The 144,179-nt window shown below is 48.3% G+C and overlaps 1 protein-coding gene across 5 annotated transcripts; it reads right to left on the reverse strand.

Annotated features, from left to right (window-relative positions):
* Positions 1–3,677: 3,677 nt before the first annotated feature.
* Sfswap (splicing factor SWAP) lies at positions 3,678–76,886 on the reverse strand. Of its 5 annotated transcripts, none has more exons than XM_051161403.1 (19): positions 76,517–76,886; positions 73,961–74,130; positions 73,221–73,352; positions 70,866–70,951; positions 63,090–63,315; positions 60,904–61,016; positions 59,593–59,728; positions 35,329–35,569; positions 33,733–33,861; positions 33,108–33,201; positions 32,061–32,142; positions 25,285–25,515; positions 24,139–24,329; positions 20,095–20,360; positions 15,096–15,248; positions 13,961–14,086; positions 5,572–5,745; positions 4,571–4,643; positions 3,678–4,104 (listed from the first exon to the last, which is right to left on the reverse strand). In XM_051161403.1, the coding sequence occupies exons 1-19, from the start codon at positions 76,732–76,734 to the stop codon at positions 4,039–4,041; spliced, it is 2,907 nt and encodes a 968-aa protein (XP_051017360.1). In that variant the 5' UTR covers positions 76,735–76,886; the 3' UTR covers positions 3,678–4,038. The 5 variants fall into 5 exon arrangements, with proteins under 5 accessions (XP_051017360.1, XP_051017359.1, XP_051017362.1 ...); XM_051161402.1 differs by having other exon boundaries at positions 3,681–4,104; positions 31,977–32,142; XM_051161405.1 differs by lacking the exon at positions 15,096–15,248 and having other exon boundaries at positions 3,687–4,104; positions 76,517–76,885.
* Between the last annotated feature and the right edge of the window lie 67,293 nt (positions 76,887–144,179).

Below are 144,179 nucleotides of genomic sequence, written 5' to 3' on the forward strand. Positions count from 1 at the left end.
CCCCACCACAGTTTTCTTGTCTCCCTTACTCACCTCTGCCCCTGTGTCATTTGTGGCCCTCTCTCCTGTCCCTTCAGTCCTGAGAGCTGTCTACTGCTCTGCACCTCTCTTGGAAGCTTCAATGGTCAATGGCTTTTACTGTTCTCTGGCCTCCCGTTGCCCTCTGGGGGGCACTGTGAGGCAGGCACGGATCTCCCTTGAGGCATCTCTGTGGGAAGGATGTGCCCGGCTGGTGCCATTAAAAGCGAGCAGAGACCGTGGCCAGTGCACGTGGACGGCACTGAGCCCTTGCTGCCAGGTGGAACATTCTCCTAGGAGCTGGAGGTTTGCATGCAGACAGCAGAGGCATCCTCAGAAGCTGATGCCTGCTCCAGGGGCTCTGGACTACAGTGTAGCTAGCCCACTTGTTTCTGCTTTTGCATATAATTTTGAAATGGAAGGATGACTGTATCCAAAAGGGAGCCTGGGTCATTTCCAGTTCAGTGAGGGGATCATCTTGGCTTCATCACCATGTGATCTGTCCTAGGCAGGACACAGAGGCTTCCTTCCGTTCTGCCGTGAGATGTGGGTGAGTGGGGAGGCCTCCAAATGCCTTCTAGAATCTTCTGCTTCAGATATTCATGTTTCCCTAAACTGTGCCTGCTAAACAGCTTATGAGCCTGTAATTAGAGCAACTTTTCATACTGCGGAAGTGAGAAGGCATTAGCTGTCCTTCAGGGGACCTTTGCACAGCCTCAGGTAACTGAAACCTCGGTGGACATGAAGGACCCAGAGACACAGGCCCTTTGAACCTGCCTAGGGCCTGGGCACACATGTGATCACCAGCCCTATATTATGGGGATGCAGTGAGCCCGGAGTGTCTGTGCCTAGCCTCCTTGCACTTTCTCGGATAACAGCACCTCAATTTTATCTGAGGTTGAATGTCCCCACGTGGAGGTGCTGGCTGCACCCACAGAAAACTGTTCTCTGAACCTCAACAAGTGAAGAGGACGGGAATAGCTGACTGTCAGGGCCGCAGGACACACCGATGTGTATGTCTCTCTGGAGGAGTGGGAGGTGACCTCATCATAGGGACAGCCAGCAGCTGGCAGCCATGAGAACCTGGATCAGCTCCCTACAGACAAGGAGGTCAGAAAGGAGGGGTGTGCACAGGGGACAGCTCTGTCCTGAAGACAGCGTGGACTAGCTTGAGGTTTGTCTGGACAGGAGGCCACTTGGCGTCCTGCTCAAGTAAGTACTTCAAACACAACCCACACGCTCCGCTCTCTAGTGCTGAGCTCTTGAGCCTGCCTCTGCGTGGCATCACTTTAGGGTTCGTGGACATCTCAAAACAAAGATACTGTGAGGTTCCTCATTCAGTCAGGAGCTGACAGAATCCCACACAGAATTCCAAAAGAAGAGCACTACTTATTACCACCCATCGGTGCCCACCCATGACAGAACATGTACATCCGCACCAGAGATGAAGAGACTAGGACTCTCCTTAACGTGGGCTCCCAAATGACACCTTCCCCACTGATACTGTGAAAGCCCATGACTTTCACAGTGGAAAATGACACAGCAGTATAAGGGGACTGCACACAAACACCAAGGAACAAGACACAGCCTGCCACGGAGTTGTAGCCCTGCCTTACTGAGACACCACCCCGACGCTATCACAGTATCACAGAGCATGGTTCAGTAATAAACAGCCAGTAAGATCAGGTAAGAGCAAAATAAATACTATCAGGATTTTAAAATATATATAAATTATTGCCAGGTATGGTGGCGCACCCTTTAACCCCAGCACTCGGGAGGCAGAGGCAGGTTGATCTCTGAATTTCACGCCAGCCTGGTCTACAGAGAGTTCCAGGACAGCCAAGGCTGCACAGGGAAACCCTGTCTCAAAACAAACAAACAAACAAACAAACAAAACCCCCCAAAATACAACCCCTCCAAAAATTATTTTACTTTTTTGTGCACAAGTATTTTGTCTACATATATGTGTATTTATATGTGTGTGCCTGGTGCCCATGGAAGTCAGGAGACGGCATTGAATTCCCTAAGACTGGAAATTACAGACAGTTGGGAGCTGCCATATGGGTGCTGGAAATCAAACCTGGGTCCTCTGGAAGAGCAGCCAGTGTTCTTAACCACTGAGCCATCTCGCTAGCCCCCCATGGCTCCTCTTTTTTTGAGACAGGTTCTCAGTATGCAGCCCTGGCTGGCCACTTCATTTTATTGATCACTAAAATTTAAAAATTAAAAAGGAGCACGCCTTTAATCCCAGCACTTGGGAGGCAGAGGCAGGCGGATCGCTGTGAGTTCGAGGCCAGCCTGGTCTACAAAGTGAGTCCAGGACAGCCAAGGCTACACAGAGAAACCCTGTCTCAAAAAACCAAATAAATAAACAAACAAACAAACAAATAAATAAATAAATAAAAAGGAGCCCTTTTAGTCTGGCAAGGTGGTGCACATCTGGCAACTTGAGGAGGCAGGAAGATCAAGAGTTCAAAGTCATCCTAGACTACATAGTGAGCTTAAGACCACACACACAGTAAGTAAATGCTAAAAACAAATAAAAAACCACACATATAAAACCATTTAAAAAGTTAAAAAAGCAACAAAACAACCAGGTATGCTAACACACACCTTTAATCCTAGCACTTGGGAGGCAGAGGCAGTAGATCTCTGTGGGTTCAACAAGCCCCTTTTACTTATCTGATACCCTGTAAAGAGTCTAGAATCATGAGGGTGGCAGAGTTTGTCTCCCTTGGTCAGCATTTTCTCTCCAGATTTAGTGGTATTCTGTGTCCCGGCAGGGACATGTGTATTGTTTCCTGAGGTTTGTGTGTGAGCAGGGACAGTGGCCTGCTGGGAGCCAGAGTCTCAGGTTTGGCACACTCTGTCACAGGAAGTTCTCTGAGGGCATCTTCAGTATGGAAGTCTATAAAAGTTACCATTAGTAGCTGAAGCCCCTGGGGATGGGGAGGCAGAGGCCTGGGCACTGATAAAAACCTGACATACCTGAGGCCACCAGCCTAGGGAGGCTGACAAGGCACACCTGGCACAGGTATGGCCTGGAAGAACCAGAAGCCTAGCAGGTGCCCTGAAGGCAAGTGGTGGTCCTGTCTGCCCAGCATTGTTGGGGGCATCCCTGCACTGCTCTGTGCTTGCTGGCCACCTTGGGGGCCCTCTCTCATGGACATCCATTTTCCAGGACCATCAACTGTCACATGTCCTGCCCATACCAGTTTCTGGGGGCTATGAGTGTCTTGCTGGATGCGCCAGGACCACAGTGGGAACCACTATAAGGAGGGAAGGAGCCCATCTCTGGTTGGGCACATGGCCAACAGGTGGCCTGCAAGGGACATCTAAGCAGCACAGAATAGTCCTGAGCAAGCCTGAGGATGGAAACAGGGCTCTGGCCTCAGCCTAGGCCAGCAGGTCTTTATTTCTGGAGTCAGGACCCTGTGTGCTTTCCACTGAGTACTCAGAACAAAGGCCTCCTGGGAGGAATCGACACGCAAACCTGCATCTTCATGGGGCAGTCAAGAGCCAGAGTATCAGGATCACCTCTGACTGACGGCCTGGGCAGAGCCCTATAGGGGACACAGGTAGAACATTCCAGAGGGAGCATTCCCCTCCACAGCCAGGGAGAAACCGTCACTGGAGGGAAGACCCCGCTTTCTCCACATGCTGACACATGTTAAGTGACAGACACATGGAAGGAAGGTGCTGTCCCAGGCTGCTAGCTAGAAAAGGTGTTTCCTCTCGTTTTATTTGATAATACATTTTCACAGAAACATGATATATTTACAAATATACAGGTAAGAGACTGCTGGTCAAAAATTGAAACTGAAAATATCACCAAAAATTTACAAAAGCCACTGACTGACCCAGGAAGTCAGGCAGCAGAGCCTGGGTAGTCAAGTGTAGGTCAGCAGAGCTTGCAGCTCAGCTCCCAACTTCTGGACCGGGGCCGCTCTAAGCTGAAGCCCAGCACCTGTGGCTGCAGCCGCATGTTGCTTGCCTGGGGCCGGCTCCATGGTTGTCATCTCAAGATGCGCTGGTTTGCAGGTTTTTGGAAGCTGCGAGCATTGCTCTTACTTTGGCCATGAGGTCCTGTGTGGGGGAGACAGGAGGGAAATCTCTGAGCCTCCTGCCTTCACATAATGTGTAGAGCTGTGAACCTGCTCCAGGCTACATAGGGCCCAAAGTTACCCTCTTTGTCTTGTTACAAGTCTCCCACAGCTGTGACATCATGTGGCCTTGGGATATAAGCAAGGTCCAGGATGTGTCTGTCACCTGTGGAGAGTCAGGCTCCACAGCATGGCAACTCCACAAGGAGGACATGAGCTTCCTGGGAAGATGAGGATCACTTCCTCCTGTTCCTGCATTATGGGCTCTGACCTAAAGCTTGGTAGTGGCAGGGCCAGAACCACTGAGTCAACAGGTGGCCAGCCCAAGATTTTGACCTGGGTCAGTACTGGTCAAACAGGGGGCAGGAAGGAAAATTAGCAGATGAGGGGGGAAAAGGGGGTAGGGGCATTATAGAAGATGAAAAAGAAAAGGAGCACTCCCATCTTACCTGAGTTATTTTGCTCTGCACAGAGGAGACAATTGCTGAGGAGATCTGGCCATCTTTTTCCTGAGAAACCCCCCTAATGCAGAGACAAGAGCAGAGGCTCAGACACACTCATGAATCTGAAGATTGGTTCCCACACTTTATACTTGTAAAACTATGTGGGCTCTCACTGAGTCTACTGCTCAGGCACTGGGCAGCTCCAGGTCCGCCCATCTCCACCTCAGCCTGCTGGGGTCCCAGGTCCACGCTGCCGTGCCTAGGCATCACCTCCAGGCCCTCATGCTTATGCTAGAAGCCCTTTACCCAGCAAGGCGCCTTCCCATCCCAGGAACATGCATTTTACGTCCATGTCAAGTACCTCATAAAATGAACGTAACTCACATTTTAATACCAACATTACATAAATGCTTGGGAAGAAGAGGCTAATGAAAGAGGCACCCACAGAAAGGCCCCTAGACGCAGAACTCTAGGCTGACGACCTGGTTCCCATGTGAGGCTTCTGTGGACACGGACTCAGGGCTTCCTACACCCCACCCCCAAGCCTAGGATGGCACCTTTCAGATGCCGAGCCCTTAGGTAAACTAAACTGTGTTCCTCATGGAGCGGCCATGGACATTTCTGAACTGAGCACGCCCTGTTCACGCTTATCAAAGTTCCCACCAAGAATGCAGGGTTTCTCCTCACAAACTGCCCTGGACTCAAGATTCTCTAGTGTTCAAGGCCTGACTGTCTGGTAGACACAATCCCGACAGCTTCCTGAGACCCTGCTTGTCACTGAGACCCACACCTCAGGGGTTCTTTTCCCCACTGAAGGAATCTGAATGCCTGATAGGGGATGGATTCAGAGGGGGTGCCCCTTCCATGCTCCTGCCTGAGGTCAGGACACCCACTTCAGGTCATTTGGTACCCACTATTCTCTGAGAAGCAATGGTGGGGCCTTGCTGAGGCCTCACTGGCCTCCGCTTGCTCTTTCCTGCTGAGAGCCACCCAGAGGCCATGGTTACCTGGAGCGTTCCTGGGAGGAACCTCGGCTCTCCACAGGAGAGATGCTGGCCGAGTGGGCTGAGTGGGCTGAGGGACGCTGTGCTGCCTGCTTATTCGGGGAAGGTGACTGTGACCGGGCCTTGGCCTTGGTGCGAGACCGTGAACGTCGCTTTTTCTTCTTCTCATGGGGACTCCTGAAAGGGAAATGCTCTTGTCAGGGTATATGCAGCAGGATAAGAGGGCAGTCTGAACTTATTTGTGTCAAAGGACCCCTCCACACATGTGAGCTTTTTTTTTTTTTTAAAGACATATATTCTGGGCTGGTTTTGAAACTCAACTATATAGCTGAGGGTGACCTTAAACTCCTGATCCTCCACCTTCTACCTCCCAAGGATGCACAACCATGCCTGACATGTGTGGCACTGGCAAATCACATCCAGGGTATCATGCATGCTAGGTAAGCACTTTACCAGCTGAGCACATCCTTAGCCTCATACGCATGCCTCAGATAGCTGTAATCCTTCAGTCAATTGAGCCTATGTATCCACAGGGTACTGGGTATTAAAAGAACCACCCAGAAGACAGCCTCTCCATAAGGAAGCTTAGTCCTGGGGAAATGTCTGGCATTTAATATACGACGAACAATCTATTTGTATTGAAAATACCAAGATAACCACCAAGGGCAGTCTCTAGGAAAGTCTGTATTGCTTTCTCACTCATGCCAAAAGATAGGAAATTATCAGCCAAATCCTGCATACACCTGCTTCATCTGATGAAAACTCAGGAGGAGGCAGCCTGGGCCTGCACTGGGAGTGTCTGCTGCACGCAGTGCCTGCTCAGCTCTGACCACTACCCTGCTCCCATTGTAGGTCAGGGCTCCCAAGCCCTTCAGGCTCTGTTCCACTCCTACTGAAGGCTCTGGCATTGCCTAGCTGTTTCTACTGTGTATGGATGTACACACACACCCAGACACATAGCAGGGAGAATGGGAGGATGCATACTTGGTACATGCTGTGTGCTTTCTCTCAGATCCAGCCCCAGCACACAGGACAGCCACTGCCAGCCTGCACTCCACTTCCCACCAAGTCTGTTCTGACATGCGTTGCAGATCTATCACTCCTAGGACTTTCCCCTCCCTCCTGGGCTGCAGGGCACCACCAAGAAGCCTCTCTGCTCAGATGTTGCTTTCAAGTTGTGTCCACTTTAATGAACACTGGTAAGTCACTGTCGACCATTGCTCTCCTGTGGTCGCCATGGACACAGCTCTAAGGTATTTGGGTTTTCAAAAGGATCAGAGAGGCACAAAGGCCCTTCCTAAGCCAGCCTAGACCTCTATTCTCCAGGCAGAGGCCGCCAAAGCCTGTCTACATAGCCAGTGGTGGACAAAGCTCAATCAACTGTTGCCCTGTTTCTTACCAGGCTGTGGAATCCCCTGTATTTTTTTTGGTGCCAAGATTAGGAATGCTCCTGCCTAATGAGGGGCTGTGGGGTCTGCAAGTATGGCGGTCACAGGATGACTGTAGATGGTTTTTCCGCTCTTTCATCCTTTCCTGAGTCCTGCGGATCAAACCCAGGCTGCCAGGCTTGCACAGCAAAGCACCTTTACTTGCTGAGCCATCTCGCCAGCACCGGTTTAATCTTAACAGTCTGACCTCACACAGGAAGAAGTCAAGCTTTTGCTGTAGGGAAGCAGTTTGCTCACTTCTGAAGTCACTGAGGGACACTTTGCAATTTAGCCCTCTGGCTGTTGCTGAGAGGCCAAAGCAACACTGTGGCCTATTGTTCTGGAACATTCCCTCAGTGTCCTTCAGCCTGTGTTTCCCTCTACTCATTGGTGACCTCCACTCTGCAGGAACCAGTCCGCACACCTCAACAGTGTCTCCAGGTCACCTGTAAACCTGGGTGCGTCCCTACTTGATCTCATAAGTACAGTAGCAGTGTTCAGTGTGCAGTTTTGGTAACTTTGCTTCTGTGGCTAAATGGCCCCAGTGCACCGTGGGAAGAAGAGCAGCCAAAAAGTCCTGCAGGCGTGCCTGTGACTTTGTAAAAGAGTGTAAGCTGTTACTAAGAGGCGCCTCAGGCCTGTGGCTATGAACACAGGCTGGGGAGCACCCTTGTTCACCCACTCTAAGCGAGGTCACTGAGCAAAAGCAGAAACTTGCCAAGGTTCTTACTGCTGATGCTCAGCATCCTCTCGGTGTACCCTAATGTGTTTCTCTGTGATGTCAGTGGCCTCTGATGTTGACATGGACTTCAGTCAGACACAGGCACTGTGGGTCTTTTTTACTAGGGGAATAAACACTTGGTCTCTTCACTGTCCCTGGAAGCAGGTTTTTTACTTTAATGACACTGACTTTATACACTTTCCTCTGATTGCTAGGGTCTTCTTTTGTATTCTTGTGAGTGTGTATGCACATGCTTGTGGAAGGACCTCAGACTTTGTTCAGTTGTTATCCACTTTGCTTTTTGGAGACAGGGTCTCGCTGCATAGCCCTGGCTGGTCTCAAACTCAGAACTCTGCCTGCTGAGTTGCAGGGGCCAGCCTGCTGCCTGTCTCCCTGGTACTGGTATTACAAGCACGTGCCACCTGTCTGGCTTTTTATGTGGCTCCTGTGGACAGAACTCAGGTTCTCCTGCTTGTGTGGCAGGCGCTTTACTGGCAGAGCTGTCTCCGTAGCCCAGCGGGGTTTTCTGCATCCTGAGGAGTTCTCCAGTGCACACTGTTTTCTGGCTCTGCCTTGTGTATTCAGATTGCTGATCTAAACTGAACTAACGCCTGTAGTTTGCTCTTTCTTATCCCAGTGTCCAGCGGGTTGAGCAAGTTCTGCTAGAGAACTCTCCTGTCCCTGAACTGTGTCAGTGCTGTGGTCTAAGCTCAGGCGAGGCCAGTGTGGGCTTCGAGGATGCTGCAGTCGCTCAGGGCTTTCCCATACAGCCTGACTGTGTGGGCTTCGAGAATGCTGCAGTCGCTCAGGGCTTTCCCTTACAGCCTGACTGTGTGGGCTTCGAGGATGCTGCAGTCGCTCAGGGCTTTCCCTTACAGCCTGACTGTGGCTTCCACAGGGATCTGGGTATCCCCAGGCCAAAGTTCACCACCTTTGTTCTTGAACTGCCATGGTTTCAGAGTTTGTCTGCCAGTTCCTCAAAAGGCCTAGAATTTTCGCTGGGTTTGGGTTGGATCCATAGATCACAAAGAGAGGAGGTGTGAGCAGTGCAGTTTGTGAGAGTGGAGGAGAGGCTCAATGCTTCTCTGCTTGTCTGCGAACATGAACACGCAGAGTCCTTGCTGGCCTAGGGTCTTGGAGGTGAGTGAGGCATACTCCTCCCTGGGCTGAGAAGGCCCCTGAGTGGTTGCCACATTATTCTTGTACACCGAACTCACAGGGAAAATGGGGTTGGAGCTGGGAGCAAGGTTCTAAGACTATAAATTCTAATTTCTAAACTGGACTTTCTTAAACAGACAAGGAACTGATCAAATGATGACCTTCTCCTGTGTCAGTTTGGGACTCTGTCCATCTCTCAGAGAGACAGAATTTCCTTATTACCCGTTACTAGTCTGCAGGCCTTTCCTGCTTCATCAATGTAACCGTAGACTGGTGAATTCTTTGACTATTTTTCCATAATATTCTTTGGTTCTGCTCCTTTCTTACGCTGCTTTTTATTTTGCTAATGTCACATCTCACTTTTATAATTCCTTTGCTTCTGCTTTGTGCTTTCCCCAGATTCTTAAGATAGACTGGCCATGTTCCCACACTTCTTTCTGTTCCTTGTAGTACAATGCAAACATTACAGAAAACGACTTCTTTCCTAGCTGGTACCTACCCAACAAAGGAGAAGGGCCATCCCTCCAGTACCCACTTCCAAGCATGACTGACTCTTTTCCAGTGATGATTTCTCTCAGCAAACGGACATGGAGTGTGCTGTAAACCCACCCATGGCTTTCATACTGTCACAGGTCTTTGGCACACTGCTCTGTGGTAAGGGAACTCAGAGCACCACAGTCTTGGTCAGTGTTGTGCACCTACTTTAAAAGCAGGTGTGCACCAGGCGTGGTGGCGTATGCCTTTAATCCCAGCACTCAGGAGGCAGAGGCAGGCGGATCACTGTGAGTTCGAGGCCAGCCTAGTCTACAAAGTTAGTCCAGGACAGCCAAGGCTACAACCCTGTCTCGAAAAAACAACAACAAAAAAACCAAACAGAGATAAAACCCAGACTGTCAGGGTTGGCCATCTTTACACACTGAGCTATCTTGCCAGCTCCACCCTCTACGCTTTTGGTTTCCCCAGTTGTCGCAGGGACGGTAACGTACTCATTTTCAAAGTTCACCCTGAACGAGTAACGCTTCATACAGAGTGAGAACCCTCCAGTTATTAATGCTATGCTAGAGGGAGCGCTTCACACTAGGAATACAACGACAAGAAGCCACTCCGACAGTTTCTTCCTTACTGCAGTAACCAGGATCTCCTGTTGGCTACAGTGGGAATTCTGTGCACTCTAGTGAAACATGAGTCACCATCACGCACATGCTGTGTATGGATGCTGCTGTTTTGTTGTGTTGCTTCGAGACAGGGTCTCATGAACTTACATAGCTGTGGATAACCTTGAAGTCTCGCTCCTTCTTTCTCCACCGAATGAGTGAACGCCTGGGCCACAGGTGTGCACTGCTATGACCTGTCTATCAGATTTCACTCTAAACATATGCATCAGGCTTAGATCCTGATTTCCAGACCTTCACTAAAAGGAAGCAGAGAGGGCTGGAGAGATGAGCCAGTGGTTAAGAGCACTCACTGACTGCTCTTCCAGACGACCTGGGTTTAATTCTCGGCACCCACACGGCAGCTCACAACCATCTGTAACTCTAGTTCTCTCCTGGCCGCCATAGGCACCAAGCATGCATGTGACGCACAGACATACATGCATGCAAACACCCATACACATACATAATAAAAAAAATTAAAAGAATGAAAAGGAACTAAAAAAGGATAGACCTCAGAGCTGGGGCAGAAGAGGTAGCAGGGGAGGCTGGACATTTGTACAGGGAAGCTGGTGTTTGAATAGCACCAAGAACAGAGGCAGAACAAGATACAACTGGCTTGGAGGCTGCTGTGCCTGTCACAGTCAGACGGAATAAAGCAACAGGAAACTGTACCATCAACAATGTCCAGAGCAGTGCTAAACAAGGGAGGGGCCAGCTGATGACGAGAGATAGGACCAGAGGCAGCTATTCTTGCTGTCACTCACTAATGTGGCAGAAAACTGCTGGGAAGAGGGCTCTGTGCTTTCTCAGTGTCTCCTAGAAGGTGACCTGCTTGTTCAGAAAGGTCGAGACAGAGGGACCAGGTGCAGCAGCACTAAGGATGCATTCTTCAGAGTACTTGGTGCTCCTCCCACTGACCAATACCATGAGCCTGCCTGTGGCCTTCTGCAGCACTGCTGACCTGGACTCTGCAGCACGTGCAGGAAGGAAGGGCAGTGGGTGGAGCCAGAGGGAAGGAGAGGACACACAGCCAAGTGAGCTGTTGACCAAATGTGGGTGTGTGCTCTCAGTACCACATTAAAACCCCTAGTTAGCAGGCAGGGAAGTGGTGGTACACACCTTTGGTCCCAGCACTAGGGAGACAGAGGCAGGCAGATCTCTGAGTTCTAGGCCAGCCTGGTCTACTGATTGAGTTCAAGGACAACCAGGGCCACACATGGAAACCCTGTCTTGAAAAGCAAAATACAAAACAAAATCCCCAAACCTTCTTCAGCAAACTGCTCAGATTGTGCCGTATCAGAGTAGCAGCACGCCCCTCCACCTGGGTGAGGTAAAGTGTCAGAGTAACAGTGAATTAGCTACAGGCTACAAGATCAAAGCAGACCCCACTGTCCGCTGAGGTGGAAGGGTGGAGGGAGGGTGAGCTCGATGGCAAGTGGTCCAGCTCCAGGCCTGTGGTAGAGAACACAGGGCGGGCAGCTGCACGTTCTCGGTGGCTGCTCCTGGGGAACCAGCAGTGCTCAGCGAAGAGGCCCCAAGGCAGCTGATCTGCCTCTTCATGTCTTTTTGGGAAGACAGTGCTCCAGCAGAAGGGCCAGTGGCCTCCTAAGTCCTAATGCTAAGACGAAGGACAGCCACGCTGGCACTTGGACACCAGCCCCTCCACACCTTCTCCCATTGTCTCTCTGAATGCAAAGGTTAATTTGAGGGCAATGCAAGAATTCTTCTGTTGAGAGAGATCTTTTGCTGTAAGAATTAATTTTAGACCATGCCCTTTACATATACCAAAGGTGATGATGAACTTCAAATGTTAAACCACTTGCTTGAGGAATGAATTCTATGTACTGCAGTAGCTGGTAGGATTAAGGAGGCTGGAATATAATTTATAAATGTGAACTTGTATTGGAAATCTTTGCTGACACCCATCAGCCCCGCAGCTCCTCTCCTGGCTTCTTAGGTTAGGGAACGAGATCTCCTTTTCTCAATCCACAGCCCGTCCTGTGACCAGCTAACAGGCTGTTTTGTGCTGCTTCACCTTAGGCTAGCTCCAGAAGTGGTGATTCTACAGCAACCACTCACGTCCTGTGTGGGCAACAGCTAGGGGCCTGGATGTGTACCGTTCACCTGGAATCTAGGGTCTGTCCCCTAAAAGGTCTAACTCTTTCTGGCTGTTTTGTCCCATGACATGTAGAGGTCTGATGACTTGTGTGTAGTTAGGAACTAAAGAAATCCTTTAGGGCTGGGCGCAATGGCGCACGCCTATAATCCCAGCACTTGGAGAGGCAGAGGCAGGTGGTGGGTCTCTGTGTGTATGAGGACAGCCTGGTATACAAAACAAATCCAGGACAGCCAAGGCTACACAGGGAAACCCTGTCTCAAAAGAAAAGCAAGCAAGCAAGCAAGCAAGCAAGCAAGCAAGCAATCCATTAGGTGACAGTAGCTGTTAGACCCTGAGGAGGGTGTTCCAGGGCAGCACCCATGCTGGGAACGTGGCTGCCATAGAGTGGCTGCACCCACTGCAGCCATAGTCTACATTTCCAATGTCTCTCAAAAGCCTATATATAAAACACTTGGTTCCTAGAGTGGTTCTGGTGGGGTGATCTTTTATGTACGGTATGAAGGTTGTCTTACAGTATTTAAATGCTGGTTTCTGTACCAGCCAAGACCTGAGTACAAGCCGGACTTTCGTACTGTTGTTCTTTGGCTGCATCCTACCTTCCCTTACCGTCTGACTGGTTTAATAAAGAGCTGAATGGCCAATAGCAAAGGCAGGAAAGAAAGGTGGGACTTCCGGGCAGAGATAGGAGCTCTAAGAAGGAATCAGAGGTGCAGGGATTGGCCAGCCAACAAGGAGGAGGAAAGAAGGTGCTCAGACTCTGAGAGGTAATGGGCCATGGAGAACAGGCCTAAGCTAAGGCCAAGCTTTTATAATAATTAAAAAATCTCTGTCATTATTGGGAGCTTGTAGTTTGAGACAGCCTGGCTACAATTGGCACCCCAAAAGTTATTATAGGTGCTGCAGGGAGGGACTGGTTCCATCAAGAGGGACCTAGTGGAAGGCTAGTAGGTCACTGGGGATGCCCCTGAAAAGGATAACAGGGTCCAGCCCTTCCTTTTTGCTTCCTAGTCATTAGACAAAGGGTTTGGCCCTAACATGTGCTGCTGCCCCAGTATAAGGCTAACAGACTGAGACCTTCGGAGCTGCTCACAATCACCCCTCGCTCTCTATAAGCTGATTATCTCAGGCACTGCACTCTAGAGATGGAAAGGTGATCAGCACAGCAGCAGACAGAGGTACCACAGAGATGGCTTCCCCAAGTTAGAGAAGAGTCAGAGAGTGCTAGGGCCCCGAGTGACAGGTGAGGCCAGGGTAGCTTGAGGTTCTCAGCAGGCAGAAGTGCCAGGAACAGACCTCGCTGCCGGGACTTCTGCTCTATAACCATGTTGGCTGACGTCGCTGTTATCCTCACAATGGAGACAGATTCCCATGAGTGGTTCAGACCCAGAGCGTGGACCTATTCTCCACCCTGCTCATCACCACACACCACCCAGGTTCCAGTGCCATCACTGGCGACAAGGCAGGACACCGAGACGAGGAGTTCCTATTTTTCTAGCTGAACCGTCTCGTCCTTGCAGACAAGTAAGAGGGACTGGGGTGGATCTAGGAGAGACAGCAAGGTCTCTGGACTAGTGTTAAAGAGAAACAAGGTCCACAGAAAAGCCATGTGAGGGCTCCATAAGCATGGATACAACTGTGCCCTGGACCCCCCACATGCCCAAGAGACAGCACCCCACTACTAGGCAAGGCTGGTCTCCCAGAGGACACATGGCTACTGACGATCTAGACCGCACTCTCCCATTATCTGTAACTGTTTCACACAGGTTACATCAAGGCTACAGACCATTTTTCCCTGTGGGACACGGTGGCCCACCTGGAACGCGTCCGTTTCCTGCTGGCTCCAGGGCTGCTGCTCATCCGGTAGGCAGTGGGGACACTCCTGTCTTCCCGTCGTCTCTCAGGAGAATGAGCTCTCCTTCTTGGAGATCGAGAGCGTGATCTAGATAGACAACAAGGTGGAGTTTAGCTCTGTCTGAGGCCTGGTCTGTGTGCACATCCCTAGCGTGAGCTGAGAGGTCCTGTCTGAGATGCAGGCTGCTCAGATAGGCCCTGCATACTGACACCAGCTTGGAGGCCCAGCACCTCTCCCCTCCCCTACCTGCACTACAGCAAGGCGCAGGTCTCTAGGAGGCTGCACTTGCACTCCCCTACTCTTACCTAGTGTTCACTCACGGCCTGAAGCTTTCAGCTCACTGAAGCTGCATCTACCCTCAGGCAGGGAAAGGCGCTGACACTGGCAGTAGGGAGAAACTAACGGTTGAGAAGCCGAGGACTGCAGGCTGCCCCTTGCCATTCTTCCTGTCACTCATCTCAGGCCATGTGCAGGAGGCACCAGGACCACACTGCAGGCCCACTGGCATGAAGCCCCAAACCCTGCTCAGAATATGATGCTCTCATGATGGACTGACTACTTTAAGTTTACGGGCGGCTTCATGGACACAAAACCATTTACTAACACTTATTCTTTGTTTGATTCATGCCGGGATAGACGACACAAACGGCAGGAATGACCCTTAAGACTGTCTCACCCTTTGTGGGGGTAGAGGCCCTTAGTAGAGGGTTCCTCAGTGACGGCTTGAGACTTTTAGTTCTTTGTCCATCTGCTATTTCAGGAAAATCTGCAATAAGCAGAAATTTGGGGGGCGGGGAAAGCCCTACCAAACCCAAACTCCTCCCTTTGTTCTGTTTCCATGACAACTCATTCAAAAGCAATATAAAGAGAGCAGTTTGATTCCACCATTTGAAAAAGTTCTTCATTGAATTATTCTACGCACAATGAATTCCTCCCTCCCACTAAAAACAACACAGTTGTTCAGGAATCAAGTTCTGGTCACACCCTGGCCCCCGTGGGCCCATGCTGGCCTCTCCAGCAGGGCTGGTCTAGGTGGCCTGTCTCCCCAGACCTTCCCTAGGCTACACAGACTACAGAGGTGGGGGCAGTCAGACACCTTGACGGTTTACCAGGTTTCCCCTCAAAAGAGCTCCAGGAGTCAAAGCTGCTCGAGGCCGAGGCTGCCTGATAACTCTCCTGCTGTGCTGCCGCCACTGCCGAGCTGCTGGGACAAGGCTCCACACTCAAGATCCCTGGGGAGGCTGAGGGCCTGCGGTTGGAGGCACATACTTCATATTCAGAATGAAATGTGCCGGGCTGGGTGCAACCAGAGCCATGAGAAAGCTCCGCTCACTCAAAGCTTTAGCACCTATGGATGCTTAGCATAGAATTCTACAATAAACTCAACAATTAGGAAAAATAAGTTAGTTTGTAATGCCTGCGGATTCAGAACGTTGAAGTACAATACTGTTTTGCAGTGGCTTATTAGTATTATGAATTCTTCAGAACACAGTGGCTGTTCCCAGTAGAATTCAAATCTTCCGGGAAGGAAGCCCTGCTCAGAACAGGGCAGCAAATCACAGCCTTAATGTGTTTAATTTTGTTAACCAAGCTCTTAATACTGATGGCCAGGACAGGGCAAGAGCCCGGCATTCCAGCTTAAGAGTAAATCAGTAGTGCAATGTCACCACAGGCCTTCTTAAAGAAGACAAGCGGTTGCAATTCAAAACTTTCATGGCATAATGCAACAAAGACATCCCTTTCTGAATGACTGCAGTGCTTTGCTCTGGGAGGCAGAATACTTTTAATGATAAAACTCCCAACTATCCTCTGAAAGCCAGTGTCAGGGTCCACATGAACTACCTGGTCTGTTCTGCTACTGCACCTGGGCTTTTCATAGCCATGGGACAGCAACAGGTGGATTGGCAGCCAGGGTGTGGATCTAACCTAGTGGGAACTGGCTACTGGTGTTAAGGTGAGCTGCACTGGGGTCAAGTCACCACCTCTGCTTATTTCTCCCACAGGCTTGGCATTGTGAAGCCTTACAATGCTGTGAAGGCTTGGTCACAGGTCACCCCAAGATAAAACTACTGCCCCACATCCATAAGAGCAGTGTCACCACAGAAATTCCAACCATCACCCCTTTAAAAAAATAGGTTTGGGGATTAAATTTCCTTTTCTCATTTTTTTCCCCATAGTTTACTACTAGGAAGTGGATAGTAAAATGGACGGTTAAGACTCACCAATTTCAAACTAAAATAGAGCCTCAATTTCGCCTAAACAAGTTCTTTTTGGCTTTTTGTTGTTGTTGTTCTTTGTTTTTGGAGACAGTGTTTCCCTGTGTAGCCTTGGCTGTCCTGGAACTTACTCTGTAGACCAGGTTGGCCTTGAATGCACAAAGATCAGCCTACTTCTGCCTCCCTGAGTGCTGGGATTAAAGGTGTGCGCGCCACCACACTAAGTTTCTTACTGAGTGGTAAATAAAACTAGCAAAAACAAACAAAGTTCTCATTAGACTGCACCTGCCCCCCATCTGAAGGGATCTACGGAGTTACCCTGAAGAATGCCTATCACACAGATCCTCTCCAACGGCTGGGCTGCCCTGAGAGCTGTTCGGACACTCAGCTGAACACCTGAATACCCAGGGAATCTGACTCATTGTAATACCCAAATTGCTACACCTGACTTAACTGGGTGCCTGGGGCTTCACCTCAGTAGGACTGAAAGCTAGACACAGCCAAGTGAGTGCAGGGCCAGCACCAGGGACAAGATTTACACGCTGGTCAGGAATGACTCAATTCCTCATAACCACTATGCTTTCTGAGGTAGTGAGCATTATGAAACTGAACATTTTTATGATGAAGGACTTGCCTGTGCAGATCCAAAGCCACCTACAGTTTAGACATATGGAGTGAGCAACGCTTCAGTCCTACGAGCAGATCACACAGTAAACAAACACATACCATTCTGCATTTGATATGGGGTGGGAGCCACTTAGTATAGAGAAGACAATGCATTTCAGTCGCAGTATGCTACCACAGGAGAATGCTGCCAACAACTGCAGCATTTCATTTTGAGCTAGCAGTCATCATTTAAAAATGACCACTTAGGCTGTGTCAGGCCTGAAAAATAAGTCTAGTATGTATGTCCTAGTGTAGCTGTTACCATGGTAATGGGCTACTCTACCTGAAAGGACAGTTAAAGACAAAATAATGCGAGTATCATCAGCACTTCCTGCACTGTGGAGAGTGTCAACAGCTCATAGTATGGAGCCTACCATCCTGTTTCAGTCACAACTGCACCATTTTGTTTGGTGTTTTTCTCTTAGCCCTGGACACCCTCTCTTCTCCTGAGTGCTGGAATCATAGACACAGCTACCGCACCTGCCATAACCAGAGTTTTCAAACAGCTTCTAGAGGGCTGGTGGGGCCTGGACTAGGAAGCAGCTCTGCTTTCAGCTTGGAAAAATATGATCCTACCCCATAAAGCACGAGCCTCTTATTTCCAGGAGCTGGAGCAAAAGGATAAAGGGTGAGGTCTGCATGCAGTGCAGGACGGCTCCTTCCAGGGAGCACGCTCCAGCTCTGTGCGTTGTGCTCACAGACAGTACCAATTCTTACTCCACAGCAAGGCTAGACCTTGTCTTAGTGTTCTATCTAAACTGTAAAACCAAACACCAAAGACAGACTTATCTCCTGCCGTAAGGTACGTGTGCTATTTGACCAGATGAAGCAAGTGTCTTTTTGATCCCACCTCAGCCACTGAGATGGAAGTTGGGGGTGTGTGTGGGGGTTTGAAATTAACTAGCTCTGCTGACACTGTAGAACATTTTCACTGAAGGTCAAATTAGGATTAAACTGGTGGCCTACCATCAGAGGAGAGATAATGGTCAGGAAATTTTCAGCTTCATTTTGTCTTTTAACTGAGAATTACACTAAGGAGTAGGGTTTTGCTCCTTGGACCTGTAGGCACTGAAGATATAGTGTTATAAATAAGGTATAAAATATGCAAATCTAAGTTTATTACAAACTTAAAAAACATTTTAAAAGGCAAAATAATATGTAAAATGAGTTAGTCCATTATAGTGAAGGACTACAGTTAAATATAGCCAGGAACTTACAATGCAGAGGCTGGGAGAGTGCTTCCAGTCAAGAGCACCACCTGGGGACAAGCTGGGCAGGCAGTGTGCCCTGCCACACGCTGAGACTAGCGTGGGTGCCTGCAGTGAGGAAGAGCCTGGGAGCCCTCTCCATTGGCTCAAGGCCTGGGAGCCACGAGGGGACTGTTCTTTCCTTTGTCTGAGTCCTGAGGTAGAGATCAGGGAGAATTGACTGGCCAGAAGAAGGCTGAAGGACTGATAACCCTGTGCTCTTTAGATCTGTAACAAATTCTATGAGTGTTAAAGCAAAAACCCCAAAAAACTAAAACATGGCAGCAAAATGCTCATTTAATTACAATCGTAAGGCTTCTGAGTGTGCATAATAATGGTGCAAATTGTTGAACTTGTAAGAACTAGAGCCAAAGGCTCACCATGAAGACAAAGCCACCCCCGATGAAGACCAGAGGGCAGACACTTGTCAAGCTTAGGCTTGGTGTGTGTTAGGAAGGAGAAAGCACACTGCTTTCAGGATATATTCAGAGGCCAATGTGTACAGCACGTGCAAGAACACAGGACACCATCCCAGAAGAAAGGAGTGTCGGGAATGAATGAATGCTGGGCGTGAGGTCACTTGATCAGAGTCCAGGGGTCACCATGGCCGTCCAGGGCAGGTGAGAGCTAAAGACTGGACAGGTGCCGTATATCTCCCTCACACCAGCGACAGCGGAGCTTCACTTTTCAACCTTCTAACACCAAGGGTATGTATGCTCTGGGACCCTGAAGGACAAGTTTAATAATTGTTGCCAGGAATGGCAAACTGCTTTCTGGACCCCTGGCTCCTTTTGAGAGCTTTTTGATAGGATGTTGAGAGGCAGCAGGCTGAGGAGGAAATGGATCCACAATGCTGCCTTGCTTACACTCACTTGCAGACACCACAGACTGAGCGGAGATGGCTGTGGGACCACTTACACTCAGAAGTAATCAGCACTGGGAAGCTCATTCACACAAACTAACACCAGCATGCCAGCCTATGGCTTTCTATAACTCAACTCATGCCAGGCTCACTTTGTAGCCTGTGAACACTCATCCCCCACCCACTCCCTAGGAGGCAGTCTCTTCAAATTTGCTGCTATACAGTTGAAAATAATCTTGCACGCCTTGATTCTCCTGCCTCCATTTTCCAAGGACTAGGATCATACGCATGTGTCACTATGCTCACCCAATTCCCTTTTCTATACATTTCGGTGGGAGGGAGAGGGTAACTTGTTTTACTTGTGTCTGTGGAGGGCAGAGGGCCACCTTGGGTGTTCTTGCTGAGCAGCCATTCACTGTGAGTTGTTTTGTTTGTCTTGATTTGTGAGACTGGTCTTAGCATGTTTCCCTAGTTAGCCTAGAACCTGCTATCCAGAGCAGACTGGCTTGAACTCAGAGATCCACCTGCCTCTGGCTCTTGAGTGCTGGGAGTAAAGGCTTCTGATCCACCTCCTCTCTTCCCCCAGCCCATTCACCTTATTTTACAAGACAAGTTCTCTCACTGGCTTGGACTTTGCTGATTAGACCAAGCTGGCTAGATAGAAAGTGAGCCTCAGCCTGTACCCAGCTCCCATATGCTAGAACCGGGCATGTATCGTTATGCCTGGCCTCTTCACTCAAGTCCTCAGGCTGCGCAGCAAGATGTACTGCCTGAGCTAGCACCCTGGTGTAGCTGAGCCTGGCCTTGAACTGGAGATCTTCTTGCTTCCACCTCCTGAGTGAAGAGTGAAGTATAATACGCTATGTAGAGATAAGAAGCATAAATGAATCATTTAACCTTTGTGGCTGATAAGCTTTGAAACGCGTACATATGGTTTTTGGAAAGATCTCCTTTAGATTTGCAGGACACAGACAACCCAGCCTGTGCTCATTTAAGTTTCTGCTGGCTCTAAGGTGCCAGGAGAAGGCTCATAGTGTTGAGCAGAGCAGAGCAGAGCAGAGCAGAGCAGAGCAGAGCAGGAGGGCATGAGCGCAGTGCACCCACCTCGACCGCCGCACTGTCCGGTAGGCACTGGGCAGGGAGTGCTTTGCTTTTGAGTGGGATCTAGACCTGGGCTTGGAAGATGAGTGGTACTTGGGGGAGCGCGACCTCGTTCGAGACCGTTTTTTGTGCTTCTTCTTCTTCTTTTCTCTTTCTTCTTCTCTCGGTGGGTCTCTACATCTGCTTGAAGGCCTTTCTGGAGGCTTCACTTCCAACATGGGCAGAGTTCTGCCTCCAACCAGCAGAGGACAGGGCATGACACCAGTTTCCTAAAAATATAAGTGAATGTGTGGACATCAACAAGGACTATAACACTGAAAGGGTAGATCATGCTGTCTCTGAGGAAAGACCTTTCAGGGGTTAGCTACACAAATCTCCCGGCTGAGTGTGGTGGATCAAACCTGCGATGCAACCATGTTGGAGGCAGAGATAGGACAACTGCTTTGAGTCTGAGGCCTGCTTGGGCTACAGAGGTAATTCTAGACTAGCCTGGGTTACAGTGAGAGCCTGCCTCAAAAAACAAGCCAACCTCACTGGACAAAACTACATTATCTGGAGAAATGTAGCTTTAACTAGTCATCGAATGGTACTTATGGAAAAGTTCTCACTTTGTCCCTAGAGGATTTAGTAGTCAAGGCTTATGGAAAAAAAATTAAAGCAGGTGCTCTGTGTAACCAACCTCCCATACTGCCCCAGATATCTGGGAGCCCTGGAACAGAATGAGAACAGAAGCGGTTGAGTGTGTGTATTTGTAACCCTGCAACTGTGGGTAGGAGGGCCCTGTCTCCCTCTGCACCCGGGCCCGCTCTGGCAGGCGGCTGTGAATATCCCTGCACAGGACTGTTACACAACTGCTAGCTCACAGTGAGGAGCTGCCCAGTGGGTTGGCCTGAGGCCACAAGGCTACCTACAGCTGTCAAGATAGGAGGGAGATCTCTCAGCTCTTCCCTGGGCTCCCTGCTGCTTAGGCCACCATGCTTAGCCACAGATAGGCTTATCACCATTGATGCAATATTCTTAGCTATACAGCATGGACTGTGTAAACAATTTAGTGTGCCACTAACCTCTCTTTCTTCTTTAGATAGGTCTCACCTACATAGCCCTGGCTGGCCTGGAACTCACAGAGATCTACTTGAGGGCTGGGATTAAAGGTGTAGGCCACCATATCCATGCAGTAATGTTACTCTGTGTAAATGAGGACATTTTAGGACATCACGTACATTCAACCCGGACATGTCAAATCACCTCTAATGACCAATGGGACTGGGCAGAGCAGCATGCAGAAAAGGACCATGATCTACATGCATGGTGGAATGCTGCCCTGTGGGCGCCTGCCCATCCTGAGGAGCTGGCTGAGCTAGGCAGCTCTGACAAGTCTAGTAGTACCACCTGGGACCTTATCTCACATTCTTGTGGAGCCTGTAAGAATTCCTGTCCACATCTATGTGGCTCACTGGGTGAATATGCCATCATTTGTAGGCCAAGTGCACATCAATGTACTTGGCAAAGTCAAGGGCAGTGTTTTCCATGAAGTTTCATGAGATTAGTTAATGTTTTGGGTTTGACTATTCCCCCTGCCCCAGGCCCCAGACAAGGTTTCTCTGTGTATCCTAGATTTGATTTGTAGGCTATGATGGCCTTGAACTCACAGCAATCCGCCTGCCTCTGCCTCCCTGTGTGCAGGGATTACCGGCGTCTGCCAATGAACCTGGCCATTTGACTCATTTATAAACTGTCGATTTATTCTGAGTCCTTTAGTCTGAAAGCAGCCAGACACTTCTCACCGCCTGCTCCTCATGTTCCCTTTCTGTTGAAGCAGCCCTGATGAAATAATCTTCAAGTGCACTCAGCTAGGGAGGCCATTCCAGAGTCAAACATCCATGGGTTAGAGACAGGGCCAAGGCTGGCAGACAGGAATGGAGCCACTTGGAGAGAAGGCACAAGCTGGGTCAGCACTGTGGTGCCACCAGCAGGCTGATGACAAGTGACTTTGATAGACCGAGTTTCTACTACAACAGCCCGATGAGAACAGAGGCAACCTTGTAACCATAACTTGTTCTATCTGCCTGCAGATGTGGCTTTACATACTTTTTAAAAAATTATACATTTTTATTTATATGTGTGTGGAGGTCAGAGGACACCTTACTGAGTCAGTTTTTCTCTTTCCTCCATGTGGGTTCCAGGGATCAAACTCAATCTTACTAGGGTTGGCAGCAAGCACCTACCTCTATTTACGGAGCCTTCTCATACTGTCCTGTCTAACCTTCATCCCAACTTGGAGACAAGGTCTCATGTAGCACAGGCTGACTTAACTTGCCATGCCCAGAACTTCTGAACTTCCTGACTCTATCCCCCCAGTGCTGGGATGATAGGGTGTGCTAATGTGTCAAAGACAAACCTAGGGCCCTGTGCATGCCAGGCAAGCACTCCACCATCTGAGCTACACTACAGGCTTACAGACATGTCTTACTCTCTCTATTCACTATAAATGATAGTGAAACAGTAAGAGACTCAGTCAAGCTCCACATATCCCCACCCAGACAGGCTCTTGTTTAAAGCTTCTTTCCTTGCTGCCCGTATCTTTCCATGGCTGCAGAGCTCATGTTCCTGCACTCCCTCCTGCGTGCCGCACAGCACAGTGCATAATGGCTGCCTCAATTGTGTGTACTCTGTTCCTCCATCTCTGCAGGACCAGAAGACAGACTGTCTCTGTGGGGCTCTGGGAAATGGGGTGATAGTGCCCTAGTGGGGCTGTTATGTTGTGCCACCTCCATGAAAAGCTCATTCTGGGGAGGGCAGTGCCGAGGTCACCCTAAAGACAGGACCATTACAAATATGCATGGTGGGCACTGAAGTGCTGGGTCTGGGGTGGGAGGCGTGGGACGGACTTTAACCATAGACAATGCACACTCCAAAGGGACTTACAAGTGTCAACGCAAGTAAAGTTAAAACGGGTGAAGGAGCTGGGCATGGTGGCACATGCCTATAACCCTGGAACTTGTGAGGCTGAGGCAAGAGAACTGACGTGAGTTCCAGCCCCCTTTCCCCTTTCCAACAATAGCAAACAAGAGCAAGGGGCTTGCTTCTTCTCCATTGTAAGGAAAGCCAAGTGTGGTATCTGAATGAAAATGGCCTCCATAAGGCTTATAGGGAGTGGCGCTATTGGGATGTGTGTCACTGTGGGTGGGCTCTTCTCTAGCACCAGGTCTGCCCCGTGTGCCACCATGCTTCCTGCCATGATATTAACGGACTAAACCTGACCTGCAAGCCAGCCCCAATTAAACGTTGTCCTTTATAAGAGTTGTTGTGGGCGTGGTGCCTCGTCACAGCAATAAAACCCTAATTAAGACACCAAACATAAAAGATATGTAAAGACACCTGGAGACAGACAGACATGACCAGAATTTTCACCAAAGGACACACTGCTGCCGCCAACAGTGTTTGCTGAGGGTTCCTGGAGCTAGGCACTGCTTCACATCCCCCCACACAAGAGCCCCCCAAGGTACCGCGTGAAGGTCCTGTTCAAGGCCACCACTTAAAGAGCTGCCTGAGCTCTCCATGACCTCCTGGTGTTCAGGATGAGCTCAGGGTCCCCCATACATTAGTGCTCTGACACGCAGAAAAGACATGAGTAGCTGCCATTCACCTTTTTAAAAAATTATAGCACAATACAGATACAGGTGCTGGCACTGAAATCTCTGCCCAGGTGTAAGGTCAACAATGTGGCTGCACCACTGAGGCCCTGCTTTAGCCGTGTATGTCGGACCATATATGGCTAGAGGCCTTAATGGGTGGCCATGAGCTGAGCTTCCTGATCAGGATCTATGCCTCTGTTCTGAGACTGCAGCCTGCATTTGATGTGTTTATAGGGTGATTGTCACAGGATCTCTTTGACAGACTCAAAGCTATGAGCAAAGCCTGTGACGACTATACCAGAGGCAGGTGCTGACATCTGCCTCAGGCTGGGGCTCCAAGGCCATGGGAGCCCAGAACCAGCTTTCATCTACCGCAAACCCAAGCATGTCATCGGGACTGCCTTCTACGTACCTCCACACCAAAAGTGCTCTCCTCAAGCTTTCCAACTTCTGATTCTGGAAGAGGATTTTTTAGGGTTTGTAAAAACAAAGCTGCTTTCCTTTTACGTTCAGCCTGAAGCTGCTTCTCCTTTGATTCCTTGGACGCCTGGGCCAGCTTTTCCCGGGCAGCAGCAGCAAGACGGTCCTCTAGCTTTTGTTTTGCTAAAGAAAACATGAAAGGCAGAGTCTACAGCAAGCAGTATATTATTTCTAATTTTCACAGGCACCTTCTGGCTATACAAACACTGCCACTTCAATACTTACCTCAGAGCAGGTAGACACTGGGACAGACCAAAATTTAGAGGAAATAAACTTATTATGCCTTTTTAGGGGCGGTACACTTTACTCTCAAGGCTGAAGGGGGTTCCATAATGGCAGACGCTGGGGCTGAGTATTGGGAACTAAAGAATGACTCCATATACAGGATCCCTAAATACCCCAAGTCGACAGTGAATGATGCCCTGTGGGAAGTGTCTTAGTCCAGAGGGCATGACAAACTGCTGAGCTCACACACAAGGAATGCTGGCACAAACACAAGTGTGAGTGCACAGAGGGTGAGCACCTGTGGGCCCACAGCATGCTAGAGCCTCCTTTAATCAGTGTTGTATGGTCTGTTCATGCATATCCCGAAATATAATCCAAGAAAGGCAGTTAGAACAAGCCTAGGCAAGCACTGTAGCAGAGTTCCAGCCCCAACCCTTGTCCCCCACATGTTATTGGCCATGCTGTGACCCATGAAGATGAGCTCTGGCAGGCATCATCTTCAAGGGCCATGGTTCTGATCAAAGATGTTCTCACAAAAGGACCTCTCCCAGTTTGGTGCATTAACCAGAGTGGGGCGTCCAAGCCTGGTGTCTCACCCCGGGGCTGTCATCCAAGTACAAAGTGAGCCTCCATTAGAGCTGCCCGCTTAGCGCATTAGGCTGCTGAGTACAGATCGCCAAGGGCACTGCATCCGGCTAAGGCGTGCACAGTGCCACACAGCACTGAACACGGGGCTTTCAGAACGTTCTTGCATGGCTCCAGGCTTTAGTTCGCAGTCTTAGAATTTCTGGCTTAGCACATAAATCTTGTATTTGTCTTCTTTCTTTCAAGAACTTTAAAAGCTATAACAAACCTTGCTTTGCTTCTAGCTCCTCCTGCGTAAGCTGGGGTTTCTTCTCTTCCACAACCACACAGGGTGGGGCTGCAGCTGGGCTGGGGTTGGCAACACTGCTTGTGCTTTCCTGGCATTCCCTGTTCTCTTCATCTTCTTCACTGTCATCGTCCAGCTTGACCCGGTTTTTTTCCAGGGGAAGTAGGTCGTTTTCTTTGGCCTTGATGGCAAAACTTATTGGAGCAAATGAAGCTGTTGAGAAAAGGTGAGAAGTGTGACACATTTTCAGGCACCAGAGGCAGAATGCGCAGACACTGTCACAGGTACTACCACTTACAAGAGTGATGGCGGACAGTGAGACGGCCTCTGCAGTGAAGGCACTGTGTGCATGTATGTCTGCCTGTGCATGTTCTAAGGTAGGGCCGAGCTATGTCTAAGGAGCCCTGTTTCAATGCTTGAGGCAAGGCATCAGACTGGGGTGTGTGTCTGGACCTCGCTTGGCATGGGCAGCATAGCGGTACTGCCATAGGAGACACAGACCTGCTGAGCATGGAGTGGCCACCTTCAGCTTGTGAACTTTTATTAAACAGTTACTATAACCTTGAAAACCTCCAGCTACATTAAAAAAAACAGGGGGGTGGGGGAGGCTATTCTTCAAGCAAAATCTAAACCAAAACAACAACAAAAGCCAAAACAAACATGGAATTCATTCCTTTATTCAGCTAACATGACAAGCACCATGTCAGACCTTGTTTTATACCTATTACAAACATTTTAAGTTAGTGTAACAAAAATTTAGGTGATACACCCCCAGCCCCTAAACATTGGAACACTTAAATTAAGAGAAACACAAAGGCCTTAAAGGACAAAGTCTTCCTGTGTTACTTTCCGTGCAACACTGAGTCTCTGTCAATCACTATGCTGAGTGACTCCTAACAGCCACCTGAATGCAGTGGGATGCTGCAGCTTTCACTCATGATAGGCATCAAGAAGTGACAATGAGATCTGGGCATGGGCCTGTAATCCCAGCACTTGAGAGGCAGATCTTGGTGAGTTTGATGCCAGTCTGGTCTACAAAGAGAGTCCAGGACAGCTGGGGGCTATTACACAGAGACACATGTCTCAAAAAAAAAAAAAAAAAAAAAAAAAAAAAAAAAAACCAAAAAAACAAACAAACAAAAAAAGAAGCTACAATGAAGGGACATCTCCAGCACTCTGAAAAACTGCTGCCTCTGAGTAAAGTGGGTTATGGGACACAGAGAGGTTCTAGCAAGGCTGTGACTTGCTGGAGTGCCCTCCCCCTTGGTTCTTAGCTTCCCAGGGGCAGGCCACTTGACCATGTGCTGGGCTGAGGGAGACTCTCCTACCTTACTGTTTTACGTTCCACAGCCCTGTATGGGTTAAACAGAACACATGCCTGTGACAAACACCCCATTTAATGTCCAAGAGCGAGGAGAGCTGACCTCCATGCCACACCTGGTAAACAGCACAGAACACTTTAGGCTGATCAAATACCAACCAAAGTCCTCAGTTTTCACAGCACAACCCAGCCATGTACGCTAATGATGAGGCTCTGCCGCAGCAGGTTCTGAGGGAAACCTACAACAGGGATGGAGCTGCAGAACCATGCAGCCCAAGGGCTGGCTGCTGAAGGCGGTGGTGAGTACTCAGTGGGGTGATGTGGGTTACTGTGACTTGCTATTTTTATATATGTCTTAAGGGTCCTTTAGACAACTAAGTTTAACAAAACAAATCCTTTGTTGCCTGTAGGAATATGGTCTGTTTAACAAGTAGAGGGTCATGGTCATTTTAAAAAGAGAAAAAAGACATAAAATGTAAACGGACTCACTTATCAAGTGAGACTAAAATACAAGATGATTTAAAAACACCTGTAGTGTTTTCATGAAAGGGAACAGACGTGCAGATCATGTCAACAAAGGTTCCTAGAGCACTCTGCCATACTCAGTCTGGAGAGGCTGACAGGCAGAACACAGAGCTGAAACACCACTATTCCCCCAAGCCCCAAAACCTAATAAAAGAACCACCTAACTTGTGTGTCTAGGTGCCCTGCCTCATTCAGTGCTGACAAGATTAGCAGGTACCCCAAGACCCCACAGCACTGACAAGAACCAAGAGGCCAAGATTTAGGCAGCTGCTCCAGATAAGCGAGCCCAGCCAAAGGCCTTGGGAATCCTTCTGGAATATTCCAATTACACAATTTGCAACCATAGCCTGCATTACCACTGATCCTAAGTTCTTTCTCGAGGTGGCAAAGACCTTGTGTGATCCAGCTACGTCTGTCCTTCTGCACTGTGCTCAAGCTGAGACGGTCATCCTTGCCTGCTGCCTGCAGGATCCCTTCCTTCCGTCCCACCTGACCTTCAAGGCTGGGTCCAGCAGTGCCTCCCTGAGGTGTACAACCATGACCTCACTGCCTTCTTCTCCAACTCTGGGTAGCAGCTGCACGTGGGTATAGACATACATATGTGTTTGGAGATGAGGTCTTAGCTATATTGCAGAGGTTGGCCTCAAACTTCTGAGCTCAAAGGATTCCCCTGCTGCACCTCCTGAGTAGGTGGGAATGCATATGCATGGCATGTTGCCTGTGTGACATTAGTATTAATTATATGTTGTTCTTGTGTTGCATTCATATGTGGACCCCTGTGCAGGTGAGCACATATGAGTGGAGGTCAAGGCTGGTGTCTTCCTCTGCCACTCTCCATCTTATTTTCTGAGACAAGCCTTCTCACTGAAGCTGGAGTTTACTAGTGGCCAGTGAGCTCAGAGAGCCCTGCTCCTGCTCCTCTTCACCCCAAACGCTAGAGTTACACCACCCTTGACTTTTTAAGTAGGTGCTAGGGATGGGAACTCAGGCCCTTATCTCTGCAGACTGAGCTCTTTACTCACATAGCCATCTCCTCAGTCCCAATACTAATTTTTAAAAAATTCTATTTTTCACGCCTTTAATCCTAGCACTGGGGAGGTAGAGGCAGATGGATCGCTGTGAGTTCGAGGCCAGCCTGGTCTACAAAGCAAGTCCAGGACAGCGAAGGCTACAACAGAGAAACCCTGTCTCGAAAAACCAAACCAAACAGAGTTCTCTATTTTTACAGTTTTCTCTGGATGCACTTACTGTATGCGCATGAACGCTCTCCCTTCGTGTATGAACGTGCACCATGTGCACGGCTGCTGTTCCTGGAGGTCAGAGGGGGTGCTGGATCCCCTAGGACTGGAGTTCTGGAGGGCTGTGAGCCATTATGTGGGCTCTGGGAAATGAACCCAGGTCCTCTGCAAGTGCAGGGGTGTTCTTACCTGCTAAACTGTCTCTCTCCAGCTCCAACTACCAATCTGAGAACAAAGGCCGGTGTCTTTAAACAAACCCTGGCACAATAGCCTCCTTATATTTTTCTCTTCTGAAGAATGCCCTCAGTCCATTTTCTGACCCAGATAAGCTCTTTATTTTCTTTTCTTTTTGAGAAGCTCTTTCTCAAGTAAGGGCATTAACCCCTCATCTTCCAACTTACTGCTATTTTGACATTTGCCTTTTAACTTGATTCTGGCTATGCTTTCTCAGATCTGTGAGTCTCTGATTTCTGGTGTCAATTTTCTGATTCTAAGATCATGAGTTTTAACAATTACTTTTCCTTTCTCCCACTTCTTTTCTCATCCTCACTCTATGGGGTCTCATTTTGGGCTTCTGCTCCTCCAGTGCGGGGTCAAGGCCATGCACTGCCCACAGTGGATGCACTTGGACACTGAACTTCAGAAATCCCTGCTGTTAGATCCCTGAGTCTTATTAACTCTCCAAAAGTGAAGGGGGCTGGAGAGATGGCTCAGTGGGTAGGGCGTTTGCAGCCACGTTTGACTCCTTGAGCTCGATCCCTGGGACACACATGGTGAAGAGTCACAGTGGAGCCTGTCTGTCCAGCTTCAGTTATTAACTACCGAAGTTTCAAAAGCACCAGCGCTTCTCAGCGCTCCAAGTCTGCTTGCAGACAGGTGATGGAGTGGCTACACCAGGGCCCTGGAACACGACCCACTGCCCACTCCTGTCACCACTTCAGTATACAGCCGGGTTCCAGTTCCTGCTTTAACATCATGCTTCTAAGTGCTGAGGTCTACAGACAGCTGCGTGGAGAGCTTCTTAACTCCCTGTTTCTCATAAGCTCTGGAGGAAGCCTTCCCGACAGAGACGGTCTGGTTCTCCAGGGTGAATTAAGCCAGCCTTTAATCTGTTTTGGCCTCTTGCCTGGTTCTAGAGGCTGTTCACTAACCGGCATTTAAAAAAAAAAAAAAAAAATCTGTGAGACTAAAAATCTGTCACATTTTCTTCCTTTTCTTCAAATAATTTTTTCAATTTATGTTTTCTTCGAAATGGCATTTTTCCGTGACTCGAGTCCATTTCCATTTAAGGTGATGAGTATGCTATCCTTGTGTATTTTAAAAAGATTTATAACTTTGTGTTCATATCTGCCCTCTTTTTCTCTTGAACACACAACATATTGTACTGATCTTTTAAGAAAATTACTTTCTCAGCAATTTCTTCTTTAACTTTTAGTCCCTTGTTTCTGCTTTCCTTAAAAGCATCTTGTAGGGTTTTGAGAGGTTCTCACTATCAGGAAGCTTGTATTTAAAATCCTGCCTCCGTTCCTGCAGTGCTGAGCTCTAGGCCAGTGTCACTGGCTGGGCTTCCATCTCATGGTCTGTTCTTTTTCCTCTGCCTCCAATGCCAAGGTCTGAACATGCCTGGGCCAATGTTGTACTGAACCCCAGCTCACTTCCTAGGCTCCAGGGTTCAAGATTCGTTCAAGCTTTTTTTTCCCACCAACATAAATAGGTAATGGTATTGGTTGTTGTAGTTGTTTTATTTTTTTCGAATAGTATTTTTTGCCACCAGCAGTGTAGGTGATAGAATCCAGGGGAAGTGCTACCACCGAGCTATGCCCTATCCCATAATAACACTTTGATGTTCTCAATGCCCTTACTGCTGTAGACTCAGGACTTCAGGGTGCTGATATGCCTACTGACCTGCTCTCTCTCCTCTTCAATAGAGAAGCCTGCCTGTTTCTACCTGGGTGAACATCTTCGACATCTGTCCCTTCCCTTGAGATTCCTGAGAACTTCCCAGGCTGTCTTCTAGTCAATCGACCCTGGTGATCTCATCATGTTTAACCCAGCAGTATTTCTGAGCAGTCTCCTGGAGCTGTCAGTTTATCAGCGGCCTGGGTTTTATCCTATCTCAGCTCTTTTAAACATAAAGACCTAAGGATCTGTCTCGATTCTTAGGACTAGAGGCTCAGCTGCTGGCTTCAGAATCTTAGGAGGACTGGGCTCTTCCAGGTCTCACTGTGCAGGAGTGCTGTCAAACACTATGCATCCTGGTGCAGCAGCTGGCCTGGAGCTCCTTTCTCGGTGGCTCTGCAGCCATGCTAGCCTTCCTGGAGGGTGCTTCCTGGATAATAACCACCTCATGGATGTCCTGTGCTTAGTCTCAGCTTCCCACCTTCTCCTTGTTGGCAGTGGCTATCAGGGGATCACTGTCCTGACATGGCTTTCCTTCCCTTAGAAGTAAGTCCTTCTAGCATGGGACAGCATCTTGAATGGCATCTAGAGCAAAAGCTATGCTCTGCTTGGCTCATGTCTCTGCTTATTTCAGCCAGGGCTGAGGTAACCAGTCACCTGACTTTCTAAACAGTGCCTTTCTAGTGACAGCCAGATTATTGTGACTCCGCATCATTACCCTACCGCATTTGGAAGGGCACTCCAGGTCAGGCAGGAGATTGCTGCCTGCGTCCAGCGCCAGGCTTCTTCCCAGGTATGTACTCTATTGCTGCCACGTCTGCACTTGGCACTGGGTCTCCAAGGCCCCCAACTGTCCCTTTGGTCTTAACCTCAAAAAGTCAATGCTAGATAAAGCATGGTAGTAACCATTGGACCCAGGGGAAGCAAAGTCCCAGATGCTGGGCACTACACCTCTCCAGACTGAACTGCTAAAGCCACTTGTGACTAAACCACAGTGGGGAACTTCACTTATCTCTGAACACTCAATACCACATCTTTTCTGCACTCTCTCTTCCAGCAGGTGGAACTGACGTCTTCTATACATTCTACCACAGGGCTCTGCTAAACAGCCTGAAGCAGCCTTTCTTCTGTCTTCTAGTGCACCTGCCACTTAAATAACATCTGTCCTGCTACACTACAACATTTAGTCAGGGGCAGGGCAAGGAGAGCAAATGTGATCGAGTGCAGCAGTGCCTGAGAAGGATGCTCAAAGGAGCCACTTGGGCAAAGAAAACAAACTTCATCACAATAGTTTGCGCAGGGGCTTGGAGCTGGAACCTAGAGGAGAGCACTTGCCTAGCTCAAGTGAGCCCTGGGAGCTGTCCCCAGGACCACACAAGTGAGCCCTGGGAGCTGTCCCCAGGACCACACAAGTAACTGAACACAGACAATTTCAGGGGGAGGATAAAACAGTATTTGAAAATGTATAAACACATCCACTAAATGGCCCAGGCTAAAAGCTGATGGATCGATCCTTGAACTAGCTTATATCCACGGGGTTCCAAACACCATGTTGGAGAAGCAGGACAACATGAGCATGTCTGAACAGCAGCTCAAGAAGCCAAGTCCAATGAGGCCCTGTGGTTGAAACACCTAGTCCTGCCCCTCAGGAGGGAAGCCCATGAGACCTGGGCTTCATCTGGGCAGCGCACCTTTTACAAGCTTCCCGTCCACGGTGCTCTTGCTGGACCCAGCCTCCTTCTTCCCGCTGCCTCTTCCCCCAGTCTCTGCCATACCCTCAGGAGTGCCGTCCTCCCCAGCTTCACTCGACTCTTCAGCAGCAGTTTCTGTGGAAGCCTCTTCAGCTGTTGATGCTGCCTGAAAAGAGACAGCACTGAGCATTGTTACATGACACTTATGAGGATCTGTCATTATATTCCACAGTACACACCTATAATCCCAGCGCTCAGGAGGTAAAGGCAAGAAGACCAGGAGTTCAAGAGCATCCTTGGGCAAATAGAGTGTGAGGCCAGTCTATGCTACACGAGTCACTCTAAAATCCACACCAAAACACTCACTCCTCCAGCCTACTTGCAATAGCATTTCCACATTTCAAATTCCGACTTACGGTTTTCTTGGGTGGGTGGGTGCGTGTGTGCATGTGTGCGCGCGCGCATGTATGCTTTCCTGGGCCTGGTATGCTAGACAAGTACCCTGGCACTAAGCTATATCCTCAGTCGTACCTGTGTTTTTCTTGTGTGACAGACTAACAGGCTGAAGGAGGACCTTTTCCTTGCAGCCAGGTTGCTGAGACTACCTCCAGACACAATCCCCCACTGACTACAGATGAACAAGCTGCTTCAGGCTCAGCAATAATTTCTGGTGGAATAAGCTTAAGAGAGAGAGTGACAGGGGCAGGACAAAGTATTCCCGATGCAAAAGAACTATGCAAGGGACCGTGTGCTGTGGTAGCCAATGTCCAGCAAAGGTACCACGAGGTGCACTACAGAGTAGTCAGAAGGAGCGGGCACAGCAGCACCTGCCATGCCTGCACACGGGAGGTAAAGGCAGAAGGATCATGAACTGGAGGCTAGCCTGGACTACATAAGACCATGTCTCAACTCTGCTCCCCAGTATTGTCAAAAGTAGCCTCTGCTGCTTGAAGCCACTGTGTGTTTTGTTTGGAACACGCTGGACAAACGGTCACCAAGGCATAAGTGAGTGTGTGCTTCAACCGATCTAAGACACAGTTGGTTGGACACAGCGTAGACTGGAGAATAAATAGGAAGTCATTTCTGCACATGTCACCAGAGCTCCACGCCTTCCCCACCTTCAGCGCATACCTGTGTGCTAGCGCCTCCTTCCTTCTGCAGGAAGAACTGCTTCTTAAACTCATAGTAGGCGTTGTACTGGTGCCAGGGCTGAAGGAACTCAAATCTGTGGAGAGAAGGAGCTGGTGCTTCAACACGGCCCACACGCAGGCGTCAGTGTTTCCACATCGTCCTGGACAGCTCAGACACTAATCAAACAACGTCATAGACTGTGAATCGGGTGGAGAGCTAACCCCGCTCCAGGGTCATATCATAGGTGAAATGCAGTCCATGTTCTATGCACACTGCCAGGTGTAGGGGACGAGGACCCTTGATGTGTGAATTCCAGCTTTTCAAGCATCTACATTTTTATTGCACAATAAAAACAAGAACCTTCTCCAACTCAAAGTAATTTAACAAAATGAACAAATATATGTCTATTTAAAGATAATCCAGGGAAGATGAAAGCACAAAGGAATCATGACACAATGCTAAATGAAAATCTCAAATCTCATATACATGACATGTTTAAAGTTTTTTGAGTTTTTTGCAATATGGGTCTTGATCTCAGAAGTTCGTAAGTGCAAACCCTGCTCCTAAAGTTCATGAATGCCAGGCCAACACACCCCAGCCCAACCCTTAAGCCCCTTCACCTCACCTCTGATCGTTCTTGGCTCGAACACTGGTCTCAAATTTAAGGCCGTTTCTGGCGACGTATTCTGCCAGCTTGTCAATCACAGGCTGGATGTCAGGGGGCGGGGGTATGATGGCCACGGGAGCAAGCGCACTGTGGAGAAGAGCTGGTGAGCAACCCTGAACTCAGCATGGCTTGAGGCTGGATGGTCCTTTAGGGCTCAGCCATGTGAGAGCAAGACTCTTAGTCTAAAGACAAGAAGCCCCTTAACCTAATGAAGGCAGCTCCTGGACACTAACAGGATCCAGAGTACTACTGACAAAGTGACAGTGCAGGAGCCTATGTGTGCCACCTGTAAGCCCAATAATGGAGTACCGGTTACACAGTGAGACCCCATGTCAAAAAAAAAAAAAAAAAAAAAAAAAGAAAGAAAGAAAAAGAAAGAAAGAAAGAAAGAAAGAAAAAAAGACAAAACAAAACCTGACCAGTAGGGATTTTTTTTTAAAAGAATGAGGGCCAAAGTCCCATAGACAGGCTTAATTCTTTCTCTAATTAGCATTCACTTTAAGTATAAACTACTACTAGGAACAAGAGAAAATATATTAAAGACAGCTGGTGAGCATGGCTCACCATCCTCTGTGTTCACTTCTCAGCAATGTGGCTCCATACGTCATTCCTCCCATATGCTATGCTAGTGACCTACTTCTGAGTGGTGCCCCCAGACCACATTTGACTTTTCAGCATGATTAGAAAGAGGGACTTAGTCAAGCTTTTCAGCAGCCTCTAATAGACCTGAGATCCACACAGTGGACCCTCCTGAGCACTTCTGACCTTCTGCCACTGTTGATTTTACTCCTTGCCAACCGTGTAATGTGAGATCTCAAGGAGTGGCCAGCAGAGCCCTTCCTTCAGCAAACTGTATGAAACTGTTTGATCTCTGACAAGTTCAGTCCACCTCACACTGCCCAGCCAAGATGCCAACACACTGGACAAGAGCAACCAGAATTAAGGAGCAGATGCAGGATGCTGTCTGAGAGCCACATTCATAGCTGGCTAGATTTCACTGCCTAAGAACTATTTTTCATATTGAAGTGGGATCTTGCTCTGCCAATTGTATAGGTAAAGATGACCTTGACCTCCTGATCCTCCTGCTTCCACCCCTCCAGTGCACAGAACACCTAGCTCCTTGTCCCCATCCCCACCCCCAAACAAGGACTCACTGTGTATCTCTGGCTGGCTCACGATGTAGACCAGGATGGCCCTTATCTTAGAAACTGCCTGGCCCTGACTGGCCATGGCCTTGAACTTTTTTTTTTTTTTTTAAGAGACAGGGTTTCTCTGTGTAGCTTTGGCCGTCCTGAACTCACTTTGTCAACCAGGCTGGCCTTGAACTCACAACGATCTGCCTGCCTCTGCCTCCCGAGTGCTGGGATTAAAGGTGTGTGCCACCACGCCCGGCATGGCCTTGAACTTTTAATGCGTCTGTTTCAGCCTTCCAAAAGCTGTGAGTACAGGGCTGGGGTAATAATATAAGAAGGAAACCATGTCCCAGATAAGCCCCCAGATCAAGGACACTGGCGCATTGCAGCGACCATAATGCCAAGCCGGCGGCACACTTACCTTGTGGTGGTGGTGGTGGAGGTAACCCCACTGCTTGTTTCAGCTGTGGTTGGGGGTGGAGGAGGTGTGGTCCCAGGAGGTGGTGGTACAGTGGTTGTCACACCAGGTGAGCTGGACACAGTCACTCCAGCAGGAAGAGTGCTGTAGTAAGTGGCTACATCAATCCCAGGTGGGGGTGGTGCCAGGCAGTAGGTGCCATCTGGCAACATATAGTAGCTGTAGTACATGGCTGCCACAGTTGCTGTAAGAAACAGGTTTTGTGAGCTAGAGGCCAGTAGCAGGTGTCACAGCTTGAATCTTCAATGTCCCTCCCAGGCTCATGGTTCTCTGCTTCCTGTTCCACCACAGTATGAGGAGACACTGCCTCAGACTCCACATCCCATAATGGACTGAGACCCTCTGAAACACTTAAGGTTTCTGTCAGATATTTGATCACAGCAATGTGACAATCACTAATACAACAGGAGAGCAAATGGTTAGGCAAGAGACCCTGACCAAGGGCAGCATCATTTCTGCTCCTTCCAACCACACTGCTTCTTCTGTATCTTTGACACGAGTGGACAGTGGACAGGCACAAGAACACTCAATGTCAACAAGTGTAGATTTTCCCCTAAGTAAAGCTGCCTTCTTCCTTTGTTCGGGAAGTGAAAGCTCTCCCTAAACATAGAGTGAAAAGCCCCCTTTCTGCAGGAATAACTGATGATGCCCTTTTCCCATGGAGCTGGTCAGGTAGCCTGGGCTCACGCAGTGAGTAAACTCCCTAACTCCCTCGCACAGACCCTGACTACATTTTCTGGCATCTGGTTTTCACGCTTCTGTCCACACGCCCGGCATGGAGCCACTGCACTCAGCTCAGAAGCCTAATGCCTCTGCAGCTATGGCTGGCTTTCCTACAGCTAACAGTGAGCAGCAGCAATTCCCTGCTCACTTTCTGTACAAAGGACTGTGCCCATCTTCTTTTAAAAGTTTTTATAGAAGCCAGGCATAGGGGTGCACACCTTTAATCCCAGCACTCGGGAGGCAGAGGCAGGCGAATCGCTGTGAGTTCGAGGCCAGCCTGGTCAACAAAGTGAGTCCAGGACAGCCAAGGCTAACACAGATAAACCCTGTCTTGGGGAAAAAAAAGTTTTTACAGATTTACTTATTGTATTATTAGATGCATAAGTGTCTTGCTTGCATGTATGTGTGTGCCTAGAGGGTGTCAGATCCCCTGGTACTGAAGATACAGAAGTTGTGAGCTGACACGTGGGTGTTGGGAATCGAATCTAGGTCCTCTTCAAGAACAGCCAGTGCTCCTAACTACTGAGCCAACTCTTTAGACCTACTCATCTTTTTGAAAAATGTTCAAAACCAGCACTGAGCACAGAAGGCTCAATGAAGGAACAGGGTTTTCATTTCTAATCCTCTTGCAGATAAACAGCAGTGCTGGCTAGAGAGTCAATTCATTTCCTCTTCATTAGGGGATAGGAACGAAGGAATCTTACTGATGGGGACACAGGGCAAAGTGAAATGATGTGGATTCTGCAATACCTGACACTATTGGGGTAAACCCCACAGTGAGTATTAATGTCCCAGAGAGGAGAAGATGGTCTTCCTGGCTCTGACTGGCATGCATGCAAGCCCCACATGCTGTCGCAGCTGTGGTGTGACTCATTTTTAATCAGGGATGCCACACACATGAAGTCCCCAGTGCCATCCCAGCTCAGTGTTATGCAGCAGACTCTGGTGTATAGGCACAGCAATAACTAAGTGTTTAGTTGGGGTATGTGACTGCGGCTTTCCTGCTTCTGTTCACAGACACCTAATACATCCCTTCAGAGGGCAGGGCTGGCACGGAGGGGCTCATGGTAGAAGACAGATCTTCTCACTGGGACCTCTGTTTCTCAGCATGCAGTATTTGATCAAGAAGCATGATACTGTGGCAACAAGATGTCCAACCCAGGAACTTGGCGACCCAAGGCCTACAGACAGTACAGATAGTACTGGACAGAATATCCCTCACAGCTTAATCAGCAGTGAAACTACAAAACCAAACTGTTTGGTGAATAGATCTGGGGCACAGCAAAGTTAACCGAGGCTAGACCATTACCTGCCTCCCTCTGCCCTCTTACTCCATGTGACACTGCTCAAGACTTCAATTCATGGGATCACTTCTGTGACGCCAAAAGGACTCCCGAGGTGGTGGTGTACCAGTACAAAGCACCACACGTCCTGGTGCGACAAAGACCCAGAAGACTCACACTGTACTCACGCACACCCCTCTCCACACTGCTATTCTCGGAGTACCATGAGCAGCGTCAGGGATGGGAGGGGCGAGGAAGGAAGCTGGATCTGCTCTTTCCTGTCAGGGGCACCAGAGCAATGCACAGGCCCCAACAATGGCCTGAGAGCCAAGTTTCTCAATGGTCCTGAGTCTATTAGCTCATCCTGCACACTTGAACCCTCACGCTGTTGCTTCTGCCTCTCGTATGTGCAGTCTCGGCTTGTCCTGAGGCTCCCTTAGGTTTATCCCACTAATTCCTGTTTTTGGAAGTCCCTCCTTAGCTCAGGCAGAGGTGGGAGTACACACAGCTCTGGTAATTCCCTGCAATGCTAAGACTGTGGGCCTGCTATTGCCCCAAGGGCGGCACATCTCAAAAACAGCGACACGTTATTAGAAGCTCCTGATGCACTCAGAGAGTAGAGCTTAGCTGTGCTGTTCTCAAATAACCCAGTGCTGAAATATGCATAGTAACCACAGCCTAGGCCTGGCTCAGTCTCCTTGGCTACACACTTTGTAGCAGTGGAGTCTATAGCCCGAGCATCCTATAGCCTTGTCACCAGCTGACCCCTAGACACAGGTTCCCAAGCAGCTATTAATACCAATACCATACACCAAGAACAAAAGTCCATCTGTCCTCTACATACACACATATATGAAAATGCCTCACAAACATACTTAGAGGCGTTCTGATTTTATAATGTAAATTACAAACACATTATTTGACATTTTATAATCTTACTTTAAAGCTTTCTGGTAGAATCTTTTATAAAACTTAATTAAGTAGCTCAAGTATTGTGTTTGTAATACCTTTGCAAAAACCCTAGTTTACAATAAAAGGCACCTAAAGATTCAAGGTTTCATATTTTGCAAGATGAAAAAGGTGCCAGAAACCAGTCAAGTAACAATGTAAATGTACCTGCTACTGCTGGACTGTCTACTCAAACACAACTCACAACATTATATAGAAAATCACATACAGAATATAGCAAGCTAAATGAGATATTATTACAAGAAAAAGAGAGGGTGTCACAGAGATGGCTCAGTGGATAAGAACACATACTGCTCTTCCCCCCCCCCCCTCCCGAGACAGTGTTTTTCTGTGTAGCCTTGGCTGTCCTGGACTTACTTTGTAGACCAGGCTGTCCCCAAACTCACAGTGATCTGCCTGCCTCTGCCTCCCGAGTGCTGGGATTAAAGGCATGCGCCACCACACCCAGCTGCACATATTGCTCTTGCAGAAGATCCAAATGCATTTCCTAGCACCTACACTGGCCAGCTCATAACCACTTACAACTCCAGTTCCAGGGGATCCAACTCACTCTTCTGGCCTCCACAGGCACCAAACAAATATATGCAGAAAAACACTCATGCACATAAAAGAACAGCCCCAGACGACAACACCAAACGTGGCACCTACAACAGAAGATATGGGGTCATGCGAGGCAGGCGCCTGGCCCAGGGAGCTACCCGTGCTCTCTAATGCTAGGCTGCTGTCCCCAGGACATGGCTCAGGAGGCCTCTGCTCTCCTTTCCAAGAGTTCTGCTTATATTTTCATCTTAATATGGGCTCTTGCTCTGTTCCCAGGCTGGCCTCTAATCCTTGGGCTCAAGTGAGCACTCTTCCTCAGTTTACCAAGGCAACAGGACTATGGGGATACACCACGATGCCTGACCAGGACTGGGTTTTTAAGTGAGTGAAAATAGGATGTGACAATATACTAATGTATGTACTTCATGAGAACTACAGGCCCACAGCAAATGAGCCAAGAGAGGACTCCACCAGGTGCCCAGGCCATCTAGACAGCAACATGGAAAAGGAGCTGCTAACACGGAGGCACACTCAGAAGCATTTCTCCAGCTATGCACAAGCTTACATGTGCAACAACCCAAGGCAAGGCTAGTAGAGTCTGCCTAATGGTCTTTTACTCTTTCTTTCAATTTGCTGCACTGTGGAGGATGGCCTTGAACTCCTGATCTTCCCGTCTTTACCTCCACAGTGCTGAAATTAAAGGTGTGTGTCACCACTCAGTTTATACAGTGCTGGAGAGTGAAGCAAGAGCTTTATGCTTGCTAGGCGGCCACTCTACCAACAGTCACTCCACCAGCCCTGTCTAAGCCCCGTCCAGAGCCCTTCAGCTCTTGTTGACAGCATGAGCACAGGTGTGTGCCTAGGATCCTGAGACCTTCCCACAGGTCACCAGCTGAGAGCTGAGAAGCACAGAGACCCACCTTCCGGCTGTCTCTGGTGGTGCACTGTGAGGTCAGGTGCAGGGCCACACTGACTCTGCCCTGAGGCTATGTACCACTCAAGCCATGCCTTTCAACCTCCCTCCTACCTCTAGCTGCCTGACAGGCATTCCTCAGCCTTTTCTGAGGACAAAGTCTCTGCATTCTATTCCTTTGATGGTTGCAGAATTCCTGTCTCCAGCCCTAGGCTGCATCTGTCTAAGAACTGTTCACTCAGCACTTTTATGTGGAAAGTTCACACATGTTCTAAACCAACTGTGTCCAGAACCATTTTGGACTTTCATCTACACCCTTCTATCCTGCAGTACTGGTCTGGGGAATGCCATGCCTCCCATCGGATTTCCCAGACCTCTTGGTAAGTTTAACCTTTATGGGTGTATGTGAGTAGTAATAACAGCCATGCAGGGCTCAGCGCTGTTTGTGTGGCAGATGTTCCTACAGTACAGTGCGCATACAGATGGTTCCGACCAATCAGGGATTGACCAAAGACTTAGAGAAATCTGGCATGAGCTGGGGTGATTCTCACAGAGGCCCCAGAAGAAGAGGAAGAGGAAGCTCGTGGGAATGCCTCCCAGACAGAAGCTTCTTCCTACACTGCTGCCACCGCAAACAGCGCTGAGCCCTGCATGGCTGTTATTACTACTCATACATATACCTATAGAGGTCTAACTTACAAGTCAGTCACAGTAAGAGTGACAGCAGAAGTTAACCTAAGATGGAACTACTACTACAGTAATATACATAATGGAAGTTAAGTGAACAGGACCATTCTCCATACATCCCACTGTGCTGTGCACACCTTCTTAGGATGAAACAGTATATATGTGATAGGCTGGGCGTTAGGCGGCCTAGGTAGAGGCATGTAGCATCACCAGACAACTTTAAAAGGATCATCTGAACTGGAATACAATACAACAGATGATGGCAATTCTTAAGTGACTAGTGGGAGGGTAGCATGCACAGCTGATCAGTTGGGCAAAGAGACAATTCCAATCCTCAGTGGGAAGGACTTGGACAGTGTGAGATCTTATCATGCAACTCATAACAGCACACACAAATTAAAAGTTCTGAATTGCTTGTTTCTGGAATTTTCCATTGAATATCCTCAGACTGTGGATCCCACGGAAAGCAAACCTGCAGATGCAGGGCCTGCTGTCTCTTCCCTGTTTACCATCTGTTTGTTCTCTAGAATGCCAGGGCCAAATGGAAAGACTGTCCAGGCATTCCTGACATAGCACTGGCACGGACACATTGTTCAGTAAATGTACCAGTTGCACAAGAGAAAACAGGGAGTCTCAGCCTAGGCCAAGGGATGGGAAGTGGTAGCCCAGAGCACTCTAAAACTGGAGGGGAAAAAACATCTCTACCATAATTCTAGGTCCACCCCACTATCAGTGCAGAAAGGATAAATCTAGGCATTCTCAGATATTCAAGGACTGAAATAAGAAATATGCTTCCTGTGCAGTCTCTCCTGTAGCAAGTTACTGGAGGATGTGCCTCGGCTAACAAGAACCCCCAAAGAGACAAACACAGGAGTTAGTACAGCTAAGTGATGGAGAAGCCACAGGAAAGCCTAGGGTAGGCTGAGTCATAGCCCCAGACTAGAGTGGCAACTAGGCAACCACTGCCAATGGCCAACATACAGGTGCCCAGACTGATGGGCCAGCCCACTGTCCTTGGCTTCAGCAGCAGTCACCAGGGCTTGGAAAGATGGCACTATCAGAACCTAAGACGACTAATCTTGACTTCAGGGCCTGGAAGAATATTTCTAGCAAGGATTCCATGAGGGGAGAGGACCCTCTCTCCGAGTCGGTGGCACCTTCTTGCAGCAGATCAAACAAGGAGAGGTGGTCAAAAGGAAGAAGCACGACTGCCTGCTAGTGAGTGCGTCCTGGGACTGCCGCCATCACCCTACTCCTGCTTCTTCAGCCTTGCCACACGGGCAGGAGACCAAGTACTCTTCCAGGCTCTCAGCTGGGACCGCAAGGACACCCAGCAGCATGTGGGCTGTGCACCTGGTTACTTCTCGGCCTCTTCAGGGGGCAGACGGCTATTCAGAGACTTCCCAGACCTATCTGTGGTCTATCAAATCCTCTTTTGTAACATACACATTGTATTCTGTCAAGAGAACCATGCCTAGTACAGACTGTGGTGCCAGAAATAGGTCCAAAACAACAACAAAGATCCCTGTAGTAAGTCAGGCCAGGAGATCCAGCAAACCTGATGGTATCTGAGGTGTCAGTGGTAGACAGGGACACTGTTTGGAGCCTTTGGCATGTCTCTGGGATTTTGGAGCCATGCCTTATTGTTACCTATAGACCAATGATTTTCTTTGAGTCAGCTCTTGGCCTGCTACTAGGCCTTACTGGAGAGTGAGTATTTGACAATGGGATACTAAGTGACTTGAACTGTCATCCATCATAGGCTAGGCATTACCCACCAAGTTGCACATGCAAAGCAGCAAACTCCATCAACAGGAAGTGGTATTTATGTGATTGAGCCCAAGCAAGCCCTAGAGTTACATGAAGAAGTTACACAAATGCCTATAGTTCCTGCTCTTCCAACAATGCCTCCTGTGCCCAAGCACTGCCTCATGAGGTGTGTTCTGTGACTGGATGATGGAGGCGGGTAAAAGTAAGGCCCTGAGTAGGGGTGGTGGTACAGGCCTGTAATCCCAGCAATCGAGGAGGCAAAGGGAGGAGCACCTCTGTGAGTTTGAGGCCAGCCTAGTCTACAAAGTGAGTCCAGGACAGCCAGGGCTACACAGAGAAACCCTGTCTTGAAAAACCAACAGAGTCAGGCCCTGTTTATTATTAATAGTCCATCCACCAGAAGTAGATAGCTGGCTGTTGTATTATAGCACCTTTTTGGGATAACCCTGAAGGACACAGTGAAGGAAAATCCTTGTGGTAGGTACAACTTTGGGGAGGACACAGAGTTGTATGTCTTAATATTTTTTATTCACTCGTTTTTTTTACTGATTTATTTCTGTATATTCATGCATGCTACTGATGTGCATTGAGATCAGAGGACAGCCTGTAGAAGATAGTTTTCTCCTTCTACTATGTGGGTCTTGGGGACTGACCTGAGGTTATCAGGCTTGGTGGCAAGCACCTTTAACTTGATAAGCCACCTTGCTGGCCATATACATTTAATTTGACAGATGTGCAATTATATACTGACTTATAGGCCATACCCAGTGGTTTGGATGAACAGGGGACTTAGAAGGAGCATGACTGGAAAATTGGGAGAAAGCCATTTGGGGAAGAAAAATATAAACAGATCTCTTCAAATGAAGTGAAGATGCTTGTGACCTGTGTGAATGCTCTTCAAATGGTGACAGCAGTAGAGAGAAATGTCAACAAACAAGTAAGATGGCCTGTTCTATAGAGAGAAGTCTACACTCTGGCTATGAGCCCATGAGCAAAGTGGTCACAATGACAAAAACGGAGGCATGGGATCAACATCATGGACTCCCATTCACCAAGGCTGACCTAGCTACATCTGCTGCTGAGTGCCAAGGAACTCATTTCATACCCAAAGTGTGGCACTGGGCTCTTGGAAGTCACTAGTTTTGCCATCCGAATGCAGCTGACTTGACAAAATGGTGGAATGGCCTTTTAAAGATAATGCTACAGGGCCAAGTAGGTAGCAGTAGCTTGAAGGGCTGGGACAGAGTCCTCTAGACGACTGCATATGCTTGATTCAGTGTTCAGAATACAGCAGTCTCTCCTCTAGCCAGGATTCATGGATCCAAGAAGCAAGTGGTAGAAATGGGAATGGTGCCACACAACCTCTCCTCCTAGAGTCCCACTAGCAACCTTTTGCTTTCTGTTCCTGCAGTCTCATGCTCTGCCAGACTAGATGTCTTGGTTCTAAAGGAAGGAACGCCTCTGTTAGGAGGCGCTTTAAGAAGCATGACATGGATTCAATTAAACTGAAAGCTAGGACTTTCCCCGGCCACTCAGGCTCCTGATGTCCTTGAGTCAACAGACTAAGAAGGAGTTACAGTGTTATTAGAAATGACTGATCCAGACATCACGGAGAGCCTAGACTGCAGCAGATGAGTGAAGAGCAGAGTCTTTCTGGTTGTGACCATGCTCTGAGCAAGTGAAACTGTAACAACTCCAACCAGGACGGATGGTAAATGAGCCAGAGCCTTCAGGAGGCTGAGACGGGGAGGATGGACGTTCTAAACTTTCCTGTGTTATGAAGTGAGTTTCAGGCCGCTCCCACAGGTAAAGAGCCAGGGCTCTCTGAGTATATGAACTGGGCACTAGAAAAATACAAACAGTTATGGCCACGTAACCAAACATGGAAATGAGGAATGTAACTGCTACATGTGTTCCTGTGTAACATTGTTAAAATGCTCATGGATTCACATGTATGCATTAATAGCAGATGTTTGTATTTTCTTTCTTTTCCTACTCTATGACTGTAGAGCATTAAAAAAATGTCAGTACTTAAGTGTTGTCCATTTATGTATCTTATTTAAGCTTTAGGACATAGGCTGAAGGAGACATCTGCGCTGGGGGAGGAGCTGCTATGTTTTCAGTTGTACACAGTACACTTACATTATGTCAGGCTGAATTATGAGTTTGTTATTATCATCATTTGGAAGTTAAGAATGATATAAAAAGTGGCTGGGGTTCAAGTTGACAAAGAGTGGACTTGTGATGCTTAATCTTGTCAACTCGATGGCAATTAACTTGACAGAATCAAGTAAGCAACATGCCTCTGGGAGGCTCTGGGAGTGCATTTTCAGGAGGGATTACCTGAGAGGTGACCCATCCACAAAGTGGGCAGCACCTTCTAATGGGTAGACTAGATGTATAAAGATGTTTGAGGCAACAGTATTGTATGCCTGTCTGCTTTCATTTCTTTCTCTCTTAAAAATACTTATTTTTATATGGCTGGGTGTTTTGCCTACATGTATGTCTGTGTACCAATGTGTGCCTGTTGCCCTCAAAAGCCAGAAGATGTTAGATCTCTTTAGACTCAAGTCACGAGAGGCTCAAAATTGAACATGGGTCCTCTGGAAAATAAGCTAGTGCTCTTAACTGCTGAGCTACCTCTCTAGCCACCTCATTTCTTGCTGGTAAGTCCATCTAACTGTACTGTTGCTGCGACTGTTACCTCAGCATTTTGCTGATATCAGACTCCAGCTATGTTGGCCTTCCAATATATACTGAAGACTAACAGCTTTCTGGAATCTTCCATGTCTTCAGCACCACACTGATTGCTGAAGCATCCAGCCACATGCGTTCAGCAGTTACCAAGTTCTCATTTTCTATAGCATATAGAGAGCTACTGCTGGACCACCCAGCCACTACTGTGCAAGGCATTCTCACGAGTCCCTTTTAGAATACACATTTACCTACACACCTTCTACCAGCTCTGTCCCTCTAGAGATATGAGACAACCAAAAGGGAAACCACCAGCTTGGAGTGTTAAACTCTGGGCATGAGGAAGCCTGAGGCGAACATGCAAGTGAAGTCAGATTACTGCTTGCCACAGGGAACGATCCTAGAGCGCCTAACATCAGGAAGTGGAGGAACAGAGGTGTAGCCACAGCAAGGGTGGGTAGAGCCTCACCCAGCACCGGAGACCAACGCTACTAGTCATCCTGGAACTCAGACTGGCCCTGGGAGGTGGAGCTCAAACACTTTACATAACATGTGTGCATCTGACTTTCAAAGTATGGATATGTCCTACTCTAATTAAAACAAAAACTTAGCATATACTAATTATAATCAAAGAAACGAGGAACAGCTTGCCCTATTCATCATTCTTGAGCTTATAGCAAAGAGGAAGCACTTACTGATACTTTGCACCCCAAAACCGGAGATTAAACGACGAGTCTTGTGTGTGCCAGACAAGCACCCTGCCACTGAGCCACATCTCCAGCCCTCTTTTTTATTTGTTTGTTTTTGTGTGTGGTATGTGTGATGTGTGTGGTGCATGCATGTGAGAATGTGGTTATCAGAGGCCAGCGCAGGACACGGTACAGGTGTCATCCGCAGGTGTTTCTGCCTTATTGCTTTGAGACTGGGTCTCGGACTAGATCAGAAGTTCACCATTTTGGCTAGGCTGGGATCTGCCTGTCTCTAACCCCATGCTGGTTACCAGCATGTGCAGGCACACCTGGCTTTTATGGGTACACTGGGGATTTAGACTCAGGTCTTCATGATTCCAGACCAAGTGCTCTTACCCACTGAGCCGTCCATCTCCCATTTCTTCCTTTATTACTGTGAATTAAGTTCTCAGTAAGTTGCCCAGGCTGGCCTGGAACTCACTCTGTAGCCCAGGTGGGCCTTGATCTTATGTTCTCATTCCTCAGCCTCCTAAATGGCTGGCATTAAGGCCTGAATGAGTCACCGGGTATGGTTCCATTTTCCCTCTCAGTTACTTCCTGCTAGCCCCTCCCCCTTGTAAAGTAAGGATCTGAGCTGAGCACTGTGGACACAGCCATACATGCAATGGATGGGGTGAGTCATCTGAACAACAGGACAGTTTTCATATGGAGCCATGGCATCGGGACCCTTGAAGAATGAGGCTGTTGCTCCTATCAAGATGTGAAGAACTAAAGACACCAGCTATTAAACGTGTGGGGCACATGGCTGCTGACACAGCAGTGTGGATGAGGAATAGGCCGGCAAACAGCTTTACTTGGGAATTTCTACCAGGACAAATCAATCCACTCTGAAAGCAGACACAATGAAGGCGATCCTTTGAGTCAGCACCTGATGGCCTCTTAATGACTGCTTACAGACAGAGCCGCAGAGTGTGCTGGGAAGATTTTCTGCTGTTGTCTGAGAAAGCTGGTGTGCTAATCTATGGCTGATGTTAAGACCTCAGTAGCATCTAATTCATACTCCCTAACCCACAATTCTCTGGAGTATCCTAGTCAGATTTTAGTTAGCGAGCACCACTGGCAATCTTGGTTTAATTGCTAATACTGGCCCCTCTTGGCATTACACATTGACCTATCTACTTTGCCCTTAGCCATTGGTTTTTACTGATTTCTGTTATACCTCTCCTCTGTCACGCCAAAGAAACTGATGCATTTCTGCATGAAGCTAACAATGTAACATTTTATGTAAGTGCCACACAACAACAACAACAACAATACCAAGTGTTTTCCAAGAAACAAAACTAGCTGCTGCTGCTTCTTCTTTCTTTTCTTTTTCTTTTTTTTCTTTTTTTTTTTTTGTGTGTGTGTGTGTTGTTGTTGTTATTTTTTGTTTTTGAGACAGGGTTTTTCTGTATAACTTTAGCTGTCTTGGACTCGCTTTGCAGACCAGGCTAGCCTTGAACTCACAGCGATCCACATACCTCTGCCTCCTAAGTGCTGGGATTAAAAGCATGCACCACCACGCCTGGCTCAAAACTAGCTTCTTAACAAAACAGATTGCTACTAATGAAAGTGTATAGAGCTCCAAATACAAACAGGGGAAATGAGAATGTGATCACACGCTGCTTAGGTCAAGGAGGGTTCTATGAGACTATTACCAGTGACGTCACGGACACCTTACTGTGTGCAAGCACACTCCAAGGCAAAATCATGATGTAACATTTCCTAACAACGCAGTCTTCAGAACATATCCCTGTGGGTAAGTGACACATGGATACTTAGTTAAGCTACTTCACTATTTGGGACTGAGAGATTGGGAGTGGGCAGAATTCTGTAGAAAGATTCTGGGGGGTTGGAAAGATGGCTCAGTGGATAAAGGTATCTGCTGCCAAGCCAAATGACCTGCGTTTGACCCCCCAAGATCCACATGGTAGAAGGAGAGACCTGAGTCCTGCACGTTATCCTTGGATTTCCATTTCCAAACCATGGCACATTGATACCCACATACATAGATACATAAGATTACAAAGTAATAATAATAATAATAAAAAAAGACACAGATTCTGTTTCTGTGTGCCTACAGGCAAAACTGACGACATCATGCAGATCCTTATACACTGTGAGAAAACGAAAGCAAATGGCCATTTTCACCTTCTATACAAGGGTCTTTCTGCAGCAGAGGCTGGCTGGGACCTTGCAATCCACTGTCTGTGTCTCCTGACTGCTGGGATTACAGATGAGCGTGCTAATAATATGCTCAGCTCCAAACATCCACTTCATGGACCGGAAACTATCATCAAAGCTCCTGGCACAAGACTGTTATTTCCAGCAGCCCCGGTGTACTAGTGAGGAGAATAATACTCTTCATCTAACTGGGTTTGGGGTTGGTATCCCTGTCATGAATCACTTTCAAACCACACCCTGCACCACACATCTATGCAGAAATGGGCTGATGGGAGTTCACTGTGGTTCGGCTGACAACTCTGGACACTTTCTACAGAAACACGTGTCTGTCTCCTCAATATCACAGGTTTTCTTCAGAAAGCCAACTTTTTCTAAAAATCGTGTTGAAATGCTTTTTTACATTTGGTATCTGAAAATTTCTAAGTCTTTCTGAAAGCAGGGAAAGTGAGATCCCACAACAATGATGACTTGGGCGAGGCTGGCCTTGAGCTTGTGGCAATCCTCCTATCTCTGCCTCCTAAGTATGGAGATTACAGGCACAGGCCCAAACCACAACACCCACCTTTTGGTTTCACACTCTTTTCCATCCTTTTGATGTGCTGACTCCCACGCAGCCTGCCTGATACCTTGTGGATTTACTCCTTTCCATTCTACAACTAGTCCATCTACACCATTGTGACCAAAATCCCAGACATAAAGTACGTAAGGGAGGAATGATGTTATCTTGGCTCATGTTTTCAGAATTTTTTGGTCACACTATGGTAAGTCAGAAGCAAAGAAAAGGAGTATGGAAAGAAGCCGGGGCAAACCCTGTGTCCTTCAGAGGCTGCTCCATTGCCTATTTTTCATTCCCTTTCAATAATGCTGTCATATTACGAGACATCAAGGGACCATCTAACTCCTTATTAGATCAGAGTCCTTGTGATCCATTCAACTGTGGAAACACACCACAGTTATGTTCAGTGCGCACTTCTTCATTCCCTGTAGTTTCTCAGAAAACACACTTCCAGGCAGCTGGCAGTGGGCTTCGTTCATGTCCTGCACCTCTGAGCACGATCAAGCTGGCAGTCTCAGGGCATATGAGTCCCAGCAACACGGTTACTCCCACTCCTTTTTATCCAGCCATGAAGCCACTTTAACAAGGAGATCATCACAAAGCACAACTTAGGCAAACCTGTAGGTGACTGCTGGGAAGGCTTGCTCTGAAGCATCACAGCCTAGCCTGCTGCCAGAAGCTGTCATTTCTTATGAATGTGTTTTGCCAGGACCAGTGTCAGGATGATTATTACCACAGTAATCTCAGAGTCAGTGAGCAACTCCACATTGCCTTTTCCCTGACAATGGACGTCTGCTGCTATCTGCACACTGCAGCAGGTACTGTGAGGTTAGCAGATCTCCTTTGCCTCCACAAGGCCTTGCTTCCTTCACACTAAAGATGCACACTCAGGGGAGACTGAAGTGGCTTGAGCATAAATGCTGGCACCAACAAGAGTTACTGTTGCTGCTGAGTCATTCCTTTACAGGACAGGAATGTTCACATACAGAGTAGATGCTGAAAACCTTCAAGGTCTCCAGAGGTGGACCACCGGAAAACAGAGCTGAGAACCCAAGTTTCTCTCTTCTGTGCAGTTGGCTCAGTTCTCTAGATTCCCTGTTTCATCCTCTGAACTCAAATACCTGACTGCCAGGAATTCCGTAAAGATCCCTCCTAGTCTAAAACAGTCAGCACTTTCTATAGCAGAGGGTAAAAACAAAGTCAAGCAACCCCGAAACTCCTTAAAACACACTGCCCAGTTTTTAAACAGAAAAATATCACTGTCCTCATCCCTGCAAGTATGTAACAGTTAATAACTGGCTCACCACACTGTCTCTAGGACATCCCATCACAGCAGACAAGTGCAAGGTCTGCTCACAGGGCACATGCACTAAGACATATTTGAGAAAATGAATAGCATGCCACACTACTTTACCTGTCTTGTCGATGCTTCCAGACGACACAGTGTCTTAAGCAGTGTCTCCATGGCTGGGGAGACGGCTGTTATGAAGTGCTTATGCTATAAGCAGGAGGACCTGTATTCAAGCCCCAGAACCTATAGAATGCATAATGCACCTCCCAGAGTTAGGGAGGTGGTGACAGGAGGATGGATCCCTGGTGAGGCTGTCTAGCTTAACTGGTGAGCTCCAGGCTAATTAGCAACTCCGTCTCAAAGAAGGTGAATGTGTAGGCCTTTCTAAAATCCTCTGGTCTTCATATAAATGCTTGTGCGTGTGCATGTGCCCGCACATACACACAATTAAATTTGAGGCCAGCCTAGTCTATAAAGTGAGTCCAGGGCAGCCAAAGCTACTCAGAGAAACCCTGCCTTGAAAAACCAGAAGAAAAAAAGGGGGGGAAAAAAAAGTGTCTTCAAGAAAATACTTGTTTTGACATTACCAGCCTGAAAATGGGAAACTAGAATGACTTCTTCAGTGATGCACGAAGGTCACATCTGGGAAGGGCCACCAGATGCATCCTTAGCACCAAACATGTTTAAAGGTTCTTTCTTTTCTTGGGTTAGATTTTCCTCTACAAAAGCCTCTCTGAACTAAGATGTGTGCGCATACACATGTATGTGGAAACCAGAAGTCAAAGCCAGGAATCTCCCTCCAACTGTCTCCACCTAATCGTTGGAGATAGGGCTTCTAAGGGCAGCACTACTGATTCACTTCCTGAGCACGAGAGCCTGTGTGTGCTCCAGGCTGTGGCCAGCTGCTTTACACTCCTACCGCTGTGCCTTCCTTGCTATGCAGGACTGTAGCCTGGAACGGTGAGATGAACAAATCTGTATCCCAAGTTGCTCTCTGTCAGGGTACTCTATCACAGCAACAGAAAACAAGCTAGACAGAAGATGAGTGAGAAGAGAAGATCAGGACACTGTCAATCAAGCAGGGCTCAGTGTGGGCTTGTCATCTGTTTTTTCACAGGCCCCAAGTGCAAAATTGTATTCAAGTATTTAAACAACTAAGGCGGCGGCAAGCAAAATGGTTACTTTACAACATAGAAAATACATAGTTCTCAATCCTGGTGGCTACACAGAGCTTCTGTATTGTTTCCCCTGACAATGTTTCATGTAGAACTTGTGATCCTCCTGCCTCTACTCTCAGCTTATATAAAAATATTATTGCTGCCCAAGTATCTTGTCTGTGGCTACCGTCATATGACAATCACAGAGGTGAGCAGCTTGGAACACACCCAGGACCGTGGAAGCTGGACATGTTTACTCCTGACCTCTAAGAAGTTCTGGCCTCAGCCCCGCTGTAAGCTTAGAAAGAGGACTCAAATACAGAACCAGTGCAGCCTGAACAGGATGGACCACAGAAGACAGAATAGTCACCTGGTGCCAGGAGAGGCAGAGCCACAGGCAGGGAAAGGATCCTTACAGGAAAAGGAGGACCAGACCAACAGTATATGGTACTGAAAGGGTCCAACAAACAGGAATGTGAGTCTCCTACTGACGGCACTCATGGAAATGCAGACTGACTAAGCAACTGACACTGAAGTCAGAGGCATTCCCCAGGTGCCCGGGTACAAGCAGCACACAGTCAGTGAGGGGGGGAGATGAAAAGAGGCCGAGTCACTATCTAGGCTGTAGGTGTGTGTGGCTCAGTAGATGCTGTGTTACTACATATGTTAAAAGGTAGCAAACATAAAGAATTTAAGAGATGTACAGCACCAGACCCAGCAGACGAAAACCAACTGGTAACACCTGCACCTGTCAGCCCAGGGTTCTCTGTGGTATCGAGGGTTATGCTGGCCTCTGGTTTACAAAACTTTGAGGGACAGAAACTGTTATCCGAAAACCTTACATGCAGACCAGATGAGGTCTTCTTTTATTTTTCACTTACACAAGAATCTGTGAACTTCAGGGGAGCCTTTGTAAGACTAGCTTATGAGACTAAAAAACGTCCAAGACATGAATGAAATATGGAACTCAACTGGAGATCTTGTGGAGGGGAAAGCCCACCTAGTCAGCCACAGAACTAAGGCTAAGCAAGCAGGAAGTAGTTGCAGACGGAACACCCACACTACTCATAAAAGCTCACAACATGAAGCTAGTACTCCTAACAAAAACAGGGAGTCAGAGAAGAGTAAAGGGAAAGTGAACAGGGTCTCATTACAAGCTAGGCCAGCGCGTCACCACTGAGCTAAAACCCTGGGAAGAAAGTGACTTCACAGGAACTCATGCCCTCTAAGACAGACATGTCTTAGACTTCCCACTGTCCTGGATGGTCTTGGGGCTGACCCTGGAGTGACATCCCCCAACCTCCAGATCTCTACTGTGAACTAGACAGCTCTTTCAGGGCTGGCTTATGGAGTGGTAAGCAGCTGCACCTACAGCTTAGCACTGTGTTCACATCACAGGGTCTGCTGCTGAGCTCAAATCAAATCCTTCCACCATAACCCACGTTGCTTCGGTTTTGTTGTACAGCCTTGGCTCGTCCATTTCCTCTGTGGCAAAGTAGTTATGTGGGCTTAAGCCTCCTTGAGGATGCTCACAAACGCCAAGAACTGCAGTGCCCTTCTTGCTTCTTCCTACCTCCCCTTACTAACAATTACACTATCTACAAAAGAAAGTGCCCCAGTCAGCAGCAACCCAACTGCTCAACACTGGACCAGTGAGATGGCTAAGTGGGTAGAGAGGCTCGCTGCCAAGCCTGACAACTGAATTTGATTCCTGGGACCTGCACGGTAGAGGTCAGAATGGACTGCTGCAGGTTATCTTCTGAACTCCTACATGTCCTATGTTGCACATGTGAACACACACATCAACTTTAAAAATATAGTAACATTGTAAACTAGGATAGTGGCAGGGAAACGGCCAAGAGGAAGAACAGCTTCTGCACAGGTCTCACAACTCAGTTTGATGCTAAGAGCCCATGTCAAGGTGGAAGGGAAGAGCTGACTCCACAAAACTGTCCTCTGACTGTCACAAGAACACTGTGGCACATGTGTATTCATGCTCACAGCAATCACTGTCCACGTGCAGAAAACTTAATCATAAGGAATGCTTTAACTTTAGTTGTTTATAGAACATTACAGAAAGCATTGTTGGCTTTGACAGTGGACAATATTTCAGCACTCCACCTCTGCTTCCTTCTCCCAGGTCTCAGTGACACTGTGCACCTTTAGACACCTACAGACGCCGATTCCCCAACCCTGATGCTGGTTTTCGTCTACAACATCTCTACCTCCCCAGAAGCCACACACTATGCCCAGCTCTGTCCCCACAGTGCAGGCAGCTCTCTCTACTCAAGCTCCAGTGCTCAGGAGCAAAACACCCATGCAGCTCCAGCTATGCTGTGGTAAAGCCCCCTCAGGCTTTGGATGCTAAAGTCCTGCTTCAAATGGGTGTCCGTGGAGACTAGTGGGGATATGCTTTGAATGTGCATTTTAGATTCTTATACTCAATGCCATTCATATTGCCTGCTCACACCCATGATCCCACTGATAAAAACACGGTCTGTCAGTTTCTCTTTGCCTCAGTGACATCTGATTTTTCATTCAGGCCCTTTTGTTAAGATGCCCATAACTGTATGTATGCAACTTTGCCCTGATGTACTGTGGAGCCTCCCTAGGTGAGCCCTGAAGCAAAGGCTGGGCAGCAGCTGAGCTGAACCTTTGAAATGAAGCATGCTCTTTTTTAGCTCACTTACTTGTACTGGATTCTGAAGAGACTCTCACTTATTTCCTATCTAACTGTTTCCCCAATAGTTTCATTAAAAACAAAAACAAAACCATTCACGGTGTAATTGAGTGTTGACTACTGGCTTCAAGTAACCGGCTTTTCCTCCTGCCCATGTGTCTTTCCTTATGAGAGCCTCCCTGGTTTGGTCCTCAACTCATAAGTCAGCTGTTGGACATCTACACGGTTCTAGCTGGCTCTGTTCTGCGGACACTGCTCTTGACTCCTGGCTGTGCCTGCCTTCAGGCTCTTCTCTGCGCTTTCCCCTGCAGAGCCAGCCAGTGCCGGCCTCTCTGTGCTAAGGCTGTAGGAGCTCCTTGGGAAACAGTGGTTCCACCTGACCCAGGCCATGACACACCAGGCAGAGTGGGCTCCTCTTTGGAAGGTTGAAATTTTGCTTTTTATCAAATTTTCTCTTAAACAATTTCTTTTCAGTTAAACTTACTATAATTATGTATTTGGCTAAATTTTATGCCAACACACAATCTGAATAAGAAGAGAATTGCTGTTTCTGTGACTATAAAGTGAATGCTTCGGAAAAATTGGATAAAAAGCCAAATGCTTTAAAAAGCAACTGTGCAATTATGGGAGGAAAGAAACTGTTGAAGCCTCAAAATAACAAAATAAAAGCCTACACTACAGTGCCACAGCACTTGGCACCTGCTTCCCAGGCCGAGAACCCTGACAGGGATGGAGGTGGGGTGAGGAAGGGGCCATGCTTTGCTGTGGCCCAGAGCTGAAAGGGTAGAGAAGAGCACACATCAACTCTTCAAAACAAAAGACTGTGGGGCCAGAGAGACAGTGACGCGGTGCTCTCGCTTACTCTGCAAGCCTGACAACCAGAGTCGGATCCCAGAATTCGAGGATAGAACCAACTCCATGCAGCTGTTCTCTCACTGCCACAGGTGTGCTGTGTCATATGCATGTGGTGCACTCGGGGATGGTCAGCCTGGTGACAGTGAGACCTGCTTCTGAGGGCTGGTTTCAGATCCACAACTACCATCGTCAGACCTGTTTTCACTACATAGTTTAAGACCTCAATTATTTCATGGGCTTCCAACAGCAAAATCACAGTTCATTACCTGTTAGGACATGTGCCCCTGTATTAGACTTCTTTTCAAACTTCTCACATTCTGCCTTACTGTTGTTTAGATAACCAGGGGAAATTTTTACTAGGAAAAAAGAAGAAAGCAAGCAAGCAAGCACTCACCTCCACAAACCACCCTAGGCCTCACTTGACCACTGCAATATGAAATCTTAAAATACTATGGAAATAGCTATCTTCAATGTCTCACTCAGATTATAAAAAATTAACATTCTGTATATTCAAATGGGAAAACCAAGGCCTGCAGAATTAACGCAACTCGTGCAGACAGGGTCTCACTGTGCAGCAGCCCTGGCTGGCCTGGAACTATGTAGACCAGGCAGGCCTTGAACTCAAAAAGACCCACCTGCCTCTGTCTCCCAGGTGCTGGGATTAAAGGTGTATGCCATTAGGCTTATGGTTTAAGATTTGCTTTTATTTATGTGTATATATGCATGTGTTTCTATGTGTGTTTGTGACTGTAAAGGTCAGAAGAGGGTGCCAGATCCCTTGCATTGGAGTTATAAGCTACTGTAAGCCTCCTGTCATGGGTGCTGGAAATTACATTCAGGTCCTCTGCAAGAGCAATATGCACTCTTATCTGCAGACCCATCTCTCCATCCCTCTTCTTAATCTTTTAAAAGTTACTCACTAATAACCATTTCTGAGAGCCTTATGCATCCCTAGAGTAAAGCAAGAGGGCACGGGAAGTCAGACATGACCTTTATCCACAGGGGATCCACATGCACAGACACATGGCTGTTTAACATACCAGTACAGCAAACACAAAGTGTGCCAGCTTGGTAAGCAGGGCACATATGGACAGGCATCACACACACACACACACACCTTCCCCGAACACAGCAGTCTTGCACCTCTTTCATATTAATTAACATTCCTCTGTGTTGGCCTCTCCATCAGCCAGACAAATTGACTCTTCTCTTCACAAGCACCAAGGGTGTAATCTTACCAAGCCATGGGGCAAAACAGTAATTCATTACCGAGCTATCACTTATTCTTTGGACCAAGGGCAATGCAAACTGGGCATACTCGCTCTGCACTGAGTCCTGACATCACTGCCAAAGCCCCAGAGGCCCAGGCACTCCCTGCTCCTGTTCTGTCGGCCAAGTGGTAAGGCTTGGTGGACACTTGCTGAGGACAGAAGTTAACGAATGATGGTGACCAGTCACACAAATGCACAAGCCTCCCTCCAAGTGTCATTCCACCCGTCTCTGCAACTCTGTGAAAGGAACTCCAAACAATCCGCTGGATGTGACCTTGATACAAAACAGGATAAGTCATAAGCAATGTCTGTAGACACTATTCTGAAGATTCCAATCAATTAGAACTTTTGAAGGTTTAAGAGTAAAATGCACTTGAGAGACGTAGAACATAAGGGCTGCTAAGGGACTCAGGGGGTAACATGCTTGCTGTAAAGAGCGATAACCTTAGTTCTGTCCCCAGAACCCTCCCCCCCTTCCCCCCCCCCCCCTCACACACACACACACACACACACAAACTATGTTGAATAAGAAAAGTATAGCAGGGGAAAAGGCTGAGACATTCTGCCCAGGGCCCCAGCAATCTTCACTGTTAGCACTTAAGCAATCTATCTAATCAGTGCATGTGGCTGAATTTACCACAAAGGAACTTAAACCTGCAACAGCTGTGATTGCTTTCCCTCTCCTCGCTGCACTTAAGTGCTATACTAATGGTTGGCAACAAACCAAGTGCCACCTAACTGAGCAGAGCCAGGGCTGCTGCAAATGACCAGCAATGGGCCGGAGAAACTCCAAAATTTTTGGACATTTCGCAGCAGGAGGTGACAAAGCCTTTGCCAGAGATCTGGACTCAAGCAACTTCACAGGGCCGTTAAGACAGGAGCAACACGCTGAAGCTGACAGATAGCCACAGAGAAACAGAGCAATGGGAAGCAAGAGTTCCAGGCAGGTACCTGACAGAGCTGGAGCCGTGAAGAGACCAAGGCTGTTCCTCTCTGCAGCAGCCCCACAGCCAAGGATGCTGGGAGTTTTTTGAGGGTTTATGAGCAGTTTCATCAAGACTTAGATCCTAAGCTCCAGCCACTAGCCTGGCTCTGCTCTAAAACCCCACGGGCTCCACCTGTGGTACCGCAGGATTTTCTGGCTCCTGGGCAGAGGGCCGTGGCCCTTACAACTGATCTAGGAGCACATCTGAAACTTGCCCAGCCCAGACAGAGTTCCTACAAACTCCAGATATCTAACCCTCCCATCCTTCCTTATATCTAGGACATTTCATCAAGGCCTCGTTGTCCTTTTTGGTCAAGGGCAGTGGCATAGGACTAGCCCTCAAGTGGAACAAAGTAAGCCTGGAATTCCTCAGAGCCATCAGAAGGACTGTGGGGTCTGGTCCTGAGTCTATGTGGACCTTGGCTTTCCTACATGCTGAAGTTTGCCTTGGGTCTTTTCCCACTAGACTGGGGATGATGAGTCACAAAGTGGGTACAATGAGTCAGCTTGCCTGGCTCACAGGGTCTGGGCACAATGTACCACAGCTAACTTCTGTGTGTGACTGTTCACCCACCCCCTGATTTCTACTGCCCTCCTTTATGGCTATAAAAGGATACAGAAACAATGCACTTGATTTAAGCAAATCTCAGACAGTCTTGGGAATGCCAAGATGGATGGCTCCGTGAGTAAAGTGCTTGCTATACAAACACAAAAATCTAACTTCGGATTCCTAGTACTCATGCTAAAACCTGGCTGCTAGTCAGGCGTGGTGGTGCACACCTTTAATCGCAGTACTTGGGAGGTAGAGGCAGGAGGATCTCTGTAAGTTTGAGACCAGCCTGGTCTACAAAGCAAGTCCAGGACAACCAAGATTACACAGAGAAACCCTGTCTCGAAAAACAAAAAACAAAACAAAAAACCCAAAACAAACAAACAAACAAACAAACAAAACCAACAAAGTTGGATGCTGTGATTTGTGCCTGGGATGTAAATACAGGAGAAAGATCCCTGGGGCTCACTGGCCAACTAGGCTAGTTAAATCAGTGAGCAGTCCTGTCTCAAAAAAGTAAGATAGAGAGTAATCTGATCTAGGAAGGAACCCAGCATCTGAACCCCCCCCCCCCCCCCCCGCCACCTTCCTAAGTCTATGTATACAAAAAATACAGCAGAGAGCAATTGAGGATGCTGAATATTGGCCTCCATGTACACTTGTGAACAAGAGTACACATGCCTGAGCATGGATGCACACGCGCATACATATACACTTTAAAAAACAGAAAAGCAGGAAACAGACGTGCATGAGGTGGGGCTGGGTGCCAGCACACCAGTCCTTCTCTGGAGTGCAACCAGACTGTTTGGCAGAGCCTCCTACTGTCACTGATTAGGTCATTCCTGAGCTTTCCCCAGGGCTACCTAGGGCATGAAAAACAGGCAGGTATGCACATGGATCTCTTCCAAGTGTGTGCATGAGCCAGCAGCAATCTCAAGGACAGCTGGCTGCCTTAGGGTGTTACAGCAGGACATGGAGCAGGCAGCCTTACAGCAATCATCCCTTTGATCATTTAAAGAAATGAGCTAAGTCCCAGCCCAGGTTTTCTAGGGAAGTGCTCACAAAGTTCACTCAAAAACTGATATTTTTTTTCCTTTTTTTAAAGATAAAGTCTCACTGTGGTAGCCCAAGCTCACCATGAACTTTGAGATCTACCTGCCTCTGCCTCGCAAATGCTTAGTTAAAGGCCTGTGCCATGACATCCAGCATGTAACTGATTTTTCAGTCTTGTCACTTTACTACATCAGAATGCCACATCTGTGTGGACCAGTGTGGAGATGAAGGGCAGAAGAGCTAGCACATATAAAGACTGCTTATCCCTGATGAATGGCAGCTCCTCTTTAGTGAAGCCCTACCTCACAGGCACCTCTCTCCATGTGAGGAAGTTGGTCTGCAACAGGGCAGCCACAGCACAGGCTGATCCTTATTTGCTCAAGGTTCCTCTTTCACACAAGACTCACACGATGCTGAGCCTCAGAAAGCAATGAGACCTAACCCCTGGACCTAGGACAGATCTATAATCACTCTCCAGAATGCTCCCCTTCAGCGCTTAGAAATGTAAGAAGGAAACAAAATCCCCTGCGCATCACAGCCAGTTCTTAGGCCCCACACCCACTATTCAAGCAACTCTGATTCAAAATTCAAATTAAAACAAAACAAAACAAAAAAAGAGCAAAAGATGCATCTGTACTGAACGGCACTAATTTGTCCTTGTCCCGACACCTTCAACAGTACAGCCTAACTACTATTCACACAGCACTCACAATGTACTACAAGTTCTCCAGGTAGGATTCTAGAGTCTGTGAGAGAAACCATGGGCTTTCCTATCTGTCAGAGGTGTTGCTGAAGCCAACCCCTGTAGAAGCAGAGGGACTGTACATGAAAAGACATGGCAGGCAACCTCACATTTTATCACCCCTGCTTGCTGTTCTCAACAAAATGGTGTCTCCTAACCTGTGCCAATACCAGGGCATTTTCACAGTACCAAACAACACTATAGAACCAACAAGGCCGTGCTGTCTACCCAGTCTCTGCTCTTGCCATTCTTAACAGGTCTGCCCTTTGTTTAGCACAGCAAAGTTTTGAACTATAGGTGCCACTTCCCAGCCTCCGCTCATGATCTAGCCAGTCATAAGTTAGAGGAGCCAGTGCAGCTCTGGGAAGCGGAGTTGGCTGGTGCTTACTTTTCTGCCCTTGCCTGCCTCCGCCTTTCAGGAATGCAGAGCCATGAGCTAGGAATACATGCCCTCCAGGTACCCTTCCTGGACCACAGGGAAGTTCTAGAAGGAAAGCTCCACAGCACTGAGATGAGCATGGGGAGCAGGACGGTGGCTGCAAGCTGGCTATACAACAGGACACTCTGGGTACTCACAGTCGGCCGTGTACTCCACCTGGGAGGGCTGTGCGGGTGTGCCATCTGCAGTGGGTGGGGCTGGAGCTGAGCTGTCAGCCTGTGCTTTACGGACAAGGGCTGCTAGAGGGTGATCTGGGTCCACCACCTTCAAGGGCTAAGGAGAGAAAACACATGTGGCCTTAGCATTTTCTAAGTTCTGAGCCATGTAAAACTTTGCTCCTGAAAAAGACTCGACCTTACAATACTGTGGGCAAACCTTAAGAAAACCTCGGCACACATTCAGACTACAAAGGCAGTCACTTCTATCAGACCCATAACAAAGAAAAAGGAGATCTGGGAGGGCATGGAGGCAGAAGTGCATGCATGTGTCCAGTGTCAGAACCACACCCGGGCACAAGAGCACTCCCACGAGCACACTTATCCCGAAGCTGCTTGCTCCTTGCTGGCCTCCTGGCTGCAGCATAGCTCCTGTAACTCTACTCCTTGAGCCTCTGAACACCAACCTCCTCCATCCCTCCCCTCAACACGCTACCATCCCTGAGAGCACACACTCCCAAACACAACCTTCTTGCCAAGAGCAGCCCTTCTTTAAGCTGGAGAGACACACAGAGGTCCTGCCCTCTTGAGGCCAAGTGCTCCAGCTAGCTATGAGTACCAGAGGAACTGAGTAGGCCTCATCTCCATAACAACTTCTAAGAAAGGGTGGAGGGAGCAGCAAGACCAGACAGCTACTCACCAAAGTGTGGGTGACAAACTCATACAAAACTTGATGCTCTAGCCTTCCTCGGTGGGACTTGATTTCTCGACAGCTCTTACCCTCCCACTAATCAAGAGCCATCAACTATACTCTGTGCCTGTAAGAGCCATGCTTCACCCTCACAGACTCTGTCTTCTACACCACAAATGGCAGGGGGAGAGTGTGAACGCACTGATGGTCTTGTAAAGATGAGAGGAGGGCCAGAGGTGAAAGCGTGTAATTAGGAACTGTCTATGAAGGGAACCAAGGCTTCAGGAAGCGGACATTTAAAAACCTAAAAAACTCCAATCCTAAATTTCAATCTATCCATCAGCACAGCTTCCGAATCTTCACCAACACTATTTATATAATGAAACAGCAATCATTTGCTTGTGCAACCCGTAATGTAGGCGTGTGAGAAAACAGATGCTTTGTCACCACATGGAACAGAGAAATGCAGCCATCTCAATGGTTAAAGAAAAAGAAGACGACACAGCTGTAGCACAGGAAATGGCACACTTCGTGTTCCCAAACGTAAATAAGGAGCAATTTGGTGGCCGTGTAAACATACAGCCTAATGAGGAGATAAAGACCTTCATCAGCTCTTCCAGTCGGCTGCTCTTCTTGGAAGCAAAAAGAGACGGGTGCAGATAACTCCCATCCTCCTCCTCATCTTCATCTTCATTGTCAGAGGTCGCTCCCAACTCTGGAATTGAATTCAAGATGTTGGCTATCAGGTTTGATTACATACTTGTAATCCCAGCACTTGAGAGGCAGAGGCAGGAGGACAATTGCAAGTCAAGCCAGCCTGAGACTTTACCACCACCCCCACACCGAATATTTTTGTTTTCGTTTAACTGTTAACATGTCTATAAGTATGTGTATCAAGATTATACTTAAAGAGATTCTGCTTTGTGGCAGATTCTGGTAATTAAAGCCGGCACTTGCGAAGTAGAAACAAAAGGACCAGAGTTCAAGAATAGCCTAGGGTACAGACAGGAGACACAGTTTCAAAGACCAAAATAAACATGGGCTAGAGAGAGGGCTCAGCAGCTGGGAGTATTGATTCTTCTTTCAGAGGGCCTACATGAGGCAGCTCACAACTGCCTGTAACTCTAGCTCCAGGGGACTCAAAATCCTGGCCTCCACAGGTACCCAAACAGATGAGGCATAGACTCAAAAAGACACAATCACATACGTGTGTATATATTGGGTCTTGGAAACAGTTTCTCTGTGTAGCCTTGTCTGTCCTAGAACTTGCTCTGTAGACCAGGCTGGCCTCAAACTCAGTGATCCTCTTGCCTCTGCCTCCCAAGTGCTAGTATTAAAGGTGTGTACCACAATCACTCAGCCATATAAAAAATAAATCTCAAGCAAGCAAAGAGGCAAATCTTAAATTAAAAAAAGACAGACAGTTTGACTAATTTTGGGAGCTAGTGAGCTTGATCCCCAGAATCCACATGGTAAAAGCAGAGAACTGACTGCTGCAGTGGGGGACGTTCTCTGACCCCCACATGTATGCCACAGTATGAACAGGCCCATATACAGACAACAAGTAAGTATACATTAAAGAAAAGCAGCATAGGCTGGGTGTGGCGGCACATGCTTTAAAGGAGCCAGAGACAGGTGGGCCTGAGTTTGAGGTAGTCGGGTCTATATAATAAGGGGAGGGGAAAGGAAGAGATTGAATACAAATGAGTTGTGGAAAAACTTGAAAGCAGACAAGGGCAAGGACCTACATAGTGTTTTACTTGGGTATCTGTACACAAAGTCCATGGGGTAATGTTCCTCATGGTTATACAAGTTGCTCAGAAAAAAACCAGACAGAAGGGGCTGGAGAGATGGCTCAGCGGTTAAGAGCACTGACTGCTCTTCCAGAGGTCCTGAGTTCAATTCTCGGCAACCGCATGGTGGCTCACAACCATCTATAATGTGATCTGATGCCCTCTTTTGGCCTGCAGGTGTACGTGCAGACAGAACACTGTATACATCATAATAAATAAATCTTAACAAAAAACAAAAACAAAAACAAAAAAAACAGACAGAAGGGAGTGCCCCTCTTCCACTTCCCAGACTCCCTTTGGCATTTACTGAAATGCTAAATGGGATTTTTTTATTTCAAAAGGGGCAAAAACCTTGACTCATGAAAGCAAAACAGTACCAACAGGAAACAAACGAAACCCCACAAAGCCCCCAAATTACCACAAAGATGGCATAGAAACGATGTACAGTTAAGGTTTACACCGCCGGGCTGGGTTGGAGGTGCAGCTCTGTTGCAGGGTGCTTGCCTGGTGTGTGCAAGGCCGAGGGATAGGATCAAGGTGCAGTGGAAGACATGGCTAGGGAGGCTTGCCTCTGGGAGTCACTCAAAAAGGAGACAACTGGCTTTCTAAGAATCTGGAATGGAGACACTTGCCAACAGCTTCAGAGAGGTAATCCGAGACAAGGGGAGCATCTTGTGAACACGTGTGCTTTAACTCCCGGCCCTATGCACTACAGCCCAGGCACATGTACTTGTAGTACAATTTGAGCGGGAAACTGTCTCCTCTGCAAACTGTTAAGTAACCAAAATAAGGGGAAACATCTCCCGCCTAGATGGCCGATTGGCTCGCATCGGGACGTAACTGTACTCTGACCATCTGTGGACTGAGATTGGTGCACTGGCAGAGCTAATCCGCAGCAGGTCACGAGCACTCAAGTCTGGATTTCAGTCCATTCCTCTGAGAAGGGGTACCTTTGCTTCCAGCCCACCCTCCCTACCCGAGGCAGACCCACGTACTTTTCTTCTCCTCATTCTTGTTCTCTGCCAGCACTGTGTACCGTCCTTCCTTCATGGCTTTCTGGATGAATTTGTAGTAGGGGTTGAGGTAGTGATCAAATCGCAGGAAGTCAAACTGCGAGTTGCGTGCTTGCTTGGCCTTCAGCATTATCTCAAACTGTGCTCCCTGCTTGCACACGAAGTTGGCTGTTCGCTCAATGATGGCATGCATCTTGGCTGTTGGTGGCTGGAAGAACAGTCATGTGATCAGTCTCTGTGTGTGTGTGTGTGTGTGTGTTTGTCACATGCATAAAAATAAGTTAATGATTTAGTTAAAAGGAACAGCTTGGTATCAATGTCCCAAACTTAAAAATAAGACATTTCAAGGCTAGCAAGGTGGCTCAGCCAGTGAATATGCTTGTTACCATGTCTGACATCCTGACTTCAATTGCCAGGATCTATGTGGTGGCAGGAGAGATCAGCCCTTGACCGCTATGTGTGTATGTATTTTCCCAAGGCCCTCCAAATAAGCAAATGTACAATATTATTAATATCAACAAATAGAGCTAACACTAGAAAACCACATGGATAGAAGACAGGAAATTATTCACACTAAGGACAGCTGGTTGAGAATTTACGATGCTTATGTAACTTCAGGACCTCCTCCTTTATAAAATAAGAGTAGCTTAATTTCTCAAATTTAGTGGTTAATTAATAATGTCCTTCTCACTTTAAAAAGGAGAAATGTCAAGACCATGAGATGGCTCAGTGGGTAAAGGTGCCTGCTGCTAACCCTGATAAACTGAGGTCAATTGTGGAAGCCACATGGTAGAAGAACTGGCCCTGCAAGCTGTCTTCTGATCTCCACGCAGACGCATTGGTACATGGTACCTGCCACCACCAAACAAATGAGCTGCAATAAGACATTTTTTGAAAAGAGAAATTTCTACACTTTTAAAGTTATTTAGATCCTGAATAAACTAGGTTCCATGTTCACGGAAATCTGGTGTGCACTGGGACATAGGCCCTGATGCAGATTTCTACCAGATCTGGCTCAACACAAAGATTCATTTGCAAAATAGTCCATTCTATAAACCCAAGGACCAAGGATCACTTCAGCATGACTCATGAGGCAGGCATGGTTTCACCATGCAGGCTTTTTGTGGACCAGGTCAACTTGCTGGTTTCAGTGCCTTCAAAACAACTACTACGATGATACTAGGACTAATAGCTCCAACACAGCAACCATCATTGCATAAAAACAAAGCATCCTGGCTTCTGCTTTTTTGTGTCACATTTTCATTTACTTTCTGTATATGTGTGAGTGCTCTTGTGAACAATTTGCCTGATAACTTGAGTTCAATCCCTGGAACCAGGACAATTTGCAAGACTTAGTTATCTTTTACCATATGGGTCCCAGGAATAGAACTCAGGTGGTCAGGCTTGATGGCAAGTGCCTTCACCTGCGGAGACATCGTGCCAGCCCCAAAGGATCATATGAACATACTTCAAGATCTGCTACCAGGATAATAAAATATAAGGAAAAAAACTATTTCTCCTAGAGAAAGCCATTTATAATGGTTAATTCTAATTGCTGACTTGACAGAATCTAGTGTCATCTGGGAGATGGGCCTTTGAGCATGCTTATTGGGGATTATCCTGACTACTGTTAACTGAGGTGGGAAGACCTGGCCACTGTGGGCGGCACCATTTCCTGGCTTGGATCTTGGACTGTTTAAGCAGAGAAATGGAGCTTAACAGCAGCATGCACTCATTCATTCCTCTCTGCTCCTGATTAGACGTGATGTGACCAACTACAAGCTCCTGCCACTTTGACTTCCCTGCCAGGAGACAGTGTACCTTGAACTCTCCCACATTCGTTGCTTTATTACAGAATCAGAACCGAAGGCAACATTCTCTGCATCTTTATTATGCAGATCTTAAATTCTTTCTCTTTTAAGACCAGCACTACCATTCCAGCACTACAGAATACTATTTTTAAAATATACTCAGTAAGTCTGGCATGGTAGCTTTTTATTCCAGCAACTGGAAAGCAAGGCAGGTGGATCTGTATGAATTCCAGGCTAGCTAAGGCCATATATTAAAAAACCTTATCTAAAAAACAAAACAAAGTAACAGAAACCTCCACAAAAAACAAAATCCCCAAACAACAAAAATAGTTAATAAGAACTGGGATATAGCCAGGCATGGTGGGTCATGCCTGTATTCCCTGTACTCAGAGAGGCAGAGGCAGGTGGACCTCTGTGAGTTTGAGTCCAGGACAGCCAAGACTACTCAGAGAAACCCTGTCTCGAGGAAAAAAAAAAAAAAAGAACTGGGGTACAACTCAATGGCAGAGCACATGCTTAGCACTCAAGAGGCTGTGGGTTTAAACTCTGGCACTAAATATGCACATAAAAGCCCAAACAAAGCCCCTTCTGCCTACAAACAAACAAAAACCTCAAGCCAACAAACATGTTAAGTATGCATGTCACAAAGCCTACCTAGCAGAAGGAAAATGTTCTTCTGCACTCATCTATGCCTAACCTGTTTTGAGAGCCCTGCTCCCTGGAAACTCCAAAGGCTTGGTCTAAACTAAGAGTAAGATCTGGGAAGTAGGACCGTGACAGCCATGGGCGGGACAGGATGCCCACAGAGATGGATTTCCTAAGAGCTCTGAGGAATTTGGATGGACTCAGCAGGGGAACAGGAAGGGACGGTTCAAGGGGAAGGTGGTAATTGGTGGTGAGTCCGTGAATTGTGAGAACGGAAAGAACACTCACTTTGCCCATAGGTCCAAATAAGCACATAGTGTCTGTCTGTCTGTCTGTCTGTCTGTCTCTCTCTCTCTCTCTCTTTCTCTCTCTCTCTCTCTTTCTCACACACACACACACACACACACACACACACACACACACACACACACACAACCACGGGAGAACCAGCAGGAAGTGAAGCAACTATTTCCCCATCAATTGGGAGTGGCAAAGAGCTCTCTCAACCCAAGCTTTAGAACCCCATGGCACAGAGGAGAGGGACACAAGGCTTCTGCAAGCCATGGAAATTACCTGGAAAACCACACATAGACACAAAACCCAGGGCTAGAGCAGCACCCACAAGTGGGTCTGAGGGCCCCTCCTTTTTCATAGGTAAATGGACAGGGAAGCTAGTCTCTGAAGAGCTGAGCTTCCATGCAGCTCTCAGAGCCCAGGGTTTCTCCTACTTCACCGTGACTGGGATTTCCAAGTGAGGAACACAAACAGGCACAGGCCTGGGACAAGGCATGTCCACAGGAAGTGCCTATCGCCCCACAAGAGATTAAAATGTTACACACAGCATCAAATAAGCCCTCTTCTCCTTTCCCACTGTCCACAGTACTCTTCCAGAAACACGTTCTAACAGGCCTGCTAAGCAGCAAAACTTCTGGGCCCCTAAACCTGACTAGTGGTGGTTTGCAGTATTTACTGGCACCTGGTAAAATGCAGTGCCAGCCCACAGGCAAGCCCCGAGGCCATGAGCACCTGGAAGACATCATTCACGGCCCAGGTCATGCTAGGTGCAGACACCCATGCCTGCCATTTCTAGTGTCTTGGGAGTAAGGAGAGGGTGAAAAAGATGGGCTGAACAAAGGACTCTGAACTTTGCCTCATGTATTCCAAGGCTCCACAGAGCAACACAGGCAGCCAGAGCAGGTGGGACTCTGAGAAGGACAAAGGGTTTTGGGTACCTGGGAAAGGGACAATGATTATATCATGTTGGAACACATGATACATAAACACATATTTGGAGGAAAATAGGTTTTCTGTTTCTTTTGCCTTGGAACAGAAAAAACAAACCCAATAAAGGTACCATTAAAAATCTAAACAACTTTAATCCCAGCACTTGGGAGGCAGAAATAGGCGGATCGCTATGAGTTCGAGACCAGCCTGGTCTACACAGCTAGTCCAGGACCAGCCAGGGCTACACAGAGAAACCCTGTATTGAAAACCAAAACCAAAACAATAAAAAGTCCCTCCTAAAATTCAAGATCCTCTGAAGAGGTTTGAGTGTAAAGGCTCAGCAGGCATGGGTCAGGGGCTGTAGTCACTCATGCTGGCTCAAGGTAGGTATGCAACAGAAAGCAGGCAGTGGTCCCAGATGCCTTATGTTCACTATGTTCTCACCCAACACCTAGAATAAACCAAGAGCTCTGAGAGCACCTGCCTGCTTCCTCATCCTTAACCCAACCTTCCAGCCAAGGGCTCCCATCCTCAGCTGCCACAGCACTGTTCATCCATGTAACCAATCCACCACCTATGCTTAGTCACCAACCAGAACTGCTGTTAGATTCTGTTCTCTCAGGTTCCCCAACACCAGCAAGGATATATAACTATTCACCACACAGCATCAACAGTCTACAATCTACCAATGAGTGCCCAAAGCCTCATCTGAGAAGACTGAGATGCTGACAGAGGGAAGAAAAAGGCAAAGTAGACACTCAGCCAATGACTCAAGCAGGTTTTTCTTCCACATGCCACATACACTCTACTTGGGGATCTCTCAAACAACTATACTGGCGAACTGCAGGAATAGAACAAGGCTCCCTTACCTGTCTGTGGGTGCACTGTAACTATTAATCAGCTTAGTGATGCTTACTATATACACAGCTGTTAAATCTTACGACAGGAAGTAAGCCATCAACAGTCTATTATATCTGTTTTTATATTTGAACAGACATTAAAAAAAAATCTTTTGTGTCAAAAACAAAGGGCTGAGGAGATGCTCGGTGAATAAAGAGCTTGCTGCTCAAGCATGAGGCCCTGAGTCCAATCCCCAGCACTCATGTGAAAACCTGGGCATGGTGGCATGTGCCTGAAATACCAGAATTGGGGAGACAGTGGATGAAGAATCAATCCTTAGGGTTTGAGGCAAAGCAGTCTAGCCCAACAGGTGAGCCCCAGGTCCCGGTGAGAGATACCATATAAAAAAATAAGGTAGCTGGGCAGTGGTGGTGCACGCCTTTAATCCCAGCACTTGGGAGGCAGAGGCAGGTGGATCTCTGTGAGTTCAAGGCCAGCCTGGTTTACACAGCGAGTTCTAGGACAGTCAAGGCTGTTACACAGAGAAACCCTGTCTCGAAAAACCAAGAAAACAAAACAGAAACAGTACATAGCAACACAAGTATGTGGGCTGGAGAGAGCTTATCGATTAAAGAGCTCCAGTTCCAGGGTAGCTCACACACTTTTGACCTCCATGGGCACCTTCACTAATGTGTACAAACCCCCACACAGACATGCATAATTTAAATTCAATCTTAAAAAATAAAAAAGCAAGGCCAGGCATGGTGGCGCATGCCTTTAATCCCAACACTCAGGAGGCAGAGGCAGGCAGATCACTGTGAGTTCAAGGCCAGCCTGGTCTACAAAATGAGTCGAGAACAGCCAAGGCTATACAGAGAGACCCTGTCTCGAAAAACCAAAAAGCAAAAAACAAAACAAAAAAACCCAAAGTATGTGTTAATGTGAAACTTTAAGACATTAATTCTTTTTTTTTTTTTTGGTTTTTGAGACAGGGTTTCTCTGTGTGTATCCCTGGCTGTCCTGGACTCATTTTGGGTTTTTGTTTTTTGTTTTTTCAGACAGGGTTTCTCTGTGTTAGCCTTGGCTGTCCTGGTCTCGCTTTGTAGATCAGGCTGGCCTGGAACTCACAGCGATCCACTTGCCTCTGCCTCCCAAATGCTGGGATTAAAGGAGTGGGCCACTACGCCTGGCTTGGGCATTAACTCTTCAGGTAAATATTTTGCTCTAATTGTTGCAAAAGAATCAGAAGATGGAAACAGGAAAGCAAACATAATAGTAATCACACAGAAATTTCTACCTAGATTTGTAGAAGAGGGTCAGCAACCACTTCCTCTTACAGGATGCAGAAAAGCAAGAGCCTCAAATCCATGCACAACTGAGGGTGACCAAACCAGGAGCAGAGAAAGTAGAGGGTCAGAGGGGCTGTAGCCATGGTTCCGTGATGGTGTTTACTGTCCACCTGATGATCTACTGTGCGAAGCTTACAACCTGGAAGTTGTACCTCCAACACTTGCCACTGAGTGAAAATAATTCAAAGAAAACACTCTTTTCTGAGCCCGAAGCCTTAGGAACCCTTGCCAAACATGACTTAGAAACACTAGGCTGAGCCAGGTACGGTGGTGTGTGCCTGTAATCCTATCACTTGGGAGACAGAAGCAGGCAGTTCTCTGTGAGTTTGAGGCCAGCCTGGTCTTCCAGGACAATTAGGACTGTTACACAGAGGAAACCCTGTCTGGAAAAACAAAACAAACAAACAAAAATTAATAATAATTTAAAAATTAAAAAAAAAAAAAAAAAAAAAGAAAAACTGGGTTAGAGGCGCATGCCTGTTATCGAAGCAATCAGTGGGGGGAGGAAGAGAGGAGAGTTCAAGGTCAATCTCAGCTACACACTGAGTCTGCAGCCAGCCTGGATTACACTGGCCTGTTTCAGAGGGACTGGCAAAATGGCTTACCAGAAAAAACAACAAACTGGAGCTGCAGAGACAAGTAGCTGCACGCAGAGCTCTCCCTCTGCTTTCCTTATCCACGGAAGGGGGCCTAGATGTGTCACATGGAACCCAAGTGCCCAGTGAATGTAAGGAGAAAAGCAGGTACCTCCACAGCTCATCAGGAAAAGCCAGCACCAGACACTTGAGCACAACACATCTGTGTGTGGATGGCAGCATCTCAGCCTGGCCTTGACTCGACTAGTAAACCTAGAGATCCTCACAGAACGCCACACAGACCCAATGCAACTCAATGGTGTGCTGAGCTGGCCATGCTCCTTCCCTTGTCCCTTTTTCTTGTTTTAAAACGTATGTTTTTAAAAAGCGTATTATGAGGCTGGAGAGATGGCTCAGCTGTTAACAGCACTGTCTGCTCTTCCAAAGGTCCTGAGTTCAATTCCCAGTAACAGCATGACAGCTCACAACCATCTATACTGGGGTCTGATGCCCTCTTCTGGAGTGCAGGTGTACATATAGATAGAGCATTCATATACATTAAATAATTATTTTTAAAAGTATATTATGATCTGGGGTGGATGGTATACACCTTTAATCCCAGCACTCAGGAGGCAGAAGCAGGTGGATCTCTGTGAGTTCAAGGCCAGTCTGGTCTACAGAGCAAGTCAAGGAGGGCTGTTGTTAACACAGAGAAATCCTGTCTCGGAAAACCAAAAAAAGAAAAAAAGAAAAAAGAAAAAGAAAGTATATTATGTACGTACCTAAGTACGTACATACGTATGTATGTATGTATGTATGTATGTATGTATGTGACTATATGTATGTGTACATGTGTGTACCTTCATGAGGTTATGTGTACTGTGATTGTATGTATATAAGCATATATATGTATGTTTACACGTGTGTACTGTGTGTGTAGGAGCCTTCTGAAGTGTAGGTGTTTGTGAGCTACCTGATGTAGCTGTGGGAACTGAAGCAGGGGCCTCTGAAAGGGCAGGACACAATCTACTACTGAGCCATCTTCCCAGCCCGCCTCCTGTTTTCTGAGATAGGGTCCCTGTCTAGAGCACTTGGGCTGGCTTGGAACTTGAGACCCTCCTGCCTTAGCCTCCCAAGACCCAGGAAAACCACTGTGGACCAGCACACCTGACACTCGTTTTTCTTCAGAGGTGAGGGAGCTGTGCTCTTTCTCCTCCAACTCACACGTGCAGTACCTGACAGCGGCTGAGCTTTACTACTGCGCCCTCACGCAACACAAACAGCAGCAGCAAGCTTGTGAAGAAGCACACATACCAGCTCCACGTCAGACGGGACACTTAATCCTAACGGGGCAACGAAAGGCTCTTCATTTTCTTCCAAGGTCTCAGCCTCACTTTTTTCTGTTAAAAAAATGAATAACTTCAGCATGATGTCTCAACAGTAGGCAATGACACCGTGTGGGCTTTTCCTGACCCTTCACTGACTGGGGGACCACTGCTTCCAGAAACCACTTCCAGCTCCCTGTTATCCCACCTCATTTGACTACCCCCATTCATGGATTCTAAGGGATAGAGGAGGGTGGTGCAGCAACAGGAGAGTGTTTCTGGGGCAGGTGGAAATCTGCACTCCAGCCTGGGTACTTCTCCAGCCCGAGATTCTGGGCATCTGCTTCCTCTATCCGTCTGTGTCTGTTTCAGTGCCGCCCAGATCACTTCCTGGCATAAAGGAGCTAGCTTACACGACCACCTCTCCCATAGCAGAATGCTTAAGGCTCAGCAGACACTCAACACACATTCTTTAAAGTGGGCATGGGCTTGCCACAGTGCATATGTGGACATCAAAAGATGACCTTGGGTATCAGTTCTTGCCTTCAACCTTGAGGCAGGGCTCTTTGTTGTTCTGGTAGTGTTCGGGCTAGCTGAACAGAGTCTCCATCTACCTGCCATCTCTCATAGCCAGGGTACGATTATAAATGCTTCTGCTATTGCACCCCCGCTTTTCGATGGGTCCTCATGGACGTGCAACGAATGCTTTTACCAAGCAAGTCACTTCTTTACACCCCTGATGAGTGTTCTTAAAGTCACTAATGTCCTCTGACAGTAATGTAGTCCTAGTATTGTAGTCTGTTCTATGCTAACTGGGTAATTTTCATACCCCGCTGGGGATAAAGTCTAGATCTTCTGTACCACGATGCTACATCTGCCTTTCCCAGACCCTCATTTAACATAGATGCATTTGCATTAACTGGCCTCAAAAACCACCCTCCAACTGTCTTGAAGTAGCACAAAATAATCAATGTCTGGAAAAAAATCAATTCTGATCACCAAATTACAAAACAATCAAACCCTCTCCACCCAAGCAAACCATCCATTTTTAAACATCTTTTTATTTCATCCATTTAGCATTTGTCTGCCATATATTGGACAAGATCTCACACGCTACACCTTTTCTGAATCCTAAGGTACTAAACATACCTCAATAGCCTTTATTTTTAAAATTACATTATTTTGTGTGTGACTGTGTATGTGTGGCAGTCAGAGGACAACTTGTAGGAGTTACCTCGTGGGTTCTAGGGATTTAGCTGACATTGTCTGTAGGATGTGATCCAGCTTTCTATTTTAAGTATATGAACAGCGTTCCGATGTTAAAGGTCTTCCTCTTCTTCAAACAGAGCATCCTGATTGTCAAGACATGTCCCTAACGTCTGAAGTTGACATCACTGTTACTGAAAACAGATGATATGTCCTACTGTGAAAATGATGCTCTCAGGGCTCACAGAAATGACCAAGGACTCTGCTTACGTTGTTAAGTGCATGGAGGCTAGTTTGTTTTTTGGTTTTCCAGACAGGGTTTCTCTGTGTAGCCCTGGCTGTCCTGGAACTCACACTGTAGACCAAGCTGACCCTGAACTCACAATCTGCCTGCCTCTGCCTCCTGGAGTGCTAGGGTTACAAGCATGTGCCCCCCGCCTGTCTCAGTGCTTAGTTTTTTGACAGCACTATTTTCCAGAGTTGCCACATTAGCCTAGGGAGGGCACTGACTTCAAACTTTAATGCTATACTAACAGGCCTGTCTTTTCGTTTTGTGTTAACAAGCCCCTCAGGCATCTTCCCACTGAACACTTCTGCTAGGGACAGGATATACAGAAAGAGATTCATAGGAGAGACAGGGATGTTAACAATCCCTGGGCAAACCTGACTTTCCGATGTCCCCAGAATAGATACTGACACTACGGAAGTGTGGTGGTTAGGGTAAGAATGGCCTCCATGCCCGAGCGTCTCTGTCTGTCTCTCCCTATGGGTCAGGATACAGGATACAGGATAACAGACTAAGCCTCTGAAATGATAAGCTAACCACAGCTCACTGCTTTCTATCATAAGACTTGACTTGGTCATGGTGTCTCTTCACACACAATGACTAAGATAGGAAGAATGTGTGTCCAACGCAGAACCATGACCCCGGGATGAGGAACTCAGTGAGACCCACCCAAAGAGGAACAGGCAAGAAGCCAGTGAATCCAGGTGGCTAACCAATGTAAGAACTGCCTTTCCACTGCCACTCACAACTCATCTTCTAGGTTCTAGCTTTGCTCCAGCAACAGAAGGAGCCTCACAGTGTGCCAGGGGTGCTGCAGTCAGTACCGTGAGGGCAAGCCTTCCTTCCCCTTACCTCTTTGCTTTGAAGGTTCCTCCTCTTCCGTGGGCTCTGATGGGTCGTAATAGTCACTGCCGTAAGTAAACCCTACGGCACTGTAGCTCCCATCCTCTGCTAGGGCTTCACTCAATCTTTTGTATTCTTCCTCTTGAATAAAAACGAGACTTTTATTAACAAAAATGGAAGTTTACTGAGAAAAACTTCACACACTCCTACAGTGCAGCTATCAGTAAAGCATACAATACATTTTTTTCAGTCTCTTATTGAGGAGAAAATGTTCCTGGAAATGCACACTTAGTATCTATCAGCATGTACTTTTGCCAGTACGTGTTTACCCACAGACAGAAGAATACACGTCTTTTATGGAAAATTTCTTCCTGCTGAGGAAATTTTGGGATTAGGAACTGTATTAAAAAGATCACTAAAGCAAAGACAAGAACATCGATTTTAATTCATACGATACTGTTAAAGAAGAACAGTTAAAGAGTTTTGTTTTTTGGGTTTGTTTGTTTGTTTGTTTTTTGTTTTTTCAAATCCCAGTCTGCCCTCAAAAGCTGGGAAAATTCTCTGTGGCTCTACATATAAACTATCCTGAGGTCCTCTCAGAACGCAAAGACTCCTGTTTTTCCAATCCACTGGGTACTGTCAAGATAATATCAGAAAGAGTGAGTATAAAAAAAATGAATGGGAGTAACTTTTTAAATACTTAAAATTTTTAAAAGGTGTGGCTAAAGTAAGTCTTTCTTGAGCAGTACCTTGCCTTGCCTCCTCCTCAAGCAAGTCCGTATGCAAGGCTAAATACCTCTCTTCATCACACAGCGCCTCTACCCGCGCCTCCTCTTCCGACAGCTGGTAGTCTCGGTTCCACGTAGCATACTCAGCATCGTAGGCGGAGAGGTCATGCAGGTGACCACGCCCGTCGTATCTGTAATGTGAACAGGCTGGTCAATGGACGGAAGTCTACACCCATGCTGATTGCGTGTGACACTCTCTGCACATACTTACCAATTAAAATAATGAAATAAAAGTATTAAAACAAATGCCAAGCTTCAGATTTATATTTAACGTGACTAGTCATCTCTCACCTACTTTTAAACTGAAATAATCATAACAAAGTCTAAGTGCCTCTCTACAGCACAACAGAACTTAGAGCTAAAGGCAGACAGTCCTTTAGGGCAGAAAATGGATCCCCCTTGCTAGCAGTTCTTACCATGTATGCTTTGGTCAACCATTCAATGCCACTTGCAAAAAAATATGTTCTCAGTAGTTAAATATCACAGCTTACATTCACACAGACCGAGTCCATAAATACCTATCCGACAGAACCAAACGGGCGAAATTTCCTCGCTTCTTCCTGCTAGTCCCGAACTCTCAGGAGAAATCTTCACCAAAGAAACTTGCGTCCATTGGAGGTAAAATCTTGGCTAGGCTCGCCCCTAGCCACTTGGCTGAGGAAAGAAGTGCTGGGTTATGTGGTAGAGAGACACACATACAAAGGAACAGTGACATATACATGCAGTTTAAGGAGGTTCACTGCAAACACAGCAAAACCATTGGAAGGCGCAGATTCAGCATGTCCCTTGAGCTTTATATCCCAGGATGAAGACACATCATTGAAGACCAATGAGTACTTTACCAAATTAGGAATAAGAAGAGCACTTTCTGCTATGTTTGAACACAAGAGTCAATTGGAGATGCTGCCAACATACAACTGCCAGACAGTAAATGAGTTAGTGAAATTTAATACTCAAATTTAGGTTGCAAAAGTGAATGTGGAAAGAGAAACAAAAGTTTGAGTAATTTATCAATGCTGACTTTTGTAATGGAGACCAAATTAAGGACGGAAAAAGTACACCACAGGAAAAAAGCCAAAAATTCCTGGGGACCCCAACTGTTTCATTTTATTATCAAAAGTTGTTTAACTTTGATGTAAACCTCCTTAACTTACAAATGTATTATTTTCAAATAGTACACATATACATGTGTGGTGTTTGCTCCCCACCAGTTTTGGGAGATCTAACTCAAATCATGCACAGAATGATATGGAAACTGCATCCGGAGCAGAGGTTTCAGCATTTGCCCAACATGAACAGTGCACATCACAGTGAGTGCCTGGGAAGCACCATCACTTGCTATCAACCGAGGTTCAACAGCACAGCACATTCCAGCAGAGTGGACCGGCAGATCCAGAGCCCAGCTCATCTGCAACACTCCCTTCATGAGTCCTTCCTCCTAGATCTCTCCCCAGATGGAGATGTAAGGGGCTGGAAAGGCCTACTGGGCATTAATGTGTCCGTTCTGGCCAGCTCAGAGGTCACATCCCTACAGTCATGCATGTTCCAAGTCTTTGCAGAATCCAGTTTTACTTGTCTCAAACGTTGGGTTTCCTTCACTTGGAGAAAACCACTCCACAGCTTAATGGTTGCTCACAGTTAGCCTTTCAGTCCTGGCCCCAGAAGCAACACTGCCCAATGGAAGGACAAATACCCAAACCCAGCATAGAGGAGAAGGAAAGAGGGGCTGAAGACATGAGAAGCGGGGTGGGGAGCAAACCACCCACATCATGTAATGCCATCCTTTTCAAATCAAACACCTTTAGAAATCCACAGTCCCACCCCCTCCTTTTACCCTCAACTCGGGGCACCCTTAAGTGAGTGTGATTTGAAAAGAAACAACACAAAGATAACCCAGCTCCACCCTTCGGCTTTAGGAAACAGTGAAACCAGCTCTAAGAAACGCTACCCCTAAGAGCAAGGTCCGCACTGGGTCGACTGGCCTCCAACAGACGGCAACTTCAAATGGTCAAATGGTCGCATAACCGCGGGGAGGGGCTCGCCGGACGCCAAAAGTCAAGCCGGCGGCCAGAGACGGTTCAGGCTAACTCCCGGGGGGTCCAAAAGAAGCTTCTCTACCCACGGCCTCGGCGTGCGGCGCTTCGGAGGAACAAAAGCGCACTCCCGGGCTCCCTCCCGCACAGCGAGCGGAGGGACAGCGGCACCCGCCCCACGGCGCGGGCGGGAGGCCCGGGCAGCTTTCACCGCGCTGAGTCGCCAGCGGCAGCCCGGGCTCGAGGGGTTGCGGGAGCAGAGTCGATCCCTCCGGCGACGGCGCGGCGCCAGCTCTGGCCGGAGCCTTAGGGCCGGTTTCACCGTCCCCTCCCCCCGGACGCCGGGGAAACGTGGGGGCAGGGAGGCCCCGGGTCCCCGGGCTCCGCAAAACCCCCTTTCCGGTCCTGGCCATCAAGTCAACATCAGGCGAAATCAAGCGGGCGAGGGAGGGGGGAGGGTCGACGGGTGGGGGGAGGAACCGACCTGTCGATGAGGATCTTGTGGTCCCCCATCCAGGGGATGAGGTGCTGTCCCTGTTCTTGGGCCAAAGCCCGCTCGTCGTCGCGGAACAACTTGCAGGCATAGCCGAAAACCAGAAGCTCCACCCGGTTGCCCCCAGTGCCCGAGCCGCCGGGCCCGGCCTCCTCCTTCGCTCCGCCTTTCCTCTCTGGCTTGGCGCGGCCCCCGCCGGCACCGTACATGACAGCGTCCCCGATGTCCGGGCCGGTCTGCAGCTGGGCGGCACAACGTCCCTGATGCCTCGCCTGGTCTACCCCCTCAGTCAAAGGCGCCGCATCCTCGTCGCAACTTCAACACAGCCGCCATAGCGAGCCACAAAATGGAGGAAACGCAACTTCCGGTGGGACAGCACTTCCGGAAGTGACAGTGGTAGATTCGCTACGGCCACGAGCCGTTTGAGTCACTTAAAAAATATGTAGACCGTAGGTTTCGTTGTCCAAGTCTATCTTACGATGGAAATTTGTGTCCATGAAAATATTTTATTTCTTTTTTTTTTTTGGAGGCCACGTAAAACTTGGCGAAAGCGCGGTTTGTGGCTGCGCGCCTACTTTCGCTGCAGCTGAGAAGCCGCGAGGTGTAGAGGCGAAGCTGCATTTTGTTAGGCGCCGGTCCCTGCTTATTGAGGCCAGCAAGGTTTGGCTCGTTTTTGACATCCCGGATTTTAGATCCCTAGGAAGCCGGGGCTCAGAAGGTTTCTAAGACTTGTGAGCCATAAACATTCGAGGTTGCGGGCTTTTGGTGCCTGAGGGAAACCCCAGCTAGGAGACAGGGCAACCGGATTTTGTTTGTTTGTTTTGTATTTCCAGACAGGGTTTCTCTATATTATCTTGGCTGTCCAGGACTCACTTTGTAGATCAAGCTGGCCTCGAACTCACAGGGATCCACCTGCCTCTGCCTCCCAAGTGCTGGAGTTAAAGGCGTGCGCCACCACACCTGGCTCAATTTGCAGTTTAAAAATTAATAAATCTAACAAAAAAATCTAGATGTATTAACATGAGACATGCTGAGGAATGATAGGAAAATATGAGCTTTTGTTTGCCATAATTACTAGGCTTCTATAAGGGCAGAAAACCTATGTAGTATGAAAACACTGCGATTCTTACAATATTGTAGTGGTTCTGAGCTGTGACGTTTTAGGTTGTGTCGCACGATCACACACACTCCAGTGCAGTTTGCATGCTGTGTGCTCAGAACTAAGGCCGCAGCTAAGTCACGTGATGCAGCAGCTGAACACTGCCAGAAACACCCTGGGGTCATTACACGCTTGATTTGAATTTCCAAAAAAAAAAAAATTTTTTTTTTTTTTTTTGCATTCGGAAACCTTTTGCTCTGGCCTCTGACGCCTCCCTCCAGTCACATGACCTCATCTGGGCTGTGGAAGCACAGTTTGAGAAGTGGTTGGGGGGCAAGAAGCTGCTTGCCTTACACACATGAGCACCTGAGTTCAATTTCCAGAACCCATGCAAAAAGTGTTGGGTGTACTGGTGGGTGCTTACAGTCCTGTGGCTCTAGAAAGGTCTAGATGGCCAGCCATTCTGGTTTACCTGATGAGTTCTAGGCCAGTGAAAGGTCCTGTTTTTTTGTTTTAAGTGGACAGCACTTGAGAAATGACAACCAGTGCTGTTCCCTGGCACACGTTTGAGTTTCATTTAAGTCTTTCCTAGGACGATGCCCCTTAACAGTGTAAGGCAGTGACTTGTGACCCACTCGCTATATGAGCTGCCTTTTGGGGCCACATATCTGTGGTGTAGTTGATGCATGGACTGTTGCCACCTGACTCAGGCGCCTTGCTATCTGCGCCTTGGTTGGCCGGTGTTGTTTGTTTTTAACAAAATCTCAATTGTTCAATTTTTACCGATAAAGACTCAGGAGCCAGATGCTGGGGTGAAAACCTGCCACCTCAGAGAGGCAGAGAGAACATACCCAGCTGACCTCCCAAAATAATAAGGAAGCTCACCTCCAGATTGTCTCAAAACCCCTCAAACTGAATGCCCCCCTTTCACTTCCTGTCCTCCTGACTTTCTCTTACTCTCCCTGTTTTTTTTTTTCCAGTGTTCACTCCCTGATGACTGGTTGCTTGCACTTGACCTAGGATTAACTTTATTTAATCTTGTTTACAGTACTCAAGCAGAAAGTGCTTGCATTAAAGGTGTGTGCTAGGGCTGAGCCACACCACAATTTAGAAATGAGTTTTTCTAGTAAACAACACCATCTCAGGGTTCCCAGCATGATCAGATGTCTTACAACAGACTGGCTCACAGTGAGAGCGAGATCTCAATGGTCCCTCAGGCCCTTATTTGTGAATAATAAATTGATTTCTTGTAATTTGTTGCACGAAGTGTTTTCTGCCTCGCTGGGTTCAGACATACCATTAGCCAGTGCACAGTGAATGCACCTAACATTGAGCCCTCGTGGCCTCTGTGGCTTGCTGTGCTCTGGAGGCCACCACTGGCAAGCCCCTCCTGAGTTCAAGTCCCACAATTTATGTTGTGTTCTCTAGCTTTATTTGAACTTTTTTTTTGGGGGGGGGGGAGGGCGGTGGCTGTTACAAACTGATACAGAAGTCTCAACAGAAACTGCCCGGGTTTTTTTTTATCCTGTGGGAACCTGGCTGAGTTCATCAGGGGACCTCTGAGATGTAAAATAACAAGACCTGGAATCCTAGGTTGGTTTTGATCCAAGGAGGTTAGGTTGTTTCTGTGTGGAGCCCTGTCCAATGGCACATACAGTTGCACGTGTACATAAGAACTACATGTCACCGGGCATGGTAGTTCACACCTTTAATTCCAGTACTTGGGAGGCAGAGGCAGGTGGATCACTGCAAGTTTGAGGCCAGCCTGGTCTACAAAGTGAGTCTAGGACAGCCAAGGGTACACAGAGAAACCCTGTCTTGAAAACAAACAAACAAACAAAAAACAAACTACATGTCTGGTGGGCAGACTCCAGTGTTGCTTGCTTCTTTTTTTTTTTTTTTTTTTTTTTTTTTTCCTTTTTTAGAGACAGTCTCATGTAGCCCAGGCTGGCCTCAAAGTTGTCATGTATTACCTTGAACTTCTGATCCTCCTGAATCTACTTCCTGAGTGTTGGGATTATAGAAGTGCACCACCGCACCTGGTCCTGGGGATGGAACCCAGAGCCTCATGTGTAGTAGGCAAGTACTTTACAAACTGAACTGTATCCTTAGCCCATCACTTGAATTTAATACCAACTTTAGAGGTACCTGGATTAAACCACACCGCTGGAGCTTGCCAAGGCTGCTGCCTTTGGGAATATGTGACCTATTTCAAAGGAAGTTTGATTATGCATAAGGGCATGGTTTTGACCTTCTGTCATCAAAAAGTCACCTCTCAGAAACCAGTACAGACTCTATTGAAGGGTTGGTGGGTGATTGGAGCTGCCTCAAAGATCCTGAAAAACAACTTTAGCCTGCGACATCTCCCGCATGTCAGAGGCTTGAGATAAGCTGACCTGGTGAATGTCCTGCTGCTTAGCTTCTCCGCAGTGGACTTGGAAAAAGGTGTCCATGGCCTTAACTTCCTAGGAAGAGGCTAAGGAGTTTGTTCAAGGCCCCAGACTCCTGACTAGCTGCATGGGCATCCTGGTATGGCCAGGGATGCTCCATGGGTTCTGCTCCACGCAGAAGCCAGAGCTCCTTGTGTCTGTTTTCACAAGGTTTAGAGTCAAGTTGGGGCAACACCTGCTAAAGGATGATTGTTTAACATTTTCCAGCTACGTCTCATGTTTCCCTGGCCTACTCTGAGCTGTGGTGGACGATGGTCTTGAGCTTTGGATCCTCCCGTCTCTACCTCTCAAATGCTGAGTTACAAGCATGAGTCACCATGCTGGCTTTACGTCAGTGGTCCTCAACCTTCCTAATGCTGCGACCCTTTAATACAGATCCTCACGTTGTAGTGACCCCCCCACCCCACCCCGGCCATAAAAATTATTTTCATTGCTACTTTATAACTAATTTGTTCCTTTTATGAATCATACTGTAAATATCTGCATTTTCTGATGGCCTTAGGTAAGCCCTGAAGGGGGTCTCGACCCACAGGTTGAGAACCACTGCTTTATGTGATTTTCGGGCTCTAACATAGCTTTGTGTGGGCTAGGCAAGTGCTTCACGAGCTGAGTCCCAACATCCTGTTTTGCTGTTTTGTTGAGATGAGGTCTCAACCATACATAGCCTAGGATGATGCTGATCTTCCAGTCTTAGCCTTCTGAATGCTGGGATAAGAGGCTCTTGTGCCCCCACACCCACTCACCCTCACGTCCTTAAAATCAAAGTGTCCTGGTTGCGGTGTGCGAGGTGCGTCATGTCCTCGGCTTGACATCTTAACAGCTTAGTTTGGAGAGGAATGAAGTGGAGTTGTGCCAGATGCAATGGCTGCACACTGGCTGGCAAAGGGGAACTTTATTTTTGAGGTAGAGACAGGAGCTCATCTCAAAATTTGACAATGATTTCAGTTTCTCTCTCTCTCTCTCTCTCTCTCTCTCTCTCTCTCTCTCTCTCTCTCTGTCTCTCTCTCTCTCTCTGAAAGCTCTAAGCCCCCAAAACAACAACAACAACAAATTTTAGGTCAGCAGCAGGTGTTTCTTCAAGCAGTAGTGTTTTTTAAGGAGAGAGAGAGAGAGAGAGAGAGAGAGAGAGAGAGAGAGAGAGAGAGAAGGAAGTCTGTGTTAGGATGAGTTGATAAATACTGATTGAACCTGTTAGCCAGTGTGGTCAAATAATGAACTTTGACTGCAGCACTGTGTTGTTTTAGTCAGGCATAAGGAAATGGAAAAATAAATGACCTTGGTGCCTATCTTCAGGAATGTAATCTAACAGTTTAGCAAGGCAGAGGGACAGGGTGTGGGTGGGCAAGATCTGTGGGCACCATGTACCTTTTCCTTTTCCTTTTTATGATGTCTGGGACTGCAGCCCATGGGACGGTGCCACCCACAGTTAAACTGGGGTCTCTCACCTCAGTTATCCTAATCTAACAGGGTCTCCCAGGCATGCCCAGGTGATGTCAGTTGCCAATCAATGTTAAGTACCACCCCACCCTACTCCATCTTTGGGCCACTGACATGAAGTCTGGGTTTAAATAGAAGGCAATCATGAAGCAGTCCTAGCTGGGTGATGGTGGCGCCCGCCTTTAATCCCAGAACACAGAGGCATTTGGATCTCTGTGAGATCAAGGCCAATCTGGTTAAAAAGTGAGTTCCAGGACAGCCAAGGCTACACAGAGAAACTCTGTCTCCAGAAAACCAAGAGCCAATAAACAAATAAACGAATGAATAAATAAATAAAAAGTAAGCAAGTCTCTGAGTTTGACTTTCTTCCCTCCTCATCCGTAAGCCTGTAAAAGTTTTTGAGAATCTCATGGACAAGAATAGGAAGCTAGGCCAGGAGGTGGTGGTGCACGCCTTTAATCCCAGCACTCGGGAGGCAGAGGCAGGTGGGTTGCTGTGAGTTCGAGGCCAGCCTGGTCTACAAAGATAATCCAGGACAGTCAAGGCTACACAGAGAAACCCTGTCTCGAAAAACCAAACCAACAACACAAACAAAAGAATAGGAAGCTCTCTCACAGTCAAAACACATCGTTGTTGCACACACCGGGCTCACTGGCCACTGACGTCAGGGCATTCAGCTGTCTCTGCCTCCCATCTCAGCCCTGAAGCAATCTTGTCTTACTTCAACATAAGTAAGCATCTGTCTTGACATGGGGTCTGGAGATCCAAGCTCAAGTCTTCATGCTTGAGTCACAAGCAGTTTACCCACCCAGCCTCCTCCTCAGCCCCTAAAGCCTTTTCTTTTTCTTCTCCCCCTCCCACCCACCTCCCACCCCAAGACAGGCTTTCTCTGTGTAGCCCTACCTGTCCTGGAACTCACTCTGTAGACCAGGCTGGCCACAAACTCAGAGATTCACCTGCCTCTGCCACCACTGCCTGGTTACTTTTCTTAATAAATACACACTCTGCTTTCTGCTAGAAATCCTTTTATAGGGCAAAGCTAAGAACCTCATTTTCGCCTGACGGAAGTTGTCTGAGGTTCTCCCCAGGTTCTGCACAGCGCTGCATCTTCTGCTTTTGCTGACGGAATTATATGAGTCCCTTGGTCCCTTTCCAACTTAGCTATAATACCGGAGCTGGAAGCATGGAGAGAATTAAATTCATGTCAGATCATAAAAGAAGCTCCATTACTTATATGGCAGAGGTGGAGTAGAAAAACCCAGCTGGTTGAAAAAGATGCTGTGCCCTGCAAGTCTTGGGTCAAGTGTGTCTTGGAGGCTGCAGTCCCTAGTGAATTCATAATTGGCTTGCCTTTTCACATAAGAGCCAATATCACGATCATACCTTGGGTCTCCAAGTGGACCCAGTGTGCTACTGCCTGCCCCCACCAACCCCCATCTCACCATAAAGCCTAGTGTAGCCTCAGATAAGCTGCCCTCAAACTCAGGATCAGTGCTGGTGTCATAGAATAAGGATGCCTGGCTCCAGAGGTCTTTCTTTAGGATCCTGTAGACACATTTCTTCTTTGGTGTGCAGCTCTCTATAGTTGTGACAAAAATAACTGAGGAGAGGAACTCAAGGCAGGAAAGGGTTATTTGGACTGATATTGCAGAGGTTTCAGTTCATGGACCATTGTGTCTGGGCAGGGGGAGGGAGAAAGAAGGAGGGGGGGCGGGCGAACAGGGGAATGGAATGTGAACCCATGCCTACTTTCTTCAGTAGGCCCCACTTTCCAAAGTGTCCTCTGTCTCCCAGTAGGCCACAGTTAAGCTATGAATTCACCAGTGGACTGATTAATCCACCAACAGGGCCAGAACCCTAGTTAGATATAACCATTGCCACAGTGGAGACCAAAACCGTCAATGCATGAGCTTTGTGGGGGCACTTCAGAGTATGTCCTAGTTTGCTTTCTGTTGCTATGAAAAACAACACAACACAAAGCAGCTATGGGAGGAAAAGGTTTCTTTGGCTAAGGATTAGAGTCTCTCATCAAAGGAAGTCAAGGCAGGAACTCAAGCCAGGCAAGAACGGAAACAGTGACCATGGAGAAATACTGCTTTCTGGCTTGACCTCTAGTTCAAGTTCAGCTTAGGCCCCATGCTCAGAGATGACACAGTCCGCAGTGTGCAGACCCTCCTACATGAATTAGCCATCAAGAAAATGTCCCACAAACGTGCCATAAGCCAACCCGATGGAGGCATTTGCTCAGTTGCAATTTCCTCTTCCCAGGTTGACAAAACTATGACAGTCCATGTAAGAATAACTTTCATTCTCCTGATTTAATTGTTGTCATCTCAGAGGCTTACTGCCTCTGTCTGCTAACCTAGGCCTACTCTTGAAAGTTACTAGCCTCCGTACAATCAAACTAGGCCTAGAATCTCTTCAGCCTCTGAGACTTACTGCTGATTAAGCTCACCCTTTCTAGTCCTCTCTGAACTCCGGCTGGCTGGTTCAACTCAGCTGTTCTGGCTCAAACTTCTCTCCCAGCTGACTGAGTCAATCTGGCTTCTCTCAGTTTCTCACTGAATTGCTCTGCTTGGCTTCAAACTAACTCTAGCAATCTATTATAATTTTCTGGCTCCTTCTCATTCTCTGCCTCATTCTGTCTTCACCTCTGTCTAGCTAGTTCTCTCTTCAACCTGTCTCTGTAGAACTACCTCTGAATTTCATGAACTGAACTGCCATGAACTCAACTCCACTGTGTTGTAACCGGCTTAAGCTCTAGAGCCCCTCTGTTGAGACCTACCTTAGTTCCTAGCATAACTGTGGCTCCTCCATTAACACCAACTATCACTCTTAGCATATCACAAGTCATTTTACTCCCAAGTCTCCATTTTGATTATAAGGTGAAATTAAGTTCAAGTTCTCAGACCTTACGTGCTTGAAACCAGAAAGATTCGAGGCTTGCTCCTTAGAATAAAACTTTAGGAGCTGGAGAGATGGCTCAGAGGTTAAGAGCACTGGCTGCTCTTCCAAAGGTCCTGAGTTCAATTCCCAGCAACCACATGGTGGCTCACAAGCATCTATAATGAGATTTGGTGCCCTCTTCTGGCATGCAGGGCTACATGCAGGCAGAATACTGTAGATAATAAGTAAATCTTGGAGAAAAAAGAATAAAACAATAGACGATAAATTCATGTTCTGCTTGGGTTAAAAATAAATGACGTTCTATTAGAATTAAAACCGCAACATCCTGCTATGTTCCTTACTCCCAGAAGGCTAGAATGCCCCTAAAAGCTCCCCTACCCTAAATCCCAGCCAGTCAATTTAAAATGCTTTGTCTAGCCATCTGGACACATTGTGCTTAGAACAAAATCGATTCTTCTTGTATTAGCTAATCAAAATGATGTAATTCTGCCCTCCCCCTTGCTTCCCACCTGATTACCTGGTTGTCACCTCGTTATGGTTTTTCTTATAAAAAGCATGCCTTAGAAACAGACTGCCATTATAGTCTGGCATATTCTCTCTCTCTCTCTCTCTCTCTCTCTCTCTCTCTCTCTCTCTCTCTCTCTCTCCTTCTCTCTTTTGTTTTTGTTTTTGTTTTTTTTTTTTGAAACAGGGTCTCTCTAAGTAGCCTTGGATGTCCTGGAGTCACTTTGTAGACCAGGCTGGCCTCAAACTCACAGACATCTGCCTGCCTCTGCCTCCCAAGTGCTGGGGTTAAAAGCCTGCGCCACCACACCTGGCCTAGAATTCTTGATGAAGGGACTCTGGGCTCCTCTTCATCCTCTTCTTTCTTTTAGGCAGTGTACATCCTAAACTACTCAGGGTGGCTCTGGCTCAGGTTTCAGGAAATGGGCCCAAGCCAGCAAAATAAGTTAAAAAAACAAGTTTACCCAGCACTTCCTGTGTAGAAGCTCATCCTCAGAGAGGAACAGGGTGTGTGTGCAGAGATACAGGGCATTCCAAATTTATTTAGAATGATGGCAGCTTGGGAGGCAAGGTAGCACTGGGAACAGAAGATGCGGTCTGTAAGCCGTTATACATCTTGTTCACAGCATACCAAGCAGGCATTAAAAAGCCTATAATGCAGACAAAGACGCTGGAACAAAGACACTCATTACGGCGGGGTGTGAAATAAAAGCTCAAGATGAATGTTTGTAGATAGGAAATCGCCTAAGTAAGTTACAGAACATCTTAAGGTGGTGGGACGTGGAGCCATTAAAAATAATGAGGGCACTGAAATACTGCCATTTGGAATCATGTAATATATAAGAATGCACTAAAAATGCTGCCGTTTGTGGGCGCATGCCTGTGTGTATGTGGGCAGGTGTGAGCCGGGGTGTGCGTGTTGGCGGCGGGGGAGGGGGGAGGGGGCAGGTTTGTGTGTACATGCCTGTGTGTATGTGGGCAGGTGTGAGCTGGGTGTGCGTGTTGGCGGGGGGGGGGGGGGGGGAGGGGGCAGGTTTGTGTGCACATGCCTGTGTGTATGTGGGCAGGTATGAGCCGGGTGTGTGTGTCGGCGGTGGGGGAGGGGGGAGGGGCAAGGGAGGGGGGAGGGGAGGGGGGAGGGGAGAGGGCAGGTTTGTGTGTACTTGTTTACATACACAATCTCTCTGGAGTAGGTCGTATGGACAGACGGATCACTGCTGTCCACAGACAGACCAGCAAGGTTTTGTGAAGTCAAAGTAACAACAACAATGACAACAACAACACTACAGGGGGTTGTGGGGGGGGATGCTACTGGTTATTAAGAGCTCTTACTGCTCTTCTGGAACATCCAAGTTCAGCTCCCAGTTCTGTATCAGGCGCTCACAAGCGCCTGTCGCTCCAGTTCTAAGGAATCTGGTCCCTCTTTCTAGCCTCGGCGGGCACCCCCACACACATGGGACTTACATAGACGAACACATGTGCACGTAAATACACAATAAAACCTTATTTGAGATGGGTTCGGTCCTCAGCACTGCAGGAACTGGGCATAGGGGTGCAGACCTGCAGAGTGCTGCAATTCTAGCACTTTTTTTGTTTTTTTGTTTTTTGTTTTGTTTTGGTTTTTTGAGACGAGGTCTCTCTGGGTAGCCTCGGCTGTCCTGGACTCTCTTTGTAGACCAGGCTGGCCTCGAACTCACAGCAATCTGCCTGCCTCTGCCTCCCGAGTGCTGGGATTAAAGGCGTGCGCCTCCACGTTCGGCTAATTCTAGCACTTTGGAAGTAGGAGCAGGAGTCCAAGGCCAGTCTTAGCTTCATGGTCAAGAGGCCAGCCCTGGGTTATGTGAGATCCTGTCACAAAGGGGGGGGGAGCCGAGAAAGGAACCCTCTAGCGAAACAATGAGGGATTTTTTTCTTTTCTCCTCATTGTAACCATTTTGTATTTCACTCATTTGTGCTTTAGGCGTGTCTTATTTTGGGGGAATGAAAACAATAAATAAAAAGTAACAGTTGCAGAACCAGATGTTCACACAAGGTCCTTGGTGAAGCTTCTTGGCAGTGGTTCAAAGCTACCAGCTCTGGCCCCAGATGTCCCCTCTGTTGTCACCCTAGCTAGAAGCCATTGCTCGGAGCCTCCAGTGTCTCCTCTCCAAGTCTGTAGTCCTCTCACATATAGTTTGTATCTTTTTTTCTTTTTTTTTTTTTTTGAGACAAGGTCTCTCTCTCTCTCTCTCTCTCTCTCTCTCTCTCTCTCTCTCTCTCTCTCTCTCTCTCTGTAGCACAGGTTGGACCTCATTATGTAGCACAAGATGGTCTCAAGGTAATCTTCCTGCCTTGGGATTACAGGCATGAGCTTACATCAACACACTGTATCTTCAGGAAGCTATGACTGTTGAGAATACTCTGGCTTTCTGGGCTTTTTTTTCCTTCTTTTTAAAAAAGATTTATTTATTTATTATTATTTATACCGCGCTCTGCCTGCATGTACACCTGAAGGCCAGAAGAGGGTATCAGATCACATTATAGATGGTTGTGAGCCACCATGTGGTTGCTGGGAATTGAACTCAGGACCTCTGGAGGAACAGTCAGCGCCCTTGACCTCTGAGCCATCTCTCTAGCCCCTTTCCGGGCTTTCTTAACCAGTTACACAGTGTCCACACAGAGAGACCTGCCGTCACTGCTTTCTTACTGGCCCACAAACTACCAGGATGCTAGGTCGAAGTCCATGGCCCTAGTTGCATGCTATTGGCTGCTCACCCCACATTACCCACAAATAAGCCCCTCAAGCTTCTTTCCTGTCCCAGGGCCCCCAACCACTCTTCATACAGTGCAGGTTCTGCTACCTGAGTCCCTTGTGGCTGTGACTGTCCCCACTCTCGTTATGTGCAACAATTCAGGCAGATTAGAGATGCCAAGAGGAGTGGTCCCCAATCCTTGTCCTCTTGGGAGAGGGCATGGTCTGTGCCATGTTCATCTGTGCTGGGCCAGGAGAGGGTGGGTAGGGAACAGGGTTGAGGTGGGATGGGGAGAATGGGGAGTTGGAGAATGGCTCAGGGGGTGATCTTATTGCCACTGGGTCCTAATTCATTAACTACTCAGTCCTGGGTAGCTACTAGTTGGGGGGCGGAGGGGAGGGTTTCATAAGAGCTTTCGGAGACTCCCATCTCACGCCCAGAACACTGTTTTACACCTGAAAAGACACCAGTGGTCAGAATCACCCCTCCCCATAACCCCAGTTTCCATCCTCTTTCCACAATCCATTCCCCTCTTCCAATGCTCAGACCACTGTCTGTGCAGCCTGAAGGGCCATGCATCTCAGTCTTCCCAAGCGAGGACCCTGAACCCTGAGATGAGGCGGTGAAGCTGGTAACTCATCCTGGAGCATCTCTAATTGTCACCGGACTGTCCTGGAAGCATCTTGAGTTCCAATGTGGCTGGAGGCATGCATTCTGTTCTAAGAGTTCAAAGTCTAGGTTGCACTGTAGCAGAAGGGAACCCGTATAAGCTGTGTCGCTAGTTTTTCCTTTGGAGGACAGACACAGGACAGATTCAGAGTCCTAGGAGTCTTTCAGGGTGGAGACGAGGCCCATTGGGCTCACGGGAAACACTTCCGTAGGCTTTGAACTTTTTCTTTTTCTTTTCTTTTTTCTTTTTCTTTCTTTCTTTCTTTCTTTCTTTCTTTCTTTTTTTTTTTTTTGTTTGTTTAGACAAGGTCTCTCTGTGTAGCCTTGGCTGTCCTGGACTCACTTTGTAGACCAGGCTGGCCTTGAACTCACAGTGATCCACCTGCCTTTGCCTCCTGAGTGCTGGGATTAAAGGCACACACCACCACGCCCGGCTTGGCTTTGAACTTTTTCAAACCTACTTTATTTGGGGTTCTTTAATGCTGATATCTCCCTCCCAACCCACCTACCCTAGATAGGAGTGAAAAGAGGTTAATGGGAACAGGAGAAATAGACCTTTTAAGATTCAGTTTCTTGGAGCAATTCTATTTTTGGTCCTCAGGATTCCAGCAGACCCGTTAAACAGCAATGCAGCAATTCACCAAAGGTGACTGCAAGAGCAGCCGCTGGAACCTGGGACCTTAAAGTGCTCTCTGGAGCATTTCTCTCTAGGAGCTTCTCAAAGTGGAGTGATGAGCAGCCAAACAAATGGGAAACGATGCCAAGACTGAAAAGCCAAGCCTCTTGCTTTGGGCTCATAGAGTCTGTGCTAGGATGTTTATCAGTTGGCAAAGACCGTGGCCCTGCTAGAGGCAGTTCCCCTTTTAGTGGTCAAATACCATGTGTTCTCTCAAAAGTCTGTTTCCAATGGATGAACATGGCACACCCTCACACAAGTCTCTTTCACATCTCACATTTGAGATCAAAACGAAAACATATTATTATTATTATTATTATTATTATTATTATTATTATTATTATTATTATTTACAAAAACATGTTTACATCCACCACACACTTCCTTATCAGAGACAACCCTGAAGGAGAGAACAGTCTTTGTGCTTCATGTCCCAACTGTCCCCTGAGTGTCTGTTAGAGAGGCCTACGAATTTGTATAAAATATATTAGACTTTCGAAGGTTTCTCTGCCCTGGCTAGTTTTTGGACAAGGTTTGCGCAGGTGGGGTAGGGGTGGGGCCACACACCACCATTGCCAAGGAACCTTTCTCTCTCGCCTTTCCAGTAGCTGTAGCCTGAAAGGCGTGGCCCGTGCTTTCAACACTTTCCCAAAGAAACTGCACCCCTATCTGAAGATTTTCTAATCTAAGCTTAGGTTTCCGTAAATGTTTACCTTATGTTAGTGTTCCAATTTATTGTGTAAAATATATTAGGCTTTCAAAGGCTTCTCTGCCTAGCTAGTTCCCAAATAATTGACACAAAGAGATTATAATTTCTTTTTATAGCCCTTAAGCACTAGAGCTGGGCAGATCTCAACCCTCTAAGTTATTTTTTCTATCTCCCAGCTACACAGCCCATGAGACATGTCTTAATCATGCCTATCTGGGTTGCTTCTGTCCATCAGTCTGTCCTCCTAGCTATGTGCTCATGGTCCACCTTCTTCCTTCCTTCCATCCTTCTCCCTGGCCTAGTGGTCCTTCCCCGACCCCAAACCCAGCAGTCTCAACTCCGCTAACCCCTCTTTTGCCCAGCCCAGGCTATTAGCAGCTTTATTAGCCAATCAAGGACAATTGAGGAGCATTCCTTACACAATGTGGATACAGGAGATGGTTCAACTTATGTAACAATGCCCGTGGTAGGGCAGTAATCAGATCTTTGGGCACTGAAATCAGCATCTGAAAACACAGTGCCCTAGACCCTCCTCCAACAGTATGACGCAAATGTCTGCCTATGTTATATGAAGAGATAAGGAAGGTAGAAAGATAAAGGGGAAGGAAGGGACAAGGTGCTAGCTCTGGACAGTGCAGGGTCTCCTGGCACTCGCTATGATAAACCACTCTGACCAAAACCAGCTTGGGAGAGGAAAGGGTTTATTTGGCTGTGTCACAGTTTATCACTGAGGGAAGCCAAGGAAGGATCCTGGAGGCAGGAACCTGGAGGCAGGAACCTGGAGGCAGGAACCTGGAGGCAGGGATCGAAGCAGAGACCTGGGAGCAATGCAGCTTAATGGTTTGCTCCAGGCTCACGGTCAGATAGATACCTTTCTTATTCTGCTCAGGACCCACCTGCCTAGGGATGGTGCCACCCATAATGGGCTGGGCTCTCCCACATTAATCAGCAATTAAGAAAATGCAACAGGCTAATATGAAGACAATTCCTCAGATGAGGTTTCCTTCTCCCCAAGCATACAGAGATTAGCCATCACACCTGCTCTCCCTGACAGATCCTGCTTTACCGGCAACAGCAGCAACAGCCGCTCTCTTGTCTTTGTGTCTGCCCCTTCCCACTTTTGGAGTGCTTCCGTCAGCACCTCCCTCGTGAGGAGATCCTCCTTGGGTTTCTAACATCCTTGACCAGATAATGTGGCTCTTTATCTGAGTAGTGTCTAGTCTGGGATAGAGATGCAGAAGTGATGGTTGCCATGGTTTGTGTGTGGGCACCGTTGTGGAGGCGATGGGGAGAGGCGCTTGGAGGGGAGTTAGAAAAAGAATGGGTTGAGAGTCACTACTGCTGGTCCTGGGAGTTCTAGCTGCCTAAGTGAGATGTGTTTCTCGAAGACCACAGCTTGCTACCGTGTGTGTGTGTGTGTGTGTGTGTGTGTGTGTGTGTGTGTATGTGTGTGTGTGTGCGCGCGCGCGCGCGCGAGTGGATGATGAAAGCCATGGGCTGTTTCACCTGAGTGACACTTTAAGACTCTGGCCGCGGGGACTCCAGCTGTGTAGTACTGGCTTAGGCTGCCGGTTCCTAGTGAGGCTGGAATACAGCTTCCATCAAATTGAGACAGGAATCCCGGCAGCAGTGCCTGCATTTCTCCCACAGCGGGGGTTTACAGCAATTATCGCCTCTGATTGATGCCACACTGTTCCCTCTCTGATTTACCTCGAGCAAGGTGGCCTGGTGGGGCCAAATGTTCACGACACAACCATGGCTTTACTTCAGCACTGGAGTCTAACCACGTTCTGGGGACAGGGAGGGAAAGTCTTGTGGCTGGACTGGAGTAGGCGGGCCTTAGCTTTTGCTAACTGGAGTTTTGGGGAGAGGCCTGGGGACCATTCCATCACCATCTCCAGAGCCACAGGGGTCTCGGAAATCAGAGGGGCACAGTTCTACTGTGTCGTTCGGACCTGGTTTTCCCTCCTAAAGTACAGACAGTTGTCATGGCTTCACTATGGCTTCCTAGGAGGTAGTTTGGCATGCTGGCAGCTGTGGGCCTGGTAGGAATTTGATAATATGGCTGCCCAATCCTTCTCCCTACTTCCACCCACCCTGAGAGTTTTTTTTGGTTTTGTTTTTTTGAGACAGGGTTTCTCTATGTAGCCTTGACTATGCTGATCCCGCTTTGTAGACCAGGCTGGTCTCAAACTCACAGTAATCTGCCTGCCTCTGCCTCCCAAGTACTGGGATTAAAGGCGTGCGCCACCACTGCCCAGCTCCACTCCAAGATCGTAAAGTGCTGGTTCTCAACCTTCCTAATGCTGTGACCCTTTAATAACCGTTCCCCATGCTGTGGTGACCCCAACCACAAAAGTATTTCGTTGATACTTCATAACTCTAAGTTTCTGTTGTTATAAATTATAATGTAGCGGGCTGGAAAAATGGCTCAGTGATTAAGAGCACTGTCTGCTCTTCCAGAGGTCCTGGGTTCAATTCCCAGCGACCACACGGTGGTGGCTCACAACTGTCTATAATGAATCATAACGTAAACATCTGTATTTTCCAATAGTCTTAGGTGACCCCTATGAAAGCATTGTTTGAGGTTGAGAACCCTTGCCCTAGAGTGAGTCAGGCTGGGAGGGGCAGGAGGCTGAGGTTGGGAGCACTGTTCCAGGGTTGTCCAGGACACGTAGCTGTCTCTTCTTTCTCCCCCTCCCTCACCCCCCCCAACATGTGTATGTTTGCGTGGCGGACAGAGGTCAGAGGTCAACGTCAGGTGTCCTCCTTGATTACTCCGCCCCTTATCTTCTGAGACAGGGTCATCATTGCATTTGTAACTTACTGATTTGACTAGCCTGACTGGTCGGGGAGCTCCAGGACACCGTCTGTCTCTGCCACCTCAGGGCTGAGATTTCAGGTACATGTAAGGTGCCAACGTCTTCCCACCCCAAACATAGGTTCTCATGTTTACACCATGAGCTCTTTATCTATTTATTGAACTGTCTCTTTAGCCCTCTCCTTTTTAATTTTAGAGCATCTCACTCTATAACCCAGGCTGGACTTGAATTCATGGCAATTCCCCTGCCTCGCCTACCATTGACATGCTTATTTATTTATTTTAAAAATCTGAGCAGCCCAATGTTCCAGCCTGCCTATTCATAATTTTCTACTCATCTGGTCCTCTGACCCCTCTGAGTGTGCGGACAGACACAGAAGTAGCCATGAACTCATCAGAGGCTGGCAGGGCTTGACAGGGTGTGCCTTTGTGTGATCCAATCCTGGGCAGTCTGGCCTTGTGTTCAGAAGACTTAGTGCTGGATTCCCCAGGGTAAGTGTGTCATTAAACTAGCCAGTGTGGAAAGCCATGGATGGATTGCTATGGAAGTCATCACCACAGCTCTCCATTTCCAGAGACCTTAACACAAAGGAGAAATGAGGGCTGGAGAGATGGCTCAGCAGTTAAGAGCACCGAGGACCTCCAGAGATCCTGAGTTCAATTCCCAGCAACCACATGGTGGCTAATAGCCATCTATAATGTGATCTGATGCCCTCTTCTGGCCTGCAGGGGTATAAGCAGGCAGAACACTGTATACATAATAAATTAAAAAAAAAAATCTTTAAAAAAATAGCCAGGCGGGGTGGAGCATGCCTTTAATCCCAGTACTCCGGAGGCAGAGGCAGGAGGATCTCTGTAAGTTCAAGACCAGCCTGGTCTAGAAAGGGGGTCCAGGACAACCAAGATTACACAGAGAAACCTTGTCTCAAAAAACCAATAAATAAATAAATAAAACAAACAACAACAACAAAACAAACAAAGGAGAAAGGAGCCCTTCTTTTAAGTGACACTTCACCCTAGCCACAGGGTCGTTGGTGTGACATGCTGTTAGACACCTGAAGGAAGCAGGCTGCACAGAAGGTTTTCCAGGCAGAGAAGACAGCATGGAGAAAGGCCCCAAGGAGGAAGAACTAACATGTTTTGGGAAGACCTGTAGTGTCTGGTAGAGTGAAAAAGGAGGAGGAGGAGGACCCAAGACATCAGGGGTCTTTGAAGATCTTGGTCACCAAGCTCTAGCATGGACTATAATTTTAGGGACTGAAAGCCCTGCTGAGGTTGGTGTGGCTAGGAAGAGACAGGACTTTTGGTTCTGAAACAGTTGCCCCACCTCCCACCCCTCAAAGTGCTCAGTGAGCATCTGTGCTCTTGGGGGACAGGGAGCTATTTTGGTCCAGCTCTCAGGTTGTGATGGGTCTAATCATCACAGTGCAGGAGCCATCCTCCCCGATCCACAGGCTGAGTCTTGGCCTCAGCAATCAAGGCTCTGATTACCACTGAGTTCACAGGAGTGGAGTTCTGAGATGCCCTTCAAGTGCCCCACACATTAGCCTCTTTGTGCTACCTGAAATGGGACCCAGGTCCTCTGAGGACAGAGCCTGACAGGCAGCAGGAATCTGGGGCCCCTAGCAGAAAGTCAAGGTGAGGCCCTGTACTTGGAGATACCTGGAGGGGGCTAAGAGCATCTGCTGACAGCGGTTGAGAGTGATGGAGACACCCTTCCTATTAACACTCCGTTGGGGGTGAGGGATTGTGACTGCCCCAGGCCATTGGCTGAAACCTCTACTACTTACTCCTGCATACATTTTTTTTCCTCTGTATATTCAGTGTCGGGGACACATAGATTACTTTAAATGTTTGTTACCGGGAGGCATAGTGGTGTTAACCATGTGCACACTAGTGTGAGAGAGAACTGGGACATGTTCTTCTCATTAACCATCTATGTCCCCGTGGAGCAACCCTTCATCCCCCTCCCCCCGATTCTCCCCCCCCCCATACCCCTCCTTGGCTTCAGTACCTTCTTCATTGATTCTCTGAGCCTGGCTACTTTAGACACATTTTGTAGTTCTTTCTTCTTTAAGACTGAATAATATTCCACTGAATAGACATACCACATAATTTCCATACACTTGAGCCTGGGGATAATTGGGCTGCATCCAGATCTTGGCTCACAAGAGTGAGTAAAACGAAACAAAACAAAACAAAACAAAACACCCGATCCTGCCATTGGTTTTGGATAAACACCCAACAGTGGGATGACTGGGTCCCAGGCTGGTCTGCTTGTCGGGATTCTGGGGAACCTCTATACTGTTTCTCAGGGCAGCTGCTCTGATTAACATGCCCACGTCTCCAAGCCCTTGCCAACTTTTGTTACTTTATGATCTCACCTTTTCATAATGGCTGCTCCAACGGGGTGAGGTGATGTCTCCCTATGGTTCTGATTTCCACTTTCCTAGTTATTGGTGATCTTGAGTGTCTTTCCGTGCATCTGCTGGCCACACATATAACTTCAGGGAAGTGTCTACTTAAGTCTTTTACCCATTTTCACCTGGGTGCTTTGGTTTTTCCTGTTGAACGGCAGAGACTGTTTACACGTTTTATACATTAGCCCTGATTACTCTCAAGGTGGAAAGGCCTTTTCTGCATTCTGGAGTGGGGTGGGAGGGGGGTGGCCATGCCCTCTGATGACCTCCCTTTCTATGCATAGAGAAGTTGTGACGTTGCTATCTGATTAATCAGCTGTCAGTTTGTTGTCTCTACAGTGTCAGGTCCAGGACATCATCACATAGTCAAATTGTTCCTCATCTTTCCAAGATTATCTCCCATCATCCCTGAGGAGTTTCATAGCTGGGCCTGAGACTGACTGCACATCTGCCTCGTCTGAGTTCATCGTTGATGCTGTGCGAGGTGAGGGTCATGTTTCACATGGGCACATGGCTGCTGAGTTTCCAAGAACCAAGTGTTGAAATGTCTGACCTTGACATCTTTTCCAGGTCAGGCCATCACCTCTGTGAGGCTTTGTTTCTCTGCTCTTTGTTCTGTCTGGTTGGTCTGTCTGTCTGTTTTCATGTCCACAGCCTCCTGACTTGACTCCTGATCTTATAGTTTTTCCAAAGTTGTGAATTTGGGGATTCTCACTTATTCTCCTTTCTTAAGAATGTTTGGAGGCTGGAGAGATGGCGCAGAGGTTAAGAGCACTGGCTGTTCTTCCAAAGGTCCTGAGTTCAATTTCCAGAAACTACATGGTGGCTCACAACTATCTACACTGAGCTCTGGTGCCCTCTTCTGGCAGGCAGGCACACATTTGGGCAGATTACATATAAATAATAAATACATCTTTTTTTTTTTTTTTTTAAAGAATGTTTGGAGTCTTTTGAGACTATATAACTTTTATTTATTTATTTTTTTAGTTCTTTCCCCCACCCCAAAGGAGCCTCGTGGGTCTTTTGAGATTCTACTTGAATTTTATTTTATTTTCTAGATCTGCCAGGCTGTGTGGAGGGAGCCTTGTGACATTGGCAGGGATGGCACTGGCTATGTGGACCATATTGGGTGATAGAGACATTTATTAACACAATTCTTCTAACACAAGACTTCTTTTCATGTGTTTGTATTTTCTCTCAGTCGTGTTTGCAATCTTCAGGGTCAGATATCTAGTCTCTCTAGCCAAGTTCCTTCCTAGGTGTGTCATTCTCCTTGCTGCTATTGAAGACGGGAACGTTTTTTAATTTCCTTTGGGGATTGGTCATGTCGCTGTCTCAGACAAGGCTGGTTTTCTGTGTTCTTCATTCTGCGGCCTTGCTGCCCTTGTTCACCCATCCTGACATTTATGGTAGTATTTGGTGTTTCCCTGTGTAAGATTATGTCATGGGCAAATGTGTCTTACTCCCAGTGCCCTCTGCTGTGGTGGAAGAAGGAAGGTGGCACAACCTCAGTATTCTCCCTCGTGCAAGGCTTTGTTCTGTGGATGAGGCAAGGAGGCTGAGTCTTCCTCCTTTGGAGAGAGTGCCAGCTCCCAACCGCTCGCTGCTTATAGACCTTATAGACCTAGAATCCATTCAACCCCAACTTTTTAAAAAAATATTTTATTTAATTTTAACTTATGTGCATTGGTGTGAGGGTGTCAGATCTTGGCGTTATAGACAGTTGTGAGCTGCCATGTGGGTGCTGGGAATTGAACCCGGGTCCTTTGGAAGAGCAGGCAGTGCTCTTAACCACTGAGCCATCTCTCCAGCCCCCCCTTTTTTTTTTGGTTTTTCAAGACAAAATCTCTCTGTGTTAGCCTTGGCTGTCTTGGACTCGCTTTGTAGACCAGCCAGGTTGGCCTCGAACTCACAGAGATCCACCTGCCTCTGCCTCCCGAGTGCTAGGATTAAAGGCGTGCGCCACCACCGCCTGGCTAACCCTAAACCTCTTAACACTTGATTGCCACTGGTATCCTTCAGCACTGTGTGTTCTTTCCATATTGATGTGACATTTCACTCACTCGCTTCTTCAAGCTGTGCCTGGCAGCATCATCCCTGTCCCTGCCTTGTACCTAGAGGCGCTCTCTCATAGTGGATGGATCAGCAAGAAGATTGAGGCCCAGAATGATGATTGTGGGAAAGCGGTCACTCATCCCTCTCTCCCTCTAGCCATTCATCCATCCATTCATTCATTCATTCATCCATTCATTCATTCATCCATACCTTCATCTCTGCACTTTTTGTTTTTTGTTTTTTTTTTTCATTCAACCATAATAATGTGTTCATCCTTCAGATATTCTTAGGATGGGACTTTGGGCTCAAATGTCCCTAGGTACCAGCACAATTCTGGGGACAGGAGATGACTAGAAATGTGCACTAGAGAAGGCTGCATCTCAAGAACAAGAGCACAGCAGTTATAAGGGCCAGGGTGTTGGCAGCACCCCCTGTAGTAGGCCAAGCTCCAGCTATTCCCAGGGTAGGTGGAACTTCCAGAAGTCACACTGGCCACTTAAGCTGGACATTGCTTTGTACAGGACAGTTCTCATAAAACTATCCCCAGTGGGGATGTTAGTGGGCTCAAGCACAAAATTCGTGCTGAAGTATCACAGTCTCCATGGAAACTAGGGTTGAAGGTCCAGATAGGATAAGACCCAACCTGTGCCCAGCAGAGTGGTGTGAGCTGCAGCTCACACACTGGCAGCCTGTTGTGATGAAAGATACAGTCAGAGTACAGGCTAGTGTGAGGCTCACAGATGCAGGGGATTTTTGTAGGAGTTCACTGCACTCTAGAGGTAAATAAATGAAGCCCAGGGCCCAGAGGAAAGCAGGGCACAGGGATCTCATGTCTTGGTCACCTCATGTCCTTGATCGTGGGATTGTGCTCAGGGATCAGCAGAATTCAAATGATGTGGAGAGTGGACAGGGATGAATTCAGATCTAGGCTCTGGCTTCCCTTTGCTCCTTCTGATGGGGCTTGAAAACTGAAGGGTCTGAGGACGGTGGCCTCCAAGACTGACTTCTTGGCTTTGTATAAAGGAGAATGAGATGTGCACTTGAGATCACTACTCACTACCTGGCTGCGCAACGTGCAATTCCAACAACTTGTCCATCTGTGTTCATAGTACTCACTGCTAGCCTGGCCTTCTTCCTGGTTCTCAAGTGGGCATTGTCTTCAGGGTCACAGTCTTCCTTTGAGATCTCCATGGCCTTAAGTCATCCATCTATTATCCTCCCATCACCTATTCATCATTTCCCACTCATCCATCTACCTATATGACCATCCATCCATCCATCCATCCATCCTTTCATTCAACCAGGCTTGAACTGTTTCCATATACTAGGAGCTGCTCTGGAATCTAAAGCCTATTAGTAAAATCTCCCAACCCCACCCTTCCCTCCCTCCTGGAGCTCCCCTTTGTGAGAGGAGAAATATAGGTCATTGTGCTTATGAATGAAGAAATGAAAATGGTCATCAAGAGGTCCAGGCTCTTTGTGCACCTCTGAAGGAAAAACAAAAGAATAAGATGGGGTACCATGGGCACAAGAAAGGGTGGGGACCTCAGGTCTTCAGTAGGAACAAGAGAAGAGGCAGCAGAAGGGGTGCCAGGCATTCACTGTGCCCTGCACACCTGAGGACTTAGTCCTTCCTCATTCAGAAGTTACAGATTCAAGAGTGAAGGTTACTGGTAACTGTTTGACAGTAGGTGGGGAGGCAAGCATCCTGTCCTTCTGGTCTCACATACTCAATGCATGCCACAAAGCCTGAGGTACAGCCCTGAGCATCACCTCAGTGCATACACACCATCTCCACCTCAGTGCATACACACCATCTCCACATGTGACTCTCGGGTTCAGGAGTCACATGTCTGAGCAACCTCAGCAGCCAAGGGAAGGCAAACTGCTCTAGGGCCCGTGGAACAACTGCCATGGACACCGAGAGGTGGACACTGTCATGTGTCCTTGTTACAGAATCATGACAGTCCTTGCTCATTTCCTGGGTGACTGCAGTCGATTTTAAATTGTCATCTCCCCATTGTAAGGGGTCATTATCTTAATCTCTATATCTGTTAAGGCACTTTGAATTATTCAGCTTTAAAGTTCTTAGACCCACCCCCTGACACGTGTGTGTATACGTGATCATGCCACAGCATGTCAGTGGAGGTCAGAAGACAATTGAGAGAGTGAGTTGTGTGCACCCTGTAGGTTTCAGGGGTCAAACTCAGTTCTTTGGGCTTGGCAGCAAGCATCTTTATCCATTAAGGCATCTTGCCAGCCCCTAAACTGTTCTGCTTTAAGCTGCTCCGATATAGTGCTTCATAAACTAAAATGTGATTACCCCCAAAATGATGGTTGGGGAAGTAAGAATGTCCAGAATATGATATGTGGGGGGGCGGGTCTTAGTTCCTTAGGAGCCAACATCTGCAGTCTGGAGAGAGACACACTACTGAATTCCACCCAGAATCTCTTTCAGGAAGATGGGTCCAGGGTTTCACCTTACCCAGGAGGGTAAGGTGCCTGCTTCTCCCTTGTGACTGCTCAAGAAGGATGATGGATGATGGATGAGAGCCCCAACAACCAGCCGGAGTGACATGGCTGTAGCATAGTCACATGGGGCGAAGGGCATCTCGCTTGTATTAGTCAGGGGTCTCTAGAGTCACAGGGAATTTATTGAAACGACTTACAGGCCTTCAGTTTAACTAATCCAACAACAGCTGGCTGTGAATGGGAAGCCCAAGAATTCAGTAGTTGCCCAGTCCTACAAGGCTGGGGATCCCAGCTGGTCTTCTGTATATGCTGGACTCCCAAAGAAGCAGGCTCCAAATGCTAGTGAAGGCATGGATGTGCTAGCAAGGTGAGGGCAAGCGTGCCAACAGCAAAACCTTCTTCCACGTCCTTATACGGGCTTCTGGCAGGTGTGGTCCACATTAAAGGTGTGCCTTCCCCCTCCCCGCTCAAGATCCAGATCGAAGATGTGTTTGCCTACCTCAAAGGTACAAACGAGAAGTGGATTCATCATTTCACACCAAGCAGGAAATCTCTCACAGGTGTGTGCGCCCTCCATTTCTGAATTCTAGTTCAATACAGATATAGTCAGTTCGACAAGCATGATTGGCCCTCACATTGCTTTACTTTACTGGGCTTCTGGGCTTCTGGGTTGTAAGTGTGCCCATCGAGTCCCATGTCACAGGAGCTCTGGTCATAGGTAATTTGAGGATCATGTTTATGGGCTCCAGGTGGAGCATTCTGAGCCTACCACCATGGAGGACCAAGTGTCAGTTAAGCCCTTTCACCCTCGGTGGTCAGTCAAGGACATCTCTCAGGACAGGACAGTCCTTCCAGGTTTCTAGTTAAAGGATCTTAGGCACAGGCAGGCCAGGAGTCTGGACCAAGCTGACCTAGATGGTCAGAGGCAGTGTGGTATCCACACCCTAGTTTCCTGGATCCCAACATCCAAAAACACCTTCCAGAAACACCTCGTCCCCTTCCCTAGTGACCTGGGCCAGCCTGCAGTAAGGTGAGCTCAGCTGCGTGTTGAGCACTGGTGCCCATGTGGGTCACTCTGCTACCCTTGCCGTGCCCCTTCCTAGCTAGGTCTGTCCTGAATCCCACGCAGGAGCCTTGGGGCCCTGCTTAAACCTGGCTGAGGCTTATGCAGAAAGGGAGGCAGGCTGTCCTGACTCCAAATGTTGGATTCCTTAGAGCAAGCTTGTAGGTGGAGAATAGAAAAGCCACATGACGTGGGCTGGACAGATGTTGTCCCAGGGCACAGGTTTCCTCCTCCCTGGTGGAGACACCTCTACTTAGCTAGGAACAAGGACACAGTTTCAAGGAGGCAGATCTGTGTCCCACTTGGTTCTTTTTCCTTGCACCAAGAAGGCTGCACAGCTGGCGCAGAGGCCCTGGGGCTTTGGGATGAATCTTTCATGGGACATTGGGCCCAGAGGCCTCAGCTCCATGTTCCCCCAAGGCTGTCCCTGCTCTGTTAGATCCTGCCATCTGGGAGAGGAGCTGTTCCCACCGCAGGGAAGGTCATGGCTTCTGTTGCTTTCTGTGCCCTTCTCTAGCAGGGCTGGCCCAACCCTGCCTAGCCCCACAGGACCCCCCCCCTGCTCCTCACTGCAGGGGACTGGCCATTTCTAACCACCCCTCACCCCTACATGTTCCCCTGCAGGTCACAGCCAGCTCTGAGAGACCTGAGAGGAGACACCATCTCCATCCCATTAAGAGAGCTTCAGACTGGACACTGCAGTTGGGGTGAGAGTTAGACTTTAGGGTTAGGGTCAGGGTTGCCCCAGGACTCTCCTCTCCCCTAGTGCTTTTGTCAGGGTCCATATGAGTAGACAGCAGAGGGTCTAGCCTGGGACCCTGACTCATTCTGTGAGCATCAGTGACACTTGGCTTAGGAGGTACACCCGAGCTCACAGGCTTGTTTGTTACTACTGCTCAGCACAGCCCACCCTGACTGATACACACCACCTTCCTCTGAGACAACTCCTGACCTCAGCTATCAGACAGAACTGTGGGGACAGACAGGAGGACAGCACAGGGGCCTCCTTTACAGCACCACACACAACAGTGATGGGTCAGCGCTGCCTCTGCAATGACTGTGGGTGTAAGAGTGAGCACATCCCGACATTCCTTGTGAGCAAGGCCTTCACTGCCCGGAGGGTGACAAGAGGGTCTGGGGAGGCAGCGCTGGCCTTGTCCTGGTTTGAGGAGAGTGTGTGTTTTGTTTCTCAGGCAGGAGACAGGACATTTATGAAGCTCTTGATCTCTTTAAATGATGAAATCAGGTGGTGTGGCATTTCCAAGTGGCTGTTCTAGTTCACCAGGCGCTGTGCACACCTCTCCTCTCCTTGTTTTAATTCATGAATTTGCCTCCAGGACACATGTGATGGGCAGGGAACGGAGAGGACGGCACTTCTGAGGTGAACACTGGGGATCCTTCTGTGCCCTTGTGTGTCTGTCCTGCAGATGGGAGGCTCTACCATGCCCACACGGGAGCAGCGAGGTGTGCGATTGTCTCTGCTCACCTGGGTCCTCAGACCTGCGCCCTGCACTGCCCTTGGCTGTCAAGGCCGTGGGAAGAGGTGGTCCCTACAGGGTGAGGGCAGGCTGTGGAGGACACAGGGGTATTTCTAGCCCCTTGCAGGGTCTTACTAGTCTAGGCCCATAGTCCTGGGACCCAGAGGCTGTAGCAGAGACGAGACAGACACTCAGAGACACCCTAACTCCAGCTTTTAAGAACTTCGTCATCGCCTTCCATGGTACTGGCCTGCTGGAATAGCAGTTCTCAACCTGTGGGTCATGACCTCTTTGGGGTGCCATATATCAGATATTCTGCACGTCATATATTTACAGTATAATCCACAAGAGTAGCAAAATTACAGTTATGGAGTAGCAATGAAATAATTTTATGGTTGGGGGCGGTCTTCACAACACAAGGAAGTGTATTAAAGGGTCACAGCATTAGGAAGGTTGAGAACCACTGTTTTTAGTACATCACACAGACTTCCACACAGTGGAGCTGCCCCAGAAACTGCAGCAACCACAGCCCTAGCCTTGGAGATGTGAGAGGTCTCCAGGGACAAATTGGTAATGCAGCTGACCAGCCCACAGGGAGTCTGGGCATAGCAAGCAACCTCTGGGCTCTTTGTCTGCATCCCCAGGTGCACCTGCTCTGGACCAAGAATAAACCTGGGAGATGGGCTCTGTGTCTCTTAGCTGCCCCAGTCATCTTTGTTTCCCAGGGCACAGGGTTCCTTTAATGCAAATGAAAAGGTTAATTCCTGGAGCCAGGGGTGGTGGCACACACCTTTAATCCCAGCACTTGGGAGGCAGAGGCAGGCAGATCAATGTGAGTTTGAGGCCAGCCTGGTCTACAAAGTGAGTCCAGGACAGCGAGGGCTGTTACACAGAGAAACCCTTTCTCTAAAAACAAACAAACAAACAAATGCTTAATTCTGAGTGTGAAGTTTAGTATTGGTATATATATATATATATATATATATATATATATATATATATATATATATATATTGTTGTTTTTGTTTTTTGTTTTGCTTTCTTTTCGATGCAGGGTTTCATTCTGTAGCTCTGGCTCTCCTGGACTTGCTCTGTAGACCAGGTTGGCCTCGAACTCACAGAGATCCACCTGCCTCTGACTCCCAAGTGCTGGAATTAAAGGCGTGTGCCACCGCTGACATTGGCAGTCTAAATGGAGACATAAGATCATTTCCCTCATGGGATAAATCACCTAAGAGGCCCTTGGTTCTCCTGAAGAGTGACTGGAGGGAGCCAGACAGACCCTGACCTGGAGTAGGAGCTCTCAGGGTCTGGGGTGTGGGTGAGGTGAATAAAGCCATGTAAGAGGGCAGAGTGTGGCCGTGACCACAATAGCCACAGCCCAGGCCTCCTCTCTAAGATCTCAACCCTCTGCCTTCCTGCCTTCCCAGCACCCCAGTGAGCCAGCCTTAGAGCTGTTGAGCGATTGGCAGTCAGTCCATGTGCTCTAGTCACAGCTGTCACCAACATCCCTACTATGCTGATTTGTCCAAGCAGGCGCATGGTGATCCAAGCTGAGAAAACAGGAGGTGTAACCTGGGGTCTGCAAGAGTCCAGAGTCTGGTGGGCAGCATCTCTAGCGCCCTCGTGTGTTAAGTTTGCTCCATGAGACCTAAGGAATCCAGCCGGCTCCGGGGAGTAAAAGACATCTGGACCTTTGCTGGAATCTGCAGTGGGTCCCACAGATACATCCTCAGAGCCTTCCTGTGTGCAAAGCTGATCTGGAGGTGGCTGAGCTGTGTCTCATCCCACCTGAGACCCCTTCATGCAGAGCTCCATTGAAATGCAGCCGGAGGGGCTCCCCTTGACCTCAGACCAGCAAGGCCCTAAACACCCCAGCTCAAAGCAGTTTGAGGAAAGGCATTAAAATGGAAATTGCTAGGACAATGACTCACTTAGATTGCTTCTCTGCTTTTCCTTTTACAAACCCTTGCCCAGGACTATGTTAGTGGAGAAATTGCCGCTGGTTGTGGGTGGGCAGATGGAGACACAGGTGAGAAAACTAATTTCTAAGCACTGAGGGGAGAGAAGCATTTATTCTACCCTTTTAGGTTTAGTAGCTGGAGATGTGAGAATTAAGCTGACAAATAAATTAAGTGGAGAACAAGCACTTAAAAAAAAAAATTTACAAGGGCATCAACGAAATAAGCAAACACCCAAACACACAGTGAGTTTTAAGGGCTTAGTTTCAGCTGGGTGGTGGTGCAGAGGGCAAAGAGGCACTTGAGGAAACACAGAGGCTTTGTAAAAAATCAGGGCCCCTCAAGAGCCCGGAGGGAGCATGGTGATTAGAATTCTTGAGTGGGTGAGGACATATGGATTCCCAGATTGAGGACCATGTTCTCAGTTGTCTTGGTTACTTCTCCAGTTGCTATGACAAAGCATTTTGACAAAAGCAACTTAAGGGAGGAAGGGTCTGTTTTGTCTCACAGTTCAAGGATGCTTCTCATCATGGTGGGGGAGGCAGAGAGGAGAAGCAGGGAGCGTTGAGGCATCTTTAGTCAAGAAGTAGAGTGACACATGTTTGTGCTTAGCTCACTGTCACCTCATATGACCCAGGATTCCAGCCCAAAGGATTGGTGCAACCTATAATAGTTGGGTCTTTTTGTCTCAATTAGCTAGTATAAATAATTCCCCACGGGCATGCCCAGACATCCATCTCCCAGATGACCTCCAATCTCAGAAAGTTGGAATTTGAGATTATTCATCATACCTTCTTTCATTGTTGTTTGTTTGTTTGTTTTTCGAGACAGGGTTTTTCTGTGTAGCCTTATCTGTCCTGGACTCACTTTATAAACCAGGCTGGCCTTGAACTCATAGAGATCTGGGATTAAAGGTGTGTGTCACCATGTCTGGCTCATACCAGCCTTCTTTGTGGCCTCCTGGGACCAAACTGACTATTTCTGGCCAAGGCTCCCTGAGCAGAGGACACTTAGCATAGAAAGCAGGGGTTCCTTGGGATAGAAAGTAGCTGGCCCTGTGAACTAAGAAATGTGGGGAGGCAGTAGTAACAATACTTGGTACACTTCAAAAAGCATTTATGGTGGACGCTGCCCAGTTTTGAACCCTGTCGTGCCGCCAAGTCTCCTGTTGCTGGGATGAGGCCCTGTTACCATCTATGCCATTATTATCATCACTACTATCACAACTGTTACCACCATCACCATCATCACTGTCAACATCATTACCATTGGTATAATTATCAATATTGTCACCATGATCACCACTATCATTATCTTCATCGCCATCACCAGCAATATCACCATTACCACCACTATCATCATCATCATCGCTGTCATCATCATCACCGCCATCATTATTACTACCATCATCATCATCACCATCATCAACATTATAACCATCACCATCTTAGCCATCAACACCATCACCATTATCAACATCACCATCATCACTTCCATCACTATCATTACCACTATTACCACCACCACCACCAGCAGCATCAGCACCATCGTAGCCCTACCAGTTTGCGCAGACTCTCCATCCCCTATACAGTTAAAGCTGGACCATTGTAAATCTTTTCCTTTTCCTCCTTCCTTCCCCTTTCTTTGGCTTCATAGTGACTTTCACAATCCACTTATGACTTTCTCAAGGTGAGATCTGTGGTGCACTGAGGAGAGCATATAGCTGTTTCATGCTAGGCTTTCTATTAACATCCATGTCTGGTCCTTCCTTCCTTTTGTTCAGCATCTTTACCTTTCTCAGGTGAGCTGTGCCGGTGTCCTCACATACATACACCTCACAGTGTAGCAAGCTTTGCTTACCCACATTTATGCCTTGCTGTTCTTTTAAGTCAAATATTAGTTAACTCTTGGATTGGCTACTTCTAATAAGAAAGATAATTTTTGCTTCTGTGTCTTGAATTTCCCTTTTGGCCTTCACTGTTCGTGATGTTAGTCAGTTCAGTTTTTTTTCTTTATAGACAGTTGCATATTCTGCAAATGTTGATGGATGTGTTTCTTCCAGTGGGTTTGTATTATTTATTTCTTGTCCCCTGTAACTTCCAGAACCTTCACCAAATGTCCCTGACTATGACACATGGCACCTTCCCTGTGCTCCTGATTTCATCAGGTGCCTCTGATGGCCAGTTATGTGACTGTCCGTCTCTCCTGGTTCTGTGAATGTCACACATTGATCTAAAGCTGCCCAAAACCCATCAGGAGCTTGAGGGATCCTGACTTTGACTCCCACAGTCCCACTTTCCCGCCTCTCTCTGGGATGCCCATCAGGATCCCAGGGCCCGCTCTGTGTGATCCTGAAGGTCCCCATGGCTGCTGCCTGCATCAGGTTCTGTGGGCAGTTTCTTACCCAGTCAACAGCGACTCGTTGGGTCTTGCTCAGGTGCAAGTTTAAGAGATCAGGGAGAGACCTTGTATCCCATGGGCTCCTTGTGAGGCAGCCGATCCCTACAAGATAGATCAGTAAGAATCTAAGAAGGGAATTTAAACAGCTGTGGCATATGGGAACTCTCAGCCTTTAGGACTCATGAACTCAATCTGGTACAGCCTGGGCTTTGTGGTGTCTCCAAGCTCCCTAGGCATCCTTGTGGGCCCTGGGAGAAGCAGCCTCTTGAATCTCTCATATTGTTCATCCAGAGGCCCTTGGACTTTACCTATGCCAGGCATGGTGAGTCCTGATAGTGAATTCAGCAGGCAGAGCCCAAGACTAGACCCTATCAGGGCATATAGAGATGTCTGGATACCCACAGCCCAGGAACCTCCTGCCTCTGATCCTATTAGGAATAGCTCTGAGTCAGGAAGTAGCTTAAGGGTAGCTGCTCCCTTCTAGATGCTACAGTCACCAAAACCATCCTTGTTTGTGGTATCTATCTAGACTCAGATGAGAGAGGGCTTGCTCCTCTTTACCTGGACTCAGAGAAGGCTATAGGAAGGGAAAGAGAGAGACCACAGAGGACTCTATGCAAATTAGATGCAGATGGGCAGGTCTTATTGGATCTGGATGGCTTGTTATCCCTGACCACCTTCCTGCTGGGTAATGAACCTCTGTTGTTCATTCGGTTTCTGGGAAAAGCAGCTCAACTGCCAGAACTGTCTTGGGCCCAGCAGGGTGAGGCTGGGAGCCCCCCTCCCAACCTGGCATGTGTTCCCTGGGGATGGAGCACGTATCCCTATTCCCAGATCTTCAGTATATATCATATGCCAAGGTCTACCCTCTTCTGGGACACCTCCATTGACCAACGCAGGATACAGGAAACTTACTGTGGGGCACAGCAGATGGGGCACCGGGCTGGAGTCTAAAGATGGAGAGAAAACCTGAGCTCTGCTGATATGCATCCATCCAACCATAAAACAAGGGAGAGTGAGAACACAGTATCTCACTGAGATTCTTGGTCCAGTGTCACTGTCCTGACTAATTTATTGCCAACTTGGCACAAATTAGAGTTATTTGGGAAGAAAGATTCTTTAAAAAAAAAAGATTTATTTATTTATTACATGTACAATGTCATACCATATAGATGGTTATGAGCCACCATGTGGTTTCTAGGAATCGAACTCAGGACCTTTGGAAGAGCACATGGTGCTTTTAACTGATGAGCCATCTCTCCAGCCCGGAAGAAGGATTCTTAATTGAGAAACACCTTCATTAGATGTCTCTATAGACAAGTTTGTGGGGGCATTTTCTTAATTAGTGATTTATGTAGGAAGGCCCAACTCAATGTGGGTAGTACAGGTGAGTCGGGACCTGGACAGATGATCCTGGGTTCTATAAGAAAGCAGACTGAGCAAGCCATGGGGAGCAAGCCAGTAAGCAGTGATCCTCCATGGCCCCTGTATCTGTTCCTGCCCTGTTTGAGTTCCTGCTCTGACTTCCTTCAGTGATGCAGAAATATAAGCAAAATAAGTGCTTTCATCCCCATGTTGTTTATGGCCATGGTGATTTATCATATAAATAGAAACCAAGACAATCATCAAGACAACACAATAGAGTGTCAGTTGGTGATATTGAAGGACAAAAGGAAGCAGACAACCTCTGGATGCGTGGCCAACAATGCCTAGAAGGAGCCTAACTATGGTACTGACTCCCTAATAAGTGAGAGCAGATAGGATGAGAATTGGTCCAGAGGCTGAGCTGGACCAAACATAGAGGAAGAAAGACAGGAGCTGACAAGGAGACTAAAGGGGATACTCAGCAGAGACTACAGCCAGGCTGAGGTCTATGCATTGCTTAGGAGCAGAGGCAGAGTGATGATGATAGGGATGCAGGACGGTGAGAGTGACAGAGTGATGATGGCAAATGATGAGATGCGGATACTACAGTGACGATGACAGGGATGAGAGCATACATCGGCGCAGTAAAAATCACCCTCGAATGAGTCTTGTCAGGTGTTGGACTGCTGGGCTCCACCTGTTCCATTCTGTAGATGTAGAGTTAACACAGCAGGAGGGGCCATCTCTCAGTAACAAGCCGCTCACTTGTAGGCGACCCTGTCCAGAGCCCTGGGTATTGTCCAGTGGTCCCTAAGAGCTTCTCCCCCAGCCCATGATCTTCTGAAGTGGAAACCATTTCACCCTCATTGATAACAGCAACAACATCCTATTTCAACACCCTTATTCAATCCCGAGGGCGTTGGCTTGGCTCGTCCAAGGAGAGCAGTGGGCGATAGGTGACCAGGATTTCAGAACTCTGCTCTCTTTTTCCCTTGGGCGATGCCTCCTTCCGGGCAGTGCTATCCTCAGGCACCTACTCTCTGGGTCTGCACTGGCTGTCCTGTGTCCACACCTACCTTGGGCCACATACAGGAGGAAAAGCCAGAGCCTCTCACATAAAGTCTCCTGACACGTGGTCGGACATGGTGAAATCCCACTGCTGTCATTCTGTGGGGGGGATGGGGTGCTGCTTGTATGAGTGCCGGCCGTGTGACCTGCCCCTGGAGGGGAAAGGGTCTAAAATTCTAGGAAGGGGTGCATTCTTACGGAGCTGGAATAGGCACTGTGGTAAAGGCTACTGGGTAGAATTCACCTCCTGGGTAGAACTGACTGCTTTGCTGTGCTGAGGAGGGGCAGAGCCTCTCAGTGGAGAGACACCCTGCCCAGGCTACTCGGCATAGGATATGCAGGTAGTGGGATTCTCCCAACCTATCTGGCCTGGGCTGTAACCATTGGCTGCACTGTCCTTGAAGGTGCCAGCCTCTGGGTCACAAGGCAGCTGAGGAGACACCTGGGATGTGACGGATGCTTTCCACGGGCTCTTCTCTCCTTCCTAGCAGAGCCTGCCAGGAGCCGAGGATCTCCATGGAGCCGCAGACAGTGCTATAAACGTGCCCCTGATGATAAACTGAAACACAGAGCTGTAAAGTCTGCGGGAAGCACACATGGTAAAGCAATTAAAGTGATGTCCTGCATTTGGTCGCAAGGATGGGATGGATGAGGACTGGTAAGGACAGTCATCCTTTACAATAAGCGTCAACTGACTATTAAAAATTAATCCACCAAGTTACAGTTGGTTCCTGGGGACACATCTAAATCATCTGTGCTGTAAGGATCTGCTAGTCTGGGACTCCACCCTGATCTGTACAGGGTGGATCTGGCCTTGACAGATCTGAGTTGCTGAGCCTGCCTAAGGTCCATGAGTTCTATAGAGACAGACAGACAAACAGACCAATATAGCCCAGTATTCCTGCTCTTGTGTCCAACATTTATTTTTGTTTTTTGTTTGTTTGTTTGTTTTGAGAGAGGGTTTTTCTGTGTAGCCTTGGCTGTCTTAGACTCACATTGTAGATCAGGCTGACCTTGAAGCGATCCGCCTGCCTCTGCCTCCCGTGTGCTGGGATTAAAGGCGTGCGCCACACCCGGCTTATAATCCTTTTTAAAAGGGTATTTTGGGCAGGCTTGGAGGAGGGTCAGGCTTGGATCCTTCAGGTTCTTATCTCAGACCCTTTTCCTGCGGCAGAGAGACAAGCAGGTGTGATAAGGTCCCAGGTTAGATGTGTGACTACCCCTGCCCTTGGTCTGTTGGCATGTATTTTTGTGAAGGGACCGCGCTCCATCCTGTGTGTTCTATGCTTGATGCCGGTTGGTTCACTCTCATCGGATAGGTCTACCATGCTCCATCCTGATTGGCTCACCCTCCATTCTGTATGTTCCACGGCCCATCTTGATTGGCCAAGGTTCATCCTGCTTGCTCATCCCTTTACTTCTGATCGGTCAGTGTTGTGTTGCGACAATCCAGGGAACTGAGGACTATTATCCCAATCAGCATGTCCGACAGGACCTGGAAGATGTTGAGAACCCACCTGCCCGTCGCCTCTTTTCAGCTTATGCCCAGAAAAGAGACTCTAGGCAAACAGGAGCATGGCATCCGCATTCGTAAACTCACGGGAGCCCTTCAGCTCTCTCCAGGGAGAAAGGGCTCCTGAGGATCAGGCTGAGGTCTGCGGAGGAAGTTGATTTTCTCTTCTTCTCTGAAGAAGGCTGTGGCTTCTCTGCCCCAGGAGTGTCCCCCTTCCTGTCGCCATCCAGGGACAGACGGTGCAGTCCTGGGATCTCATTCAGAGCTTGATTTATGAAAGCCAGGTGGGCGTGTTCACTGTGTGTACTCTGAAGCTGAGATCTCCACCCCGTGGTCCATTCAAGGGATAGCTTTCCCGGAGTCTCCCCGGACAGCCCCGCTGCTTCTTAGAGCCTAGCATGTCAGCTGTCCAGGGGTGGGACAGGAGGGCATGCCATCACCTGTGTCCCCTTCAGCTGGACAGTACCTAAAACCCCAAAGCTGCAGCTGTCCTTTAGGGGAGCCCTTAGGAAAAAAATATAATCTTTCGGGGCCAGGTTTACAGTCAGCCCAGGCTCAAGGACCCTGTAGCATCAGTACTACTTGGTTCCATCATTTGTGCCACAGACTGATGATGGCTTCAATATAAAGCAGTGCTGGGGGCGGGGAGCACGGGATCGCAGTCTTGGGGACTCACACAGACAGTGGTTAGAATCCCGTGCAAGGACAAGGCACAGGAAGCAGGTACCAACCCCGGGGCCTTCTTGTGCCACCTGCAGTTATTTAAGTCAGTGGCAGAACACACATCTGCACGACGCAGAAACCTAGCATCCCAACTTCCTCCCAGAGCAACTGCTCTCGGGCAGTCTGCCGTGTTCACTCATGATGATTTGAGAACTAACTTTTGACTTGTGACCCAGGGGCGTCTAGGTCACATGAGACCTGACCTGATGGGACTTGCCAGCTCGCTGCTCCCTCAGCTGCTCCCACTCACATCTCAATCACTTGTTCAAGGTCCTGGATGACTCAGGCTACGGGACATTGACTTGTATGTTCTTCCGGCTCTCCTCTCTTGTCACTATGCACGTGCTTCCCCAGTGGTCACCTGCAATGACAGGTGTGTGGTCAAGGGCTTGATCCAGAGGAGCAGTCTGGCTTTTTTTGGGAGGGGGGGGGGGGGAAGGTTAGCCTGAACCTGCCCCATGGCCTTGGTGCACACAGAACAGTGACCTCTATTGACCAAAGTCAGCGTCTCAGATCAGCTCTGTGATTCTGCGGAGACAGAAGCAGTTCATCAGTGTGAGGATGCCATTTCTGACCCCTCCATGCCTGAAAAGCTCAATTATGGATCCTCGGGGAGCCGCAGAGTGTGACAGTCCCCAGGCCTCCAGCAGGAGCTGGGCATCACAATGAAGGCAAGCTGAGACAGCACTGGGCCTCCAAGCCTAAGAGGGAGGAGCTGGGTCTCCAACTCAGAGGATCTGGATCAGACGGTGGCTCAGTGAGCAGGTGGCCCAGTCAGCACCCAGACCAACCCCAAAATACTCTGGGACTCTATGATCCTGGAAAAAGCTGGAACCTGAAGGTCATCTGAGATACGGTGACCACTGGAGTGTCGATGGTTTCAGGAGTAAACTCTGTATCGGGGCTGGTGACTTGTTCCTGGGGCCAGAAACACAGATGCCAGCACCACACTGAGACGGAGAGAGTCCATCGCCTGTGCTGCCATCAAGGGCAGTAGGGTCTCTCCTGGCGTAGTTGCCCTTTACTCCTTCACTCCTTCATCAAGTGTGAGTGACTGAGACGGTGTCTGTATTAAATATTATTATTTATCATGTGTTTTCCTGCCAGGCCACTTGCCAGAGGAAAGAGACTTTTCATCACGTATCATCTTTAGCGCTTGAGCAAAAATGACCTCAGACTTTCTGTGAAAAAGGCCTCCAAATGTATCAAGGGCATTGCGTGGAATGCAAGTTTGCGATTTCTCACAGAGGAAAAGGAGCCATTTCTCTCTCTCTCTCTCTCTCTCTCTCTCTCTCTCTCTCTCTCTCTCTCTCTCTCTCTCTCGTGACCTTGGCATAGGGGAGGCTGAAAGCATGAGCCATAGAGGGGAAAAAAATCGGTCAATTTCATCAAAGTTAAAATCCTTCGCTCTGCAGAAGACGCTGCTAAGAGAGTGACAGGCCAGCCGCAGCTGGGCAGGAAGCATCTGCAATTCATATGTGACAATGCACTTGTGTGCAGGACACAAAAATAACCTCGGACGCAATGAGAACCGAACAAAGACCCCAGTGTGCTGTAACTGGCAAAAGTTTCACACAGACACTTTTCTCCCCAGTGCACAAGTAGCAAATACACAAGGGAAGAAACGCTCAATTTCACGAGTTACAAAGAAATTGAGGGTGAAACTGCAAGTGGTGCTGCACACATTGATAGTATGAAATGTCAACCTGGTAGAATCGAGAATCACGTGGCAGATCTCTGGGCATGCAAAAGTGTGTGTGGGTGTTATTTAGTAGACTTGCCTACTGCGGGTGGCACCATTCCCTGGCTGGGATCCTGAACTCGGGATAAGTGGAGAGAGGAAGCCGATCAGTGGCATGAAATAATCTCTTTCTGTATCCTGAGCGTGGATGCAACGTGACGAGATGTCTTCCTGCCCCAGCCACTGTACTTCCCTGCCTTCTTTTATGGCTTTCTCACCATGATGGACTGTGTCCCTCTACAACTGTAATCTCCCCCTTCCCTACAATCCCTTTCTATCTTAGGTTGCTTTTGTCATAGTATTTTATCACACCGGTAATTGAGATGCCAGTGCTCATTGGTGTTGGATTTAATTTTATTATATTTATATATTAATTATTTATTTGTGTGCATTTGTATACACACACACATACACACACACACACACACACACACACACACACACACACACACACACCCCACAGGAGTCTGTCTTTTCTTTCTACCATGAGTCTTGGGAATTGAACCCGAGTACTTGGGTTTGGCACCATTTCAGTGTCAAATGGTGCTGTGGTGGTGGGGCAAAAGGAAGTCTGTGTGGTGGTGTTCTCTTGGTGCAGGCCTGGCAGTTTCTCATGGGTTAAACACCTCCCATGAATCATAGCCCCAAACCCTGCTCAAAAGAAATAAAGATGGTGACTACACAGACCTCCACATGGAGAAATGCTCCTAGCTTCATTTATAGCCAGAGACCCTGGAATCAAGCTGAACGTCCCTTGGACTATGACTAGATGTGGACTTGTGGCCCCTCCCACCCAGCAATCATGGTTGAGCTCAGAGTAGGGCTACCAGTGAATGGTGAATGCAGGGCAGTGTAGATGAGTCTGCAGTAAGCTAGGTCAGCCAAGGGAAGGAGAGCTCAGATTCCACAAGGCCCCATCCATGTCCCGATGCCCTGGACAGAGGGAGACAGAGAGCACAGTGCAGGTACCAGGGCTGGGGCATGTGGGACACAGGACAAGTAGATGGTTTGGGAGCTGTTGGGCTATGCTGGAAGGGACCCACATGGCTCCTGTACTTATAGAAAACCAGGAGCCGCTGACCACGGAGTGCAAATTAAAGATGGAGGTGAGAGTGGGCTTCCTCTTCCACCAGCTGAGCCAAGAGTGGTGTCCCCAGGGTTCCCATGTGTGATGGCATCTAATCCAAACTTCAGGCACCTGGAAACAGACCAGCATGGCGGCATGCAAGGCTGTAGCATCCCACCACAGAGAGGAGGAGGTGCTGGTCTTGTGTGGCCACAGGAAACATTTCCACAACACGTCCTTCCATGCACACGCTTGCTGTGGAATAGCATGAGTGCCAGCATGCAGGTCCCTAGTGCAGATCAGGCTGTGAACAAGAGGAGAACCCGGGGCTTCCAGCCACATGGGGACAGACAGGGAACAGACCTGCAGGGACAATGAATGGTACTGCACAGAGCTGAGGTCTCCTATCCTAAGTCATTGGGTCCAACTCTCTTGGGTAATGAGTGAAGACCAGACACTGCAAAGTGATATGAAATGCCCCCAAGTGAGAAAAGCCCGCAAGTTTCTATCTTAAAGGAAGGAGTGTTTGTTGTCAGAGTTAAATACGTGAACCTATGATGCTCACTCTGCAGGGTGTGTTATAAATTACATATCACATAATGGAGGCAGTGTTTACGTAATAAGATAAACACAGAGAGTGTCAGTGCTGTGTTGACAACACGTCTGCCAACAACACAGGGAAACCCGGTCTAGAAGAACAAGCTAACCCTCCAGGCTTTTCAGACACAGTTAACTATTTTGTATTTACACTCAAACCCTATGGGTGTGGGGGACAGGGAGAAGCCCCCAGAGAGGCTGAGCTCCTGCTCTGGGAAGGCAGCTCTGCAGATGAACTGCATCTCTCAGCATCTCAGCACAGCCTGGGAGACTGGGGAACAGTGAGAGTCTGAGGCTGGGCCTCTGAACTTTCCCTTTAGATTTCATGGCAGTTGAGGCTGAGGAGAGAACACAGAGGGAAAGTGGTGTCTGTGGTGCACTGGATGCTTGGGAAAGAGACACCAGTTAGAATGTGAAATGTCAGTGTTTACAAACTGGAAGGCTCGCGTCCTGTGCCACCACCAGGCTCCGGAGTTAAAACAAGAATATTAAATGTCAGCTCAGAAGTAGGAGAGAAGATTCCTTTCAACATGGTGGGAGGGGTTTTGTGGAGTGGGTGTGAAGCCTGCTAGTCTAGAGGTGCAGCAGGCCTCCTGGCTGAGTTGATGTGTCTCTTCAGGGTCTGTGTAAGGATGGCAGAAAGGAGGGAGGGGGGTTCTGTGGGAGGACAGGACAGTTTCCTTTTGAGGAGATCCAGAGGCAGGGGAGGTAGGTACCCATCAGGGAGGGGCACAGACTCAGATGCAGGGGAGGTGGGCAATGTGGGGGAAGGGAACAGATGCAGGTGCAAGGGAGGTGGGCACAGGTGAGGGAGTGATACAAACTCAGGTGCAATGCCAGGCATGGTGGCGCGCACCTTTAATCCCAGCACTCGGGAGGCAGAGGCAGGTGGATCCCTGTGAGTTTGAGGCCAACCTGGCCTACAAAGCAAGTCCAGGCCAGCCAAGGCTACACAGAGATACCCTGTCTCAAAAAAAAAAAAAAAAAAAAAAAAAAAAAAAAAAAAACCCAAAAACCAAAAAACAAAACCTCAGGTGCAGGTGACAACTTTGCCCAGTTGTTTTTTGTGGACTGTTCCCTGCATGTTGGTGTTTGGCCTTTCGGGATGGTGGTAACCTGACCCTACCAGCATATTTCATCCCAGGAAGAAGGCCGATGGGCATTAGGGACATCTGGGACACTCTGGAGATGTCATAAGTGGTAGGTCCCATGCGCATGTTCTAACTGCATCGGAAACCACAGAGTAGAGTCCTCATCTCAACCTCACCAAGAAAAATGAGGCTGGGAGCTGCTCAGGAATGGCCAGCGTGGGGCTGGGACTCCACTATGTATGTGGACCCCAGATCTGTGCAAGCGCAGTGGCCCTGGTCAGCATTGGTTGGTTGGTTGGTTGGTTTTGAGACAGACTTTCTCTGTGTAGCCTTGGCTGTCCTGGACGTGCTTTGTAGACCAGGCTGGCCTCGAACTCACAGTAATCCACCTGCCTCTGCCTCCTGAGTGCTGAGATTAAAGGAGTGTGCCACCATGCCCACTCCAGTCAGCACTGTTAAGAGTCAAAGTCCCCCCGCTCCCAGGTGCACATCTACACCTTTACCCAGTGCCCTTTGAGGCAACATCCATGTGTTCCTCCCTGGTGATTCCTGGAGAGAAAGTTTTACTCCATCTCTCAGATGTTTTGTCATAGGAACGTTAACAACCTCCATCTGATTAATGACTGGAACGGAACCCAGAATTGAAAACATCTCAGACGCCAAACTTGTGTTTGCTCTGAACATAGTTTAAATCTTTCTTCCCCTCCAGAATTAGAAATCCCATTACCAAGCCTTGCTCTGCTGTAAATGGCTAATTGGTACCTCTCATTATTTAGTGGGAGGCTGGTGGCTGTGTCTCGGCCCTTTATCGCATACTAGACGGGAGCAGTCACTCAGAAAATAAGGCCTGGGTGACAAAAGTAGGCTGGCAGCTTGGGACAACATCCCAGGGAGGTGACACCTGGGGATGGGTGATGATATCCCAAGGAGACAATATTCTAGCCATGGAAAAGCAATGTAACCAGCTCTTTTCCCCTGTGGGCACCTGTGGCGGATCCTCGCACCCTGATTTTCCTTGCCCCGAGGACACCTGCAGGCTTCTCACAAGAGAAAGCTAGAGGATTAGAGACTAAAAGGAGCAGCCTTACTCCTGCCCGAGGTCCCTACATACCCAGAACGAGGCTCCTCTGGACTCTGGAGGAGTGTCTAGAGGGAGAGAGAGGCTCTGTTCTGCCAGGTAAAGCTCCAGACTGGTCTGTAGTCCCACTTTTCCCCAGTCTGGGGCTGATTTTAATTTACACTGTCCCAGTTCACTGTACTCAATGTGATGGGAGCTTCCATTCTCTCAGCAGGGCCATCGGACAGGGCTGGGCAGTTAGCTGGACCTGCCTGGAGGAGACTCTGTCTTGGAGGTCCTGCCTTGCTGGGCTGTGGGCTGCGGAGGGCATAGACACAAGAAGCTGAGCTGGCAATACAGGGTAGGGGGGAAGCCTGGGGCCCAAGCTTCAGCATTGCCCTGGGCTTGAAGCTGGACATTCCACATGTATCACTGTGTTAGGATGCCTGAGCTCAGCCTGTAGAAGAATATGGAGCGGGCACTTGCACATCCTGGGACACAGCAGCCTTGGGTCACTTTGAGGGACAGTGATAGGATATTAGATCCTATTGGCTTGTTAGGCTACCAATGTTCCTGGATCCTGTCTCCCACAAAAGCCTGATACCCTGACTCCCACACACATATAAGATGTCTGGGGATATTTTGACATATTCTTTTTTATGACTCATGACTTCAGCCCTATGGTTCTGAGCTGGCTGTGGCCTGGGGCTTTAACTGGGGTCTAATTTCCCTGAAGTCACTTTGCTGCAGGGAGACTTTGTGCCTGCTGTGTTCCTTACGCTGACACTCAATGGACATGGCAGTTCACTAGGAAGAAGAGCCATGCTCTCTGAGGTTGTCATGACAACAGAGGTAGCCAGTCTCAGTGGGGATAGGGTCAGCCAGGAGACCTGGCCCCACCTCTCATCCTGAACTCCAGCTTGGCAAAGGCTTCCTGCTTAGCTCAGGTGAGCAGGCCTGACCAGGGAGGCCAAGGGAGCAGGAGGGACATGACATGTAGGGGACCTTTTGCTGATGGCCTGTGCAGGAATGCTCTTTTTTTGAGACCCAGGTAAGTAGAGATTGCTCTTCCTCCTGCTAGTCTTCATGGAACATTAAAAAGTATTTTTATTTATTGTGGATACGTGTGTCTATGTGTGCACACGGGTGTGCGCAACAGCATGAGCGTGGAGTTCGAGGGGCAGCTAATGGGGAGTTGGTCTTCTCCTACGATGTGGGTTCTGGGGATTGAACTTGGGTCGTCCGGTTGGATGGCAAGCACCTACGTCTGCTGAGTCGTCTCACCAGCCCTCATGAGGGAAAAATTTCCACGATAGTGGTCAGGTTCCATGGCTCAGTGACCGAGGTGAGATGTCCGCCTGAGGTCTACTGAACTCCCAGACTTCAAGCCTGGTACAAGAACAAGACCTGCCTACGGCCCATCGCTGTTTCAGACAGGATGAGTGGCGGAGGGACACTCCCTTGCACCACAACGGCTTCATCCCTCCTCCTGACTCATCTGTGACTGAGGGGGTGGACCATGAGTTGCTGATGTGGTGCTCACTGTGGGAGAAGGACCTCAGCATTTGCATACATGGTAGTCCTTCATCTTGTCCCAGAAACCTCCTCAGGCTGCCGCCATTATTCTCTCTCCTGCTTTATACACGAGGAAACAGACACAGGGGAGCAGTGACCTAGAGTGTAACTCAGGCCTTTGGGGGCCAGATCCTACAGCCTGCTTTAGGGCTGACATCCATTGCATCCTCACGGCCAGGCTCTTGATTAACCCTTTCCAGGCTGGTGGTATTTGCTGTTCACAGTAACCTTAGCCTACAGCATGGGTTATCACCACTCTCGGCACTCACCGGATGTCTTTGTGGAGTGTGGACACTGCCAGGTCACCTTCTGGGCACAACGGTTCAGATGGTAGCACTGGTGCCTTGCGGTGGGAGGCTGCTGGCTTTGACAAGGTATTGGGGAGGGGTGGCCTGCAGTTAAGGGAAGGAAGGAGGGTGGTTATGAGGAAGGTGAACACCTGGCAAGGAGGGCCTGATGCTCTGCATAGCAACTGGGGGCTCTGGATGGTGGAGAAGGTAAATTCTTTCCTTTGGATCCCTAGTGGGAACCTCTTTGCCAATGCAGAAGCCTCAGCCCCTTTCTCTCCCACAACTGGGCCCTTGGCCTCCTCCCTCCCATTCTGAGAACAGTGACTTTTGCTCTTAGTGAGGTCACAGCTGCAGGGGGCTAATGCCTCATTCAGCAAACCTGACCCATTCAATGGCTGGAGCTAGAAATAGACCCGGGTAACCCCGCCCCTTCCCACACTGTGGCCTCCTTCCTGACTCCCTTTGCCATTTGTGGGTGGAGCTAGAAAAAGACCTGGGTGACCCCACAAAGCCACACATTGCAGCTGGCTGACCTTTACCCCCACAGCCTCCCGTGTGGAAACCCCAGCTTGGGAGAGGCTGCTCCTTACACAAGGCGGCCTTGTGTGGCTCTCTGAAGGCCTTTCTTGCTGCCCTGTTGTCCTGCTCCTGTCAGTTCCACTGTGGCCTCCTTCTGTTCACTGACCCCTGGTCTCTTCTATCAGGACAGGTGCCAGGGGACCCATGAGCCCTGATGTCCCTCCCTCCCTCCCTTCCTCCCCCTGCCTCCTTTCCTATCTCCTTCCCTCCCTCCCAAACAGAAGACTCAGAGCTGCAATAGGAAATCAGGGCCAAGTAAAAGCCCAGGTACTATCCTAAAAGAGCAAGCTATGTGCACATGTGTGCACATGTGATATAGCACGTGGTTAGGGAAACTAGGCATGTGCACAGCATTGACCAACACTCCAGGTGTATGTGGAGAGTGTATGTCCACATAAGCACTCACACGTGTCTGTGTTTCCAGCTCTGACTCTCCCTGGAGGCAGAAGGATACCCGGATGTGGTTTCTGGGATTTGATGTTTCATCAGCATCCCAAGAGTGTATCACTCCCTGTCACCAAGGACAGACTATGTGTGCGCAGAAGTAGCTACTGAGTGCTCATAGAGGCTCCGTTGCTGAGCAAAGCCTGCCAGTGTCCAACCAGTGAGAGAGCGACACAGGGGTCACTGCCCGGCAGCAAGTGGGGAACGCTCTTTTGGGAGCTCTTCTGTTCGGGAGTCTAACCATCTTCTTCCAAGAGAGGGTTCAAGCTCGGGAGGGTCTGGCCAGGAAGGAGGGTGTCCCATGGACCAAACTCTCTGGGGCTGTTTCTACTTCGTCTTTCTTCCTGAACAATAGGGACCCAGTGTCCACATCCCGTGAGGATGAAACATCACCGTGGAGCATATTCTGGCCCTGGGCTGGGCCATAACAGTCCCGACTGAGGCTCTAGGCACTGGTGCGGACAACCCCACACAGAGATGTGGATGTCGGTGCGTCAGCCTGGGTCTGTTGTGCCCGTTTCTTCTGGTCTCTCGGGTCTTCGCCCCTCCCTAGACAGTTAGCTCTGCAAGCCCCGGAAAGGAGTCTCAGGACTGTGGCTCTGCACCATGTCCTATTCTGTCACATGGTCTCCAAGGTGGGAAGTCAGCTGTCTTTTCTGGCACTCACCTGCTGTCTGCAAGCTTTTTTTGCGGGGGTGAAGGGGGGGCTTGGGTGCTCCTGCTCAGAGCAACTGAGTCCAGGAATGGAAAGCGGCTGTAGCTCTTGGGATGGGTGAGTGGCGGTCTCTAATCAGCTCGTTCCAGCCCATACTCCTGGCATTGGCTAAAGGGATGGCCATGTGACCTAAGCGCCCAATCACAATCCGTCCTGGGTTTCTCTCTCTGAAGCCCCAGGGAGGGAAGAGTCTTAGCAGGTAGGTGCCAGCTGGATGCGGATCTTATTGGCCTGTGTCCAGGCTGCCTGAGGACTTGGGGATGACTGAAGTGTTTTAGTTTCTTTTAAAATTGGAAGAAAAATGAGCTCTTAGGCCAAAGGAAGCGTTTAAAAGAAAATATAACATTCATTGATTCCTGTTCGCACCAGCCACAAGCTGTAATCTGAAAACTTGTTTTATGGAGGAAGCGCTCATGAAGGCGCTCTCGGACTGTCCTCAGGCTCATGGAAGCCGCAGTGCAGTTGCGTCTACTCTCCCACTCACAGTGAGGCTGGTCTGGCCACAGGCTGGCAAAGATGTGACCAGAGATGATGGGGTGGGGGGGGCGGTGAGAGACGTTGAGGGGTGGTGGTGGTGGTGGGGGTGAGAGACAATGGGGCCCTGCGTGCTGCACAGATGAGACAGGCATGCTTATAGATACTTACATAGCACTGCGGCTTCCCGGCCCCCTGCGGAATCAACTGCCTGCCTGTTGCACAGACAGGAAACCATGACCCAGAAAGGCTGGGCACATGCCAAAGTCACATAGACAGATTTGCGGTCCTAGCTCTGCTTGCTGAACTGCTTCCTGCCTGAGGTCAGGGAACTCCTAGGTCCAGCCTCGCAGTGTGTGCCCTTCTTAAAGCGTGTCCAGGAACACACAGGGGCAGGTAGGGAGGTTCCCGTGCTGCAAGGACCACAGCCTCTATAGAGGACTGCTCTGTGAGTCTGGGGTGGGTCTTTCCCCTTAGCAGGGGAGCCAGGTTGCCGGGCATGGTGGCGCATGCCTATAATCCCAGCATTCAGGAGGCAGAGACAGGTGGATTGATATGAGTTCGAGGCCAGCCTGGTCTACAAAGCCAGTCCAGAACAGCCAAGGCTACACAGAGAAACTCTTTCTCAAAACACACACACACACACACACACACACACACACACACACACACACACACACACCACAAAACAAACAAACAAACAAACAAAAATCACCAAACAAGCAGGGGATCCAGGGACTCCAGTAGTGACTGAAGTGTTTGATGGCAACTTCCTGTGAAAGAACCAGAGATTGGTCCCAACTAGAGAGATGGAGCTTCTTGGAGGTTTGTAGAATATGGCAGGTAGATGTGAAAAGTCCTTTAAAACAGTGTGCGTGTGAGTGTGTGTGTGTGTGTGTGTGTGTGTGTGTGTGTGTGTGTGTGTGTGTGTATACACGCATAAGCACCCGTGGGTACAGATAAGATATATAGATGTAGACATTTAATTTCTACCAACGTCATAGCCACAGGCCTCTCTGTCAAGGAAGTAACAGATCAGATCCCAAAATGAGCAATTAGAGTGATTGCTTTTTGAGTAGAGAAGCCCCTGGCAAAGTAATTTAATTAAAAGTGTCATAACTCAGGACCCAGGCAGCTGGCAGGGGGCAGGGGGTGGGGGATGGGTAGGTCTTCCCAATGCAGAGGGAGCAAGAGGGGTAGAACCCCAGTAATATCAGCATGAGGTTGGGGTGCAGATGGAGTATTGTCCATGATTCAAATAGCTCCTAAGGCTCACCCAGCAGTATTCAGTAGTGTGTGCCCCAGGGCTCAGGAGGACCATATTGGAGCATTGAACCATTGGTGGGATTCCTATGCAGTGGCAAGATATAGAGCACATGACAGAAGTCCAGGTGGACAAGTGTTGACGTAGTCAGGGTCTGAAGGACAACAGAACCAGAGAACAGGGGACCTGGCCACCTCCAGGATCAGGGACTTTCAGGGAGGAGGAAAGATGACTTCCTTCTGGGGTATGGAATCAGAAGGCCCGTGGTGGTTCAAATAACAGTGCCCCAAAGACTCGTGTGCTTGAATGTGGCACCGTTAGGGGGCATGGCCTTGTTCGCACAGGTGTGGCCTTGTTGGAGGAAGTATATCACTGTGAGGGTGGGCTTTGAGGTCTCCTATGCTCAAACTGTGTCCAGTAGGGGACACAGTCTCCTCCTGCTGCCTGCTGATCCAGATGCAGAACTCTCAGCTCCTCCTCCAGCACCATGTCCGCCTGCACGCTGCCATGCTTCCTGCCATGACGAGAACGGACTAAACCTCTGAGACTGCAAGCCAGGCCCAGTTAAATGTTTTCTTTCATAAGAGTTGCTGTGGTGCTGGGCATGGTGACGCACGCCTTTAATCCCAGCACTCAGGAGGTAGAGGCAGGTGGATCACTGGGAGTTGGAGGCCAGCCTTGTCTACAAAGTGAGTCCAGGACAGTGACGACTACACAGAGAGACCCTATCTCGAAAAACCAAAACCAAAAACAACCCCCTGCCACCCGCCACCCACACCCACACACACAAAAAGAGTTGTTGTGGTCATGATGCCTCTTCACAGCAACAGAAACTGTAACTAAGACAAGGCCCTACTCGGATGATGGATCAGCAGAGGGTTCTGTTGAGATGATACATCACAAGAAAGCCTTGCTGGGTAATGGATCACAAGAGGGCCATCACATGCTGGCATGATGGATTAGCAGGGGACTCCACTGGGATGATGGATCAGCAGAAGGTTCCGTTGGAATGATGGATCAGAAAAGTTCTCCTGTCGAGCTCCGGGGCTAGACAAGGTGAGAAAAAGGACCCCTTTTCAATGCCATGTTAGAAAGGCCCCTGTTGGGATGAAGAATATGCCTCTCCTGTTATCTTTTGTCACTTTCACCAACTGCTTGCCTGAGGAGGCATGGGCTGCACCCTCCTTCAAGCACCCCGTGATTGTGGGGAAGAATCCTAGAGCAGCCTGCTTGAGCTGCCCCACCTTTGACCCCAGTTTCTTCTCTTTGAGGGAGCAGAACACAATTTAGGTTTCAGATGCATTAACAACGACGGCACGCCAACCCTGCTCGGAGGGATGAAAGTTGGGTTTGGCTTCCTGAGTTCCTCTGATGACTAGGCCTCTAATCCTGACCTTGTTCACTGACCCTGAGGTGACAGCTGGGACTCTCTGGCTTCCTTGGGGAGGCTGTCTCCTGAACAGATATTCTGTTCTCTCCAAATACCCACAGACTACATCCAGATCAAAGCCACCGTCACCTACGGGATCCTAGAAAGGTCCGGCAAGTGGAAATTCCCCAAGCAAAACCTCCTTATCAGGTGCATATAGCAGTTTACACCAAGATGAATGACCTGAGTTTGATTCCAGGGACCCATAAGGTGAAAGGAGAGAATCGGCTATCACAAGTTGTCCTCCGACATCTATGGCACGTATACACACACACACACACACACACACACACACACACACACACACACACCATAAACAAACACATGTAAAAGCAACCCCCCAAGACAAACAAAGAAGAGATGGGGAGAAATAGCTCAGTGGTTAGAAGCACTTGCTGCTCTTCCAGAGTTTAGTTCCTAACATCTCTCCTGGGCAGCTCACAACTGTCTGTAACTCTAGATCCAGGGAGTCTGACATCTTTTGGACTTTGCCACATATGTACATGCATGCACATGCATATGTGCACACACATATCATCCATTCATCCATCCATCCATCCATCCATCCATCCATCCATCAATTGATCAATCAATCAATCAATCTTAAAGCCTTCATACCGACTACAGTAGGCAGTTATCTTAATGAAGTTTCTTCAGTATGATGGCACAAATTTGTTATCCTTGCATTTTAAAGGTAGAGGCAGGAGGATCAGGAGTCCAAAGCCAGCCTAGGCTGCATGAGATCTGGTCTTGGGGAAAAAAGAAAAACCAACCAACCAATCAAGAAACAAACACACGTTCTTGCTGGGTGTCATGGTGCGCCTACTACCATACCTTTAGTCCCAGCCTTCCCTGCAGACAGAGGAAGGCAGTGTGGGGCTGACCTGATCTACCCAGTAAGTTCCAGGCCAGCTGGGGTAAGAAGTGAGACCCTGTCATAATATACACATGCCTCAGCACTGGCACTGTGGGCTGTGTATGAAGCCAATGTCAAAGACAAGTTAGACACTTGAAGAAGCATCCAAAATGAGGCTTAAAGAATCAACAAATTACGAGCAATATTGTACTTCCATAGAAACAACAGAGAAATTAGACCAAAGCAGTAAACACTGGATGTGAAGCATTTGTTTAATGCTAAACAATAATAAATGGGGTTTAAACTGCGTTTCCCAGGATTATTTAACACCATTACAGGGCACAAAACAGCTATCTCTAATGTCTTTTCACTTGTATCTCATTCGTCCATTGGATTCATTTCTGCAGAGTGCTGGTGGAATAATGAAATTAAAAAACAACAAAAAACAAAAAACAAAAACAAGAACCCCTCTACCCACAAAGCCCCACAGCTCGTGTGACTGACAAAGCAGGAAGACTCTGGATCCCGGTAGCATTTTTATTTAGAACAAATGCGCCTCGAATATGAATTCAGGTGACGTGCCTCCCACTCGCTGTGGCGCAGCCAGCTACGGCCCGCGTTTTATTAGTCTAGGTTGGTGATCTTTGCAGAAAGCATGCAGTTGTCAGGCTCTCCCTGTGCAGTCTCCATTGCTCAGGGCTGGAAATGAAATCGAAAGGTCGTGACGTGTGGACATAGGCAAAAGCATAGTGATATGTTCCCTCCTCCCCCCCCCCCCCCGCGAAAGCCTTCTGGAAAGTGGGGAAAGAGATGTCTCAGCTGGTAAAGGTGCTTATCATTGAGCTTGACAGCCTGAGTTCAAGTCCCTGGCACCCACATGGGGGAAAGGAGAGAATGGGTTCCTGTAGGGTGCCCTCTGATCTTCAAGAGTCCACCACCCCCAACCACACACACACAAAAAAAAAACAATGGAAATTAACAAACAAACAAACAGCAATAAAAAAGAACCACCTGGTGGCAGGAGATGTCTGAAGACTCTGCGTTGTTCTGTGAAGGACAGCCGGTATCCCCAAGAGCAGGATCTACTCTCAACTCCCATGATGGACCAATGTGACTTCCCCCAGCCCCCATCCCCACCACTGACATCATTCATGGATGAAGAAGAAAACAAACAAAGGAAAGAAGAGAGGACTTTTCAAGGTCTGGAGACCCTTTCCCACATCTCTGGCTAATGTGGTCCTGATGCTGGTGTTGGGTGGACACGATGTACACAGTCAGATCTGATGCTTGCACTCGGACACACAATGAGTGTGTGTCTGTAGCATTGGGTATGACCCAGTGTTGAGAGTTACTTTCTTGGGGCACCCATACCCTATGCAAATGGGTAAGTCACTGAGATGTGGCGTTAATCTCATTGTTTTCATTTCACAGTTTATTTAAATCCATCGTGCTTGTCCTCAGTCTTTTTAATAGCCACTAAAATCATAGCTTTTTTTTAGAAGTGGATGGAATCTCATAGAGAGGCTAATCTTACTTTCAACAGGCTTATGACATGTCTGCACATAAAATACACACACGTTCTACCCTGCCTCTCCATTACACGGAGAAAGCACCCAAGTGATTCCATCTAGGTCAGCTGCTCCTTGGGCACACTCCAGAGTCAGGTGGAGTTTAACACCAACGGGCGAGTTTAAGATGACAGCCAGGGATAATTTGCTGATGGGAAAATGGTTTTTGGAAAGCTGTGAGCTTGTGTATGGAGACTCACACAAAGTGTAGTGCCTTCCCTTGAGGCACCTTGGCACACGCGGACTTTCTGCTGCATGTTTGTGCCAGCCCTGGCCTGGAGGAGAATCCAGGAAGCCCAGATTAGCCCTGCTGTTTGTTCTTTTAACCTCTCCTGAGCAGGGGATCCTTGAGAAAGGGTGGAAATATTCAGGAGAGTTCTAGGAGAAGTATCAAAGAGAAAAGCAAACAAAAACCTACGCCAGAGATGCACCACCCACGGTGCAGGTTTGCAGAGAAAAATCTTGGGAGACTCAGAGGGAAAAAAACGTCCAAAGCCTCCACTGCGTTTGTTTGTAGAGTCTGTGTGCATCATGTCTGGCCCTGCATCCTGGTCCCTGGGTACCATGCCTGGTGCTCTGTCATAGCCAGAGAGCCCAGTGCCCAGAAAGAGACATTCAACTTTGAATGTGAGTTAGTATGGTTAAGTTACAATGGCTGGTGAGCAGAGCTGCATACTGGAGTGTGCTCTTTCCTCCTCCTGAACGTCAGGGCAACGGCTTTTGCCAGGAGCGGTCTGAGTTCAATGTCAGCTCATCTTTGCGCACAGCCCTAGGTTCCTGCATCGCTTCTACAAGGGAACTGTGAGGGGACTTTGAGCTTTGCATGCTCTTAATAGCTGAGTAAGGAGAAATGGCGTTTGCTTCGGGGAACCCATCCCATCCCAGATAAAACAGAGGAGGGGTCCCTCGGCATACTATACCCCAGGAGCCTGACAATTGCTGTCGTCTAACCATGGGTGCACCTCTGAGCCCATGGGACTGACTGTAAGCAGTTACAGTACAGCTGTAACTCCTTCCTACCCTCCCCCACTTCATTATTTCTAGCAGATTCCAGGCTTAGAAACAAGGATTGTTCAGGCAGCATCAAACACCGGGATGGTCTCACCTTCCACGCTTTCCTGCTCCCGTGGAAGTTTTAACTTCTCCAAACAAGGGCAGGAGGCTGGGGCAATGTCACGTCTCAGTGGGTAAGGTGGTCGCCGCACAAGTGGGAGGACCTGAGTTCGAGTCTCCGGCCAGGTAAGATGGTACACACCTGTGAGCACAGATTTGGAGGTTGCAGGGATAGGGGGATTTCAGGTCTCCCTGACTGATAGGTCTAACTGAATTGCTGAGTTTGTATCAGGTGGGTGGCTGAGGAGGGACAGGGGTTGGGGTGGAGAGGGTCACTCAGTCTCTATGGGAAACACCTGAGCCTGTGTGTCCTGTAGTGGCTTGAATTTGGCCCCGAGTCTTTCTGTTAAGCAAGTGTGATGATGGAAGCACTACAGAAACATCATAGGGTTTTCTGTGGGATTCTCTCCTGGGACCTTTTATGGTGGGAGCGGCTGAGGAGGGGAGACGAACTTCTCCTGTGTCAAGTGTTGCTCGCTGAGACTGATGGAGGCTTCTGGGTCAGTTACCTCTTTTGACTCATTAGGGTCCATAAACAGTGCACATATCACGCTGCGAGACTGAAACACCCGGGCCTGGTTCTGTCCTGCAAGTGCGGTGCATGTGTGGTGCGTACCACAGTTGTTGTTTTCACCTACATTTTGAGTTCATGATGGCGTGCTAGAAAATCCCACGTAGGAGTCGGGATTTTTCAGCTTCTGTTGGGATCCCAGCAACCTGCCATGCGTGTCTATCTTCCTTAGTGACTGCAGGTGGCTGAGTCCTCCATATCCCTCTGGTAGTGAGACCTGCTTCAGCACCACTGTCACTGTGGAAACTGCATCCTGGCATTTGCCTCTCCTGATCTCCCCATGGCCCTGATACTGTGAAATCCTGGCTGTTCCTCCTCTCAGCTAAGTGCTCTTCAGCATCACCATTGCTATGGCAACTACATCTTGGTGTTTACCTCCCTCATGCTGGTCCCCCCTGGTTCAGGCTCTGGGCACTGGAAAGCAGATGTGTTGATCACATCTGATTGGCTGGTGTTTGTACCCTGTGCTCTGAACCATTCTCAGCATCGCCCTGGCTTGTTATGTTTGAGGTCGTGACTCTGTTAACGCCGCGATAATAGAGACCTACTCTGAACTGTTTAAGGTGTTGTGCTTAAAGGGCCATTTAATTCCAGTGTCCTGTGGGCGAAAGAAAAGTTACACCTGCATCAGGATGTGCCAGAGTTGCCAGTGATCCATCCTCTTTAGAAAGGAAATGTGTATCCAGGCATGGTGGCACACACCTGTAATCCAAGCATTCAGAGAGGCAGAGGCAGGCGGATCTCTGTGAGTTCGAGGCCAGCCTGGTCCAGGACAGCCGAGGCTACACAGAGAAGCTCTGTCTTGCACACACACGTGTTATTGATTCATTCTCACTTCCCTCACAGGGTGCCCTTGGCTCTCTCCTCATCTCTCTAGATGCATGTTCTGTTCGTGTGAAGATCCAAGAAGGGCCTGAGTGTCGGGGTCTTGGATTTCCTCTGACCCTAGCAGGAAACATCTCACTCCGACAGGAGCCTGTGCCCACGGCAGATGCAATCTGAGCAGGGCTCTGTCAAGAATTATGGAACCAGCATCTGAGAGTCCACTGTCCTGGAGGGATCCCAGCTCCAGAGGAAGTCATGCTGCATCTGTAGTTTTCATGTCAGTGAGGGTGTGGCAGGCCTGGGGGCTGTACCTTGGATTCCTTCCTGTGTCCTGCCCCACCCCTAGCGCTTCTCCCACTGTCCTGGTGATTAGTAATGTGGTGTGAAAATGTCCCAGTGACCCTTCAAATGCACTTGTTCTGAAACCTGTGTCCCCAGATGCAAGAACTGGCGACTTATCAGGAGGAAGACCTCCTGTGGCTTGTATGAGTCCAGGCGTAGGAAATGGGTAATTAGTGGAGGCTTTGGGTTGCTAGCGACCCTGGTTCTTTGCATCTGGTCAACACTACTCCATGCCTCCATAGATCCTGGAGACCTCTTCTTGCTCAGCACAGAGTGGTTGCTCTGAGCCACAGCCTCAACCTCACAGAGAAATCCTGTCTCTGCCTTTCCAGTATTGGGAATAATAAAGGCAGGCAGCCCCCGACCCCAACCTCGCCCCAAGTCGCAACTCTATTTTGAATCTGACAGTAAATAAGTGTATATTCTGTTTTTGCTCTTTCTTTTATTTATTTAATTCTCTCTTTCTGGTGTTTATATATGAACACATGTATGTGTGTACTTGTGTATTCATGGGTGTGTGTGCTGGTTTGTGTGTGTGAGTCTCTGTGTGTGTGTGTGTATGTGCTCAAGGGTGCAAAGGTGACAGGAGTGGGAGTTGGTTCTCTCTCTGTTTTTTGAGACAGGGTTTTTTCTGTGTATAGCCCTGGCTGTCCTGGACTCGCTTTGTAGACCAGGCTGGCCTCACACTCACAATGATCCACCTGCCTCTGCCTCCCTAGCGCTGGGACTAAAGGCGTGCACCACCGTGCCTGGCTAATTCTCTCTTGTTTACTTTGTGGGTCCTAAGGGAATTGAACTCAGGTTGTCAGACTTGGTGACAAGCATCCTTACCCTCAGAGCCATCTATCCACCCACCCCCTGCCTTTTCTCTTATTTTGAGATGGGATATCATTTAGTCCAGTCTAGCCTTGAATTCTCAATTCTCCTGCCCCCACCTCCCAAGTGCTGAGATGACAAGCATGCATATTCTTTGAAAATAACTTTCTGCTTACTAATCTCCACATGCAATAGACTCCCCAAGTGTTAATATGCTGAACAAGTTCAAGGGCAGGAATGCAGACTTCCCAGAAGTGACACAAGGTCCCCCATGGTGTCCGGTAGCAAGAAACAGGATCTCATTCTATGTTTGAGCTTCTTATTACCGAGGATTCAGCCACTTGTCACTTTGAGACCAAAGTGCCATTTGTGTCTCAGAAGCATCTACCTTCCTGACAGCTTACGGTTTTAGTGGCACCAGGGAAAGGTACCACTGTTTCTGACACTTGCAGCTGTCACAGCAAACCCTTATCCCTAGGGCTGCTCTGGGCTTGGGAGCAGTGTCATTTGCCTTGGCAAAGCTCAGTGGTTTAGAAATGGCGTTCCTCTTGCTGTGTGCCCTTTACAAGAATCACATTTGCTGCTTAGGGGACTTAGTCATTGGGGACCATTTGATAACTTGTATGCACTCACAGAGCACATGCCAGGGTGATTTTTTTTCCTCTCCTCAATTAATCTAACCTAGAAACTCCATCACAGACATGCCCAGAAACTTGCCTTCTGCATGATTCTAAGATCTTGCCAAGCTGACACCAGTATTAACTATTGCATACTGCAGTCCTAAAGCACATGGCGTGTACTGGCTGAAGGGGTCAATAAAGATGTACAATGGTGTCTGCTACATAAGCAATTGCATTAAGGGCTTTTCTTCTGGCTTCCTTGGTATAGCGAGATCCAAGGAACCATGGCAAACGTCCAGTTTCTTAGATGATGACACCTTGGAAGGTCAAAGTAGACTAAGGCTTCTATTAGCTCTCTCACCCAGGTAAGAAAAGCAACTTGGGTGGCTGCCCCAGATCCAGAACACATGGTTTTGGGGTTTCTGAGTCTCCAGGGATCATGCTTACCTTCAAGAGGCCCGGGGATGAGGGCTAAAGAGGGACAGGTTCTCAAAAGAGCTATTGGGGGACAAAAATGGGTGACTCAGGTTGGGGATCTGGAGTGCTACAAGCTAGGTCTGCCATGGTCACAAAGTTTTGCCAAGCTCAATGTGGGTTCCAGAATGTCTGCGAGAGAGAAGCTAGGCTTCTAACAGATCTTTAAAAGAAAATAATTATTTATTAATGTGAGTGCATGTATGTATGTATGTATGTATATTTGTATATGTATGTATGTATGTATATTTGTATATGTATGTATGTATGTATGTATGTATGTATGTATGTATGTACACTCTGTGCATACAGGTGTTTGAGGAGCTCAGAAGAGCGTGTTGGAGTCCCTGGAGCTAGACTTACAGGTGGTAGTGAGCTGCCCAGTGTTGGTGCTGGGAACTGAACTAGGGGCCCCTGCAAGAACAGCAAGTGCTCTTAAGTGCTAAGCCATCTTTCCAGCCCAGCCTAGGCTTTTTAAAATGCAACAGATAGGTATTTTGATTGAGTTGTAAATATTCAAAACAAAATAAAACAACAACACCCTATAAAACTCTTACTCTGAAGTGTCTGGGACTAAAGTAGATCTCTCCCGCACCCTTTGAAAGGTTAAGGCGATGACATCAGGAGCAGCTTGACCAAGAATCTAGGTGATGACACCAGGCCCAAATCTAGCCTCTTTCCCGGGGCTCAGTTTGGAGTGGGATTCATGAAGGGGTGTGTGTCCTGGTTGGAGGTCTCCAGGCCTTGCTCTCAGGGTCAAGTGCATCTCAAGTTCAACCTGTACTCAGGTGTCTTAGGGTTTCTATTGCTGCGATGAAACAGCATGACCAAAAAGGCAAGTTGGGAGAAAAGGGTTTATTTTCACTCCATTGCTTATCATTGAAGGAAGTCAGGACAAGAAGTCAAACAAGGCAGGAACCTGGAGGCAGGAGCTGATGCAGAGGCCATGGAGAAATCCTGCCTACTGGCTCATTTCTCATGGCTTGCTCAACCTGCTTTCTTATAGAACCCAGGATCGCCAGCCCAGGGGTGGCACCACCCACAATGGGCTGGACCCTCCCCCATCAATCATTAACTAAGAAAGTGCTCTATGGGCTTGCTTATAGTCATATGGAGGCATTTTCTTAATTGAGACTCTCTTTTCAGATGACTTTAGCTTGTGTCAAGTTGACATAAAACTAGCCAGCACATATGTGAGGTGCACATATGTGATGACTCAGAAGGACAGGTTGATTTTCCTTTGATGGTCCCAAGGGTGCTGAGCTGGATAAAGTCTCAGCTGAATCTGTGGTTGCTGGTGTCCTCGAAGTAGAAATCGTGGATGGTGATGCTGGTGCTGGCTGACCCCAGTGGTGACTAACCACTTGGAGAGATAGGTAGTATTTTTCCCATCTACCGTGGGCACTGCTAGGATAGAGCCAGACTCACGGCAGGTGGTTGGCCATGCATCTGTCATTATTCCTTTTGGAGAAATGTGGTCACCCTTAGGTTTGCTTTGGTGTGTTGGATGTGCCCAACTGGCCTAAGGGGCTTGGTTGCCGATGTATACCAGGCTGATCTTCAGGACCGCTCTTGTGCTGGGTTTCACCGAAGCGAGACTCAGACACGTGCACATCCAGGCTGCAACGTGCACCGCGCCCTGGGTCTTAGTCTCCTCTCCCAGCAGGCAGCGTCATTCTGGGAGTGCAGTGTGCAAGGGAGGCACTCAGGAGCAGAGCGAGGCACAGAGAACTGTGGCCATGGGTCACAGGTCACTACCCAGCTGACAACGCTTTACCTTAACCCAGAGCTTCCAGATGTCCTGCCCGGTCAACCTGGGGAGGTAAGAGTTACTCGGGAGGAAAGATGGCAGCCAGGGCCAAAAGTACTGGATGACAGCTCAGGGAGTAGCTACCCTGTGCCTGAGTGTGGTCTGAACCACAGAGCTAGGAGGTACACAATGTCCTGGTCCCACCACATTCAGTAAGTGTTGTCTGAGAACACGCTATATGCTGGGTCATCACTTTAGCTCTTGGGCTCTAGGCTCTTTCCAGGGTGAGCTCCTTTCTCAGTTAGGCTCTCCCTACCCCTTTTTTTTTAGCCAGGGGTACCATGTCCTTTAGGGGTCATGCTCAGCAGAGAGAAGTGAGCCTCTGCCCCCCAGCATGCTCTTTGGATCTCACCACAGCTCCCTGGAGGTTCTTGAATTGTGACCCTATCCCTGAGCTGTTAACGTGGGTGAGCAGCGTGAGTGAGGCAGTGCCTCACTCGGCTCACCCCATACAGGGCTTGCCCATGAGCCATAGAGTCAACTCCAAGTTCATGGCTGATTGTGGGGTGGGATGGCCAGCTGAGGGAACTGGGAGAAACTGAGGCACCATCATTAGGAAAAGAATGACCAGGAGGAGATGAGCCGGGCCGCATCACAGCAGTATTGACCACAGGGTTGCTTAATCAGAGACAGGGCAATCGAGGTCACTGAGGCCACTGTAGGCAGGCAGGGGCAGCGAGATTAAAAAGTCTTTGTTCTGAGTCCTTCTGGGTTTGGCTAGAGCTCTGGGCCACTCTGCAGAGCCTCACCTGGATTGTCTGCAGTCTGCGGCTGGGGATTATATCTCACCTCCTTTGCTCGCCCTGACAGATGCCAGAATCCAGGCTTAAATGGGAAGGGAGGTTCAATAAGGAATTGAAATACTTCATTCCCAAAGGATCGCCGTCTCCGGCTGGCTGACCTCCTTTGCATTTTGTAATAAGGCCCCACCCCCACCCCGGCTCCCAAGGAGGAGAATTGTGAAGCAGACTGCTTACAGCCTGCACAGCCTTCCCCTCCCCCCATTTCCCTGAGGGGATCATCCATCCTGCTGGCTGCCCCATCATTGGGGACCCAACCACATCATCGCCACCCCCCCCCCCCACTCGCCACCTACTTAATGAATGCTGCATCTCTGAGTCAGGCTCCTGTTTGGCAATGCGAAGAGTCTTTGGTGGTACAGATGACACAGCTTCATAGCTTGGTCTTCCTGTTCCCTGACACAAGACCCTAGAGCAGTGGCTCTCAACCTGTGTGTCGTGACCCCTTGTGGATGGTCATACCACCCTTTCACAGGGGTCGCTTAAGACCATCAGAAAACACAGATATTTACATTACGGTTCATAACAGTACCAAAATTGCAGTTATGAAGTAACAATGAAAATAATTTTATAGTTGGGGGGGGGTGGTCACTGCACAACATGAGGAACTGTATTAAAGGGTCGTAGCAGTAGGAGGTTGAGGACCACTTCTCTAGAGGTTGTGAGACATATAGTGTGTGTAGCAGCCCACACCATACCTCTGAGTATAAGTTCAGAGGGGGAGGGGCCTCCTGGAAGGGGTAGGGGTGGACCACTTAGCTCTCATTTTCATGTAGCTATTGATGTCGATGGGGGCCACGCCTTCTTCTTGGAGAAACTCACAGAGGCTATATTTCTTAGTTTTCCTTGCAGCTCTTGTGACAAACCACCCCGACGAGAAGAAACCAAGGGGAGAAAGGGTTTATCTGTGCTCAAGACTTCAGGTCACAGCTCATCATTTTGAGGAAGTCAAGGCAGCAGGAGCCTGAAAGAGCTAATCACAGAGCATTCACAGATAGAAGTGGGTGGGTGCACGCTTGCCAGCGCTCAGGGCTCAGCGCATGCCCTCCTGTATGTTCAGCCTAGGACCCGGCCTATGAAATGGTGCAACCCACATTTAGGATGCGGGTCTTCCCACCTCAATTAAACCAATGAAGAAAATCCCTCCTGGGCATATCCACAAGCCAATCTGTTCTAGAAAATTCCTCATAGATGTTCTTCTGCACTGTGTCAAGTTGACAATCAAAGCCCATCACACCAAGGACCAAAGCCCAGGCCTGGCCCCATTTTAAGCTAGCACCCCATCTCTGAGCTACACTACAGGCCTACCCTGAGCATCCTAACATTAAGGCTTTCCCCACTCTGATTGTCCACTTGTCAGTGGATGGCGATGACTAGGTTGATTGGTGCTGTGCGGGCTAATGGTCTCGCCTTGAGACCATGTGCTCTTGCCTGACTCTGTGAGTAACTATCTCATGCTGCTGCTTTTGTGGGTATCAATTGACAGGGTAGCTGTGGTCAGTGTCGTGAAATGTTCAGTGATGCTGAGGGAGAGACCTTACCAAGACGGACCCGAAAGAGAAGTTCGATGTGTTTGGTAGACAGATGGGACTTCACCATGGTTTCCTTGCAAGGGTCCTCGACTCCATGTCACCCATTCCATCTGTCCCAGTCCTCTCAGGCCACTGTGGCAAAGCACTTGAACACGATTCATTTAAACCAGGAAAGACCCCTTGTCCAAGTGAGAGAAAGGGATAGCACCCCAACATTGGTAGATTCTGGGTCTGGGTCAGACTTGCTTTGGCATATGAAGGATGCCGTCTCTGCGTTTTCACGTGGAAGAAGTGGTGAGTGCTCTGAATATTGCTCATCCAAGCATGGGTCCCATTCTTGAAGACTCTTCCCCCACAGTCCGGGTCATATTCTAATATTGTGCTGTGATGAATCCCAGTGTCAACTAGACTGAAAAGCGTGAGATATCGGCCACTGTGGGTGTGTCTGTGAGGGTGTTCCTGGGGAAAATTAGCTGAGGAGAAAACCAGTAGGGTGCTATTCCTTTCCCCTCTGCTCTTGCTCCACAGTGACTGTGCCATGAGGCACTCTGCTCTGCCCTGTCCTCCGAAATGCCGAGTGAAGAGACACCATGACCATGGCAACTCTTATAAAGGAAAACATTTAACTGGGGCTGGCTTACAGTTTCAGAGGTTTAGTCCATTATCGTGACGGGGGGGAAAGCATGGCAGCATGCAGGCGGACATGGTGCTGGAGGAGCTGAGAGGTCTATATCTGAGTCAGCAGACAGCAGGGAGAGAGTGACTTTAGGCCCGGCTTGAGGATCTGAAATGCTCAAGCCTACCCTCAGTGACACACTTCCTTCAACAAGGCCACACCTCCTAATAGTGCGACTTCCTATGACCCTATGGGGCCATTCTCATCCAAACCACCACAGTGATCCAAGCAAACAAACAAAACAAAACAAAAACAAAAACAAAACACACACATACACAAACAAATAAACAAAAACGTCCTTCCCCTGAGTTATTCTGTTTGGTAGTTGGTCACAGCAATGAGAAAATCGACACACACCACTGCCTTGAGAGTGAGGAACCAACGTACGGATTTTGGGAACTCTCATTTGGTCCTCAGTGCTGTGACACAGTGTTCTCTGACTCAGGTGATCTCCACTCTTGCTATTCTTTAGGCACTGGCAGGGGTGGTCTGTAGCAGGTTTCCACTTGTCCTTCAGGGTCTCACTTTCCTACCATGACCTCCTCTTGGTCACACTGTGTGGTGTTACTAACTTCTTTTGCCAAATGGTGTCTCTATATCCACAATGGGTGTTGAATTTCATTTCTCTCTCTCTCTCTCTCTCTCTCTCTCTCTCTCTCTCTCTCTCTCTCTCTCTCTCTCTCTCTCTCTCTCTCTGTTTTATCTGTTAATTTTCTTGCTCTTCTTCATGACCCAACACCAGGGCAACAACTGACCTGATGATGTGTTTCCTCTCTTTGTATTTTTCTGGACACTTTCTTTAAAGATGATGCCAATTCTTATTAAACCTTTGGCAGAATACTCCAGAGAGTTCCTGGAAATCTCATTTTTAGCAATATTTGATTATATATTCAATTTCTTCAGTGGTTATAGAGATAACCAAATCATCTAATTCACAAGGGATACATTGTGGTAACTTGTGATTTTTATAATTTAGAAAAATTAGAATACTTATTCACTTTATTTTATGTGTGTATTTTGTTTGCTGTATCCATTGCATCACATGTATTCCTGGTGCCTGTGGAGGTCAGGACAGGGTGTAAGAGACCCTAACACTGGAGTTATAGACACCTCAGACACCACGTGGGTTCTGGGAACTGAATCTATGTCTCTTGCAAGAGGTACAAAGGCTCTTAATGATGGAGTTGTTTCTCTAGCCCCAGTTTTTTGTTTTTTTTTTTTTTTTTTTGAGACATTGGCTTGTTTCATAGTGATGTGACAGCTGTGTGGTTTGCTTTCCAGTGTTCTCACATGGTCCTTTCAGTATTGGCACAATCTATAAAATATTTTCTGAATTTGTTCTTTATATTGATAAGTTGTTTCTCTTCTGTTTTTGCTGTTTATTGTTTATTTAACTTTTTTTTTTTCTTCTAGCCTTGCTGGAGTTTGTCAAATTCATCGATCTTTTTAAATAGCCAACTGTTTTTCCACAAACTGCATTTATGAAAAGATCATTCTGTATGCCATCAATACACATGGTTTTTATTATGAATTGTCCCCAAACAAAGCTAAGGGAAAAAAAGAAAGAATCAACTGTTTGTTTTCTTAAGGTTTTTTTTTTTATGGTGCTGGAAACTGAACCTATGGGCATCACACAGTGGCTCTATCACTGAGCTTCAGCCCCAGGCCCGTTTGATGAATATATTTAGTGTGTGTGTGTGTGTGTGTGTGTGTGTGTGTGTGTGTGTGTGTGTGTGTGTACATATGCGTGCATGTGTGTACATGCGTTTGTGTGTAGATCAGAGGGCTGGGGACCCAACCCAGGACTTCATGATGGAATGACATGCCTAGCTCCTGATTTCCCAGTTTGAACACACAATACCAGTAACTAAAGAACAAAAGACAGCCTCAAAGATTGATATGGTCAGATCTCGAGAACAAACTGTCCCGTGATACAGTGTTGTGATTGGTGATGGCCAAGGCTAGCTGCCTGCTCTGATATTACCTCTCCTAAAGCCCTGACAGTGTCATCATCCTTGTGGGGTTCAAGTTCTGTTACCTGTGCTGTATTAGTCAGGGGTCTTTAGGGCAACAGAACTTAGAGTTAAGTATCTTCTCCATCCCCTCCCCCCCCCTCCCCCCCCCCCCCCGCCCGAAGAGGATTTATTAGGGTGATTTACTGGCTGTGGTCCTACTAATCCAATAATGGCTGGCTATAAACAGAAAGTCCAAGGGTCCAGTAGTTGCTCAGTCCATGAGGCTGGAGGTCTCAGCCGGTCTCCAGTATACATTAGAATCCCAAAGAAGTAGGCGCTAATGGGAGTGAAGGAACGGACTTGCTGGCAAGGTGAGAGCAAGCAGGGAAAGAGCAAAACCTTCCATCTTCCATGTTCTTATACAGGCTTCCAGCAGAAGATGTGGTACAGATTAGATCTGGATTAAAGATCTGGATTAAAGGCATGTCTTCACATTCCGAGATCTGGACTAAAGGAGTCTTTTCCCAGCTCAAAAGATCTGGATAGAAGGAGTGTTTTCCTACCTCAAAGATCCAGATTAGACGTAGTCAAGCTGACGACCAAAAAATAGCCATCACGCATGCGCAGCCTCGGCCCTGTTCATGGTGCTTCACCAGACTCTCCATCCTGGTTTCTGTGATTTAGGGGCCTGGCAGCTCTTCTTGGTTTTGGGCAGGGTTACATATGAGAACCCCCTAAAAGAAGGAGGAATGCAAGTAAGGGCTCAGATGTTGGAAAAAGCTTTCCCAAGACTGAAGCCTGCAGTGTTGGGGCTACCTGTTTGTCCTGAGGTGACGCTGTCCCCAAAGAGCCATGGAGAGAATGAAGTCAGACAGCATGGACATGGAGCTGGGATAGATGGCTCAGCAGTTAAGAGTGCTTGCTGACCTGGGTGGTGGCGGCGGCGCACGCCTCGAATCCCAGCACTTGGGAGGCAGAGGCAGGTGGATCTCTGTGAGTTCAAGCCCAGCCTTGTCTACAAAGTGAGTCTAGGAAAGCCAAGCCCTGTCTCAAAAACCAAACCAAAACAAAAAAGAGTGCCTGCTGTTCTTGCAGAGGACGGGAGTTTGATTCCCAGCCCCTGTGTTGGAGGCTGACAGCCTCCCATAACTCCAGCTCCAGGAGATTCCAGTGCCTCTGGCCTCCTCAAGCACCTGCCCACATGTGTGCATGCCCATACACAGAAATGCACATATACATATTAAAAATAACAACAACCAAAAACAAAACAAAACAAAACAAAAAAAAAAAAACCACACACACACAGCATGCACAGAACTGTGTGTCTGGGACACAGTGGCGGTTTTCTCAGCTCAAGGGCCTTGTTTTGGCCCAGGTGACACCAGGGCAGAGCCCTGAAGCCTACCACTCAGCTTTCCAGCCCAAGGGGAACCCAGTTGATTGACACAGAAGATAAGCTAGGAGCCAGAGTGCCCCAGACGTGTTTGCCATCCCAGCATCCCCAGACCAACCCACGCCATTGTAAACCACACCACCTCCCCTCCCCGCAATGACTTGGCTTGAAAATCAGACAGTTTTTACTCTAGGCAGGGTGGGTGGGACCCCTGGGCTGCACCTCCAGCTGGGAGCCTGATTATCTGCAGATTTCTCCACCCTGGGAGACAGGATGGGAAGGTTTGTTCTATAGCTTGGGTTATTAAAACAGTATTTTTTCCCCATTTGAAGTGGGAGGGAGGGAGAGAGAGAACCAGAGAGGGAGATATTCATAATTTACTCATATTGATCATAAACACTTTGACCAGACTTATGCTAGAGTGATAATAGGGTTTAATAAAAATAGAAAGAAGGTTTCCTTGTAGGTGGAAGGCTACACTTCTGGAGTGATGGCCCCTGGGATTGGGGCCAATGGGGACCCGGTTTGAAGACCCCTCTCGCTGTCAGTGGCCAGGCAGCCTCCTGAAGCCTGGTCTTAATAATTAAGGGGCTTGGAAGGCCTGAGGGGAGACTCAGAGTGAGAGGCCATCTGGATTGCTTTAGAGGGCCCCTGCTTGGATTGTTTCTCCCCATGTGGAGCCATATGGTGAAACATGTTAGCATGCAACCTGCATATCCTAGGGAAGGTAGAACCAGGATGTTGAAGATGGATGGCTCATGGGCCTTGGGTCTGCACGGAAGAGTTCAGATGGAAGCCCAGAGGCAGCTGCTTCACCAAAGGACCTTTGAGCTGATGGCTGGCTGGAACCCAAGGTTGGGAGCTCAAGATGGGCTGTGGGTTGGGTGGAAAGGATGCCTCTCCGTGTGTCTGGCCCAGATTGCAGCCAGTATATTTGTTTCTCAGAGAAATGAAAATATGTTTTCAGACTGCAGTAGGATGCAGATGTTATAGCTCAGGGAAGGAATGCAGTGGGGCGAAAACCTAAGCTGGTGGGCTGTGTCGGGTGGGGGGGCTGGCTGCACACCCTTCTGTCATGGTCTGTGCTGGGCATGGGCTTGTGGTAGAGTCTGAGCCACATGAGGGACCAACACTGGGGAGGGGGCATTGCCTGCCTTGTTGGAGCTTTGTGATGAATCAGAGAGAATAGGCTGGTACAAGATGCACATAGCACTGAGTTGAGGAGTCTGGAGAGGACCCTAGGCCTGAGGTCTGTGGAGCTGGGCTGTGAGCACGTGGGAAGCATCCCCCCTTCTTAGGCTTGTAGGAGAGAGTGTACGTGAGGAGAGTCTGTCATACCAAGGCATGCTTTCAGAACAAAGAGATCATGGGAGGGAATTGACCATGAAGCTACATGGTAGAGGGCACATAGCTGCTGGAGTGGAGCCCATGTGTGTGCTGTGTGTTGACTTGTCTCTCATCACATTAAAAATAAGAGGATGAAGTCTTGTATGACCATCTTTCTAGGGATCCCCTACTCATGAAGGACTCCTCTTAGGGGCCTCTCAATCCAGGGACCCCTCTTCCCACAGACCCCTATTCATGAAGGACCCATTTTCCTGGATGCCCCTTTTTCTTGTGACATGTGTTATATACCCTCCCTCACAGAGGGAGTTCTGCTCAGACAGACCTGGAACATCCCCTGAGATTCATTATGTGAATGGGTTTGAGCCCTTCCTCTTTGTCACTGACCTCAGTCCAGCGAGACTCTTCACATGGGGACTATAGCCAGCAGGAGGCTCCAGTATCCCTGTGATACCTGAATCCTCGGTAAGCTCTTCCCTAGTGATGCAGGCTAGGACTATGACCTGAAGGAAGATAAAGAAGAACATTTCATGCCCCAGGTGATCTGAGAGAACTTTTGATGCAATCAACTTTCCATCATCTTTTGTCCCTTTGCCAGCTTACCTGGTGTCTAAAGGCACACTTTACCCGGAACCCCGCTCATCAGAATGGCCCTGCATGTGGAGCCCTGAAAAAAAAATGGTGGAGATTGGATCTGTCTACTGTTTGGTTTTCCTGCAGCCGAAGGGCTCAATTTGGGGGAGGGCAGGTTGGAAGAGGGAAGGAGGGGGAGGTTCTTGCATAGACAGAAGCAAGACACTGTAGTGTCACTCACCCTGGGTCAGAGTTCAGGTTGTCGCATATCTCACTGATACGGCCTTGAGAGTGGGCTGTGCACTCCCCACACCAGGAAATAAGTACGCTTGGGGGCGAGCTTCAGAGGTCACAAGGTGGTACCTCGTTGAGCCAGAACTTATCCGAGTTCTGTGTGACCCCAGTCTCATTAAAAGCCACAGGGGCCTCCTTAAGGAGGAGAAAAGCATATGGATGAGCCTCACGTGGTACCAGCAATTAGAATGGTGTCACTGGCTCAGTGGATAATTCACTACAGCAATAAGTGGGTAGGTGGGTGGTAGATGGTAGATTGATAGATAGAGGATGGATGGTTTGGTGGGTGGAGGATGATGGGTGATGGATAGGTAGGTGGTAAATGGGTTGATGGGTAGTGGATGGTAGTGGGGGAGTCCTCTGAGAACCAATGAGCTAATGTGTTTGGGGGAGGCCCAGTCTCTTCACAGATCCTGATAGACAGAGACCAGAGAGAGCAGTGCATATGGAACATCACAGAAGCAAGCGGGGACTATGAGTGGATGTCCCCACAGCATCATAGAAGCAAACAGCATCCCCACAACATCCAGTTCTTGCTGGACATGGTCTATAATGCAAGGGAGACTATTATTTGCTGTCTCCAAAAGGGGCAACAGGGACACCGACGGCAGCCATGAAGAAAATGTCTATGGAACGTGGAGAAACAGACGAAGGGATGGGGCTGGGACACTAGAAAATATCCGTCCACAGTGTCATCAAATAAGAGGTTCTGTTTTGAAGAGGAAAGACACACAAGAGTGAACACAATGGTGGCAAGCAAAACAGATCCATCCCAGCCCGGCCATTTGCATAATAGAAAACAGGTTTTCCATCACTTACCGAACATGTGCCTTCTGTTCACTGCTTCATCTACAAATATTGGTATTTACTGTAACTAAAGGCCGCTCTCAGCCCGCAGCCTTCTAGGATTCTGCAGCCCTGCCCCCACCCCCCCCCCCCAGTGTGGGATCCAGCACCCACATTACTGGAGGGAGCTGACTAGGGCCCTGGTAGGAGTCCAGCCCACCTCTTCCTTTCAGGCTTGTCTCGTTTTCCTTCCTGTAGTACAATCCCTAGGTTTTCCACAAGGAACTCCTGGTGTATGTGAACCTGTTGGCACAGATGGAACCACCCAGTGGACCAAAGGATGAAGGACTGTGGATGTCGGGTTCCTTCACCAGGGGATGCTTTTTAGCCTCCCAGCTTCAGGAAGTGTCTCTGATGGTGTAAATTCACAAACCCAATATCGAGCAAGGATAAGTACAGGAGGGTTCAGTAACAGACGTTTGAACACTTTGGTCAGCGATGGCTCAGTAGTACCTTTGCTCCTGGTCTTGGCTGGCTCTCCTCAGGTCCCCTGCCCACCTGAGACAGTTATGACTAAAGAGTAAGCCCCTTTCCTGGATTGTGTCACCACCTACCTTGTTGAGGGCCTTGCTCACCCCATCCAACACAAAGCGCTAAATGGAGTCTTAGACTTTGGTGGCTGAAGCATCAACACAGGTCACAACCCCCTTCCAGGAATCCTGCCCCTTGTCCCATCTCTGCTGCCAAGAACCATTGTTGTTTTAAAGGAAAATTCCAACCGTTCTGTTTTTACTAGGAGCTAGATGCTGGGGTGAAAACCTGCTAGCTCAGAGAGGCAGAGAGAAAGCATCAAGCTGACCTTACTCAGCTCATATCCCAAAGGAAAATGCCCCAAGGCTTACTAGCTCAGCTGACAGGCCAGAAGGAACGGCCAAAAAACCCAAGGCCAAAGGCTTGCTGGCTCAAAGGCCCAAAAAGCCAAAGGCCAAGGAGCTGAAGAGCTCAGAAGCTAAAGAGCTGAAAGCCCAAGAGCTCCTTCAACTTCCACACAGTCTTAAATACCCCTCAACTCAAAGTCCCTCCTATTATTTAATCCCTGTCAGCTGGTTTCCTGCACCACCTCTTGACCTAGGGTTAACTTTATTAAATCCTGTGTACAGAAAGCTCTAGGGTTAAAGGTGTATGCTAGGGCTGGCTGAACCACACCTTAATAATCTGTTGACAATAAACAGAAAGTCCTTGGATTAAAAGTGTGTGCTAGGGCTCAATCACACTAACAAAAGACAGGTTTTTATAGTTCACAATCTCGGGGATCTCAATGGGATCAAATATCCTGCAACAAACCACTGCTCCTGGCAAAGTGAGGTCACAGTTGGTATCCATTCAGCTTTTTTTTCAGGAGCACTGGCCCATCTGCATTGAGTGTGACCATATGTTGTACTAGTGTATATGTGTGTGAACATGAAGTGTAATAGAAAACAGGTTTTCTATTACATATAGAAAAACCTGATTTCTACTATGTAATGCCCCCACCAGCGACCATGTCCAGCTGAGCAGAGGCCATTGATGAAGCTAAGCCATCTTCCTGATGGAGAGTCAACATAGCTGCTTATCCTTTATTTTAGGTCCCTATGCACCATCCACTCAGGCAGGAGTTTGGGGGGAGCCTGGGTATCCTGTGAACCCCACAGCTATGATCCCAAAGCCACCAGGTTGGTCAACCACACTTGAACTGATTGCAGAGCCCCTCGGAGACACTGAGTTAGCCCAGGGGAGGGGCAGCTGCTTGGCTAGTGAGGTGAGGGGAGTACATTCTACCTCAGAAGCCTGTGTGCTGGGATCTGATAGTCTCACACACCTGGAAATAGTCACAGAATAACAGAGCCCATCACTGGATGATTAATTTGCAGGCCCGGGCTCTTTGTTTTGCACTTGGCCCTAGAACCCTTGGAACTGATGTCAGTCTGAATGGAAGCTACTGTGTAAGGGACCAGAGGACAATGGGTAGGAAGGGAGGGGGTACACTGGGATGGCTATCTGCCTTCGGGTTGTGACCGTGTTTCTACTGTGAGAAGGGCTGAGGCCGTCTGGCTCAACTGGCTGATTCCTGCTGCCAGAAATTCTAGCTCAAGCCTCTCTGGAGATAGGCTTTGCTGACACTACTAAGAGAAATCAGTCGCTGCTTGTGTGATGAGAACTTCTAGAACCAGCCTGAGGCTGAATGCCTAAAAATGTCTGGCTTCCTCATGAGGGGATTTGATTTGGCCTCCCAGCTGCAGGAGGCATCTCTGGTGATGTAAATTCATAAACCCGGTATTGACTGAAGGGAAGTAGAGACAGGCTCCATACCAGGCATTTGAACACTCTTTAGTTAGGGTTTCTATTGCTGTGATGAAACACCACAATCAAAGGAAGCAACTTGGGAGGAAAGGGTTTTATTTCCCTCACAGTTCCATGGAACA

Source organism: Acomys russatus, chromosome 19 (assembly GCF_903995435.1).
Source record: "Acomys russatus chromosome 19, mAcoRus1.1, whole genome shotgun sequence".
NCBI classification, from domain to species: Eukaryota; Metazoa; Chordata; class Mammalia; order Rodentia; family Muridae; genus Acomys; species Acomys russatus.

Bases quoted from the DNA above. Each gene is read 5' to 3' on its own strand.
- Sfswap (XM_051161402.1), bottom strand. From the start codon at position 76,734: ATGTACGGTGCCGGCGGGGGCCGCGCCAAGCCAGAGAGGAAAGGCGGA. The intron at 63,316-70,865 runs GTATGTGTGCTT...CTGTTCTTCCAG, and splicing joins TCCCGTCTGACGTGGAGCTG to CCACCAACAGCCAAGATGCA. The intron at 20,361-24,138 runs GTACGTAGAAGG...TTATATTTTTAG, and splicing joins AGAGCACTTTTGGTGTGGAG to GAAACTGGTGTCATGCCCTG.